This window comes from Galleria mellonella, unplaced genomic scaffold, assembly GCF_026898425.1.
Source record: "Galleria mellonella isolate WM207_F2 unplaced genomic scaffold, CSIRO_AGI_GalMel_v1 utg1217, whole genome shotgun sequence".
Lineage (NCBI taxonomy): Eukaryota > Metazoa > Arthropoda > Insecta > Lepidoptera > Pyralidae > Galleria > Galleria mellonella.
Window position 1 is genome coordinate 885,399 of NW_026441984.1, and position 112,007 is coordinate 997,405.

At 36.5% G+C, this 112,007-nt stretch overlaps 7 protein-coding genes across 10 annotated transcripts; 3 read left to right on the forward strand and 4 right to left on the reverse strand.

The window, feature by feature from the left end:
• Positions 1 to 8,508: 8,508 nt before the first annotated feature.
• Positions 8,509 to 10,750, reverse strand: LOC113514089 (uncharacterized). Its single transcript, XM_026898079.3, has 3 exons — positions 10,551 to 10,750; positions 10,096 to 10,472; positions 8,509 to 8,792 (listed from the first exon to the last, which is right to left on the reverse strand). The coding sequence occupies exons 1-3, from the start codon at positions 10,579 to 10,581 to the stop codon at positions 8,553 to 8,555; spliced, it is 648 nt and encodes a 215-aa protein (XP_026753880.2). The 5' UTR covers positions 10,582 to 10,750; the 3' UTR covers positions 8,509 to 8,552.
• Positions 10,751 to 11,201: 451 nt separating this feature from the next.
• Positions 11,202 to 18,125, forward strand: LOC128201806 (uncharacterized). 2 transcript variants are annotated; one of them, XM_052899841.1, is made up of 5 exons: positions 11,209 to 11,544; positions 12,760 to 12,894; positions 14,118 to 14,369; positions 15,097 to 15,240; positions 16,758 to 18,125. In XM_052899841.1, the coding sequence occupies exons 1-5, from the start codon at positions 11,431 to 11,433 to the stop codon at positions 17,223 to 17,225; spliced, it is 1,113 nt and encodes a 370-aa protein (XP_052755801.1). In that variant the 5' UTR covers positions 11,209 to 11,430; the 3' UTR covers positions 17,226 to 18,125. The 2 variants fall into 2 exon arrangements, with proteins under 2 accessions (XP_052755804.1, XP_052755801.1); XM_052899844.1 differs by lacking the exon at positions 15,097 to 15,240 and having other exon boundaries at positions 11,202 to 11,544.
• A 1,650-nt stretch (positions 18,126 to 19,775) lies between these two features.
• LOC113511542 (cytochrome b-c1 complex subunit 2, mitochondrial-like) lies at positions 19,776 to 27,440 on the reverse strand. Its single transcript, XM_026895168.3, has 8 exons — positions 26,996 to 27,440; positions 25,509 to 25,738; positions 24,783 to 25,071; positions 23,962 to 24,089; positions 22,893 to 23,065; positions 21,947 to 22,066; positions 20,463 to 20,630; positions 19,776 to 19,928 (listed from the first exon to the last, which is right to left on the reverse strand). Exons 1-8 carry the CDS (start codon positions 27,194 to 27,196, stop codon positions 19,855 to 19,857), a joined length of 1,383 nt encoding a protein of 460 aa, XP_026750969.2. The 5' UTR covers positions 27,197 to 27,440; the 3' UTR covers positions 19,776 to 19,854.
• A 3,879-nt stretch (positions 27,441 to 31,319) lies between these two features.
• On the forward strand, positions 31,320 to 33,378 carry LOC113511541 (kynureninase-like). Its single transcript, XM_026895167.3, has one exon. The coding sequence runs from the start codon at positions 31,351 to 31,353 to the stop codon at positions 32,632 to 32,634; it is 1,284 nt and encodes a 427-aa protein (XP_026750968.2). The 5' UTR covers positions 31,320 to 31,350; the 3' UTR covers positions 32,635 to 33,378.
• A 505-nt stretch (positions 33,379 to 33,883) lies between these two features.
• Positions 33,884 to 89,810, reverse strand: LOC113511540 (ATP-dependent Clp protease ATP-binding subunit clpX-like, mitochondrial). 2 transcript variants are annotated; one of them, XM_052899791.1, is made up of 13 exons: positions 89,726 to 89,810; positions 73,948 to 74,085; positions 72,663 to 72,873; positions 65,288 to 65,463; positions 61,495 to 61,617; positions 44,000 to 44,144; positions 41,964 to 42,055; positions 41,177 to 41,330; positions 40,135 to 40,330; positions 38,857 to 38,949; positions 38,150 to 38,278; positions 36,643 to 36,811; positions 33,884 to 36,130 (listed from the first exon to the last, which is right to left on the reverse strand). In XM_052899791.1, exons 1-12 carry the CDS (start codon positions 89,799 to 89,801, stop codon positions 36,647 to 36,649), a joined length of 1,698 nt encoding a protein of 565 aa, XP_052755751.1. In that variant the 5' UTR covers positions 89,802 to 89,810; the 3' UTR covers positions 33,884 to 36,130; positions 36,643 to 36,646. The 2 variants fall into 2 exon arrangements, with proteins under 2 accessions (XP_052755751.1, XP_052755754.1); XM_052899794.1 differs by lacking the exon at positions 89,726 to 89,810 and adding an exon at positions 85,964 to 86,409.
• Positions 50,959 to 54,982, reverse strand: LOC128201796 (uncharacterized). Its single transcript, XM_052899790.1, has 2 exons — positions 53,948 to 54,982; positions 50,959 to 53,423 (listed from the first exon to the last, which is right to left on the reverse strand). The coding sequence occupies exon 2, from the start codon at positions 53,416 to 53,418 to the stop codon at positions 51,547 to 51,549; it is 1,872 nt and encodes a 623-aa protein (XP_052755750.1). The 5' UTR covers positions 53,419 to 53,423; positions 53,948 to 54,982; the 3' UTR covers positions 50,959 to 51,546.
• Positions 86,732 to 110,142, forward strand: LOC113513589 (sorting nexin-27). 2 transcript variants are annotated; one of them, XM_052899805.1, is made up of 8 exons: positions 86,732 to 87,051; positions 100,450 to 100,552; positions 101,466 to 101,739; positions 102,540 to 102,637; positions 104,287 to 104,533; positions 106,438 to 106,601; positions 108,049 to 108,405; positions 109,589 to 110,142. In XM_052899805.1, exons 1-8 carry the CDS (start codon positions 86,744 to 86,746, stop codon positions 109,655 to 109,657), a joined length of 1,620 nt encoding a protein of 539 aa, XP_052755765.1. In that variant the 5' UTR covers positions 86,732 to 86,743; the 3' UTR covers positions 109,658 to 110,142. The 2 variants fall into 2 exon arrangements, with proteins under 2 accessions (XP_052755765.1, XP_052755767.1); XM_052899807.1 differs by lacking the exon at positions 86,732 to 87,051 and adding an exon at positions 96,172 to 96,706.
• Positions 110,143 to 112,007: the final 1,865 nt, after the last annotated feature.

Consider the following 112,007-nt stretch of genomic DNA (forward strand, 5'->3'; position numbering starts at 1 on the left):
CCTAAGGAATGGCAACGAATGGGGGTATCATGGGCGAAACAGTATACTCTGTTATGTCCATGGTACTGCTCATGTCTATAGGCGACGGTAACCACTTTCCATTTGGTGCTTTGCCATTTTAAGTTGTTTAAAAAAAATCTAAATGACATAGACTTTAACGAACAAAAATTTTGGTACTTAATATATTTTGTACAATTCAATCAGATATTTTTTTTTTCAGGATATTTAAGAGCAATTTTCTCATACTCGCAAAAGGCTAGGAATTATGATAATCTAAGCTAGCCCAAACTAGCACCCATAATTTTTTTTTAATAAATCCGTCACAATAAGGATACAATATTTTTATCTTCATTGTATCGTGACGCAAACCAGACTTAAAAAAGCTAAACCAAAAGAACAATAAATAACCTATCTATCTAGAACTTCGTCCGAATAAAATTGATGACGTATTTATAATACATATATATAAAAAATGAATTCAGCACTCTACCATATTTCCACGTCAAAACCAAACCAGTTTAGCATAAAACAACAAATACAGAGTGATGGCACAGTAGGCGAAAGGCGTAGGTGACGCGGGCCACCGCCCACGACCTCGCTGCCCGAGGGGTCCTGTATTTTTTCTTTTTTTTTTTTTTATTATAGCACAATATGCGTCCTTAACATCTTAAACGAATGCAGTGAAAATGTAGTTCACGAATGCGATCAGCCGAAAAGAGAACGTTCTCCTCTCAACAGCTGACCGTACTTTTTTTTTTAATGGGTGATTGAATGGTTACCCCGCCTGTGCTTTCAGTATACGTAGAACTTCGTCAACTTACTTAAACGTAAGAGGGAGACTTTGTACAAAAGTCGATTGCTTGGGTACCTCTGTCCCATTCGTGTTTCAACCGTGAAGCAGTTATGTTTGCATGGCTGTGTTTCGGTTTGAAGGGTGGGTTATGGCGTGAATTTACTGGGTACAGAGGAATAACACCTGAGTCCTCAGGAATAGCAATGCATTGGGGGTATCATGGGCGAAACAGTATATTCTGTTATGTCCATGGTACTGCTCATGTCTATAGACGACGGTTACCACTTTCCATCAGGTGGACCGTCAGCTTGTTTGCCATTCTAAGTTGTATAAAAAAAAAAAAGTAAGCGCAGACGGTCTAAACTGTAGGAATGGTTTTACAATGCTACATTTTTTAAGCCAACTTTTTGTGTCACCAAGGAACCTCACGCAAAATGTATCCCATTCAAGTCTTATCACCACCAATAAATGATAGTGTTGCAAATTGTAATGCTGGGGAGAGAAGGGATTGTTAGTAATGGGGATTAGTAGCGCCATTGCTAGTAATACGAGGTCTGTCCGGAAAGTTCGTATAAAAGTGTTCTGGAATGCGAGAAAGAGGAGTGGGGAGGCCAGGTAAGCGCAGGACCCCTTCCTTATGTCCCTAACAATGCTTCAGTTCTGGTCTGACCGCCGTGCGGTGCGAACTGGCTTGTCACGCCATTGTTACATTCTCTTAACGAAACCCCGTTGGCATGGAGCCCGCTTCCGTTGAAGAGCAGCGCGTCGTAATCAAGTTTCTCTCGAAACTCGGCAAGAATGGCCGTGAAATTTTTGCCGATCTCAGAACAGTTTATGGGGATGATGCTGTGAAGGAACCAACCGTCCACAAGTGGCTAAAAAGATTCAGAGAGGGCCGAGACAATGTTGATTGTTTTTTTCGATGTTCGGGGGATTGTCCATTTCGTCCCTCCAGGCCAGACAGTTGATGGAAAAACGTCGATGTGCTCAGACGCCTCAAAGCTCGTGTGGCACGAGTTCGTCCAGAATTGGCGCGAGAGGGGCGTTGGATTCTTCACCACGACAATGCCCCTGCCCACACCTCTCTTGTTGTCCGTGAGTTTTTGAGTAAAATTCCATTACGGGAATATCTATTCGCCGGATTTGGCCCCGTGTGACTTCTTCTTGTTCCCAAAAACCAAATTGGTCGCATTTCATAAATTACGACACTGAGAAACGTACAACCAGAGGACTTTCAAGGAGCCTTCTCACAGTGGAAACGGCGTTGGCACAAGTGCATTATGTCACAGGGGGATACTTTGAAGGGGATAAAATTGATTTACCTGAATAATTGTAAAATTATAAAAAACTTTTATACGTACTTTATCGTATATATATTCAGGTACTCGTGGTTCCCCCTGGAAACCATCGTGATTAATTTATTGTTACATTCGTCACAGTGGGCTAACTGACCTGCTTCATCCTCACCTATCATCTATCACTGGTGCCCCGCCAGTGTAAACCGATAGCGTAGGTTTATCATCGAATAAAAAAAAATGGAAATGCTTTCGCGGGCCGCAGTTGATACTGGCTGGCCTTGATAAATCTGGAATATATATGATTTGGGTCGATATATATATATATATATATATATATATATATATATATATTTATATACATACGAAGATAAAGCAAGCTGAAGTGGCAACGACTTGGTCACATAGATCGAAGAATCGACAACCGATGAGGAAGAAAGATTATTAAAGGGTATATGTATATATATATAATATACATACGTTTTATGAAAATTTATAATATATTTATTATTTTATAGCATAAATATACGCATTCAAAAAACAGGTGCATAGTTTTAAGTTATATGCATATGCATTATTTGAAATAGGCACATAAATAGGACCAAAAATTTTATGGAAAACTATAATATTTTAGTTGTTTTATCTACCCCCATTTCTGCCAAAAAAGAAAATGTTTAATTTCACTAGTAGAACACATCCTTAAAAATTATCCTTATAATTTCGGTTTGTCTATATATAATAGGTACAAACAAGAGGGATATATGTTTTATCTCTTTCTAAAATATTTACGTGGTTCCGCACAATTTACTCCTGCGATACGATAACTGGATACAATAATATCCTAAATATAGCACTGCACGATATTTCAATAATCCGGCCCAAGAGCCGGTAGGAATGTTTTATGTAACAATCCAAACGTAAAATTCATAACGTGTTGGGTCGAATTTTCTACGAGTTTGCTTTGTAATCGGATTATGTGAATGTATGCAATGGTTCAAACGTTCACCGGTGCAGATGTAGAACATGGACCTTTTAATACTATGATGGTAATTAATTAATTGGCGCTAACAACTTTTCGAACGCTGCATTCATAAAAATGATGATTTAAAGTTGCTCGTAAACGACTTGTTTAGAATAAAGATGATTTTGTCATATAGCAACTTATTGTGTAGGTATAAAGATAATTTATTGAGTATAAAGCCAGTCACTCTTAAGTATTTGGTCTTCCACCGTACCTTTTTCAAGACACTTTCTCTCACGCACAACCATTCTTTGGAATCAACTTCCAGCAGCAGTATTTCCGAACCGACACGACAACATAACCTTCAAGAAAAGAGTATATTCCTTTTTAAAAGGCCGGCAGCACACCTGCAATGCTGCTGGTGTTGTGGGTGATCATGGGCGGCGGTAGTCATTTATCATCAGGTGAGACGCATGCTCGTTTGCCCCCTGTGTTGTAAAAACAAAAATATAAAAAAAAATACAGATTAATAGAGAACCTTTTTTAGTAAAAAAATAATTTATTAAGCGGCGAAAATGTTGCGCAAAATATAATAACTTGAAACGCAGTGATTGTTCTTATTCCGCATTTCTAAGATAAGATGGATTCAGTGCCAAGTAATATGAACATACAAATAACAGAATATTAATAAATCTTATATTTTTATGCAACTAAGAATAGTAAATCCCTAGTAAACCCATCAAGGGTTTGTTATAAAGGTCGCGTTGCCAATAGACATAAACAGTACCATGTACATTATAAATAATGTACATACGTTGGTATTTTATTTTCATACTTATCTTTTTTTTATACAACTTAGAATGGCAAACAAGATGACGGCCCGCCTTATGGAAAGTGGTAACCGTCGCCTATAGACATGAGCAGTACCATGGACATAACAGAGTATACTGTTTCCTCCATGATACCATCCAGGGTGGGAACCCTTCAAACCGAAACACAACCATGCAAACACAACTGCTTCACGGTTGAAACACGAATGGGACAGGGTACCTCTGTCAAGCAAACGACTTTTGTACAAAGTCTCCCTCTTTAATGTGTAATTAAAAATCAGGTGTATTTTTTATTTTTGTACACCATCTAGAAATGATGTATTTTATTTGTTTTTTTATTTCCAAAATCCGCACAAAGTAAAGCGCGTGCTTTTTTTTAACTCTTACCGTGTTAATCGTCTTTGATGCTGGCTGTATACAGAATTTGAAAAAGGAAAAATAAATACAAATACAATGTAGGCACAAAAGGCGGTCTTATCGCTAGGGCAATCTCTCGCAGACAACCTTTATAGATTGTTCCTTTTTGTACTATTTAGATTAATAGACCGTACGAGATTTAGGTCATTCTTTAAGTGGATTTACAGGGAATTGACTAAATGTCAAAAGACGAATAGTCCGTTTAATAACATACGAATAGGTAGCTAAGAATGTAAATACTTTTTTCTCAAACATGCTTGGAAATGTGAGCATTATTTTGACAATCTTCTTCGAGATAAATCAAAATTGCCGTACTGGCCAGATACATGCGGGCAACGGCCGGCAAAGGTTGTATGAAAATCCATATCTGTCGTGTTTTGCGGCTAGATAAATTACTATGTAAACTCATATCTGTCCTGTAATTTAAAAATGGAATGACCTTTTACTTCGAAACATGGCTATCAAGGAGGTAACTAATAAAAGGTTTTATTTAAATTTCGAATTGGCTTGCAAATAGAAAGCTGTTTATTGAAAAAAAAAACTAAGGAACATTATGGCGCGTGAAAAAAATATTGTTGTTCATTATTCGTCATTGAACTTAAAAAGTAAAATCGTGTTTTTGATTTCCGCGCATTGTTTGAGAAAAGTACTATACAAGCCTTGGCCACAACTAGACATTGATGGACCATCAATGCCTCAGTTGCTGGTCTCTGCAATAATGTACTATTCCGACGTTTGTCACTTCTTATTTTTTATAGGTGTGACGTCCAAGAAACATGAAAAAGGAAAAAGATTTTCTTGAAGCATTCCTTTAGTGTGACCTACATTCGCTTGGAAACCTATTGCGACCTATCCACTTACCTACCACCTTTTTACTTAAACAAATATATAAAAATACTTATATTTTTTTTTCCTAAGGAACGCCCTCATAAATTCTCAACATTCACATACAATATAAACAGCGCACCGGACCCGACGAACTTCAAAGAGCCTGTACACGAAAAATTGAGACAGATCGGCCCAAACGTGAAGTGGAAAGTTCACACTGAAAAAATTTAACGATTTGCTTCGTAATTGTCACGGTCTCCACTACTACTTAACGCCTCTATTGCATATCTACATTTATTTACTCCATATTTACAATTCGTCCGCAGATAAAATGTCCGTTTGTAAAACTGAGTTTTTTTTTTCAATGAATGATAATAGAATGATAACCCTGTCTGCGTTATTTATATACGTCGCCGTAATCCTAATGAGAGATAATAAATGACAATGAAACCTGGTCAATCGGCTCAACGTAAAAAATGGATAAATTTAGAAATTTACCATTTTATTATTAATATTATTACATAGAAAACTTGTTATTTTATCGAAATTAGAATAGAATATGACAAACTTGTAATAAGAATGACATAATTAACTGAAACTGGTTCACACAATGGTTTCCTGGGAAACCGCGTGGAAGTCGATTAGACAGGACATATTCCTAGCAATAGACTTAAAATCCTTGGATTAAATTTGATTGATGGAATGGATCGTCGGACTTAAAAGTCTGGGAAGAAAAAACAAACATGAAGGACTATATAAATCAGTTTCATTTTTTCTATGTTTTGGATGCTATTACTTTTTTTTTTATACAACTTAGAATGGCAAACAAGCTGACGGCCCACCTGATGGAAAGTGGTAACCGTCGCCTATAGACCTGAGCAGTACCATGGACATAACAGAGTATACTGTTTCGCCCATGATACCCCCCATGATTACACAGTAAGTACACATCTAAACATGTATCTAATCTAAATTTCTAATACATAGCCCTCCTCATAGTTCACTAAGTTACTTGACGAAGCTTCGAATACGGCTAACAGTTTATGAAATGCCTACGTTTAGCCAAACATATATTGCGTGACGAAGCCTACCATCGTTACTCTGATTAATTTATTTTTTGAACAATGTATTCCATTGCCATTGTTATCAAGCAATTCCTTGTAATAATAGACAATAGCGCTATCCCGCGTCGGAGTTCACGGTGTCGCGTTTCCCGTCCCGTGTGTATTCGTCTAACGAGCGGGCTGCCGCCCGTGCGCCATTAATCCATGTCAACAGAACGTCGAATTCGTAATTAGGAAGTTTATCATAAAGCAAAAAATTTACATCGAAAACGCCGCGACCTAAATCTTCTGTCTGGGTGGATCGCCACTGACGGCGAAGTATAAAAATTAAATTTAAAATTTTTTTTATTAATAACTTTTGTAGCTATATCTGTCTAATGTTTAGTCTTTAGTGGTCAGGAATAGTAATGTATAAAGAGTACCTAAGAGTACCGTAAGCGTCTCGTTTTGTACTCTGTGGTATTCGAGTTTATAGACGACAAATATGTTTTAACAGGATACACTGTTGATAAGATTCACACTAGGACCAAGTTTGGCATCTCCTATCTCTGTCAAAGTATAAAATTCTCTTCCAGGATCTATGTTTCCTACTAAGTATAACTTGGATCAAGAAAGGCGTAATAAAACGTTTAAGTAATCCGGCTTAGCATGGACCGCAGTTAGAAGCAATCAAATAAAAAAATATACCTCCACATGATTCCCCCGGAAAATCATTGTGAATAATTCTTGTGGAATTCATCACGACGGGCTAACTGACCTGCTTCATCCTCACCTATCATCCCTCACTGGTGTCCCACCAGCGTATACCAATAGCGTAGGCGGGATTACCATTCCATTATCACCCATTAAAAAAACCCAATATATTCAATAGAATGATTTCAGTAATTCCTTTTGCAATGGTTTACTGGCCCCGTAGTAAATTCGCCCCCTTTTTGCGAAGGATAATGTAAAATTCTCTACAATAAATGCCATCGCTGATTCTAGCGCTGCAACCCATATATAATGGTATAATAATTTACGTAAGTACTTATCTGATTAATGTGGTATAATTTAAATTCTATTACATTGTACCTATCTGTGCCCACGCGTTCCTCTGCGTGGTACCTAGTTGAATGGAAATTGTGTGAGAATGAGATATTAAATATAGATAATTAATGGATTCTTACCGCGATTGTTTATTTGTACGCACTGTTAATTTCGACACAATATGTTATATTATATGACACAAATAACTTTGTGTATATTCTATGCGTCTTCATATGTCTTTGTTATGATCTAGCTGTGCCCCGCGACTTCGTCCGCATTTCTGTTGTTCAGTGAATTTGATGTAACAGACACATTTCCCTTCACTGCTCTGCTCCTATTGATCGTAGCGTGATGAAAAGTATACTATAACCTGCCCAGGAGTATGAATAATAATGTACCAAGTTTCGTTAAAATCCCTTTGATACCTTTGTGTTACCCTTAGTGTTACATACATTCATAGTCTAATGAACGTTTACTGTCAGGCGGGCTGTATGCTTCTTTGCCACTTTAGTAGTATAAAAAAATACCCAAAATTAATCAATTAAATTATTTTGCTTAATTCCACTCCCATTAGAATGCGTGAGATTGCCATCATTTGAGAATTGACTACTATTATAAGTAACCAGTGATATGGGCTTCCGCAAAATAATGACTAAATTAGTAAAATAAATATACAAGAGTTTTAAATAAATCACGTACTTGATAAGGAATTCCGTGAGATATCAAATATAACATTTTTTTTTTAATTTCATCCTGAATTAAAAGTAAAATTAAAAAGAAGTATATATGTCTACTTAATAAAACAATTTGTTATCATTTCCAACATATACTTTCTTTAACTTATTCAAAATACTACACACTGCAATCAATAGATATGCTTTTTAAATACAATTGTATTTGTTAAACTTTTATACGAATATTTGCTTTATTAATTTTCACGCAATAAAAAAGAAAAATACGGGGATCTATCTAGATAATAGATACATCTTTATAGTTGTTAAAGAGAAACAGATTTTAATACAGACACCAGTAAATAAATTGAGTATGATTAGCTACTCTGTAACGATTTCAAAGACTATAAGACTACTATATCATTGTCTATGGTTTTGCTGAGATTGTTTGCTATAATTGTCTATTTATATTACAATGACGATACATAAACCAGTTTTAACTGTTACTCCCGAAAGGAGCCATAAATTAAAAAAAAAAGTCTAGACAGATCAACATTTCAATGTATGCTGACTAACATCTTTGTTAATCTATTTATCAATTATTAAAAATTAAATATGCAGTATTGAACTCTGAAATAAAACTGTATTTAATCTAACAATGAACAAACTAAGCCTTGTATACATCAGTATGTTTATAGTTTATTTTTTTATCAATCCCCATCAATTGTCTGATGATGAAGGCGGGAAGACGTTTGTGTCTCCACCGAGTTGGTAACGGTGTGTGGTTCACCTTCTTCAGCTTCTCGGCGACATATTGCTCGGCAGAGAACTCGTTGGCTTCCTTGACCATAGCCAAGAGACTGTTCTGGAATATCTTCTCTTTGTATTGGCGACGGCGCTGCCTCACCTGTAAAATAAGAAATGGAAAAACTTTAAACTTCCATTCCTGTTTAGCTTTTCACATGCAGAAAATCAATTTAGTTTATTTTGTAATTGCAAATTCTATAATAAGTACTTTTACAATGAAAAAAGAGTAATGTATGCCCTTATACACTTTCTGTTTTTACCTTTTTTTTTATGTACAACATAGAATGGCAAACAAGCTGATGGCCCACCTGATGGAAAGTGGTAACCGTCACCTATAGACATGAACAGTACCATGGACATAACAGAGTATACTGTTTCGCGCATGATACCCTCTCATGCGTTGCCATTCCTGAGGACTTACCTAATGGTTAGCTGGGGGGGAAAGGGATTGTTAGTAATGGAGACTAAAAATCCCATTGCTAGCAATATACCTAACCAGGTCGACCTCCACATGGTTCCCCTGGAAACTATCATGATTAATTCTTCATGTTAGGCCAACTGGCCTGTTTTAATTTTCAACAATCACCCTTCACTGGTGCTCCATCAGCGTATCACCCGTTAGCACGGGCGGGGTTACCAATCCATTTTCATCCAACAAAAAAAATGGTTAGCTGGTAGAGAATGCCATATGGCATTAAGCTCGCCACTTGTACAAAGTTTTCTTGTGCAATTAAGAATAAATAAATAATATTTGGTGAGTATATATTTTTTTTAATGAATGATAATGGTAACCCTGCCTGCGCTAACAGTATATGTTGGCAGAGCACCAGTGAGAGATAATAAGTGAGAATGAAATAGCAGGTTAGTTAGCTCATCATAATGAATACACCTGGGGCTCAACACTATGGTTCCAGGGGAGACCATGTGGAGGTCGACCTGACAAGGTATATTGTTAGAAATGGAACTAGTAGTCCATAATATTTACAGTAGATATGTATGACCATACTCCTCCACACCAAAGGCTAACTGCAGTTGCCAACCAGCCTGCCAAGCATGGTATGTAATGGCAAAACTCCCCTTATGGGGAAGGCTTATGTTCAGCAGTGGACAGTTACAAAAAACATTTGCAAAAGTACCTCACTGTCATGTTTTTGGTGAACAGCAATTTTGTAGTTTTTTTTTAATTTGAAGGTGGAACACAGCAGTGCCATTACAGGGTATGGAGAAAATATTTCTCCAAAACACCAAGGAATAAGAGTTAACATGGGTATCATATTTGGGTTATTACATCTATGATGTTGTTCATTTCTATAGGCGACAATAACCATTTTCAAGCAGATGGCCATTGTCAGCTTGTTTGCCATAAAATATTGTGTAAAAATTTTATTACAAATAAAAATTACCCGAGCCCAACGATGTCTCATTCTCTTCCACAACTTCCTGCGCTGGTGCTTCTTCATTTTTTTCCGTCTAATTACAATTAACCTTATCGCTTGGATTTCCTCCTTTTTTATAGCTGGCAACCCTATTTCATCCTTCCTCCAGTTTGATTCGATCAGAGGTAAAATTGATAGAGGATTAATAATAGGAACATATGGTATAGGATCCTGTCTGATTTTGTTTATATCGCTTTTATTCTCTGCGATTTCCACTATCAAACCCCTTGGAGCGAAAGTTACGGTTTTCGCTTTGGATATTAAAGATTTTTCGACAGGAAGTCTAGCCGGTTGACATTCTTTAATGGTGTTTAATGCCGTTTTGATATTAACTAGCCGTAAATCTGAAATTAAACAATTTAATAATAACTAGGACAAATAATAATAATCTAAATAAGTCATAACCTCAAATTGGTACTAACATCTTACGGTGTTTTGTAGTGAAGTTATCATCCTTTTCGTTACATACGTTCCTTCAGTAATTTATAACATAATTTGTAAGATTGTAATCAAAAGAAATTTCACATATTAATAACGTGTAAAAATTATTATTTAATCAGTTCGAATGAATAAAAACGAATAAAAGTTTAATAGAGGAAAAGGATAGGATTGACTGATGACAATCTGACATTGACAGCACAACTGACATAAAATTATAGTCTAACAAATGACAAATAACACTGATGACAGTGGATAGTAAAATTTGTGACATCAAGGTTACCGTCTCAAAAAAATTTCCCTTGTTTAAATGAAGAACAATTTGCATGAGATTCACGATATTCATATTTGGAATGTTAATTGTATTCATTCAATAAGAATTATTTTCAAATTGTTTCTTAAGTTACAAATAAAGTAACCTATCTTTTTATGTCACAATGTTTTTGTTTCACTTATATGAATTAAATCAAGAATTATTTAATTAAAAAAAATTTAAATTCGTCTCATAAAATTAATTGTACAACTAAATAAATTAATCAATGTAACAATTAATTATGTAATAATTGTTTCGGTACATTTTAATATATTTTAAAAGTTGGAAGTGGAATGTTCCTTTTGAATATAGTTACACTGGCGACTTATGTCAATCAATGTTAGAAATTTTTAATTGTTTAATTAATGTTATTCATACAGTTTATAATTCAAGGATGTTTACTTTATTGAAATTGAAATAAAAATATAATTTCATTAAAAAGTGGATTAATGTCTTTAAATTATTATTCTCAGATTAAATTGGAAAAAAAATATTTATCCTAATCACAAATTCACAATATACCGGCATCAAATTTCTTATATGAATTGACAATGGTCAATTCTGAAAAAGTTAAAGCATGTAGACTGTGTCTTTTGATGGATGTTAGGATGATTGAAATCGATGCAAATCTGGAAAATAGTATGAAATCCATGTTAGGAAAAGACGTGAGTAATATCTACGTAAATTGTTACTAATGTGACTTGTAGTTCAAGTTGGTATCCTCCTGTGTTAAGCATACCTTGCCACTTACCTATTTAGATACCTTTAATAGTGTTCATTGATGCACTTGGAAATGCTATTTTTAGCATTCATAGACTTAGTATAATCCTAACGTAAACTATTAACCTTGTGCTGTAGTATTATTAAATGGACTTTATAAAGTTTATCATGACAAATAACAACAAATGATAATGTATTTAAATTATAAAAAGTACATAAATTGCTAAGCATAATTATCGAAAATTCCTTTATAATTAAAAAACACTAGGTCCCTAAAACATGTCAAGTTTGTCAGAATTTACTTCATGTATGTTTTAGGCTTCAGGTGAATTAGGTGTTTTCTCATATGCTATGGAAATTGTTGTTCAATGTTTATTTAATTGTGCAATCTATAGCAAAAAATAAAAGATAAATAGATAGATACTCTTTATTGTTTCCTCCAAAAGATTACAATAGCAAACTTATTATAAATATAAACAATTACAAGAAATAATCACAATAGCCTCTTTATTAAGTAATTTTTATGATAATTCAACTTATTTCTTTATTAAAATGTTAATAACAAATTTAGAGAACCTAATGGTTTAGCGAGCACTAACAACAATTAATTAATTTTAAAAAAAGTTACTTCTCTACTCCCAATGATATCTAATAATTCTATTTCCTCCTATTAAAAACAAATGCCCTTATTTATTGATAACAAGTATTATTATTATTTATAGGTAAAAGTTAACGATCTATTTATTTATATCATAGCATCATTTCAGCTTTTATTTGTCCACTGTTGGACACAGGCCTTTCCCATAACAATTTTAATAGATTTTTGGTGGTATTTATATTAAATTTCTCTATAGTTTAACAACGAACTTATGAACATTATAATAGAAGGTAAGATAGAAGGAAGGAAGGGGGAGAGGGAGACCGAGACATAGTTACATCAGGCAGATCAAGGAAGGAGTTGGTGTCGTGTCGTATCAAGAGATGAAGAGACTCGCTGAAAATCGTAGTGAGTGGCAAGAGCTCCACCGACAAGAGCGCAGCTCTTAAATAGGATAGATAAATAGTTTAACTATAAAATTTTAGATACATTTCACGTTAAATAGACTGATAAACCTAAAGATATGGTTTCTAAATGTTTATTATTAAAATGTTATTTTCAGGTGATCAACACAGATAGCTTTCCACCGTACATATGTTTTGAATGTGCTGCATATGTAAGAAAATTTAAAAAGTTTAGAGATAAATGTCTGATAGCTCAGTCAATTCTCTATACATTGTTGAAAAGCAAGAATAAAGTAAGTATTTGTATATTCCTGTATAACCTCGTTTCTATCTTTAAAAACATTTTTAATTAATAACAGTTTTTTTTTTATACCACTGAAGTGGCAAACAAGCATACGGCCCACCTGATGGTAAGCGGTTACCGTAGCCTATGAACGCCTGCAATACCAGAGGTATTATGCGCACGTTGCCGACTCTGAAGAAACCTCTTTACCCCCTTTTGAAGACCCTCATAGTCTCTTGGGAAAACCTCGGCATCGAGTTATTGAAAAGTAATTTTTTTTTTTTTCATAATAATCTCATCCAAGTCTATGCAATATTGTTTTATTATAAATTGTCTTACAGTTTGGAATGCCAATTAAATTTATTATATCGTGATAACAGTAAATAATATAATAAAATAGATTAACAAATAAAATATTCACCCTCTCTAATAAACTTTGTAGCTGGACATGCAATATAACATTGGTGGATCAAAATTAACTTGTGTTTTTGACCAATTGAAATAGAACTATTAAAAGCCTAATTTTTTTTATACAAATTAGAATGGCAAACAAGCTGACGGCCCACCTGATGGAAAGTGGCCACCGTCGCCTATACACATGAGCAGTACCATGGACATAACAGAGTATACTGCTTCACCCATGATACCCCCCATGTGTTGCCCTACCTGAGAACGAAAGCGTTAGGCCTATGTACCCTGTCCGCCATATCCCACCCTTCAAACTGAAACACGGGAAAGGGATTATTAGTAATGGAGACTGAGAATCCCGTGGCTAGCAATATACCCAACCAGGTCGACCTCCTTGCAGTTCTCCCTGGAAACTATCATGATTAATTAAAGCCGAAACACAGCCACGCAAACACAACTGCTTCACGATAGAAACACGAATAGGACAGGTACCCAAGCAATCGACTTTTGTACAAAGTCTCCCTAATACTAACGATTTTTAATTTTACCCTATTTATCAAAATATGTGTCAATAAATATTAATATTAATTTAATCAATAATTAAAATTTCGAACACTTATTTGTGCTGGAAAATTTACTCAGGCGTACTGAAGCCTTAAAAAATAAGCTTGGCGATCCAAAGCGGTAATGCTGCCAGTGTCTTGGGTACACTGCACTGCCCCAATGTGGTACTTTAAGAAACTATGTATAATTAATTGTTAGTGTTATTAATTAAAAAACTGTATAAGATAGAATTAATAATACAGTAATAATATATTTTTCTAGATAACTGACCAAGAAATTAGAAGTATTGACAGAAAAATGTTAAAGCTGCAATCACAACTGACATATATAAAGATAACTTCAGAAGAATCACATAGGGAACATTTAACCACAGTCAAAGTTGAACCTGAATACATTATTTCCGATGTGATTGTGGAAGAAAACATTAAGAATGAAGTGGACAGCTTTGTTGATGATCATAATGATGCACTCAGAAGTCATTGTAATGATGACTCGATTCCGGAAGTAGTAAATGTGAGTAAAAGATTCATACTAACATTATAAATTTATTTTTTATTATTCAATTAAAATAGCGAACAAGCAGATGGCTCACCTGATGGAAAGTGATAACCGTCGCCTGTAGTGAACAGTACCATGGACTCTTTCCCCCATGATAGCCCATGATTTGCAAAGATGATTAGATGTTTGTTACTCAGTTATGCTGTTGAGTGGTTAATTCTACTGTCACGATGGGCTAACTGACCTGCCTTTTCATCCTCACTTGTCATTTAAACTGTTGCCTCGCCAGCGTATATGAATAGCGCAGGCGGGGTTACCGTTCCATTATAAAATATACTTTAAAAAAAAACGCTCAATTACGGTCCAGAGATTCTGATATCAAATCTTTGAAATTTATTTTTGATTCATTTAAAAATACCGTCATTTGTTGCGTGACTCGCAGGGCACGAGATCATACGGGAGGAAAAGGATTGTTGTTAATAATCTGATAGCCCCATTGTTATATCTATGTACCCCATCATCTGATAGGGTCTACCTCCAAGCGGTTCCCGCTAGAAAACATCATAGTTAAATCTTGTGGAATTTGTCACTATGGACTAACTGACAAGCTTTTCATTTTTATCTATCATCACTCACAGGAGTCCCGGCAACATACATTGGTAGCGCAAGCATGGTATTTTTTTTTTATTTATTGTAATCATTCCATTCCCACCCATTTAAAAAAACCGCCGTTTCTTTTTAGAAAAAGGACAAACGGAAACGACCCCCGAGAAAGCATAAAGAGAAAAATTATGGCAATGTGGGGACGGTGACCGAGAGCAATTTGACGCGGGAGCAGTGTGGGGGCGACGTTATGTTGAATGACGTCACAATCACAAATAGATCTGTAAGTTACACCACCCGCTCAGAAATTTTTAACCAACTTTCAAAAGTAGAAGATTACCAATTTGTCTATATTTCTTTTGGGCTATATTATATAATGAACACCAAAGTGATGGACTGAACACCAATATAATTGCCGTGTGCTCCCGGCATAGAATAGGCCACCCCTTCCTTTCTCGTGGGTGTCGTAAGAGACGACTAAGGGAGGGCGAGGGATGGAGGGATGAGCAGCAGCATCCCTCTAAAACATTGCCAAAAGCCAAACTGTGGTTCCCATCGCGCCCGTCAAGCGTGGCAGCTACTGACAAAACCCCCCTATGTGGGAGGCTATATTCAGCAGTGGACAGAGCTGATATAACATTATGGACTAATGCTTGCTGAACGAAGTATATCCAAAAGTCTATACAGATAGCTGAAGACTGCACTACATAATAATAATAAAAATCTGATATCGTGGTGATGGATCGGGCACTCTCGAGGGTGTTTTTGGTGGATGTCACTATACCGCATGACGAGAACCTCGTGAAAGCCGAAACCGAGAAGAAGAGAAAATATCTCGAGCTGGCTCACGAGGTGACCCTACCCCTATGATGATGACTATGTCACCCCCTACATTTCGGTCACGAAATGTAGGGGGTGACATTCATCGAAATCATTCCAATCGTTATGTCGGTAAACGGTCTTATCCCAACCAGTCTAGACAACATCTCAGACGGTTGGGATTCCGAGGCGGCTCACTCTTGGAAAAGATGCAGAAAGCGGTGCTCTTAGATTCTGTCCGCATTGTACGCCGGTTTCTCTCCCTGAGGCCCTGAACCCCGGCCGACTGTGCTTCTGCCGGGGGTTAGTTTGTCATCTCTTCTCCTTAAGAGGGAAGATGTGAATTTTCTAGAAATTTAAAAAATAATATAATAATATACTTTATTACTCAGACTACAATTTGGTCCATTTTGTTAGTAACAGTTTTCTTACAAACTATGTTAGTAAAAAAGAAAAGCAAATTAATTAAAGCAGTTCACTCAGATGTGAGCCAACCGACTAGAACAGCATCTGAATGATATGCTCAATTATAGACGTGTTATATTTATCGCCTATTACTTTTAGAATGGAATAGAGAGGAATGGTGATGATAGTAACATCCTGATGTGATGAGGAAACAAGAAGTTATAGTTTGATACAATAATATGATTATATTGCCTATTCTAAACCGATTTTAGTATTTTTTTTGCAATTGATAGACTTTACTCCCAATTAGTCCAACAAGGGCTAAATTAAAAGTACCCGTAACCAGCGAGCGTGTATGAAAAGATTGATGAATGTGGAAGAAGCGAAAGAGGTTTGTTCGAATCGAAGCATTTGACGTTCCATTGTTTCTGCCTACCCTAATGGGAGACAGGCATGACAGATATGTATGTATGTAGTCCAACACTAATTCTATCATAAAAAATTGATTGACCATATAGCTGTCTTTTAGTGCAAAGCAAAATTTTTTTATTATATTTTTTTTGTTGTATTTTTCAGACACAGCAATTGTTAATCGATAACTCAAAACCGAATGTAACTGATAAACAAGTTGCCCTTACGAGAGCCCAAGAGAAAGCGAAAGCCAGAAAACGCAGGTTTCTAGAAAAAATGACGCCCGAACAAAAAGAGTTGAAGAGGAAAAAAGATCTGCAATATTATCATAAAAGAAAAGCAGAAAAGAAGAAGAATATAGCTGAGATGCCAGAAAATCAGCGGACAAAGCTCAGGGAATTGTGGAGAATAAACTCCAAGAAATACAGGGAAAGGAAGAAGAGAATAGAGGTTCCTGTAGTCAAGAATGAGGTAATTATAATTCCGGAAATCAAGAAGGAGGCAGAGGTGCCAGAAATTAAGAAAGAAGTAGAAATACCAGAGATTAAGAGTCAGATTGAAATACCAGAAGTTAAAAAAGAATTTATACTGCTTCCAGAAATTAAGAATGAAGTTGATTTTTTCGATGAATAGTCAAGAATTAAAAACAAGCACAATTACTGGCTTTATATTTGATACTCATCTTAAAATTAAAAAAATATTTTATTATAATAAAAAATTGTAAGGTTCATTCATAAAAAAAAGATATATCGAAAAATATTTATATTCAAATAAAAATTTTGAATTTTGATTAATTTAATCTTCAATCATTGAATAGAAGCATTTGAAACTGTAATAAATATTATTTTTTAATCATAATTTCCTAATAAAAACGCGGGAACTTTGATTTTTTTTTTTATTACTTTATATTCATCACTTTTGAGGCCCTTCAATGAACTTTTATACTTTATAATGCCATCTAGCGGTAAAAAAAGTATTTTCTCCTTATAAATTTAAACAATGACATAAGGATAAAAAATAAGTACAGGCAAAATGATTATCATGCTAAAGTATACAGTACTAATGAGACATAAATACATACATTTAATTTTCAATGAAACAGTGTCTAAGTGAACAATTTGATATCTAAACAAGACTGAATGGAAATTTTTGTTATTATGTTAAAAGTATTTAAGATTAATGGTTTAAAAAAAGAAAGAAAGAAATGAAGAAGCATGGGATTTACACAGTAGCACACAAAAGAAACAAAAACTAAACAATAGTATAAAAATAAAAATCGTTATCTGCTCAATTAAAGTCTAAATTAAAAAAAAAAAAGAATAAATAAACTAAAATAAAAGAATTTCTCTATTTTTATTTGTTTAAAAATTATATACTTACATGATTGGTAAAAAACCACTATTATATTCGAGTTTCATAGTGGATTAATTCGGAATTCCTTACACATAGTTGATAAAACACTTTTATCCATGTCATCTATCTAATACGTATGTACAGAAATAGAATCCATCCAATAAACTATATCATCACATAGATTGTGTTTTTTTTAATAACTGCCCGCAATTTCTTCCCGGGTTACCAATAAATAAAGTAAAAATATTTTTTATTTAAGTAAACTTATAAGCGTTTTTGAATAGTCATTTTTTTATGAATCTACAGTGTCTTAAAGTGTCACATTGCAACGGATACAATAGTACATTACTGCAACGGCCAGCAACTGAGGCATTGATGGACGAACGTGCAAACATGCGCCGAGGCGTAGCCGAGGCACACATACATTAATGCCTAGTTGTGGCCAAGGCTTGTATAGTACTTTTCTCAAACAATGCGCGGAAATCAAAAACACAATTTTACTTTTTAAGTTCATTGACGAATAACAACCAATAATAATTTTTCACACGCCATAATGTTCCTTTGTTTTTTTTTTTTTTTCAATAAACAGCTTTCTATTTGCAAGCCAGTTCGAAATTTAAATAAAACCTTTTATTAGTTACCTTCTTGGTAGCCATGTTTCGAAATAAAAGGCCATTCCATTTTTAAATTACACACAGACAGATATGAGTTTACATAGTAATTTATCTGGCCGCAAAACACGACGATATGGATTTTCATACAACTTTTGCCGGCCGCTGCCCGCATATATCTGGCCAATACGGCAATTTTGATTTATCTCGAAGAAGATTGTCAAAATAATGCTCACATTTCCAAACATGTTTTAGAAAAATAATTTTCATCCGTTAAAGCAGGTATTACAAAATTTTATTCTGAAACTCCTGTTTCGTTCGGCGAACTGAAAATATATGTATTTATGCGTGTGTTTGTGAGACTACACACACACAAACAAATACATATATGTGTAAATATATATTCATATGCACGTACACGCGGTCGTGCAGAGGCGCATCCTCGTATGCGTGCGCATTTATATATGCAGGTAGGTATGTATATACTTATTATTGTAATATGAAACAATATGTTTAATTTCAACTAGATATGATTAAGTTTTATCTTCAGCTGTACGGTTTTTACCCTCGACTATTCTATAGTTTTCATTCAACTTCTCAAAGGTAAACCGTAAGAAATTATGGAATAAGTCCGCCTGTTAAGGAAAATTGCTGATTTAAATTGTAACAATATTAGCACAGTTGGAAACGTACGAAGTAATTTGAGACCTAGGCTGGGCCCGGTTTCTAGGTCTCATTAAAGAAGTTTGTATGTCAAAATGGTACAGACTTACCTTGACTGCAAAATGCAGATTTAGCGTAAGAGGTACACGCTCAGGATGCACAGGTTTCAGGAAGCCACGCCACGTGAATGTCACAAAGGCGCTGATCTATTTTGGTCTACTTGTAAAACCACACTATTAAGTAAACAATCACTCGCGATACTTTGGAGCGATCAATAGGGAATGTCCAGGGGGTTCACGAGTTCTCCACACATTCTCCAAGTTCTTCCTTAATCAAGAACTTACTGTTCTTGATTAAGGTAGGCACAAAAACAGCAACCCGTTGCACAGTGTTACGCGGTGGACGTTAGATTGGGACCGACCATTTCTCTGTTCGTCTTAAGTCAGGGGAATCGGTAGAATATAATGCATTTGGAGGGTATTATAAAATTTATAGGGATGTGACTTTTTTAAACACCGCCATTGTAGGTATATTAAATATTTTAATATGTACAATAAAGATTTCAATTATATTTTATTAAAAATCAAAGATTTATTGTCGAGAAGAGCAATACCAATTGCACATTAAATTAAAAGCTACTGGCATATTAGTTCTCTGTCGTGTGGCACTGCGCCGATGTCGCCCACGACGGCCACAGCCATGCACCCGCCTGAGGGTAAAGAAAAAGAAGAAGAGGCAGGTAGTCATTATAGAAATTGTAGCATGATCCTCATATCAGCCGTTTACTGTCCACTGCTGAACATAGGCTTCCTTCTATGGGGATTTTCACCATTAATTGCCATGCTTGGAAGACGGATTAGCAACCGTAATCAGGCTTTGCTGAAGTTTAAAGAAGGACGCTACTGCCCAGTTTTTTTATACAACTTAGAATGGCAAACATGCTGACGGCCCCCCTGATGGAAAGTGGTAACCGTCGCCTATAAACATGAGCAGTACCATGGACATAACAGAGTATACTATTTCGCCCATGATACCCCCATGCGTTGCCATTCCTGAGGACTCGGGTGTTATTCCTCTATACCCAGTAAATTCAGTCTGCGTGGAGGTCGACCTGACAAGGTATATTAACAGCAACAGTGGCGTTAGTGTTCCTTATTAACAATCTTTTGCCTCGTAATGGTCCGTCATTAGCTTATTTGCCATTCCACATATCATGGAAATGTGAGTAAAAGTAACGTATTACGTTTGGAAGACAAAGCCTTGGCGGTACAGGAGATCTCCTCGGGACAGAGCAGTTCGATCATGCACAGCGCGCTCTTGGCGCTGTCCATCTGTATGTTGTTGGCGAGCTGCAGCGCCATGCCCTCGGTCACGCCCACACAGCTGTCCTCGTTCATGGCCAAGCTTAGTTCTGGAATTTGAGAGAAATTGAATTTGAGCCCCATAAGAAAAAATTTGATCACCTTGATTCTACAAATCTCCTTCCTTTTCCCTGGGTGTCCTAAGAGGTGACAAAGTTCTTACTGGTCGAGGAATGGGAATTAGCAATGGGATCTATTCCGAGGCGATATTACTCTAAACCTGTATTCTAAATTAATATTTTAAAATGCCAGTTTCGCGAAAATCCTATTAATATGGCCTATAAGGCCATATTAATAGGCCATGATAAGCTAAATGTACAATAATTCTTAATTAAATATATTAGAAACTTAGTTCAAATTGGTATTTCAAATAACACTTTTGCTGTGATATCAAAATCAAATTGTAATTAAATTATAATTTAATTAAAGATAAATTCAGGGAAATGTCGTCTACAAGAAGACCCCAATATTTCACGAGATAGACTAGTTTTTATTCGACGAACTAATATAAATACCTAAATAGAACACATCCAGATTTTTCAAATTTATTTCTCTCTCTCTCTCTCTCTGGTCCGTTTGTACGGTCTAATCTCAGAAACTGTCGGACCGATTTAAATGAAACATTACATGCTGGTACCTTACATCCCCAGTCAACGTTTTAGATTTTTAATCACGGAATATTAAAGAGTTTCCGTGGGATAGTTAAAAAAAACTATGGTAACTTATGTAGCTTAGTACACAACCTACTTAAGTAAAGTCAAATTGACCTAAGGCAAAGAGTGAAAACGACATGTCACATGTTAATTTTGGCCAGTATTCTCAGATATAATGAAGAGATAGGCACATACATCAATACGTACTAAACAGGAATAACAAATACCACGCAGACAAAGTCGCGGGCATCAGCTAGTGTAGATAGATAGATACTCTTTATTGTTTCCTCCAAAAGATTACAGTAGTAAACTTATTATAAATATAAACAATTACAAGAAATAATCACAATGAGAAAACAATGGGCGACCTTATCGCTAAGAGCGATCTCTTCCAGGCAACTTATGTGGTATCTATCCTATACAATGTATTTTATTCTTTGGATAAATAGATAAATAAATAAGATAGATTGCTCTTAGCAATAAGAGCGCCTTGCTGTAATTATACAATTATATCGTTATATTTATTAATTGTCTTCTTTTTTCCCAATATTGTATAATGCAAATAAAGTATACTCATTCATTCATTCAAATAAAAGATTCATTCATTCATAATTGTTATTATGCGCCAAATATTTTCCTTCTTTGTTTTTTGTTTCTCTTTCTTTCTAATTATGTTCCGTGGCTTATAATAAGTGCATAGATTATGAACTAACCGAGTCTCCGCTTCCCGACCTGTATCTGACTGGAGTCCAAATCACCGACATTTGCTAGAAATTCAGCGGCAGCAAGCGCCACATTGAACGCTGTCGAGGCACGAGTCTTCGCTACTATTCCTGAAAACAAAAGTAATATAAGAAGTAGGCGACTGATTATACATACAATAAGAAACTCGAATGTTGTCAGGTGACTATTTTCACGTTTCTATTATCAAGCAAATATGCTTGCGTAGCTGTTTTGAATAGGATATGAAACAGCAGCAGGGCAGAAAAAATTACAATGTAAGAAATAATATCAACTTAGTCCTTAATAATAACAATACTAAGGTACAAATACAGATAGCTTGAAACACGAATGGGACAGAGGTACCCAAGCAATCGACTTTTGTACAAAGTCTCCCTCTGGTAAACGACTATAAGGTTTTGTAGCATTATGGTATAGCTAGTAAATAATGGTAGGTTTATATATCTATTTTAATACAAATATAATAGCTCTATTTTGTTTGAAAAGTGGTATAAAGGATGGTACATAATATTTAAATATTGTTCACACTTTCCACCAGAATTTGGCATATAAAATTTATTTAATTGTGCTACTATGCTATGCTACTACTATTTTACTAATATCGTCATATTATATAAATGTCAACAAATTTACGTATTAATAATAAATTATATAGGTTACAAATTACAATCAATTAATTGAGTCAAATATTTAAGCTTTAAAATGATCAAAATATTCATTAACTGAGTAAAAACATTTTTCTATCATTTTATATTCGAGTTGTGTGCCCAGTGTTGGGCACAGAACTCTTTTCATTGGACATTCTCTTTCAATTGTACAAACGTGTACTTAGAAACCTTTACTTACGGTCGGTATCTTCCAGATAGTATGCGCTGGTAAGTAGCTACATAGTTTATCTAACAAAGAATAGAATATTACCAAATAGCCCAGTCTCCCGGTAAGAAATATTGAAAGCCTTGTACTCTGTGTACACATCGTCGCCGGCCATCTTGCCGAGCGGCGGCTGCGGCGTGCGGTCGAGGCTGTGCTGTCCCACTTGCATGTTGCCGGTGCCACACGCCGCAGCCACTATCGCATGCTTTAACAGATCACTGTGGAATACCATAATCCATAACCAACATGAGCTGGGGGAAAGGGATTGTTAGTAATGGAGACTGAGAATCCCATTGCTAGCAATATACTTTAGTTAATTCCTGATGAATTCATCATGATGGGCTAACTGGCCTGTTTTCATTCTCATCTATCACCCTTCACTGGTTACCACCCATAAAAAAAATACCTACATGAGCTATATATCGTTCACTCGGAATAATATTTCGCCAAAAACTACAATCTTGTACCCCTTGTAATCCAAAGATTATGCAATACTTACTTCTGAAATCGTAACTGCATCTTGCAGAAGATCGCTTCACACTACGCTTGTTCCCTAATTTTCAACAGTCTTCAAAGACGAGAGTGATGGTCGTCCTAACAGGTTATCTTTTTTATACTCTCGAGTTTATAATAGTTGAATTCATCACCATCATATCAGCCGTTATCTGTCCACTGCTGAACATAGGGTTCTCCTACAAACTGCCATAAGGAACGGTTCCAAGCCAGCTGCATCCACTGACTCCCTGCAATGCGTTTGAAGTTGGTACTCCATCTAGCAGCGGATCGTCCTAAACTGCGATTCCCTGTGCGGGGTCGCCACACAAGAAGTATGTGATATAGCAAAGAAAATGCAGGATTCGGGGCCGTAACATCTTTAGTCCTCAGCACCATCACCTTTCTTCCTCATCGGTTATCAGTTCTTCATACTATATGACCAGCCCTTTGCGACTTCAGCTAGTAAAATTAATAGGATTCTAATACTATCACGCTATTCACAAATCAGTTATAGTCGAGAACAATGGACAAAAAATATGTGAACTCTTCAAACAAATAACATTATGCATTAATCTGCAATGCTACGCACGATTTATTTTTTTGTATCATCTGAACTTACGAGATATCACACGTGCCGCAGCCGGGTACAGCAACGGCAATCCACGTATCGCTACCAGGTCCGAGGTCGTATAGTTCAAAGCCACCGCGAGCGCATGACAAATGCTCCCACCGGGTTGGTGGCTTTTCCTGGAACACAGTATTGATAATTTCAGATTCATAATTTCAGCTACTAATGGCTTCTAGGAGAACTGTGGAGATTGACTTGATAGGATATGTTGCTAGCAATAAGGTTGCTGGTCTCCGTAACCAACAATTCCCTCCCTCTCTCATGGGACTATTGAAAGCCCGAAGAGGGTAGCGCTGTAGGTGCTGGTGTGTTTCTTCAAACTTTGACAATATTCCCTCCGTGCCTCTGGAATGAATGGATATCCATGATGGATTTTCCGACGTTAAAAAAGAGAGGCACTGACCCCTTTATTGAAAAACGGACTTTATCAGGCGGAAAAACCTGTAACACTACGATCTTTGTGATCTATTGTGCTCCCACTGATCTTGCTTCTTTTGCTTTGTTTTGTCTTGGTTTTTTTAATGTGTCATAATGGAATGGTAACCTCGCCTGCGCTATCAGTATACACCAGTGAGTGATGTGCTTATCGTGACGAATCCAACAAGAATTAGCCACGGTTTCCAGGAGGAACCACGTGGAGGTCGACCTGATAGGGTAGGTATATTGTTAGCAATGGGGCTGTCTTGTTTGTTACAGAGATATAATTATCGTAGGTAATCTGAAAAATAGTTATATTCAACTATCTTATCATTCTTGCATAGATAATTCTTTAGGGGATATAAAAAATGTGTAAGAAAGCAGTTTAAAATTACCCGTTTAAATTCAATTTTCTCAGCCAATTTTAGAGTCTCCTCGAAAGGCACGCCAATACTGGCGATGCTGCACGCATCACTCCTGAAATGCGTCCTTGCGAAGCAGTTCACGCTATTTTCTGACATGTCGTGTATCCTCTCTTCTTCGCAGAAGACGGAGTTGGACAAGGGGCCGGTGAAGCAAGCTCGCTGCACTAAGTCAATGACGCGCTGTTCTGGATGTATGTGCATTAGATCTTCTCTTATTAGTTGCTTGCGGTCATCTAGTTCCCATTTATTGTAGCAACATCTTAGAGAAAGGAAAAATTTTGATTAATTTAGTTCTAGTCTATTGTATTTCCATAATCTTACTTAAAAAGAATAATAGGAATACGTATATAGAAAAAGCTATATTTTAGAATACCATATTCAGTCTACTTATTATAACATACTCTCGCTCCCTCTTGCGGGCTTGGAGTGTCATCGCCTCGCCTCGCCGCTGCACACTTCCAATAAAACTGTCAAGGTCTTCTGCGGCCAACAGCAGGTACAGCTCGAAAATAATGTAATATTGGGTAAACAACTTACCCCGTATCACCAAGGACAGCATGAAGAGTCAATAGAATTAAAGTTTTTCAGTCACAAATTTCTATTTTGTAGGTCTCACTCATAGAGAAAATCGACTTTTGTGTCTCTCATATCAAAAACTTTACAATCCCGATTGTTCCAAACTTCCTTTTTACTTACCGTGCGGCTGTATCCAACAAATAATGCTTCAGTTCCGGGTAACAGGTGACAGGGCATTGCAGAGTGAACGAGATCTTCTGTCTGTCTGTGGAACATGTGATGGTGGCGCCATTTTGCTGCAGATATCGCATTTTGGAGAAGGATGTGTAACCACAACCTGAGGATGAGGCTCCTACTCGGATGAAATGGCCTGCTCCGATATGGTCGTCTGACTCATAACGAGAACCAGCCTGGAAAGTTTAATATTACGAAGATGTTAATTAGAGTGAAGTTACGATCAGTGCACTAAAGTCATGACTCGTGCATTGCTTATCATGCCATTGGCATCATTAGTAAATAATTTCGCCGTATTTGAAAAGGAAACTTTGTACAAAAGTCGATTGCTTGGGTACCTCTGTCCCATTCGTGTTTCAACCGTGAAGCAGTTGTGTATGCATGGCTGTGTTTCGGTTTGAAAGATAGGATATGGCGTGAATTTACAGGGTACAGAGGAATAACACCTGAGTCCTTAGGAATAGCAAAGCATGGGGGTATCATCGGCGAAACAGTATACTCTGTTATGTCCATGGTACGGCTCATGTCTATAGGCGACGGTTACCACTTTCCATCAGGTGGGCCGTCAGCTTGTTTGCCATTCTAAGTTGTATAAAAAAAAAACATAGGATGCAAGCTACTTTGGTGATAGAAATAGGAAACTATATAAAGGTGAAATGCAAGACAGAGACACATTTTATATACTAGTCTACATGTGTTAAAGTATAAAAACTTGCAAATGAGTCACAGATAGTATAGGAGAAGAAGCAGAAACACTCTTAATATTGATCACTGCAAGCATATAAATTAAGAGGTTAAAAAATTTACTTTTCAACAATTCGATTTGAGTCCACGCAGCTTTCTCGTGATGTAGAGATTATGCAGGGTTTGAGATGCCGGCCATACACCATCTACAGTGCGGGCCGTTTTTTTTTTAAATGAAAGATAATGGTATGGTAGCCCCGCCTGCGTTTTCGGTATACACTAGCGGGGCACCAGCGAGGGGTGATAGGTGAGGATGAAAACAGGTCAGTTAGGCCATCCTGACGAATTCAACAAGAATTAAACATGATGATTTTCAGGGGAGGTCGACCTGATAGGGTATATTGCTAGTAATGAGACTATTTGACCCCATTACTAACAATATCTTTCCCCCAGTGCGGGGTGTCGCATTAGATATCCAGTAGTATCCTGGAGATCTGATAATGTGCCTCTAGGTATGTCGTTTTTAGTAGGTTAGAGTCCCACACACCCCTTCTGTCCTCTCTCCGGCAGTTGAGACGGTCTTTTAAATATTTTTCACAAGTTAAAAAAATATGTTACGCAAGGTTACCCATTTTAAATTATTTATTTATTTACAGAACAGCTTGTCAAGCATTACAGGTTTTACTAATTCCTATAACAAGGGCATTTACAAACTATATTGAAATCAGAAGTCTAGATCTAGAACATACCTGGTACATAATAGTGCAAGCAGCAATTTGAGAGCCCAGAGGTTTCACTGCCGCCACTCTAATCCCGTTTAAGAGTACAGATCTCTGAACTTCCATAGGCCCATAGTCTGGTCTTGGCCAGCATACATTTCGCTCGTGTTGGCTCAGCGTTATATTTCTCGTTAAATATTTTAAATAGAATGAAGGTTTCAGTTTAAACATTACAAAATATTCTTGACACTTTAAAATGCAGAAATAATGTCAAAACTACAGAATGATTACTAATGTAATACCTAACGTTGAAAGACGTCATTATTAAGATTTGTTAATGTTTTTCGACTAAGTTTAAAGAGGAGGTTCTTTGACTTGAAGGATAAATACATTGGCGTACAAGCCCACCATCTATCCGATGGAAAATAGTTACCATCACCTAGCCTGACACAGCTGCAATATAGAGGTAAGGTTATTTTTTATGCAACTTAGAATGACAAACAAGCTCATGGCCCACCCGATGGAAATTGGTAACCGTCGCCTATAGACATGAGCAATACCATGGACTTAACAGAGTATATTGTTTCGTCCATGATACCCCCCATACGTTGCCATTTCTGAGGATTCAGGTGTTATTCCTCTGTAACTTGTAAATTCACGCCATATCCCACCCTTCAAACCGAAACACAGCCATGCAAACACAACTGCTTCACGATAGAAACACGAATGGGACAGAGGTACGCAAGCGAACGACTGTAAAAAGTCTCCCTCTAGTAAATAGTACTCATGAAGATGTCTTAATAATATTCGCGGTGAAATAGCACGTATGCTGTGTGGTCCGCGCATATACGTAGAATGCACCATTCCTTCCCTTCCCGTGGGTGCCGTAAGAGGGAACCTAATAGTCAAGGGATGGGCAACAGCGTCTATCTTAAAACATCACCAACGTCTAACTGCGGTTGCCAACCTGCTTGCCAAGCATGGCAACCACTGGCAACCCTTCCCTCCCCACTATGAGGAAGTCCTATGCTCAGTGGACAAGTGTCCTATAACAGTGGACAAATAATGAAAAATAATGCACGTTGCTTTGCATAGATGAAACCAGTTTCCGTTTTTCAAGGCAGGTGCGTTTTCTTTCACGCACAACCATGCTATGGAATCAACTTCCAACAGCAGTATATCCGAACCGATATGACATCGTAACCGACAAGAAAGAAGCATCTTCCTTTTTAAAAGGTCTGTAATGCCTCTGGTATTGCGGATGATAATAGGCGCGGTATTCACTATTAGGTGAACAGCATTCTCGTTTGCCCTCTGTTATAAAAACAAGTAAGTTTCATTAAAAAAAAATATACCTGCAGTATTCAGCAGCGGGATCTTAGACTAGTATGTGCGCTATAAATGTACTATGTTTAATGTAATTTTACAATGTGCAAATATGACTTCGAATGCAATAAAATATAACATATCTTCATAGTTATTTCAAGAGCAATAAAGTAGCATATTATGCATAGGGATTAATGCTGATAATAGTTGTAAATAAAGATGATGGAGATATAGTAATTGAGGTTACAGGGGGTGATGACGGAAATACACTGTTTCGTCATCTTTTGCATGTATTTTTTTTAATGGGTGTAGATAGAATGGTAACCCCGCCCGCGCTACCGGTATACTCCGACGAGGCACTAGTAAAAGATGATAGGTGAGAATGAATGCTGTTCATGTGGCCCACCATGATGAATTCGACAAGAATTAACCATGATAGTTTCCAGGGGATCCACGTGGAGGTCGACGTGAGAGGGTATATTGCCAGCAATGGGACTATTAGACCTCATTACTAACAATCCCTTTACCCCCAACTTTTGTATGTATTAGGTATTGTTTCGATTTCTTTATGGAGAAAAATGGATACTGCACTTTGTTTACGATACAGAATTATTTATATTCATATTCATATTTCTTTATTAACCAATGTAACAGTTTTCGTCGCACAATGGCAAGTCAATATTTACATTATAATTTTAAAATTAATAAAATAAATAATACCTAACAATAAGATTTAAATTATAAAATAAATTAAGGATTCATTTATTTATTTATTTATATTTTCCCGAAATATCCTTAAAGAGTAAAGCAAGCTGAAGTGGCAATGGGCTGGTCACATGGCTGGAAGAATTGACAACCGATGGGGAAGAAGGGTTCTTGAGTGGTGAACCTGTACGGGCAAACACAGTGTAGGACGACTCTCCACTAGATGGAATGACCACCTCAAAAATGTTGCAGGAAGTCAGGTAGCTCAGAACTGTTCCTTATGACAGTCTAAGGGGGATGCCTATGTTCAGCAGTGGTCAGATGATGGCTGATATGATAATGGTACTAATTTTATAATAATAATTTGCAGGTATGCAAATCATTGGATGGTGTAAATGTAGGATCACTGTGGGGTAGGTCATATGATAGGACTGCGGAGGGGAAAGTGATTGTCAGAAATGGGGATTATCACCCCCATTCTTAGCAATATCCCAGTCAGGTGGACGTCCTCGCGGTTTTCCCTGAAAACCATGTTAAATACTTCGTGATTTTACACACACACACACGCACGGACGCACGTACGCACGCACGCACGCAATTTAATTAGTATTAAAAATAACAATAAAATATTATAGTTTTAAGAGCTGTGACTTTGTAATAATAAATAAATAAATAAATCACGATTAGCTAACTAACTTGCCTTTTCATGATCACTTAACATCCTTCACTGGTGCCCCGTCAGTGCATATCGTTAGCGCAAGCGGAGTTACCATTCCATCATCACCTATTAAGCATTAAAACTTAATAGGATTTCTATTCAAGGTTTATCAAATGAGATTAGCAACTCCAAAACTTTATTATTTAGACATTTTATGGTTGCAAAATTAAAATGACCAAAAGAATGACGTCTTATTAGACACAAACGTTACTACGATATCTGGGATATTGCTAGCAGCCCACTAGTCCCCTATCTTCTACCGCTTGAGGCGATCGTGTGCCCGATTGTCGACTATTTTCTCTCTTTATTACAGTCTGCAAGCGCTGTACACATATTATACTTTTAGCTTCTTCAACACATTGCATAACTTTATTGCAACTTTAACCTATTATAGATACCCATGCCGAGCACTTGACGGCCAATGACCGGTCGACTGTCGAATGGGCGATTGGGAGATGATTGGGGGTGCCCAATCGAGGGCTAACCACTCTATACTCTTAGTAGCAGTCTTAGGCCGTTGATCTTACTTTATGCCCCCTAAATTGGACTCTATCTTCAAATATATATACTATATGTGTCCAATAGAGCAGGCATCTTACCACCCGTATCAAAAAGCGAAGACGGGATCCCTGAACAAATGCATCTCTAACTATAAAAAAAATATTAGATCGAATAACTAAAGAACGAAGACATTTCGAGAACGAATTAAATCACCCTATCACTTTTATTGTTTTACAGCTGCTGTTGCTAGATTTATATTTAGTAACATGTTTTGTATCAGAATGTCGTGTGACCATAGTGTTTTCTGGTGTAGGATATTTACTATTACAATGAATAAAAAATAATATATTTTTTTGTGATTATTTAACTTATAGATGCAGATAAAACGAGGGTTGACACATACGCGTTGCAGATTCTAAAGAAATCTTAAACGGTTTTTCTTAAAGAATCCCATATTGTAGGGTCTAAGAAAAACCTTTGTAGGAAAATCATTTCATAATCCAAGTAAGAAAACTTCTTTGAAATTGCTTTGCTTACTATACAAGGATAAACGCCTTTACGCTGTCGAAAGTGCGACGATAACCGAAGTTATTTTAAAAGGTGATTTGAAACATACTTACAGGAGAAGCATTTAATTTATGACTGTGCCTCACTCATAAATAAGCGAGATATTTTTTCTTTTGGAAAACACACTATATTCTAAGGAGATAAAACGCTATCGCTACAAAGAACATCTTAAAATTTCTATTATTGATAGGAATTAGCAGCGAACTTTAGGGGAAAAGGGCGAGCATAAAAGATCATGGAAAGGTCGCAGTGTCACAGGTTTTTATGCCCGGTAAAAGCCCGTCTTTCAATAATAATAATACTTATAGGAGGCAAGGTATCAACTTTATAAACCTACTTACTACCTACTTAGTTTCAAAGATTTTTAATATTTCATCAAAATAGAATTTGTGGTTGTACTAATTGCTAAACAAATAAGGAACAAACAAGTTAATTAAATTAATAAACATCTCGATTACGATTATTCGCCATATTATCTGATAAGAAACTAAGTTATTATTGACCTACCTGTACCTATTTATAAAGGTATACCTAAATTGCGATTGCTATTTCAACTTGTTAAGACAAGATGGAAGTGAAATTTCAAGATGGCGTCGACTTTTCGAAGTTATTGGACAATAACGATCCGCTGGGACATTTCAGACAAAGGTTTTATATAAGAAAACATGTAGTATATATGTGCGGTAACTCATTAGGTTTAGCATCGAAGGATGCTGAAGCTGGACTCTTGAGAGCATTGGACAAATGGAAAGAAGAAGGCGTTGCGATATGGAATATTGACGATAGTAAATATTATTTATACTCTTCTCACTTGGCGCGTCTTTTAGCTCCTATAGTTGGTTCAGAGGAAGACGAAATTGCAGTTATGGATACTACAACAACGAACATACATCAGGTCATCAGTACATTTTATAAACCTACAGATGCAAAGTACAAGATATTGGTTGACGATATAAACTTTCCAACTGATCGTTACGCGATAGATAGCCAAGTTAGATTGAAAGGGTACGACCCGAGAGACGCAGTTAAAGTTGTTAAAAGTATCGATGGTAAATTTATAAATGAAGACGATGTTATAGACGCCATGACACCTGATGTTGCGATAGTTTTTCTGCCCACTGTTTACTATAGAACAGCGCAAGTGCTTGACATGGAGAAGGTGACTAAAGCGGCTAAGGATCGTGGCATATTAGTGGGCTGGGACTTATGCCATGCGATTGGAATATTGGAAATAGACTTAAAGGCGTTGGATTGTGACTTTGCCGTCTGGTGCAACTACAAGTATTTGAATGGAGGCCCTGGATCAGCTGCTGCGTTATACATAAATAGAAAACATTTCAATCTTCTGCCAGGACTAGCTGGTTGGTACGGGAACAGGGTAGAGACTCAATTCCTTTTGAGACAAGAGTTTGATCATCAAAAAGACGCGGGTGGCTGGCAAATCGGATCACCGAATGTTTTTTCAATGGCGCCTTTGAAAGGAGCTTTGAAAATGTTCAACGAAGCTGGAATGGCCAATATTCGGAAGAAATCATTGCATATTACGAAATATTTAATGTATTTAGTTGAGAAGAAGCTAAAGAAATATGGATTTACGATTGGGAATTATAGGGAAGACAGCAAACGGGGCGGTCACGTATGTTTGGAGCACAATGAAGGATACAGAATTAGTTTAGCTTTAAAGGATCGTGGAGTAGTGCCAGATTTCAGAGATCCCAACATTATTCGGTTGACTCCAACAGCACTATACACGAGTTATACTGAAGTTTACGAAGTGGTAAATATTTTAATCGATATAATGGAAAATCACAGTTATTTGAACATTAGCTTGAAAAGAAAACTGGTTGTTTAACTCCTTAAATGTTGTTTATTTTGTTTAAATATTAATGTGTCAGCAATCTTATGATTGGTTATTATAGAACCATGATGAAATAAACTTTAAAGTTTCCATGAGAAAAATAAAATCACTGTCAAATTTTACGTTACCAATAAAAAATGTTATTTAAGTAAATCATTTCCATCGCAATATATTAGAATATTTATCTTTATGTAAGTTTGCATTTATATGTTCATATATATGTATATATTATTTGTGTTTATTTATGTTAGTATATCATATTTTATTATTATTATTATGTTCAAGTATATTTTTATTTATATTGTTTATTAGCAACTCGTCCCGGCTTCGCACGGATGGGCATTATTTAGATTGATATAATTCTTTATATTTATGAACCGATTGAAATAAACTAAATATTAAGTGGATCAAACCGCAATCAAATTAGTTGAGCCGTTTCTGAGATTAACGTGCACAATCGTACAAACAGAAAAAAACATTGTTTTGTGTTCTATTGCGTTTATAAAGCTCCCCTATACTAGTTTTCCTTATATTGACATATCAAACATTTTCTATACACTAGCCTGCGATGAATTGAGAAAAATTGCAATTGAGGGTGTATCTTTCGTCCTCTTTTTACTAAGTTTGCATAAGAAGAAAGGAGGCATCCATATGATTTACTGTTTTTATTTTATCATTCCTTCTATGTAATTCCTTGTTCTTAGCATTCACACAATAAATGATCTTTAATTAAAACTACTCTAGCCCTTTATTAGAATCCCATATTTTATTTTATATAAACGTGCACACGTAAGTCCATATTTTAATGTTAACTACTATCAACTTTGTATTTCAATATAACGACGTATTAATGTTTTTTTTTTATACAACTTAGAATGGCAAACAAGCTGACGGCCCATCTGATTAATAGTTGTAGCACTTCAGCTGCCCGCTAACAACATGCTTTCTCTCTATATTGGGTTGACTGGAAGAGATCTCTGTCAGAGATAAGTCCAGCCTTGCTCACAACATTTATAAATGCATTAAATTATACTTACAAGTGCAATAAAGAATATATATATATATATTTTATTAAGAGATTCTTAGTGGCTACTTATTTATATTAGTGTGAGCATTGCGTCTGAGCATCTTCGGCTTGATTACCTAAAACATTGTACTTTTTCCTTTGCCACGATCGACTGGACTAATAGTCCGGTTGGCCACCTCTGGTATAAATAATGATATTAAAATAAAAACAAATTCATTATCATCATATTTTATTTTGAAAATAGGCTTATACTATTTTACACCTGTTGCAATGTGATTACATTTTTTTTATCACATTTAAGCAAAAAGTGGTCCCCAAAAATATAAACATCCAACTTTTGAAATTCTTTTTCTCTTTATCTCTTATTTTTTTTAATAATTTTCATTGCACATTTCATAAATCGAATGTAAATATTTCTAAGTGTACATTTCTGACGCCTGCTTCATAATCACACCACAACTGTACGTTTATAAATAAAAAAATAATATATAATAGTTGTAACAAGTTTCAAAAGTCAATTTCAACGGAATAGCTCCGTTAGAAAAAAAAAAATACCAGGCAAACTTTTTTTTTGTGTAAATTTTCGTACTTACAACATAGATTGGGGAAAACAAACCTTATTCATTAGAACTTAATGTTAAACATTTTTCTATGATATATATTTAATTACTATTATATTTACAGTAATTTACATCACAAGAACAATGTTGTATGGTGGTTGGAGACGATACAACATTCTAATAATATTAATTTTTTATTATTAATTTTTTTTTCACATAAACTATGATAAGGAACTACATGTAAGATCACTTTTGTCTGAAACAAATACCGCTATAGAAATATGACTTTTTAACGATACTGCAGTTTTTTTTTTTTAAGTTTCCAGGCAGTATCGTCTACTGTCAAATTTCTGTAAAATGCTGTTTGTAAAAAATCAGGCGCGTTCCTTAGGCAGTATTGTTTGAATGTATAAAATAAAAGACACAAAAAAATAGTAAACTAATTTATTTGAAATAGTTTACAAAGTTTTTGTGTTTTAACTTAATTTTCTTTTTAATTTTGACGCGGCCATTTTGTAATGTAGAATTCACTAAACAAAATGGCCTCTCGCCTGGTTTACTAAATATGTAAACTACGATTACCAATAATTTTTTTATTGCTGGTGAATCTTTTTTACCTATTTTATTAAAATTAGGACGTCATAGCAAATTTCTCATTACAAATTACCAAGTACTAAGCGTATTGGAAATGCAGCTGTAATCTAAACACTCTTAAACACACTAGTTCAAACTTCAAACTCTCAAATTTTATCGAATTGCCTGTAATTTTCCTATCACGGAACTATCATTGGACAAAACTTGGCTCTGTTTATACCATATCCAAATAAAATTTATTTATTTATTCAAGTATGTATTAGGTTTTTTTGAATTGCATGAATGAACATGTTTAATGTTGTCAGATTATGGACGTAGAGATCAGAGACACCTGAAGAGCGCGGACTTATATATATATATATTTTTTTTTTTTTTTGGAACGCGCCTCAATATCTTGTAACAAAGGAAATTGTCAACTCATTTACTTAAATATTTTCTCAGCTTCCAATATTTTGCATAGACAACATTAGTGTTTGAACAACAGTATTATATTACAATTTGATGAGAGAGAATTCGTTAACAGAGACCTCATACTGGCAACATTGTTATTACCTTCTTATTATTTCAAATTTAAACAAATTATCAAATATTAAGAAACAAAACGAAATTCAAAGAAAAAGTTCTAAGAGTAAAATTGAATATTTTTTTCTAAAAAACATGGATCGAAATACGAGAAATTCATCTCTATATACTAACTTGGAGGTACCCTTTTAGTATATTTTTTTTAAAGGGATACCAATGACGTTATTTAAACATTTAAAGTGCAACAGGATGTTTTCTAACCTGAAGTCAAATCTTGTAAAAATAATGAAATTTTGTATTTTAATGTTTTTTTTTTTCTATTATAATATGTAATTCAATGATTTGCTATATAGTATTTGAAAAATTCAAAAACAAAATACAAAATTTATTTTCTATAATTACTAAAGTTTCAATGTACCGGGGATTCGACATCAAAATTATCACTTACATAGTATGTACTTTATTAGCGATTTCATTGGTAATACAAAGTTGCCTGGGCCCATAACGTATTAGGGCTGGTATAACGGAAATTTTTTTTAATACAACAATTCGACTATCGCGCGACAGAGGGACCACTACGCATCACCTCTATACCAATCTACGAACGCCCATTAAACCGATTCATTACGAAACACAGATTGCACTAATTATTCGCTATTCAACACCATCTGGCGGCCGGCGGCCGGCGACCGGCCGTGTCTGTGCTCGTTGTACCCACCATACTTGTTCCCGCTCATAGCGCACACGATTGAGTGGCAGATGGTTGAGACACGGTTATCTTGACATTCTGAAAGGAAAACGATTTATTACTTACTATAATATAGGTACATTTATACAAAGGCGTGAATTTACTGGGTACAGAGCAATAACACCTGAGTCCGGTCCGGGCTACTCTGGCGCCCTTGGACGTACGCCGCAGTCCATAAGTTGCTCCCCTTTCACGGGCTGGGAGTCCCGTTTGCACTCGCTCCTGCATACGCGTTCGGTGAAGCTGTAAAGGCCATCTGCGGCCAACAGCATACACGGTCATGGGGGGAAGGGATTGTTAGTAGTAGGATCTACCAGTCTCATTGCTAGTAATATACCCTATCAGGTCAACCTCCACTCGGTTCCCCCTGAAAACCATCGTGGTTAACTCTTGTGGATTCATCACGGTGGGCTAACTGACCTGCTTCATCTTCCCCTATCATCTATCCCTGGTGCCCCGCTAGTGTATACCGATAGAGCGGGCGGGGTTACTATTTCATTTACACCTATTAAAAAAGAGCATGCACAGTGAGAACAAATATATATACATACATATTTAGTTGTGCAGACGGACCGAGGGCCAGTCGCAGGCGGCTCGCTCGGGCGGCGCGCGGCGCGTGAGGCGCGGCGGCTCGGCGCGCGACACGCAGCCGTCGTGGATGTGCACGGCCGCGATGTCCGACCCGGGGATCTCGAACATCACCTCCAGCAGCAGGCTCTCCTGCGCACGCACGCCGACACTTATCAATAACATAATCACTCCCGTCCTCATCGTCGCTTCAGCCATTATCCAACTACTGCTGGACATAAGCCTCCCCCATGAGTCCTGACCTACCTGCATCCACTGACACCCTGCAATGCATTTCAGGTAGGGGGGAAGGGGATTGTTAGTAATGGAGACTGAGAATCCCATTGCTAGCGATATACCCAACTAGGTCGATCTCCTCGCGGTTCCCCCTGGAAACTATCATGGTTAATTCCTGATGAATTCATCATGATGGACTAACTGGCCTGTTTTCATTCTCATCTATCACCCTTCACTGGTGCTCTGCCAGCGTAGCCCGTTAGCGAAGCCTGGGTTACCATTTTATTTTCACCCATCAAAAAAAAATGCATTTCAGGTCGTCACTCCATCTAATGGGGATCGTCCTACACTGCGTTAGCCCGTACGCCGTTGCCATTCATGAACCTATCTTCCCCATCGGTTATCGGTTCTTCGAGCTATGTGACTAGTCCATTGCCACCGCTTGCTTATCCTTAGGGCTAAGTCGATTATTTTGATTCTTTTGCGGATATCCTCGTTTCGGATTCACGCAAAGAGACTCCGAGCATAGCCCTCTCCATAACCCGTTAAGTAACTTGAAGCTATGATGAAATAATACTATGATGACGAGGAAAAAAAATGCTTTAAATTTGTTCATTAATATATTGTCAATTTTTTTTATTTCACATTGACATAGCTCGCCCTCCCCTTCAACTTATTACCTCAATGTGTATGACCATATACAGACCTTATATGTTTTATTTACACATTTTTAATTCTTCGTATTTTGAAAAAACGTACCATGTCATTGTAGACAATCAATTAACGGAAGCTCAATAAAAAAAATCCCTAAAAATAAACATTTATTAGGTGAAAACATATTTTAAACTTATTTAAAATATGTTTTCACCTTTCTCTTCTTTTAATGAATTCTTAAATGGCCGATAACACTTGTTTGCCAAAAAAATGATAAAATGTTATGGCCATGATGAAACATAATTATTTTTACAATAAAATATATATAGTAACCACAATGAAATATATGGTAATATTCAATTTCATTTAATGCTTTTTTGTATTAACTTAATTTCAGGCACAATGTACATTGCTTTTTGAATAAATGACTAATGAAGTATATAGTAACCGCGATGAATTACACGGTAACCGTAATGTAGTAGTACACGGTAACCGCGATGCGGTACACGATAACCACGATGTAGTACACAGTGACCGCTTAGCAGTACACGGTAACCGCTTAGCAGTAGGCGGTAACCGCGTGTAAGGCCGTGCAGTTACCATGATGGCCCGCAGGCCGCGCGCGCCGGTCTTGCGCTCCATGGCGAGCGCGGCGACGGCGCGCAGCGCCTCGTCGCTGAACGACAGCTCGCACTTGTCCATCGCGAACAGCAGCTTGTACTGCGACACCTGCCGCGCCCACACACTCCTCAACAACCATACTCGAAATATACAAGTTTTTAAATCAACAAATGGGGTTTAAAACGGTCATATCTAAAAAAGGGAATGTCTCAACAAAACATCAAAATCTTTAAAAAAAAAAACATCAAAAATATATTTTTTCAACTGTCTTCAAATAATTTCTCGAATCCATTGTATATTTTTTATGTTTGTTACCTCACAATTACGTCATTCATAAACCGATTCGATTTTTTTTTTAATTAACTGGAAGGATATACTCACAAATTATGACTCGTGAAAATTTTATCAAAATCAGTTCAGTAGTAAATTACTAGCAAAATAACAGGTTTTGCCAAGATTGAAGATAGTGTATTTTTTGCGCCAGCAGCTACCACACTTGGCAAACGGGTTAGCAACCGCAGTTACGGGTGATGTTTTAGGAAAGACGCCACTGCCCATCCCTCGACTATTAAGTTCCCTTAGCATCTTACGACGCCCACATGAAAGGAAGACGTGGTCTATTTTATGCCGGAATCACACAGCATGGCGAGCTGAAGACAAACATAAAAATATTTATAAACACTCACCATAGCATTTTTGGGCTCTGTCAGTATCCGAACAAGCAAGTCCTGGTTGAGACTGTGGAAGGGAACTAGCACTGGGAACCTGCCCACGAACTCCTGTAAATAACAAAAAAAAAAGAATATAAGATAAATTATTTATTTATTCATTAGTACATATATTTATACATGGCGGACTTAATGCTAAAAGCATTCTCTCCCAGTCAACCATAGGGTAGTGTCAGAATACTCGAATGCGGTACTAGTAAGTTTAATGGCATACCACCTTATAGCTTAGTAAATGGCAACACAAACGGTATTGTGGGTGACACAATATACTTTGTTATGTCCATGATACTTTTCATGTCTTTGGGTGACGGTTATTAATTTCCATTAGGGCCATCTAAGTCAGCTTGTGTGCTATTCTAAGTTGCATAAAAAAGTCACATAGAATACTTTTTATCTGAATTATCGCTAATTAAGGCCTAATTTACTGGTGCTATTCCCTTAAATGCATTGATACCTTAGTTACCTACACGTCACGTGGAGGGGGGGGAGGGATTTGACAGCCCCTTTGTTAGCAATTTGCCTTATTAGGTCGATCTCCACGTGGTTCCCCGTGAACAGTTCTTATTGAATTCGTCATGAGGGGCTAACTGACCTGCTTCATCCTCACCTATCACCCTTCACTGGTGCCCCGCCAGTGTATACCGATAGCGCGGGTGGGCTTACCATTCCATTATCACCAATTAAAAATAAAACACGTCACGTGAGCGTGTGTTCATTATGTGTCATCATCATTATCATCATTTCAGCCATCCACTGTTCATTGTTGAACATAAGCCTACCCCATAAGAGAGTATTTCCAATAGTTATCACGCTTGGCAAGCGGTATGGCAACCACAGTTAGGTTTTCAGAGATATGTTAATAGGGACGTGGTTACCCATCCCTCTATTATTAAGCTCCTTACTAATAATAAGGCAATTCAATAAGATGATACTCCCTTAGTCGCCTCTTATGACAGTCATGGGAAAAGAAGGGGTGGCCTATTTTATGTCGCGTCTACACGGTCTACGTCAATATGTGTGTGTATGTGTGCACGCGCGTGTGTGTTTGTGTGTCTGTGTGCGCGTGTATGTATGTGTGCGCGCGTGTGTGTGTACGCTTGTGCACGTGTATGTATGTGTGCGCGCATGTGTGTACGTGTGTGTATGTGTGCGAGCGTGTGTGTGTGTGCGCGCGCGTGCGATATGTGCGCACGTGTGTACGTGTGGGCGCGTGGTGTGCGCGCGTGGTGTGCGTACCGGGATCATGCCGAAGTCGATGAGGTCGCGCGCCTGCACCTTGCGCAGCCAGGCGTCGCGCTCGAGGTTCTCCGCGGGCGCGGCGTCGAGCGGCGAGCTGTCGGCGGCGGCGGCCTGCAGCGCCGCGCGCCGCCCCGCGCGCGCGTCCCACGCGCCGAACCCCAGGTACTTCTCGTTGCTGCGCCGCTGCACCAGCCTGCGACCGCAACCACGCCCACCAATTTTACCAATGAACGATCATACGTGGGGGATAAATAAAATCAAAAGTGCTATGCAGACGTGTGAGAGCACTTACTGTAGGCTGTATGAAGTTTGAGCTCTGTGAATGAGGCCTACAAAATCTAGGGCTATAAAATCGATTTCATTCTCACTCTGTACTCAAATATTTCTCTTAAAAGTTCTATTAATTAAAATTATTAGTAATATCCTATTTTTTTCTTTTCAATCTGCATTAAAATATAGAATATGGTTTCATATTCTTGAGAAAATATTAGTTTCTGTAGTTTTCTGAACATTTGACAGACATGGATTTAGCTGTTTTTTATTTTATAAGCCTCAAATATATTGAAACTTCTTTGTGGCCGTAATGTAAATTTAAGTCTGGCCATATATATATGTTGATATTATTTTCCTACGCGGTTTTTGTTTCTATCCAAATGGTTGTCTCATCTTGTATCTATACGTATTATATATATTATTGCTTTAAAGAATATTATCTTTCACTGTGTCCCTCTACAAAATATACCTAATCATAGTTGCTTGAGGGGAAAGGTATTGTTAGTAATGGAGACTGAGAATCCCATTGCTAGCAATATACCCAACCAGGTCGACCTCCTCGCAGTTCTCCCTGGTAACTATCATGGTTAATTCTTGTGAAATTCATCACGGTGGACTGACTTACTTTCATCCTCATCAGTCATCTATCACTGGTGCCCCGCCATTGTATACCGATAGCGCAGACGGGGTTACCATACCATTATCACCCATTAAAAAAAAACTATCCTCAATACGAATAAATACAAAAACGGTGATGATATCTCACCTGTCGAGTCCGTTGTACGCGCCGCTGGCTACGAACAGTATATTGGTGGTGTCCACTTGCACCGCGTCGCCTCTCAGTTTACGAGAGTTCCGCTCCGGCACCGACACCACTGCACCCTCCAGCATCTTCAGCATGCCCTGTTGGACGCCCTCGCCTGTATACAACATATGGAAGTGATGAGTCAATCAGTAATTAGAATAAAACAAAAAAAAAATAGAGGGAGACTTTGTACAAAAGTCGATTGCATGGGTACCTCTGTCCCATTCGTGTTTCAACCGTGAAGCAGTTGTGTTTGCATGGCTGCGTTTCGGTTTGAAGGGTGAGATATGGCGTGAATTTACTGGGTATAGAGGAATAACACCTGAGTCCTCAGGAATGGCAACGCATGGGGGGTATCATGGGCGAAACTACTGCTCATACCTATAGGCGACGGTTAACACTTTCCATGAGGTGGGCCGTCAGCTTGTTTGCAATTTTAAGTTGTATAAAAAAAAATACAATTTAGAATGGCCTGACGACAACTTGACGGTTTGGGGATGAACCTGATGGGGACTAACCTCCCCATTACTAGCAATCCCTTCCCCCCCACAAGATATCGGATATTATCCATCTTTAATGAACAGTACCATAACAGAATATACTGTGTCGCCCATGATATCATGCATTGCCATTCTTGAGGACAAAGGTGTTATGCTAAATCTATTAATAAATTGACATTTTATTAATAAGAGATAACTACCTATAGTCGTTAATAAAGAAAAGAAAAAAAAAAGAAAAAAAAAATCACCTCCGACATCCCTCAGTTGATGTATACCAGGCACTGCGCCAATCTTGTCCACTTCATCCAGAAACACGATGCCTGTTTGAGCGCGTTCCACACTGCCCAACAATAAAGTATTTCAAAAAAAGAAGCCCATTATTTTACTCACATTTTAAACAATATTTATCATCATCATCATCACCATATCAGCCATTAACTGTCCACTGATGAACATAGGACTCCCCATAAAGGGGAGTTTTGTCAGTAGCTGCCACGCTTGATAAACAAGTTGGCGAACTTAGTTAGTCTTTGGTAATGTTTTAAGAGAGACGCTGCTGTCCATTCCTCGACCGTTAAGTTCCCTTAGTCGCCTTTTACGACACTCACGAGGAAGAAAGGGGAAGCAATATATTCCTATGTACTACTTATAGTACATTACTGCAGCGGCCAGCAACTGGGGCATTGATGGACGAACGTACAAATGTGGGCCGAGGCGTAGCCGAGGCACACATACGTGAGTCCATCAATGCCTAGTTGTAGCCAAGGCTTGTATATTACTTTTCTCAAACCATGCGCGGAAATCAAAAACACTATTTTACTTTTTAAGTTCAATGACGAATAACGAACAACAATAATTTTTCACGCGCCATAATGTTCCTTTGTTTTTTTTTTTTCAAAAAACAGCTTTCTATTTGCAAACCAGTTCGAAATTTAAATAAAACCTTTTATTAGTTACCTCCTTGGTAGTCATGTTTCGAAGTAAAAGGTCATTCCATTTTTAAATTGCAGGACAGATATGAGTTTACATGGAGTTTATCTGACCGCAAAACACGACAGATATGGATTTTCATACAACTTTTGCCGGCCGCTACCTGCATGTATCTGGCCAGTACGGCAATTTTGATTTATCTCGAAGAAAATTGTCAAAATAATGCTCACATTTCCAAGCACGTTTGAGAAAAAATATTAAAACGTACTGCGGTTTAAAAGACTTTTACATGTAGTACTTAAAAAATTAGAAAGTAACTTTCAATGAAGCAACAATGCAAAATTCTTTTGGTCGCTTATCTCAAATTGACTAAAAAACATAGACAGAGTAATAGATAGTAATTTAAATGTAGATTATAGGTTTGAAGTTCCCTTATCTTGCCCTGGTACATTGCGTAATAGAAATAATTGGTATACTGCACATTGCCTTCAAACTCCCTCGAAACGATATCCCGGGGTACGTAAAGAGGTAATCACCTTAACAGCTGTTGACTGTGCACTGCTGAACTTAGGTCTTTCCCGTAAGGAGTGGGAGGGGGGAGGGGGGGTACCAATAGCTGCTATGCTTGACAACCGGGTTGGCAACTGCAGTTAGACTGTTGATATTTTAAGGGGAATGTTGCTGTTCATCTCTCGACAACTAAAATCCCATAGTCGCCTCTGACGACACCCACGGGATAGGATGGGGTGGCCCATTCTATGCCGGGACCACACCACCAGCTGTCAGGCTGTTTACCAGGTATGATGGATTGTGGTAACCGTCGCCTATAGACATAGGAATAGCACTATGAACGTTATAAAATACACTACGCTTCATGCATTACTATTCCTGGGATCTGATATTGTCCTCGTAGCCTGTAATTTCACTGCCATATCCCACCCTTCAAACACAGCTGATTCCAAGAAACGTCTTTTTTCTGGGGAAACACAAGTTTTTGTACCGTAATACAAATAAATACAATTGAAATGTCATTGAAATTTGGTGAGACAGGTATGGTCCCATTTTGCTGTCTTATTGCGTCGCTGTGTTCAGGGATCAGAGGGTCTACCATGAAATGTTTTACGAAATTTCGGATCCGAACGAAACAAAAATTTGATGTTAAAATTACTTGATACATACCGTTTAAAAATATTAAAAATGCTAAAGTATCATTCCTTTTTACTTTTATGGTAGGATTTATGACAAATTAAATGTTAGGCAACATTTATAGGGTCGATTTTGGTACGAACAAAAACACGAAATTGTGCCCGAAAATTCGGAATTTCATTTCATGGTAGACCTAGGTTATGCTCACTTGAAGTTGGCGTCCTGCAGCAGCTTGGCGATGACACTCTCAATGTCCTCGCCGACGTAGCCGGCCTGCGTGAGGGTGGTGCAGTCGCAGATCGCGAACGGCACGTCCAGACACTGCGCTATCGTCTGCGCCAGGAGTGTTTTACCTGATGACAAAAAGTGGTATAATGGAGAGCGACATTTATATTAGAAAGAAATCTAGATAGATTTCTAACACATCACTGAGGGGGGAAAGGGATTGTTAGTAATGGAGACTGAGAATACCATTGCTAGCAATATACCCAACCAGGTCGACCTCCTCGCGGTTCTCCCTGGAAACTATCATGGTTAATTCCTGATGAATTCATCATGATGGGCCAACTGGCCTGTTTTCATTCTCATCTATCACCTTTCACTGGTGCTCCGTCAGCGTATCCCGTCAGCGCAGGTGGGGTTACCATACCATTTTCACCCATCAAAAAAACCAATCACTGATAACAAAATATGTAGATACATATTTTGTGTATTTATTTATCATGCTGCTGTATCAACTGTTAATTATTGACAATTTCCGCATTCACTCCCATTCTGGCCATATCGTCTTTCACCCATTCCATTCACGTCTTTTTAGTTTTTCCTCTGCTCTAACGTCCATACACATTCATGCCATCATCATATCAGCCTTTAACTGTCCACTGCTGAACACAGACCTCCCTTTATAGGGGGGGGGGGGGGGGCATTGCCAATAGTTGCCACGCTTGGCAGGGGTGTTGGCAACCGCAGTTAAAGTTTGGTAATATTTTAAGAGGGACGCTGCTGCCCATCCCTTGATCATTAAGTCCCTTTAGTCGCCTCTTACGACACCCACGGGAACGGAAAAGGTACCCAATTCTATGCCGAGACCTACACGACTATTTCTTCATATCAAATCGTGAAAATAATATAAGATACTTAGGTGTACTGATACTGTTCGTGTTGGAAACCTCAAACCGACTCGATGGTTACCAGTACGCGTAAATTGATTTATGTTTTTAGATTAATTCGATGCACTGTAGACAAAGAGACACTATTGATGTTCTATTACATTCTGATTCAGTCTATTTTAATTTATTGTTTGACAGCTTTTAATAGCTCGCCATCGACAGGGAGCTCATCCTCATGTCCTACAGCCTCAATGGTCGCGTACTGCGCGGTTTCAGAGATGTTTCCTCCCACGAACACACAGGTTGTGGAATGAGCTCCCTGCCGAGGCTTTCCCAAGAGACTACAGCGTGGGGTTCTTCAAAAGGGGGGTAAAGAGGTTTCTTCAAGGTCGGCAACGCACACGTAATACCTCTGGTATTGCAGGTGTTCATAGGCTACGGTAACCACTTACTATCAGGTGGGCCGTATGCTTGTTTGCCACCTCAGTGGTATAAAAATAGTATGGGCCACTTATTCTACTCAAGAATCACACGGCAATTTTTCAAAAAAATTAGAGAGAGAGAGAGAAGACAAAGATCTATCAGTAAAATTAAGTAATAAAGTATACAATTATAAACATATATCGTTTCACATTAATTTTGGGAAATTGTAGTCAAAATATACTTCGCTATTTACTACATGTAAATATGTATTCAGAGGCCAAAGAATAATTTATTATTTGGAAAAATGACAATACATACGTGCCCTCTATATTTCACCTTACAAACGCGTACAGATGTATGTTTTGTACTCATACAATATTGTAATTATCCATTTCAAATTACAACCATTGTATGAATATATCGAATATTATAACAATAGTCATACATTTACAAGTTTTTACTTTTATTTTTATTCTTGAAATAGGTATAAAAACTTGTTAATGTTGTAAATTATGTTTAACCAAATAATGTCTGCAACAGACGTAGTTACATTTATCTGACTACATATTTATAATTTTTAGGTAGGTATTTTTAGTGCTGCAAGGCACTTGTGACCGTTTACCATCAGGCGGGCTGTATGCTTGTTTGCCAACTTCGTGATATAAAAAAATAAATAAAAAAGGTACATATGTGTTAAACATTTGGAATGAATTTAAGACCTTTGTAACATTTTGTAAATAATACAAGTACGTAAGTACAAATGAAATGGACTTCCGCTAATGTAACACTCGTATTGAGTGTTACATTAGCGGAAGTCCATTTCATTGATTAGTCTATTGCATTTATTTGTTAAATTCCAATATTACCAAAGGGAGACTTTGTACAAAAGTCGATTGCTTGAGTACCTCTGTACCATTCGTGTTTCTACCGTGAAGCAGTTGTGTTTGCATGACTGTGTTTCGGTTTGAAGGGTGGGATATAGCAGTCAATTTACTGGGTACAGAGGAATAACACCTGAGTCCTCAGGAATGGCAACGCATGGGGGGTATCATGGGCGAAACAGTATACTGTGTTATGTCCATGGTACTGCTCACGTCTATAGGCGACGGTTGCCACTTTCCATCAGGTGGACTGTCAGCTTGTTTGCCATTGTAAGTTGTATAAAAAAAAATATTTCAGCTCTTAACTGTTCACTGCTGAACATATGCTTCCCCATAAGAGGAGTTTTGTCAGTAGTTGCTACGCTTGACAGGCGTGTTAGCAACCGCAGTTAATCTTTTAAAGATATTTTAAAAGGGACGCTACTGGCCATCGCTCGCCCTCCCTTAGTCGCCTCTTACGACATCCACGGGAAAGAAAGGGGTGGCCTATTCTATACCAGGAACGACGATTCCAGTGTTAATATTAATTAATTTAATTTATTATTAATTTCCGCGATCTATTAATTTGTCTGAATATGCCTCGTTTAAAGGTGAAACACATGTCATGTACAACACGTGTGTGGATTGAATAACGTACGGAGATTGATGGCTAATATGGAATGGTGGTAGAATTTCTACCACCAATAATAGTAGTCAATCCATAGTACCCTCTGGAAACCATCGTGGTTATTGTTAATTTCGTCACGCGGGGCCAAATTTTTGGTGAAAGCTTAATTAAATAATATACAACAGGAAAAAGACATCGGCCTTCAGGTTTTATTACTAGACAAGCTCACATCAATAGACTGTCAATAATAAAAAAAAAATTTTTTTGTTTTACTATTGAGGTTATCTACTCTAACACAACTGCCCTGGGGGGAAAGGGATTGTTAGTAATGGAGACTAAGAATCCTATTGCTAGCAATATACTAATAATATAATAATATAGGTCGACCTCCTCGCGGTTCTCCCTGGATACTATCATGGTTAATTACTTGTGAATTCATCATAATGGGCTAACTGGCCTGTTTTCATTCTCATCTATCACCCTTCACTGGCGCTCCGCCAGCGTATTCCGTTAGCGCAGGCGGGGTTACCATACCATTTATACCCAACAAAAAAAAATACATTTCTTCAGGGGGGAAAAGGATTATTAGCAATGAAGTTTGATAGCCCCATTGCTAGCAATATGTCTTATTAATTAGACCTCCACGTGGTTCCCCCTGGAAACCATCGTGAACAATTCTTATTGAATTCGTCACGATGGGCTAACTGACCTGCTTCATCCTCACCTATCATTCCTCATTGGTGCCCCGCCAGTGTATACCAATAGCACGGGCGGGGTTGCCATTCCATTATCACCCATTAAAAAAAAATACATCTCTTCACTACACAGTATAGAACAACGTCGCCTCCCGTCTGTCTGTCCCTATGTTTGCTTAGAACTTTAAAACTACACAGTGGAATTCGATGCGGTTTTTTTAATAGATAGAGTGATTCAAGAGGGAGGTTTATATGTATAAAACATGCATAATATAGCAGAAAACACTGATAATTTTAGAGGTTTCTAATGTGATGTGATATAATGTGCACACGTGCGAAGCCGGGGCGCGTCGCTAGTAATAGATAAAAGAAAAAATTGCACATGTATGACCACAATATTAATGATAAGGTCAAATCAGACTACAATAAGTTAGGCATGTATAAGTTTATCAAGTAATGTAGAGATAGTAATAAACTACTTATGTACAACTGTTAAATAAACATTAAGTGAATAAGTTAAAAATAACATCAGATGGGCACATTCATTTTGGATTACATAACGTTAAGTTTAAAGTTGGTCTCACAACACAAAAGATAAGCTATCAATATATTAATAATACAGTATCGTATTATAATATGCTCTGCGTGTTCAATACAATAATGTTTTCAGGGTGTTGCTACGGTTGCCATATTTCTGTAGTGCATCCACAATGTTTGCAGCGGCATCGACAGATGACTTTTTTTTTTTTTTTTTTTTTTTTTTTTTTATAGAACTTAGAATGGCAAACAAGCTGACGGCCCACCTGAAGGAAAGTGGTAACCGTCGCCTATAGACATGAGCAGTACCATGGACATAACAGAGTATACTGTTTCGCCCATGATACCCCCCATGCGTTGCCATTCCTGAGGACTCAGGTGTTATTCCTCTGTACCCAGTAAATTCTATGCCATCGGACGCAAACGGATCGCATCTCTTTTATACCGATTGCGTGGCAGCAGTAACAGCATTCTGAGGGCATTATGTAATAAATACGATAGCCCGATCCTGTCATTGTGGGTCAAAATTATTATAGGGGCCATAAAATAAATTTTGTATTTTTTTTTCTACTAACATAGTTTAAGTCGATTGTTACTAACAAGAATGGATCTTTGTAATCTATAAATAAAGAAATATTATTATTATTATTATTATAAAATATTTATTGTATACAATTTACATTGGACACATTAAAAGATTTAATATACAATGGCGGAGTTATCCCATAGAGCAGCCATTCCCAAAGTGCGCGTTGCAGGCCTAAAGGGGGGCGGTAAGAGACCCAGAAAAACGAATGGGGCAGAGGTACCCAAGAATTTTAAGAGTTGGCAACCCTAGGTGTTAGTGTTCTAGGGTCGGGGTGTTGCCTTGAGGGAGGCACACCCTTCATATGACCCTAGGAGGTGCGCGCACGTATCCGTGCCCTCCTGTGATGGTAGGGTGGGAGGGACATTCCCCACCCTAACTAAGAGAGAAGGCCTGCCCTACACCACCTACAGGGCGGGCCGTCGCGTTGGATACTCGGTAGTCGTACAAACGGGAACCCGGGATCCAACATAAGCGCCTCGAGGTACATCGTGTGGTTTTTAGTGGGTACGAATCCCGCACACCCCAGCTGCCCTCCCTCCGGCAGATGGGACGGTCTTTCCGAAGATTTTCCACACGGAAAAAAAGGTGTTAGTGTTCTGCAATAAAATCCAAAGTTCCTGTATCGCGCCGCTTTCGCAGTGAGATAACATTAACGACCAAGAAGCGTCACAATGGCGCCACGATTACTCGGCCGGCCGTCTAGATGACGTAACGGATTTAAATTCACCACACCATAAGCGCTATCCACTAAAATATTATATCGTTGACTTTTACTTCGAGCGCGCTGGCCCATCGGTGGAACCTTTCACTTTCCTTAATATCATTTTAGTTGCTTCAAAACGTTTCCGTGGGCGTTTATTTTTATTAGTCTGTAAAGAGTCGCGTTTTCATGCGATAGTCATATTTTTTGCACAAAAAGATTGTTTCACAAAAAAAATAAAAACCAATTTCAATTGTGATAAAACCAGTTATTATAATTACAAATCAGTAAGTGTAATCCTTTCACATATAAAAAAAAATCAAAATCGGTTTAGAACTGACGGAGTTAACAACAAAAATACAGTCGAATTAAGAACCTCATTTTTTTTTTGTTAAAACAATCGTTAAAACAAAACTAAAACAATAAGTTTTAGTTGGTTAAAACAATCGTGACTACCGCCGCATAGGAGCTGGTAACTACCTAAATACCACAGAACACGAGTTGGTAACCCTTACGATCTACATAAGCTTAAATTTTAAATAAGAATGACTTTGAAATAACAAAACCAGCTCTAGTTACAAGTTACTCAATAGTTATTATATCTCATAATGCTTATCGTTCTGATATATATATATATGTATGTATGTATATGTATATATATAAAGTCCAATACACCAAGCACATTCAGCCGAGTGCTCTCGAAACGTTGTCTTGCAAATTGATTGTTACGTAGCTACGTGTAAGTCTTATAAAAGGCCTAATCAGCACTTTACAACAATTAGCCAACTGTTTGTGAAACAATTATGCATACAACTGAGTTCGCGAGCATTTATTATTCAGGTGGTGACAGTTTTATTCCATATTGTATGAGAATTCCATTGTAGATTTTGCTACATAAAACAGCGGGTGTACCATGAAATGAAATTCCGAAATGTCGGACTCAATTTCGTGTTTTTGTTTATACCAAAATCGGATCAATAAATGGAGTTGAACATTTCATTCGTCGTACATCCTATCATAAAAGTCCAAAGGAACAATATTTTAACATTTCTAATATTTCCAAACGGCGTGTATTATGTAATTTTAACATCAAATTTCTGTTTCGTTTGGCTCCGAAATTTCGGAAAACATTTCACGGTAGGCCCTCAGATACTACAATAGTGTTTTATATGGAATTACAACAAGTAAACAATTTATAAATAAATTTAAAATTAAAATATTTAATATTATACTATGCTTGATTATTATTATTGTATTAACATAATAAATCTCCGTGTACGTCCCGGCATAGAATGGGCCACCCCTTCTTTTTCCTTGAATGTCGTAAGAGGCGACTAAGGGATCTCATTTTGAAGGAGGGGCAGCGGCGTCATTCTTAAAACATCATTAAAAGCCTTACTACTGTTGCCAACCCGCTTGCCAAGCGTGGCAACTATTGGCAAAACCCCCCCTATCTATGGGAGAGACCTATGTTCAGCAAAGATAATGGCCGAAAAAGTATAGGTACTCTGTTATGTCCATGACACTGCTCATGTCTATAGGCGACGGTTACCACTTTCCATCAGGTGGGCCGTCAGCTTGTTTGCCATTCTAAGATTGCATAGAAAAATGTCTAATAAAGATGACGATGTATGACAAAGTATTTTTTTTTTTATTGAATGAAAATGGAATGGTAACCCCGCCTGCGCTAATGGGATACGCTGGCAGGGCACCAGTGAAGGGTGATCGATGAGGATGAAAACAGGCCAGTTAGCCCATCATGATGAATTCATCAGGAATTAATCATGATAGTTTTCAGGGGGAATCGCGAGGAGGTCGACCTGGTATAGTGGATATATTGCTAGCAATGTGATTCTTAGTCTCCATTACTAACAATCCCTTTTCCCCAAGTAATTTATTAGATAAGTATAAATCTGTGACAACTCTATTCGAGCGAGGGGAAGTGGGGTACATTTAGAGATGGGCAATCCACCTGGGTGGGTTTAAAGTCTGGTGGGTAAAAACCGGGTGTTTTGGGTTTATTGGGTTTAAACCCCATAAACACCCAAATTTTTGGGTGTTTATGATTTTGTACTTCATCATCGTCATCTCAGCCGCAAGACGTCCACTATACTGGACATAGACAATATTATTATGCAGCCTACAGAATAAAAAACTTTTAATTTGATTTTGAGTTTATTAAGAAAGAGATGAAAGTAAAATGTAAAACTACAGTCAATCACTGTCAGATTCAGAGTTATTACAAGCGATGAATTGTATAGGTTCGATAGGCTCTATTTCGTCTAAACTGTTATGTTCATTTACTTGCTCAATGAAAGCTTCTAAGGTATTTTCTTCATTAAACTGAATGTCCTCGCATTCAGCTTTATGTTTAAGATTCCAGTTATAACAAATGAATGAAATTTTTTCAGTTCTTTCAGTTGTAAGTCGATTTCTTTTGTTATTATGTATGTAGCCTTGGATACTAAAGGAACGCTCAGTGGCTGCCGAAGTACAGGGAGCTGATAGAATACGAATCGCTACTTTGCTTAACTCAGTGGAACCACAAATACCTTTCCACCATATTAGGGGCTCAATGCTATCTAATGAGCTCCATACAAATCCTCTGGCCCAAAAGTTTTCTTTAGCTTTATAACACGCCAAATCTGCCATTACATTTGACAAACTTAAGTGTTGGCTTAAATTGTAGATAAACTCCATACCCTTAAGTTCTTCCTCTTGAGTAAGTTCGACTCCTAGAGTCCTGGGGTCTAGAATATATGCTGCAAAATGTATTGGCCTCATTGCCATATTGCATCTTGAAGATACTGATGTTAGAATCTGCTGTTTGCTTTCTTCGCTCAATGTCGAAATCTCATTTAATGCAAAACGTATCTTAGCTTGTACATCTCTAAATGTAATGTATGTGCGATGCAAACGATTCTGGTCGCTCTCTAAGTAAAATATGCTTTCAGTGACTGGTTCCAAAATACTTATACATTCCCCTGTCTTCGTCCAGAAATCATCACTTAGAATTAAATCTTTAATATCTCTTGAAATTACCACATCTTCTCTAACTGTTAATATTTGCAAAGCTATCTTATTTGCTTTCAAACTTTTTAACGAAGTAACATGACTTCCCCATCTTGTAGCACAAGGCAATTTTAGTGTTTGTGTAGAATCTTCACCCTGCCTTGATTTTATCAACAAGGAACTTAATCGTTGACTCCTTTTAACAGTTTTTATTATATTTATGGCTTGCATAATAAACACAGTTACTTCTTGTATCTTTACAATATCTTGGCACAACAAGTTAAGGATATGTGCACAGCAACCGAGAGGAACAACATGTGGATATTTGAGTTTTGTTAATTCGAATGCCTTTTGTATATTTCTAGCGTTATCGCCAATAAGTACAAGAAACTTATTTGCTCCATACACTTTCATTACTTTTTCAACTTCTTGGCTAAGGTATTCACTAGTGTGAGGATTACTTTCTGTATTCAAACTTTTAACGTATGCAGGTTGAGGTTTTGATATAAGAAAGTTTATTATTCCTTCATTTCTTAAATTAGACCAGCCATCGCACTGAAGGTGTAAGTAACTACAAGCATTTAGTTCCTCATTTAACTCAAAACGCATTTCTCTATATATTTTATCTAAGTATTTTGTCGCTAAAGCTTTACGTGAAGGTATTTTAAATTTTGGTTGCAATTTTTCGAAAAATTGTATCCATAAAGGATGTTGCACCATCGATAATGGCGTCCCTGTTACAAATATAGCTCTCGCTAATTCTGTTTTTATATGATCATCGGTGTCTTGAAACTCAGCATTTATTGTAGTGTTAGCAGACGACGAGGGGCTTATAAAAGAATCATTTGTCTCTATCTCTGACAGTCCAGACATTTTGGTTTTGGACGAGCTATCTTTTATAAGTTTCATAGAGTCTTTTAATGTTTCTGGAGATTTTGGACAAGTGATAAGATGTTGAAGCATTTTGGCAGCATTACTGAATTTGTAGACCTTATTACAAAGCTTGCAAGAAACAGACTTGTTTGGTAAAGTACGGTAGTGCTCCCATATGCGTAAATCTTTAGGTCTCCCCATTGAACCTAAAAAAATGAACGATGATTAGTTGGTCTGACGAAAATTCAACAATAGAGTGCCTATTTTTTTACAATGATTATTTCTTGTTATTTACAATAAATTTATTAAAAAAATAATAAAATAAATACAAAAAACCTTTGTAAAATTACATCTCCTCGGAGGATTAAACGCAGACGCTAGTTTATTATCGTATTGTTCTGTATTTTTCTCAGCAACTTCTTTAATTCGATTAGGTACTTACGCATATTATGTTAAAAATAAATATCTAGTACACATCTTAGGCTATCCACCATTATTATCCAATGACGACTCTCAGCTAACTATGCACTATCATCCAAAATAAACGTGTATGGAAAATTTTATCCCAGTCGGTTGAGTATTGAGGATAATTGCATCAACATACGAACATACCTACATACTTTTATTTACATAACGCAAGCTAAATAAAAGCTTGTAATAATACATCTAATTTTAAGTTAAAATTGTTAAGTGATCATGATATAATTGTATCATTCAAAAATCCACTTACCTTTAATTATTTCTTGTTAAGTATAAATATTATTTCAAATCTGCTCCCTTAATATGCACTTTTTTACTGCTTTTCCTACCTAACACGTTACCAGGAAGTCACGTTACCAGAGTCAGAGTAATAGTGAACACGTTTGACAGTGATTGTCGTCGCCTCATATTCAGCGTCGACGAATAGGGGAATCCCCAGTCATAATGTATTGCATGCGTGGCGGTCTTACTTCAAATCCATAAACAAAGAGATAATTACAGAACTCGATACTAGATGGCGCTGTTTTTGTTTGAAGAAAGTTTGCGGGCTAAAATACATAGAATTTCATCAATGACTTCCACAAAGAACAACATTTCTGTTTTTTCTAAGTCCGTATCTCTTCCGTATATTTCATAAGATATAAGCTTGGGCTACATTGTTATGCAACGTGATTTTGTCGCTGTCTTGCTAGCAGGGTTGACAGATATACGATTTAAATCGTACTCATACTATTATTTGTCTATTTTTTAATGTACGATCGTAAAGATTATGATCGTAATTCGCACAAAAACATACGACTTTTTGGTTACCTGGCAACATTTTTATTATGAAACGAACATGCTCACATCATCAGTCACATGCAACAATTTATTGGGGATTTCCCCTTCACATCTGGCAGTCCTGCTTGCTAGAATATAGGTAAGTCAGCCACAGTTACTGACGATCGATATTTAAAGGGTATTGTTTTTGTGCTAAATATTTCATAAAAACGTTATTTAATACTTTGTGGATTATTAATTTAGTTGATAATCACTGGAAGTAAAATGGATGCTAATTTGAGAGATCAAGATCTTCGTATAAAACAGTTAATAAAAGAAAATCTACGTAAGTACTCTTTTTATACCTAGGTAGGTAAGGTATAATAAACACAAAAGGTACTTAGATCGCGTGTGTTCGAAGCATTTATTCTAATAAATTTAATTTAAAATTGTAGAAAGAAAAAAATGTCTGCCAAGCCGTAGCCGAAGCCGATCTCCAAATATATTTGGCGATAGTGAGACCCAGTGTCCAGATGATTTACCCAGCGTCGTCGCAACAAAGAAAAAAACGAGGATAAAGTAAAAGAAAATTTACTGAAAGAAGAAACAAACTGTTCTAAATGCTTAATTTATGGAGAAGAGGATAAAAGAAATGAGTATTTCGGACTGTTAGTGGCTCAAGAATTTAAATATATACGGCCATGTGTGCGAACGAGGTGTTATGAAGAAATTTTAAAGTATCTACGGGAAGCAAAAGGCCAACATGTTGATCAACTGCAACATGAAAACACTGAAAATTAATTACTTTCATTTTATTATATATAGATTTTTAAAATTTCCTGAAATATTATTAGTTAACGTTTTATTTAATATTGTAGAATTGATCAATACAATTTATAAAAATAATTTATTGGTATTACTTACATATTTTCAAAAAAATACGTAAAAACCTATTTTTTTGGGTGATTATGGGAGTTTATGGGTGTTTATTGGGTTTTTACCAAAGCACCGGGTTTAAACCCGGTGCTTTGCCCATCTGTAGGTACATTTCGTCGGCATCGGTGCACTCACAAAGGAAAGCACACGAGTGTCACTTCTATTCAAATAATTTATTCTTATGTTTTTACAGAGGAAAACGTTACAATATTCGTGTAAGTATATATTACGTCAATTACAATCATCATTACGTGACTTGTGCCAGTAAACACGAGTTGTAACCTTCGCCTAATTTGGCAATGACTCCGCGACACTGCGGCCGTGTTAAAATAAAACTGTGTAGTGTGTAAGCAGTGTAAGCAGATTATTTATTTATTGTATATGTTGCACTGAAAACTCTTAACCAGTCAAAAGTACTATTGACTAGCAAAATCAGTCAAAAGTACTTTTGACTAGCAAAATCAGTCAAAAGTACATATAAGTACAGTATAAGTCTATGTATACCTTATAGGCAATTGGGGTTAACCTCTCCATTACTAACAATCCCTTTTCCCCAACACTATTGTATTAGGTTAGTAACCGTAAAAATAAAGATAAGTGTAGATATATATGTTGCAGTGCAGTCTTAACCAGTTAAAAGTACTTTTGACTAGCAAAGTCAGTCAAAAGTACTTTTGACCGTATGCTTTAGTCAATAATATTATACTTTTCACTAAAATAACAGTTAAAAGTACTTTTGCCCAATGGAGCTGGTTAAAAGTACTTTTGACTAAGTGGGTCTGTCAAAACTCTTAAAAAGGTCTTAAATTAGTTTAGGTTAGGTTAGTATGTTTTCTTTGTTTTGATTGTAATGCCAAATTTTTCGTAATAAATGATTACATATTAAATAAAACCTTTTTTTTTTTCATCAAACGAGTTAATAGTGCTTTTAACTGATGCTTTATTGCAGTCAAAACTACTTTTGACGAAGAGCGTCAGTCAAAAGTACTTTGACTGATTTTGCTAGTCAATAGTACTTTTGACTGGGTAAGAGATTTGACTGCAACATATATATATCTACACTTATCTTTATTTTTACGGTTACTAACCTAATACATTAGTGTTGGGGGAAAGGGATTGTTAGTAATGGAGAAGTTAGGTCCATTGCTATCAATATATCCTATAAGGTATACATAGACTTCTCCCATACAGGGAGGGTTTGCCAATTGTTGCCACGCTTGACAAGCGGGTTGGCAACCGCAGTTAGGCTTTGATGATATTTTACAAGGGGCGGTGCTGCCCATTCTCGACCATTAAGTTCCTTTAGTCGCCTCTTACGACATCCACGCGGTTTCCCCTGGAAACCATCGTGACTAATTTATCTTTGAATTCGTCACGATGGGCTAACTGACCTGTCTTTCCATCCTCACCAATCATCCCTCACTGGTGCCCCGCCAATGTATACCGATAGCGCTGGCGGGGTTACCATACCATTTACTATTATAATGTTAGTAATACATATATTAATATATACATTTTTTTAATGGATGATAATGAAATGGGGCACCAATGAAGTGAGGATGGAAAGACAGGTTAGTTAGCGCATCGTGATGAATACACCTGGAATTCAGCACGATGATTTCCAGGGGTGACCACGTGGAGGTCGACCTGATAGGATATATTGCTAGCAATGTGAAGTAGCTGTATGCCTAGGCAACTAGGTACAAACTCAGCTTTTTACTGGACTTATGTGCGTTCAGCGCTGATTTTAATAAACAGTCATTTTTAGAATTTAACGTCTGTCTACATATGGGATCAATAGGAGAAAATTTCAGGGAGTATATTAAAGAATTTTTACAATCGACTAACTTGACAACTGGCGTGTGTTTTATCAAGAATCAGTCGAGCGTATCGTGAGATACAACTTGACCTCTGTCGTATGAAGTCACGTTAAAATGTAGTAGAGATTTAGACATTGTTTTACTTTGCAAAAATAAAAGCGACTATAGTCATGAACGCACAAACAAAAGAGAGATTTTGTACAAAAGTCAATTGCTTGGGTACCTCTGTCCCATTCGTGTTTCAACTGTGAAGTAGTTGTGTTTGCATGGCTGTGTTTCGGTTTGAAGGGTGGGTTATGGCAGTGAATTTACTGGGTACGGAGGAATAAGATCTGAGTCCTCAGGAATGGCAACGCATGGAGGGTATCATAGGCGAAACAGTATACTCTGTTATGTTCATGGCACTGCTCATGTCTATAGGCGACGGTTACCACTTTCCATCAGGTGGGCCGTCAGCTTGTTTGCCATTCTAAGTTGCATAAAAAAAATCATTTACATGATTTCATTAAATAATAAATGTATACCATCATCGTCATCACTATTTCAGCTATTAAATGTCCACTGCTGAACATAAGACATGCCCATAAGGGCGAGTTTTGCTAGTTGCCACGCTTGGCAGGCGGGTTGGTAACCGCAATTAGGCTTGTAAAAATGTTTTAAGTTTAAATAAATGTAGATAATCGAATTTAAACCGTAAAAAGTCACTGATATAGAGCAATTCAACGCATAACATGCTTTAATTTTCAATAATTGTGTTTTTTTTTTATATATTTCCCTCATCTGTGCAAATTATATATGTATGTATATAATAATGAGTAGGAATATATACTTATATCATTGCTTATATAATATTTCCATATTTAAAAATGATAGAATTTCCATCGTGCCTCCGATCAAACTGTTTATAATTACTTCTCTCTTAGCCATAAGGTCGCCTATTGTTTTCTCACTCTCTGTTCTTAGACCGCTAGTTTGCCAGCTAGTTTGCTATTCTAAGTTGCATAAAAGAAAAAAAAAAAACAAAAGTTATACCGGCGATATTCATACCACCATAAAACAACATCCGTTACCTTTTAACTTCTAATACTACTCACGACTAGGTGAAGACCTCTATTTATGGTTTATATGGGTTATTAAACCATAACTACTAGTTGGTTTGCTTTCGCTTCAAGCAATTAGTATACATATAAACACTAGCTTTTGCACGCGGCTTCGTCCGCGTGACCGGGACATCTTCACTGACCAGGGATAAAAAGTAGCCTACATTTTCCTCCATACCGCAGTGATGCTTAAAGTCTAACTTAAAATATAGTGTATTTTATATCTTTACACGCCATTTAGATTTCTATTTAAGTGGTTTTCTGATTTCTGACGAAGACACCACGCCGACATACACAGACCAACAGTGTATGCCGGCTGCAAACCTAGTGACCCGAAGGTCGTCGCCTCCGGAATTGAAGCCGGGGTAATGGGGTACGCCCCGAGGCCCCTACCTCGCCCGCCCACACATCATCCGGCGGGCAAGAGAAGACCATGTTGTTGTTTGATTTCTGAAGTCGACAGTCCACGTGTACGAAGTAGCGGACAAAAGATGGCGGGTAAATAAAAATATTTATCGCAACTGACCTTCCTAGGTCGCACTAGACAAAGTCACAAGTAGATTGGATTAAACTGAGGATATTTTTAAGACACTATAAATCATATGTATAACGTAAACATCATTAAATTTATCAAAATAATTCAATTAGTATACATACTCGGAGTTTTTTGTGACCTATCAAAGGCATTTGATTGTGTGGATCATAAAACGCTTTTGTACAAGCTCGAACATTATGGTATAAGAGATAATGATCTAAAATTAATGAGAACTTATTTAGAGGATAGGGTTCAAACTGTAGATATTGACGGTGTAAAATCTAAGGGAGCTAATATTAAGATGGGCGTTCCACAAGGGTCAATCTTAGGCCCCTTTCTCTTTTTAATCTACATAAATGACCTTCCCTTTATGGTAGAGAAAATTGCAGATATAGTGCTGTTTGCGGATGATACTTCGTTAGTGTTTAAAATTGGACGTCAAAGTAATCAATTAGACGATGTAAATTGTGCTATGTCTGCAATATTAAATTGGTTTACATGTAATAACCTATTATTAAATTCCAGCAAAACAAAGTGTATAAAATTTACACTTCCTAATGTAAGACTAATAAATACACAGTTATTGCTTAATGACGAAATAGTAAATTTTGTTAATGATACAGTTTTTTTAGGTATAACAGTGGACTCGAAATTACAATGGGGGCCCCATATTTCAAAATTGGCCAGTAGACTCAGTTCTGCTGCATATGCAATTAGAAGAATTAGGCAATTAACAGACGTGGCGACGGCTAAACTTGTATATTTTAGTTATTTCCATAGCATAATGTCTTATGGCATACTGCTGTGGGGTAAAGCAGCCGATATAAATACTATATTTGTTTTACAAAAGAGAGCCATACGTTCTATTTATGGTATGGGTTCAAGAGAGTCATTACGTCAGTGCTTTAAAGACTCAAATATCCTCACAGTTACTTCACAATACATTTATGAAAATATTATGTATACACGGAAGAACTTAGCGAGTTTTAAAAAACTCAAAGACTGTACAAGTAGAAACTTACGCAATATAAATAAGCTTATTTTACCTAAATGCCGTCTGCACAAAATCAGTAATTCATTCTATGGTAATTGCATAAGATTTTATAATAAACTGCCGGAATCTGCATTAAATCTGACAGAGAGGCAATTCAAATCTTATATTAAACAATTTTTATGTAAGAAAGCCTATTACAGGATAGACGAATTCATAGATGACAACATATCAAGTAAATAATTAGTTTATTAGCATACAACGTTATAATTTTATTTTCTCATTGCTTTCTTGATTTAATTGATTAATTTTAGAAATATGAAAGCGTAGCGGTTTTTTGTATTAATTGCCGCATGCATTCTTATGTAAAATGTGAATACTATAACTATCAGATAGCAATTGTGAGTAGCTTTGACGTGGTCTAGTGTTTTGAGTAGTCATGCTCACTAAAATGTCCAGACTTGTGGCGGCGTGGTGGGCCGGGTCATTGGGCTCCCTAAAATATGGTCGAGCGCAGTGATGGCTGGCTCATCCGTCATACTCGTGAACGGGTGCTGCTTGTAGGGACTGGTCTGCTCTAATCACTATGACTGATTTCCTCTTATTAATTGTTTAACCAGTTGGTTATGTATTCAATTTTTTTTTTCTTTTTGAGTATTTAATTGAATTAGTGCTAATTGGTGGTTTGTATTCACACAATTAAACTTAAAAATGTAAAATAATAATAAAATTATTTAAAAGAGCATCACGCAAGTTTCTTGCTCGTTCTTCTTGTGATGAGACAGCTTTCCGAACGAGCGGTAAATTAAAAAAAATGTAATGACTTTTCAAAAGTGCTTCAATGTAAGTTTATTTGAATAAATGATTTCTATTCTTATTCTATTCTATTATTTTAAATAATAATATAACATAATCGATAAGCTGAAATTCCATAAAAAAGTCACAACACAATTTGTGAATTGTCAATAAATTACGCATGTTAAAACTCTCAATTTTCTTGCAGCGACTTCCACGAGATGCCTTATCTGGTATAGGTTTAAAACTATATTGTATCATAGATTAGTCTTGTTCAATGAAAATAGTTATTCTAAAAGTCTGAATGAGTTACTCTATCTCGATTCAAATATTACTAATTGATAATTGCTAAATACGTAACTTTATCTCGACTTTTATATTACGAGTACTATTATTATAAAGGCTGAATTTTTAATTGATAAGGCTGACTAAGTTAATAACTAACTCGATTTTTATATTACTAATTAATTGTGATCGCTGAAAAAGTGACTTTGAGCCCACTCTTATATTATTAATTATTAAAGCTGAATTACTAATTGTTATGGCTGGTATATGGTTGCATAAATAATTCTAACTCGACTTTTATATTACTAATGAATTGTGATAGCTGAAAAAGTAACTTTAAGCCCACTCTTATATTATTAATTATTAAAGCTGAATTACTAATTGTTAAGGTTGCATAAGCAACTTTTACTCGATTTTTATATTATTAATTAATTGCGATGGCTGAAAAAGTGACTTTGAGCCCACTCTTATATTACTAATTATAAAAGCTGATTTACTAATTGTTATGGCTGAACAAGTTACTTTATCTCGACCCTTATATTACTAATTTTAATGTGACAGTTAGAGATAACTTACCGCTACCGGTGGGACCTAGGAGCAGTACATTACTCTTGTCCAATTTTAGCTCGTGATGCTGCCTCTCTAGCACTTCTGTGCCGCCTCCCCCACCGCCGTTCCCATGGCTTAAATGTAAGAGATCTGTGAAATGAAGAAATAGTACATTTCAGAATTTCCGTACGAGTAATTTGAAGTGAAATGAGAGAGTATTTTTAGTGACACGGACTAGTACACCCACTGATAAAAATATATCCTCGTCAGTTCGATTTTCACATGGATTTTTGATGAATAACCGACTTGGTTTTCTCGTCGTCTATCATTATTAATTAGATATTTGGTCAATGGTATCATGCTAGCGTATATCGATGGTAACGGCAGGATTACCATTATATTTTAATCCTATAAATTAAAACACTAATTGCAAAAAAAAAAAATAAGAATTACTACTTCAAGACTACTGGATTGTAGTAAAGCCATATTTCGGCTGTACAGCGAGTTAAAACAAAAACAAAATTGCGAAACTATTTTCTAATCGTTTAATTATATTTCTCAAAACTTAGTTTTTAATTAATTAAATTATGTAAATATACGGAAAACCTAGTATTTAATATTTTAAATTTAATTAACTGAATTTGTATGTTTAGGTTAAAATATGTATAAATATGACACGAATATTTGATAACTGTTTCTCGAAATAAAGATAACATTTATATTATTCATATTATCACATCGAAAAAAATTGCATAACATAAACGAGAAAACTTTAATCTCAGATACAACAGTTGAAAAATAATTAAATAAGTAAAATCTTTATTAACAAATACAGGGTTGCACTGTTACATATATTTTGGCCTGGTTTATAAATTAGGATAACCTGTGCCCTACATGGACAAACAGTGTAAGCCAGTTCCTTCCAACATACAAGAACTAGTTAATTATTAAAATTTCATTGACCAATTTAAAGAAATTACTTCTTCATTTATTTCTTCTTGGAATGAATTTACAGGGTACAGGGGAATAACATTTGAGTCCTCAGGAATGGCAACGCATAGGGGGTATCATGGGCGAAACAGTATATTTTGTTATGTCCATGGTACTGCTCATGTCTATAGGCGACGGTTACCACTTTCCATCAGGTGGGCCGTCAGCTTGTTTGCCATTCTAAATTGTATAAAAAAAATTCTCATTCCTTTTTCAATTCAATCATATTTTATACGCGCATATGTATCTATATTTGTTGTATAATTACAAACGTTGAATATTTATAAGGAAGCTAATAGATACAATGTCAAACTAAAAGGAGGAAAAACCCCGAGACAATGTGTATCTAACGATCTGTAACAGAATGGTATGCTGAAGGTCCATTGTAAAAGGAGTGATTGCCCTGACATGGATCTCGTCAACTGTTTATAATTGTAAATACATTCACATTTGCTATTAGTGTTTGTATAATCCGAGTGAAAATATCAAAATTTATCCTTAAACGTTGCATTATTGCTCGTAATGGAGGTCATTTGACATCTCAACTTTGATTGAAGTATACACAGGGCCGTAGCTAGACCCAAGTTTAAGGTAGGGCAAAAGAACTTTTTCGTAGGACAGAAGTCAAAATTAAGTGGCTTCGAAAAAGCTAATCTATATCTGATTTTCTTGGGGCCTTTTATTTTAAGGTAGGACATTGCTCCTCAAAACCCTAGCTATGGCCATGAGTATTTGCATGAGATTTTTAGGCAACTATTTATCATTTAGAAGGTTTTTTAATGGATGATAATAGAATGATAACCCCGTCTACGCTATCAGTATACACTGGCGGGGCACCAGACGAAGAAATATAGGTGAGGATAAAAAGGCAGGTCAGTTAGCCTGTTGTGACGAATTCAACTATAAATTAGTCAGGATGGTTTTCACGGGGAACCGCGTGGAGGTCGACTCCATAGAGTATATTGATAGCAATGGGGACTAACCTCCCAATTACTAACAATCCCTTCCCTCTTTATTCGAAAGGTCAAACTATATTTAATCAAAGGAAAGTATTTGCAAGGTAACCCGTAATAGAAGTTTGACGTTCTTATGAATGTGGGGTTTAGTTTTACCTGCCGCTGACAACTCAAATTCATTTTATATATATATATTTTATATATATATATATATATATATATATATATATATATATATATAGGTATACATACATTTTTCTCAAATTTAAATTTTCAAAAACTCTTCCAATATCTCAAAAAGCAGTACGAATGTAACCTCGCCACGGTGTGGCGTGTCAAAATGTCGTTGTACATCTCATTGTCACCGCACTTACGTGGGAGTTACACTTTCTCATTTTAATAAACGGTTTATAGTCTGTGACTTTCGTGACTTTCGAAAAAACAAAATATTAAAATATTTATCTCGATGTGTATGTATCTGGCTTTTGAAACGACATGCTTATTCGTATGCACCGTTTCGAACAGTAGTAATTAATTATAGACGTAGCAATTGTTAATGGTTACGTATCCTCATTGTTTAACTGGCTTACTAACTAGGTACTACTTTCTGATTATACATAATGTAAGTTTTTAACAAAACTACAAACACAAACGACGTGTACAAAAACTGACTCCCTATCAGAGTTTTTTTTATACAACTTAGAATGGCAAACAAGTTGTCGGCCCACCTGATGGAAAGTGGTAACCGTCGCCTATAGACATGAGCAGTACCATGGACATAACAGAGTATACTGTTTCGCCCATTACACCCCCCAAACGTTGCCATTCCTGAGGACTCAGGTGTTATTCCTCTGGACCCAGTAAATTCACGCCATATCCCACCCTTCAAACCGAAACACAGCCATGAAAACACAACTGCTTCACGGTTGAAACACGAATGGGACAGAGGTACCCAAGCAATCGACTTTTGTACAGTCTCCCTCTTTCTGGCAGAGAAAAGCTATTATAATATATATCGCGAAGTTTTTTTGTAGTAATTGATATTTTCTTCAATATTGTAGAACATACTTTTGTTCTATCACCAATAGTTTCCGCAGCGCACGCGACGAAATATATTTTATAGCATTTTTTTACTACTAAAGTTTAAGTAAGGATCCCTAATCTTTTCTAGCAATAAATATAGCCTATGTTGCTCAGGGTGAATGTAGATTCATTACAAACATACATACACACAAAAATACAAATTTTTTCTCTTTATAATTTTAGTGTAGATGACATTAACGTGAAAAATTTAAGATAAAGATTGTGCCCCAAAAAAAAAAAAGATTTTAATTGTGACAAAGTGAAAGGGAGGGTAGCCCATTCTATGCCGGGACCACGCGGTTATTTTTATGTTTGTTACCTCTGAAAATTCTTTTTTATCCGAAAAGATATACTTTCGTATTAATTACACAAAAAGTTATCAAAATCAGTTTAGTATTTACCAGAGGGAGACTTTGTACAAAAGTCCTTTGCTTGGGTACCTCTGTCCCATTCGTGTTTCAACCGTAAAGCAGTTGTGTTTACATGGCTGTGTTTCGATTTGAAGGGTGGGATATGGCGTGAATTTACAGGGTACAGAGGAATAACACCTGAGTCTTCAGAAATGGCAACGCATGGGGGTATCATGGGCGAAACAGTATACTCTGTTATGTCCATGGTACTGCTCATGTCTATAGGCGACGGTTACCACTTTTTATTCATTGCCATTCTAAGTTGTATAAAAAAAAGCGTATAAAAGACCTACAAGCGGGGACTACGTGGACCAGGTTTATCCTTCACCCTTCCCTGTATCCAACAGACGGTTAATGGGAAAAATACATGCACTTTCTCACCTCTGTGCGTATGGTGGAGGGGATGCGCGTCGCTGGGCGCGCTGTTGGTGACATTGTTGTAAATCCTCTTGTAGTGGTTGTACACGGCCACCGAGAGCACCTTCTTGGCGTACTCCTGCCCCACCACGTGCTTGTTCAGGTATTCGAATATCTTCTTGGGAGGCGGTGGCGGTTTCCTGTGTGACAACGACCACTTGTTAATTATGGAAAAAATATGATCACACGGTCCTCAAGCTTGGTACCCCTGTGTTATGAGGAACTAGGCAATAATATGTATGTATCAGTCGTTAAATGCCCATTGCTGAACATAGTACTCCTCAAAAAAAGGGGAGGGGGGGTACCAGCAGTTGCCACGCTTGACAGGCGAGTTTTCAACCGTATTAGGCTTTGGTGATGTTTTAAGAGGGACGCTGCTGCCCTAACCTTTAGTTAGGGGAGGGATTATTAGTAATGCGGACTACCAGTCCCATTGCTAGCAATATATATCCTCCGTCCTTTTCTTCTTGCCAGTAGTTGCCACACTTGGTAGGTAGGTTGGCAACTACAGTAAGGGCTTTCGAACATGTCAAGTTAAAAATATTTTAATAATATAATAATAAAATATACTTAATAGATATAACTGTACCATCTGATTACGATATAGGAGCTAATGAACTTGAAAGGCTAAGTAAATACCACCTTCTCAAAACTGAAGTCAGTCGTTTGTGGAACACACAAACGATTATCATCCCGATAGTAATAGGCGCAACAGGAATAGTGGCTAAAAATATTAAAAACTACATAAATAAGCTAAATGCCAAACTTGACATCACAATCTCATCACAAGCAGCCATTCACACATCAAGCATACTCAGCAAAGTATTGGGAGATACCGTATTCGTACAAAATACACAAAATCATCACGCTCAAGACACACACCGGTCACCAACCAGCCAACAGGCAACCAACACACAACACTCAACAAACACACCAGATTCATACAATACAATTCATACACCAAACACACAAACACTCACAAATTCAGTATACACTCAAAAGAGAAGGCGAGATAGAAAACGGACATAAAAAAAAAACTGGGGCATATGTATACCTTTTTTTCTGTGGGTTACAGGACGGGGTGTGTTTTTAAGCCGACATAAGTCGAGAAGGTGAAAACCGATAATAATAAATTTGTTGTATAAATTATATTGTGTTTACATACTAGTTATTGAAGTCGCTGGCGGAAGACCCAAAAAAAACCAATTTTATAAAATAACTAAATTTAATCATAAAATTAATTGTTACAATAATAGGTGCGATGTGTGATCTGTAAGTGAAGGCACATCGAATCAAATACAAAGGAAATGGGTATTTTCTGTTGTGGGAATTGAGGCGCTGACTCGACGCAGGTGTCTTTCTCGGTAGCGCCTTCTTGCGTCAAGCTAGGTGGTCTGATCTGATCGCCGTTGAAGGTGTGTCGTAATACTTTACTATAACATACTTGTTTAGCTGTGTGTTTATGTTTTGATCATGCTGTGTACGCGTATTTTTGGAGGGTTAGCTTGAACAAAACATTATTGTACTGTATAAATTAATGTAACATTGTTAATTCTCTGTAATGTGTACCTATTAAATTGAAATAAAATATATACACGAACAGAATCCTTCTTTCTTACAAAAGTTCGTAGTCACGATATAACAGCTTACACTTTTCTACGTATCATTTATTTGTCAATAGGGCCATTGCAGGTTTAGCAGTATACTGTGGTACCTTGTACTAATTCGATTCGCCCATGAAAGAAAGCGATGTATTTTACAAGCGATCGTGATGAGCATGCGCATTGCGTATTTATCGCGGATAAACAATTGATATTGCAATTTGGGTTTTTTTTCGAAACACGTCACACTTGTCATGTGCATTATGCGACTCTTATGAATAATGCTTACTTATTTATTTATTTATTATTATTTTTTTATTATTTATTATCACAAAAATACAGAGTTACAAAAAATATGTTACATTAGCATTCAGAAACCACGTAGCTTTATATTAGTTTTAAAAATATATATAAAAAAACAATAGAGGACAAAAGAGGAAGGGGAGACAAGAAATAACTACATAAGACAGATAAAGGAAACGCTAGGTGTCATGTCGTATAGGGAGATCAAAGATATGGCCTGAAATAGAGCTGGTAGAATGATCATGGGCGGCGGTAGTCCCTTACCATCAAGTGAGCCGGATGCTCGTTTGTCTCTTGTTAAAATGACTTGTTGCGAAACAAACATTATTTATAATTTTCTTTATAATACATTTACAAAATACCTATTAATTCATCGCTATTTTATTAATTTCACAGCAAAATAATAATAATAATAAAAAACAATGAATTTAGTCAAACTCACTGGATTTTTTGTACCTTTACAAACCTAAATCTTTCGCTGGTTTTATTATAGTTAAATTATGCAGGAACTTGTACCAGAAGAATAAAATAAAAATGCCTTGTATAGACGTGTATGTATATTGATGAAGTAATAGAGAAGAACAAAAGACACATTCCATAAAACAAAAGAAAAACAAAAAAGTATTTTACAATTATAAAATTGTTTGCATTACAATATTTTTGTTCGTATTGAACATGCAAGTTATTAAGTTACTTCTTTTCCTGTCTCTCTCTCTCTCTCTCTATCTCTCTCTCTCGCCTGTTTTTACATGAACCATTGTGTTACGTTGCATGTCGAAAGGACCCAACTATAATTATAATTTTAATAATTTGTAAAATATAAAAAGTGGGTCCTGGTAACCTTAATATATATATTAATATATATATATATATATATATATATATATATATATATATATATATATATATATATATATATATATATATATATATATATATATATATATATATATATATATATATATATATATATATATATATATATATATAATATCATTTCTTCGCGACATTCCTTTCGTTTCTGTTATTCGATTTTTTGGGTATCTTTTGACTGTTAGAATAGATCCAATGATTTTCTAAAATTGACTAAGGTACGACAGGACTGACGTGTCTAAAAGGACAAAAGTTTCTAAATAAATAAAGTTGAAAAACTATGTAAAAAACAAATACAAAAGTTGAATGAACTTCAAATATAATAACATACATAAAAACACAGCTAACAAAGTGATTACATTAATGTATTATAAAGTAGACAACATTAGACACGTCGAAAAAGTAATAATAGAATATTTGCTGCCAGTGGGTATACGTCATTTCGGTAATCAGCCAAAACGTGACGAATCAAATACAAGATTGTGTTCATGCACAAATCCGCATTCACATACATGTCACATGCGTGCACTTTGGACTGTCAATTTTTGGTAATGTTGCAAAAATAAATCTCGTTCGACTCCCACTAAATTTCGATTCCTTATTTATACCACGGTTTCTACATAATATTGATAGATGAAAAGCAAAGTAAATTTTTTTTATACAACTCAGGTGGCATAAACGGCTACTGTAGCCCATGGACGCCTGCAACACTTGGGGTGTCACGTGCGTGTCGTCGATCCTGAAGAAACTTTAACACACCCTTTATGTATAACCACATAGTGTTGTGTAGTCTAGTGTAGGGAAAACCTCGGCAAGGAGTTCGTTTCACAGCCTGAGCGTTCGCGGGAGAAAATTAGAATTAGACTTATAATTTCCGTTTATTATTATTATTTTTTAAATTTCTACAAAATTTCACATCTCCTACAAGTAATCATTATTATTATTTCAGCCGTAGACTGTCCACTGCTGGACATAAGCCTTCCCCAGAAGGGGAACTTTGCCAGGAGTTGTCATACTTGGCAGGTGGGTTTTTTTGTGATGGGTGAAAATGGTATGGTAACCCCGCCTGCGCTAACGGGATACGCTAGCGGAGCACTAGTGAAAGGTGATCGATGAGAATGAAAACAGGTCAGTTAGCTCATAATGATGAATTCGTCAGGAATTAACCATGATAGTTTCCAGGGAGAACCGCGAGGAGGTCGACTGCTAACAGTATTTTGCTAACCGCATAATGCTAACCACAGTAAAATCCAATTATATTGACTTTTGAGATGTTTTAAAAGGAACGCTGCTGCCCATCCCTCGCCCTCCCTTAGTCGCTTACGTAATTACTACTTAGTTTTCGTTTACATAATTGAAATCCGTTATTGGCTGTGTTTATAAGAGATTTAGCATGTAAATTATTTTTAAGAGAGCTGTAGATTTTTGTGTTAAACAAAATAAATAAGTAATAAAATTAAATTGCTTTGAAACCACACTGTACGCGACCATTTAAGTTCGAGCGTATGAGGATGAATTCCCTGTCCATGACGAGCAGTGCCATGATAAAAATGGCTATAATATACCATAATTATATTAAAAATGCGTTGCAGGGAGTCAGTGGATGCAGGTGGCTCAGGACCGTTCTTTATGGCAGTCTATGGGGGAGGCTTATGTCCAGCAGTGGACGGATAATGGCTGAAAAGATGACGTTGATGACGATGAAAAGTTGTAATGCGAAAGAGCATTTGCTATCAATAAATACCTAATGCTTAGAATATATAATATAAATACAGCATCGAGCCTCAAAAACAGGCCTACTTTTTGGCACTGCCATTCTCCCTGATCTGTTTATTAACTCTTAGCGTTAATAATTCAACCAATCAAGTATCGCGTTCGTGATTCACTGTTCGTCCCAAAGTTTGACTGGTAGAAAAACTACTAAAATTAAGTGCACGTTTTGTACCATTTTTTTTTTATCAATAAAGTTATTTAAATAAAAAATAGAATAGAAAATATTTATTACTATAAAAACACAATTACAACAAACAATACATTATATAAGAAGTGTCTCATGTTTTTAATTGATGAAAATGAAATGGTAACCCCGCCTGCGCTATCGATATACACCGACGGGGCACCAGTGAAAGATGATAGGTGAGAATGGACGCAGGTCAGTTAGCCCACCATGATGAATTCGAAAAGAATTAACCATGATGGTTTATGTATTAATGTTTTAAGTATGTGAGGTATTTTTTTAAATTAGGGTATGATGAGACTGACATATCCTTAGAGGATAAAAGCCTCTAAATAAAAAAGATAGTTTCCGAAACGACCCGAGAGAGTATATTGCTAGCAATGGCAAATTAAAACTCATTACTAGCAATCCCTTTCTCCCCGGTGTCTTATGTTAGGCAAAAGAAACTGGCTCAGCTGATGCTGAGAGTGTCCCAGTGCAATGTGTACAGCTGGTTTTCAGCCAGCCCCTCTCTTAATAAAGAAATAATCACGAAATTTAGAACACGCCTACTATAATAATTGGATTATTTGGAGAAGGACATAGATCTGTTATAACGGTCACGCGGACAAAGTCGCGGATTAAAACTAGTACTGCTTGTATAAATTGTCTATATGTGTGTGTGCGTGTGTGTGTATGTGCCTGTGAACTTTATGCAACCAGCTGCCTACACGTGTTATGTAGCCGTTTTTAGTGTACAACAAACAGGTTTCGTGGCCGGCGCCAAACCGCAGATGAGATAACACGGTCGCTACGTAAGCCAAACCTCGAGTGCGTCAAACGGAACGCATTTTTATTAATTATAACTATATGTTTTGTGCTGTTTTTTCCTCCATATACATACATCGACTTTTATACCACGGCGGTGGCAAACAAGCATACGGCCCACCCGATGGTAAGTGGTTACCGTAACCTATGAACACTTGCAATACCAGAGGCATTACGCGTGTGTTGCCGACTCTGAAGAAACCTCTTTACCCCCTTTTGAAGAACCCCATGCTATAGTCTCTTGAGAAAACCTCGGCAGGGAGCTCATTTCATAACCTGAGTGTTCGTGGGAGGAAACACCTCTAACACCGCGTACAGCGTACGCGACCATTTAGGGACCAAACAGACAAGAATCGACGGGACTTTGTTTTATACTATGTAGTGATATATATATATATATATATATATATATATATATATATATATATATATATATATATATAAGTTGTAAAATTGTTATATTTTATAACAGAACGTGTTCTTGAGCCTGCTTTCCGTGTGATAAACGATACCAATTGAGTTTCTTTTCCGTAAACATCTATCGTGTGAATAAATTAATAGGTAACGACTGGTATTCTCACAATTGCCAATTTATCTACCAACATCTTTCTTACGTTATCCCAATTATTATTTGGAGTCGGCGTAATATGTTTGTCTCTTCCATTCTTCTCTATTCGCGGTCATTTCCGCATTCACACCCATTCTGGCCATATCATCTTTTATACAGTCCATCCATGTCTGTTTAGGTCTTCCTTTGGCCTTATAGCCATACACATTCATACATAATACCTTTATCAATTTATTTATATTCTTCTAATATAATTTTCGTACTGAATGATGTCTGTACATACCTTCATTTTTAAACGCAAAACGAAAGTGAATACGTCAAAATGGCAGCCGAATAGAAAAGTATTTTGTCATAATATATTTTTTTTATACAACTTAGAATGGCAAACAAGCTGACGGCCCACTTGATGGAAATTGGTAACCGTCGCCTATAGACATGAGCAGTACCATGAACATAACAGAGTATACTGTTTCGCCCATGATAACTCCCATGCGTTGCCATTCCTGAGGACTCAGGTGTTATTCCTCTGTACCCTGTAAATTCACGCCATATCCCACTCTTCAAACCGAAACACAGCCATGCAAACACAACTGCTTCACGGTTGAAACACGAATGGGACAGAGACAAGCAATCGACTTTTGTACAAAGTCACCCTTTGATAAATATATTATATTTATTATTATATATAACAGTAGGTACGCAGCAAATAAGCTGTATTTCTTTCTTACGTTTCGCATTTACATTACGAGGTAAATACATAGTTAAAAAACCCATTCTAAGGCCTACCACTTATTATACAAGTTTGAAATTGTTTACTACATACACGTATTCCATTTAAAGAATTATTTTACATTATATTAACATAAAAATATAATTTATTCATTGTTAAATAGAGGTATGAACGCAACAATGAATAAAAAATAACCATTGTAATTTGTGGTAAGTACATATTTTCTTCTTATACCACGAAAGTGGCAAGCAGGCGTCCTCCTCTCTCCTACTTGCTGTGCCCAACAGGGTCCGTAATTGAAGTTGAAATGTTATCTACTAATCACATTATGGAATGCAATAAGAAATAAATAAATAAATAAATCTATCTGATGGTATAAACGGTCACTATAGCCTATGGACGTTTGCCACACAATAGGTGCCACATACGTATCGCCAATCCTGTAGAAAATTTAATCGACTCTTAGACCCCCATACTTAAACATAACTTAGAACAGTTACCTGTAAAATCCTGACTTGTTTTCGGCGTTCTCTTTGATACTTTTCTTTGTGTCTACCTCGCTGAGCACCACGAAGAAATGGTGACATTTGTCACACTTCACGAATCGTGTCGAACTGACGAACGTCTCCACGTGTGTGCATGGATCACCACACTTGGGACATGTGAGCACTCCGTTTCCAGACCCTGATTTCTTGCCGCCAGATGTGGTGCCTGTTGGGAAATAATATAAAATGAATAAAAAATATATTCCGGTTGATATAATACAAGTCTGTCTGGAGAAGAGAAGGAATGTGAGTGATGGGGACTGACAGCCCCATTGGTAGCAATATACCTTTGCCAGAGCATCTTCACGCGATTCCCCCTGGAAAATTATGGCGATTAGTTATTATTCGTCATGATGGGACAACTGGCATGCTTCAGCTTCACCTATCATCTCCCACTGGTGCCCCGCCTATGTATACCAATAGCGCACTCGGAGTTATCATTCATTCATCATCTCATAAAAAACATTCTGCCTAAACAAAGTATGCCGGGGGGAAAGGGATTAGTAATAATGCGGACTATCAGTCCCATTGCTAACAATATACCCTTTCAGGTTGACCACCACGTGCTCCCCCTGGAACTATCGTGCCGAATTCCAGGTGTATTCATCACGATGGGCTAACTGACCTACCTTTTCATTGTCACCTATCATCCCCCGCTGGTGCCCCGTCAGTGTATATAGTTAGCGCAGGCGGGGTTACCATTCCATTATCATCCATTAAAAAAAAACAGTCTGCCTAGAAAATGCTTTAATACGATCTGAGAGTCCCCTAATGGAATCTCAGTTTAAAAATATTTAAATTTAAAAGACAAAATCGATTAAAGACTAGTTAAAATTGTATTACATTAATAAGAAATATATTTATTACACATAGAAAACCCTCAGACCAATACAGTCAGCCATACTCATGAATTCGTGGCCACTGGAAGGCAGGACTCGTTTTACATCTACTATGCACTTTTGCCATACAAACTGAAGGCCTACCATGAAATGTTTTTCGAAATTTCGGGGACGAACGAAACACACATTTGATATTAAAATTACATAATACTTACCGTTTAAAAACATTAAAAATGCTAAAGTATCGTTCCTTTGGACTTTTATGGTAGAATTTATTACAAACCAAACGTTAAGCTCCATTTACTGGGTCGATTTTGGTATGAACAAAAACACGAAATTGAGTCCGAAATTTCGGAATTTCATTTCATGGTAGACCCGCTGGGCACAAGAGCTGCGTTCACCTGAATTGCCGGCATCCTTCGGTGGCGGCGGGTGTGGCGGGCCGGGCGGCTGCTCGGTGGGACTCTTGCAAAGCACCGCGGCCGTGCTCAGCGAGCGCGGGCACGAGCGTCGCAGCGACCGGCACTGTTGGACACCACCTGCATTAATGATTACACTCTTAGATTATATAGACCCACATAAATGCTTCGAGAAGAGCGGCTCAACGTTTTCTTAAAATTTTTGCGTGATAAATAGTCATGAGTGATTCCTTTATTACTTCTATATTTATTTTGTCTTATAATTTCTCCATCTTTTTAATGCGTAAACACTCATTTTAATTATTAATACATCAAGATACATTTTATACGTAAGTATATAGAAAACTGATAAAAAATTGTCAGCTACTTTGACAATTAGCTATTAATTTTCTACCCATAACATAATTTCACTTCCATATTTTTTATGCAAATTAGAATGGCAATCAAGCTGACGGCCTACCTGATGGAAAGTGGTAACGGTTGCCTATAGACATGAGCAGTATCATGGGCATAACAGAGTGTAATGTTTCGCCCATGCGTTGCCCTACCTGAGGATTAGTGTTATGCCTATGTACCCTGTCCACCATGTCCCACCCTTCAGACCGAAACACGGGAAAGGGATTATTAGTAATGGAGACTGAGAATCCTATTGCTAGCAATATACCCAACCAGCTCGATCTCCTCGCGGTTCTCCTGGAAACTATCATGATTAATTCAATTGGAATTAATCATGATGGGCTAACTGGCCTGTTTTTATCTTCATCGATCACCTTTCACTGGTGCCCCGCCAACATATCTCGTTAGCGCAGACGGCCTTCCCATTCCATTTTCATCCAATAAAAAAAACATAACTGCTTGATGACTTATCTGGACAGGATGCATGACCGCCTTATTAATATTGGACTTACAAATATGACATCTGTCGATAGATAATAATATAAACAGACACAAACGATCGTGCAAAGTCCGCAATATTGATAATAGTTGTATACAAATTACGCGGTACATTGTATGTATAATATATATATATATATATATATATATATATATATATATATATATATAAGTATAATATTTATTTATTTCTAATTTAACGAAACTTCACTAGATCTAGTTTCGATCTGGGGCGAACACAATCTTGTCAAATTAAACCCTGAGAAGACACAAGTCTGTGCATTCACCGCAAAACACCGTGCAAGAAACGCCGTTTGTCGCATCCCCTCACTTTCAGGGCACATCCCTTGATAATTTATATATATATATATATATATATATATATATTTATACAACTTAGAATGGCAAACAAGCTGACGGTCTACCTGATGGAAAGTGGTAACCGTCGCCTATAGATATGAGCAGTATCATGGACATAACAGAGTATACTGTTTCGCCCATGATACCCCCCATGCGTTGCCATTCCTGAGGACTCAGATGTTATTCCTCTGTACCCAGTAAATTCACGCCATATCCCACCCTTCAAACCGAAACACAGCCATGCAAATACAGCTGCTTCACGGTTGAAACAGATAACAGGTCGAGTCTAGGGGTCCTTGGCGTTGATATATCTAGCGAAGTCCAAGTTTGCGATTATCTGGAGGAGAAGGCTAAGATGGCTTCCAAAAAGTTAGGAGTGCTCAATAGAGTGAGACAGTATTCCACATCGGATCACCGCTTGAAATTGTATAATGCTCAAGTTAGACCACATATGGAATACTGTTCTCACCTATGGGCAGGAGCGCTACAGTACTAGCTCCTTCCGTTAGATTACATTCAAGTTCGGGCGCGTCGAATCATTGATGGTAAACGCTTTACTGTTCGACTTGACCCTATGCAACTGCGTAGAAATGTTGCATCTCTGTGCATCTTCTACCGAATTACACAACTCCAAATTGTACAACTCGCCATAAACTAAAATTTCATCCCAATCATCTGGACGAGTGGCTGTCTTCTACCGTGCGTTTTTCAAGGCATTTTCTTCCACGCACAACCACTCTTTGGAATCAACTTCCAGCAGCAGTATTTCCGAACCGATACGGCATCATAACCTTCAAGAAATTAGCATATTCCTTGGGGGAGGAGGGATTGTTAGTAATGGGGACTAGCGGCCCCACTGCTATCAATATATCCTGTGTGGCCGTCCTCCACGCAGTTCCCTTTAAAAACCATCGCGATTAATCCCTATAAGTTCGTCACGATGACCCAACTGGCCTGCTTCGTCTTCACCTATTATCTCTCACTGGTGTCCGGTCAGCGTATACCGTAGCACAGGTGAGGTTACCATTCTATTATCATCCATTTAAAAAAAATTCTACTACATACGGTATATCATTTAAAAACTTTAGATGCATACGCCCAGATGCCACTTGCTTTCCTCGGAACACTTTTCGAGACGGTCGACAAAAAACAGCGATTACGAAGTATTATTTAACATACATAAGAAAACTGGTTTGTCGCATCAAAACAGCATGGCGTGTAATCGTTTATTTTATAATATTTTGTTATATAATGATTTATACGTTATATATGATATATACTTATCAATATTTGTTTGAAGGGTGGGATATGGCAGTAAATTTACATGATACAGAGGAATAACACCTGAGTTCTCAGGAATCGCAACACATGGGGGGTATCGTGAGCGAAATAGTATACTTTGTTATGTCCATAGTACTGTTCATGTCTATAGGCGATGGCTACCACTTTCCAACAGATGGGCCGTCAGGTTGTTTGTCATACTAAGTTGTATAAAAAAACATAATTTTTTTTTCATAATATTGAGAAAATGTGCAACGCCCTCTGTACCGTGAAGGTTCGCGTATGATAATAACAGATTAAATTTCTGACAGAACCGTAGGTAACGTAACCCTTTTAAATTATGTTTTTTTTTATGAATGGCAAACAAGCTGACGGGCCACCTGATGGCAAATGGTAACCGTCGCCTATAGACACGAGCAATACCATGGACATAACAGAGTATATATCTTTTAAACAGAATACACAAATACAATGTTATAAAAATATAACTGTAAGATCGAAAAGTCTGTACATATATAGTTTAAAAAAAAACTAGTTGAAAAGAGTCTAAATATAAGTAAAAACAGTATTTGTTTATTTATCTTCGGAACCGATCTTGATGATTATTTTTGATAGAATAAACATACACTAATAATATTTTACATTAATGGAATGAACAATAATGAAAAAAAAAATGTTTTGTAGTCTTGAAATATTAATAAATTACAATATTATTTTCGTGATAGAGATTTGAGTAAGTAAATAGATAGATAGATAGATAGTTTTTTGGAAAGCAAAAACAAACAGCTAGTACACTTTAGACACACTGAAGATAACAGAAATTAATTATTGTAAATTGTGGTAGCTGTCAGATTGAAGCACTTTCCGCTCCGTTGCAACTGACAAAGTAAAATTTTTGCATTATAACGCTATTTATGAATACATACTTATACATACATAATGTATGACTAAAAAAAATAATCTGGCTCAGTATCATTGTGACAATTAAGATATATAGATACCTATTACATACAAAACACTCTGATAACGTGCTATTTGCAAACTAAAAGTGACTCGGTTATTTATAGGATGCTTCAGTATAGATTTTTTTATACAACTACGGTGGCAAACAAACATACGGCTCACATGATGGGTAAACAATTACCGTAGCCTATGAACGCCTGCAATACTAAGGGTATAACGTGCGTTGCCGACCTTAAAGAAACCAGAGGGAGACTTTGTACAAAAGTCGATTGATTGGGCACCTCTATACCATTCGTGTTTCTACCGTGAAGCAGTTGTGTTTGCATGACTGTGTTTCGGTTTGAAGGGTGGGGATATGGCAGTGAATTTACAGGGTACAGAGGAATAACACCCGAGTCCTCAGCAATGGCAACGCATGGTGGGTGTCATGGGCGAAACAATATACTCTGTTATGTCCATGGTACTGATCATGTCTATACGCGACGGTTACCACTTTGCATCAGTTGGGCCGTCAGCTTCTTTGCCATTCTAAGTTGCATAAAAAAAAAACCTTTTTATCCCTTTTTTAAACAACCCCATGCTGTAGTCTCTTAGAAAAACATCGAGAAGGAGCTCATTCCATAACCTGAGCGTTCGTGGGAAGAAAAATCGCTGAAACCGCGTTGTAGGTGACCGTCTAAGGTTTAAGGTATGGAGGTAAACTCTCTGTCGATGGCAAGCTGTATGATGGTAAAAGATGGCTGTGGGCATCATATTGAACAATTCCTCTGAGCAAAATCCTTTGTACAAGCGGTAGAACATGCAGAGTGAGGCAAAATCTCTCCTATGACTTAAGGGTTCGATACCGCTTGTAAGCCTGGGATCATCGACAATTCTCATAGCTTTATGTATGTTGCTGTAGTAAAGATACTAAAAGTATATTGTATTGCCTAATTTATCCCATAGAGCAAAACATGCATTGCCTCGTGACATATATATTCACTAGCTATGCCTGCAACTTTTTTCACGTGACCTGGATAAAAAGTAGCCTATGTCCTTCCCAACGCCAAATAGTACGCGTGTAGATACCAAATTTGATATTGATTGGTTAACCGGGGGGGTTAACCTACAATGAAATGAAATTTCGGATTCAATTTCTTATTTTTGTTCATATCGCGCGGCGCGTATAACGCATTTTCAGAGATGTTTTCTCCCATGAACACTCAGGTTATGGAATGAGCTTTCTGCCGAGGTTTTCTCAGCGCAGCATGGGGTTCTTCAAAAGTAGGAGTAAAGAGGTTTCTTCAGGGTCGGCTACGCGCGCGTAATACCCCTGGTATTGCAGGGCGTTCATAGGCTACGAACTTGAAACACGAATGGGACAGAGGTACCCAAACAATCGACTTTTGTACAAAGTCTCCCTCTGGTATAGACAACATAGAACACGGTCTATTTGCTATAGTCTATAGCTATCGGTATCTCTAATCATAGATAAACAAAATATGATATAATGAATTATGTATGTTTATTGCTTAGAGGCAAGCGTCAACGTAACTAACTTTCTCTTTCATATAATTATTCTAGATTCTGATCGACTAAAACTCTGTATATACTAGTCGATGGTTAGTATCCCCAAATTATATATATATATATATATATATATATATATATATATATATATATATATATATATATATATATATATATATATATATATATATATATATACATTACGCACATACGTGTGTATCTATGTAATATTGTGGCAGACAATGGGGTAGGCAAAAATATAATGACATTACAATAATAAGATCTTGTTCCATAAAAAAAAATGTTATTTATATATAATAAAATGTACTGTTATGTACATAGTACTGCTCATGTCTATAGGCGACGGTTACCACTTTCCATCAGGTGGGCCGTCAGCTTGTTTGCCATTCTAAGTCGTATAAGAAAAAAATTGTATATAAAAAAAAATGAAAAAATGAAAAAATAAAATAAAAAAAGATCGTACTCCACAAAAAAAAATCAATGAATAAAATAATATTTCTAAATAAATAAAAAAAAGATTGTAATCCACAAAAATTAAATTAAATTAATACATTAAAGTTTGATATCGTTTCTGTGGGAACCAATCTGTAAGTACACCTTTTCCGAAAAAAAAAATTCAAATCGTTTTACAAATGACGGTGTTATGAGGTAACATAAACATAAATAAAAAAAATACAACCGAATTGTAAAGCTCCTTTATTTTACAAATTATTAAATAAATATAGCTATACGTTATCTAATATTATTAAGTTTTTTTTTTAATGGGTGAAAATGGTATAGTAACCCCGCCTGCGCTAACGGGATACGCTGGCGTAGCACCAGTGAAGGGTGATAGATGAGAATGAAAACAAGCCAGTTAGCCCATCATGATGAATTCATCAGAAATTAACCATGATAGTTTCCAGGGGGAACCGCGAGGAGGTCGACCTGGTTGGGTATATTGCTAGCAATGGGATTCTCAGTCTCCATTACTAACAATCCCTTCCCCCCCCCTAATAATATGAAGTTTGGGCCTACATGACGCTGTGGTATTTATATTATATTATTTTACAATAGGTACCTACCGGGGGAGGGATTGTTATAAAGGGGAGATTAGTCCCTATTGCTATCAATATACCCCATCAGGTCGACCTCCACGCGGTTCCTCCTGGAAGCCATCGTGACTAATTTATCATTGAATTCATCAAGATGGGCTAACTGACCTGCCTTTTCATCCTCGCTTATCATCCCTTACTGGTGTCCCGCCAAGTTATACCGATAGCGCAGGCGGGGCTACCATTTTCATTATCATACATTAAAAAAAAAATAGGGACCTACCACGCAACGCAACGACCCGAATTTATTGTATTAATAGCAATCCATCAATCAATAAACGATAAATAATTAACCGAATCGATAAATAATATTGAAATACGTAAAAAAAAAAAAATTGCAGACTGATAACCGATTCTATCGAAATTAGTCTATTTATTATTGTAATCAGTAATGACGATATGAAGTCAACACTAAATTGATTACAGATTGAGTTTTGATCACTGGCTTTGTAAAAACGGCTGGACTGAGTGTGACAAAATGTTTACAGTACATTTAGCTGGGTTGAAAGGGGTTGTTAGTAATGAGTTCTAACAGTCCATTGCTAACAATACGCCCTAGCAGGTCGACCTCCACGCGGTCCCCCCTGGACACCATCGTGGTTAATCTTTGAATGAATTCTTCACGATTAACTGACCTGCCTTCAGTGCCCCGCCAGAGTATACCGATAGCGCAGGCGGGGTTCCCATTATTTAAAAGTATATTTAGCTAAAAATAGTCAACATATCAGTTATAGATTATATAGATTATATATATATATATATATATATATATATATATATAATCTATATATATATATATAAAATTTAATTCAAAGTCGTCTACTATCATATAGAATACTCGTATTGACTCTAACAATAGATGGCGCAAAAAATATAAATATGTGAAAACATTTTATTATTTATTTATTTTCTTATTGCATTCCATAATGTGGTTGGTAAATATTTAAACAGATGTAATTATGTACCCTGTTAAGTAAGAATACCTTTAGTTAAAGGACAACTTTATTACTTTATAAAAATACTTAAACTTTAGAGTTCATTTTAAATACACTATCGGAACTTAAAGCGATAAAAAATTTGTCATCGAAGAGTCGGCAATAAAGAAGCAGAGGGCCTACCATGAAACGCTTTCGAAGTTTCGGGGCCGAACGAAACACAAATTTGATGTTAAAATTACATACCAACTTAATACATACCGTTTAAAAATATTGACAATGTTAAAATATCGTTCCTTTGGACTTTTGTAGTAGGATTTATTACGAACGAAATGTTAAGCTCCATTTACTGAGTCGATTTAGGTATGAACAAAAACACGAAATTGAGTCTGAAAGTTTGGAATTTTATTTCATGGTAAACCCTCAATTATAAAGGTACGTTAAGTCCCGTTAGTGTATTCAAAACATAGTTAGTGATTATTTTTATACAATACTCGTGTATTTTTGTGTTTATTTAAATACTGGCGACACGCCCCGGCTTCATTCGGGTGCCCATGATACCCGCATGCGTTGCCATTCCTGAGGACTCAGGTGTTATTCCTCTGTACCCAGTAAATTCACGCCATATCCCACCCTTCAAACCGAAACACAGCCATGCAAACACAACTGCTTCACGGTTGAAACACGAATGGGACAGAGGTACTCAAGCAATCGACTTTTGTACAAAGTCTCCCTCTGGTAAGTGGTGTGGCTTTAGTATTAATATAACTTGTAAGTATTAGTTAGCAATGTAAAAATGTTGCACGCCAAGCTGGCTGAATGTTAAGACTAAATGTTATTATCTAAATTTACCACATTAATCGAAATAAATTTCATTTTATTTCAATAAATTTCATTTCATTATGTGTCAACAAACCCCAGCAACAAACTACAAAAATAAAATGCTTCAATCTGGACGGACTATTCAAGTAGTTCGACTTGAATGACCCTATAATTATCATTCATTGATGTATTGTGACGTCACGATGCTGTAATATCTATCATGTATATGCGTTCAATGAATTGGTCTCGATGTAATTGACTTTTCTTTTATTCAACTTAGAATGGCAAACAAGCTGACGGCCCACCTGATGGAAAGTGGTAACTGTCGCCTATAGACATGAACAGTACCATGGACATAACAGAGTATACTATTTCGCTCATAATACCCCCCATGCGTTGCTATCAGGTGTTATTCCTCGGTACCCTGTAAATTCACTGCCATATCCCACCCTTCAAACCGAAACACAAACATGCAAACATGACTGTGTTCATATCTATAGGTGACAGCTACCGCTTTCCATCAGGCGGTCCGTCAGCTTGTTTGCCATTCAAAGTCGCATAAAAAAAAAATATTAGTCTATAGGAATTACTCGTGAGCATATGTAAATATAATGAGTGTTCTAAGATGTTACATGGCTTCATGTCGTCACCATAGTTCGACCATCGCACTTCCCGCCAAACTAAAGTAGGGTTCTAGAACTTGCGCTAATAGAAGGCACAATAAAAAAATAAATAGTAGGCACGGGAAATTATTTACGAGGTCTCGTAATTACTCGCCTATCTACAATAAAGCGAAGCGTAATTTGCGACGCTTTCGCGAGCCGCTGACCTGGCTATAAACGTGTAAATACTCTGTACAATTGCATCTCGTTAAGCACTGCCAGCCTTTTATCTAACGATAACCTCCATAAAACGAAGTCCCATTTTCGTTTTCTGGTTGGGCCAATTTTGGAAACAAAGTATTCAGAAGTAGCCCACTTATACATACATAAAATATCTCCGAAAAATTAAATAAGGGCGAGTACAAAAGAACGTGGAAAGGTCGCAGCGTCACAGGTTTTACTGCCTGGACAAAGCCTGTCTTTCAATATTAAACAAATACCTCAGATTTGGCTCAGAACTGAGTGTTCTGGGCGCTGCGTTCAGATTTTCGTTATTAATGGTAGGAATTAGCAGCGAACTTTAAATAAGGGCGAGTACAAAAGAACATGGAGAGGTCGCAGGGTCACAGGTTTTACTGTCTGGACAAAGCCTGTCTTTCAATATTAAACAAATACTATATATATAGATTTGGCTCAGATCTGGGTGCTGCGTTCAGATTTTCGTTGCCTGATTCCACATAATACTAAAGTTTCAGGACCTAACAATCGGTGTGATTATGAAAAACTTGTACTCATATTAGTATTCAGTTGTTTGCCCTATGGTCCCGGCATTGAATGGAAAAGAAGGGGTAGCCCCTTCTTTTCTGTGGATGTTACGACTAAGAGAACATAATGGATGAGGGATAGACAGTAGTGTGCCTCTTAAAACATGACCAAAAGCTTAAAGGCGATTGCCAACCCGCCTGTCAAGCGTGGCATCTATCAGCAAAACCTCCCTTATGGGGGAAGCCTGTTGAACAGCGGACAATTAATAGCTGATATGATACGTGGAACGCATTATTACTATTATCTATGCCTTTTAATGCTTATATAATACATTCTACTCTATTATTAGCCCATGATATTTGATTATATAATATAGTTGTGGAAATTTTTAGAAGAGAAGGTGATACTGCATAGTATGTACAATAATAGCTCATTTTTTACACTACTATGGCGACAAACAAGCATACGGCCCGTCTGACGGTAAAAAAACTAAATGTATCCGGCCCGTTGGCGACCTTTAAAAAATTTTAATACTCCTTTTTCAAAGAACCCCATGCTGTAATCTCCAGTGAAAGCCTAAACAGGAAGATCATTCCACAACCTGAGTGTTCGAATTCAAAAGGACTTTTCCAAGTACTTTTAAATCATAATTTTTTTTTATCTATTGTAGGGTTCGGAAAGTTGTTATTTATTGAGAGGAGCCCGCAAGAAACTCAACAGTTACTTTTTTAAATCTCTGTTAACATTATGTGTATTTATTTAAATGTACATGTCTAAAATCACATGGTCGTTAAAAAGCCCATGCATGATTGACTAACACCATGCACACTTGTAATTTAAATAATCGTTTAAGAGTGTAATTGGTTTTGTTCAATAAGTGCTTTTTAATAACAGTTTTATATTTATTAAAAGGTAGATTCAAAATATTCTTTGATATCTTATTATAAGATTTAAAATTTATATATTTCGTGGAAGGCAGCTCTTCTGAAACCACACTGTGCGTGACCACTCTGATTCTAAGGTGTGAGGACAGATTCCCTACTGATAATGAGTGGTACAATGGTGCAGCCTACCTACTTAAATTTCTATTTCATATTTAGCTACCAATTGACTTCAAAACTGTTAAAACACAGTCAGATGGGATATACAATAGTGATCATACCATATTATTGTACCATTTGTACCAGATAATTAACAGTCTGAGCATCATATTTATAGACAACAGTGATCACAAGTACTGTCTGTAGTCAACTTAGCATCTCTCCAGGAGTGTCCTGGTGAATGATCTTACTTATTTATATGAACAAAATCCCTTATTTCAATTTTTGACTAAGATTTGATGAACATAGTTACTTCATCATCTGTCCACCAGTAAATTATTTTTTTTTTCCTATTTTGGTGCACTTAGTCGAATTGTCTCATCCTCACTCTTTGATAACAGCAATGGGACACCTTAATATACTGTATTATATTATTTATGCCTGAAGTGAAAAGCGAAAAAAATTATTTATTTTTGATGATACAGGTAAGACTGTTTTCTTTTTTTTATGCATATATATATATATATATATATATATATATATATATATATATATATATATATATATATTTACTCATATATATATATATATATCAATAAATTTAGATAATCCAGTAGACCATTTTATATATTTGTCTATGGAATTTTTTCACAGATTTTAACAATAATAAAAAACAGAATATATATATTATATGTCTTTGGTTTCTGAGTATAATACATAAATAGCTCGCATCTCAACAGAATTCGATTTCAGAAATAAATAAATTAGTTTCAATAAAAACCACTGAAATCTTTACATCTATATAAAATTATGATAAATAAAATAAAATAAAATGATAATATTGTGAAATATAATAAGTAAAAGATGTAGTGAACAACATTACACACTGTTACATGAAAGGAAACCAAAAATATGTCTAAAGCAAGAAAAGACCAGAAAGATCCAAATAAACAAAAATTACTTATTATCAATATAATAATAAACAAAACATAGATAAGTATATACCTACATAATCAGTTATAAAATGAATGATATCAAATATATCAATACATGCAATCTTTTATACCTAATATGTAAGAGACACAGAGACCAAAGTGAAATTGTTTTAGTAAAATTTTGTTCTCGGGTTTTAATATTATTTCTCATATAAAATTATTTAGTTGTCTTTGAGCATTTCCATTCATTTTTGTTAAATATTCAATACAATGCAAAACTGTAGATAGGATTTTATGTGAATTTAAGATATAAATAATAAAATTTGTTAAAAATTATTAGATAACTATTGCATGAAGTATAGGAACAGAAATAAAAATATTATAGACATAACAAATAGCAATTTTTTGTACATACATTTTATATACATAATTAAATGCATAATAAAATTATGTCAGTGACATTAAGTCATATAGTCTGTGATGAGATCTGGTTCAGTGTCAAGCTTGTAGTGTCCATGACCTTGCTAAAGATATGAACTTCGCTTTAATGGTCCGATGGATAAATTGACCATCGTAACTCGTAACACGTTCCGGCCATATCCAATACTAAATAAAGCAACTGCCTACGATGAACCCACGCTTTGTTATCAAACAGGCAGTGATAACTCGATCCGTCAATAGGTTACTACGGGCACGGCAAAACTGCGACATAATGTTGGAACTCGGCCAGTACAACAATAAAAAAATAATAATAAGAAAAACGAAAGATCCACTCACTTGATGTCAAATGCGAATTTCTCCTTACTGCGATCCTTCCAACAGACACGATACTCAATCTTACAGTACTCATTATACCGCGGGATAACGATTCACAAATAATAACATCGGCCTCCCCGAATCGCGAAAATAACGACGCACGAGCCGAATAGAAATTACACTAAGTTGCCGTAATATGCAAGTCGCAATTTTTATTGTATTTGTTTGTCAGTGAGAGGTTTCTGTCATGACGCAACACTTTTAGTCAACATCAACACCGACACTAATTTTTCTAATCACGTTTGTACGATGTAAGTACGAAAACTGCACTTTCCTATTTTTTTGTATGATTTATCAAAAACAAAATTTATTTTTCACTTATTTGAGCGGCCATACTGATGTTCACAGCTGATTTTGATGTGAAAGAAGTTGGATTTTTCTTATACCACGTTGTTTCGATACCCTTGCCATCTATCAAAGTAGCGGGGGAAATGGTATGCTGTTTTATCATAGTTACACAATTTAGTAACTTTTGATATTACTAGATGGCAGTGAACATTTTTATTGACGAAGAATATTATTGTTTTGTATAAAACCATTTCTTTTATTTGCAAATTTCATTTTATAACCATATTTTTATTTATTTATTTATATTTAACCGTAACAATTTATTTAAGAATCAAATTTTTACTTCTTACCGTTAGTATATATTTAAAGTAATTACATCATTTAGAATTTATTCAAGATTTGAATGCATCTTTCTATCATTATTTTTTTTATAAATGGCGACACTGAATGTGAATGTCAAATCAAAATGAATCTGTGGTAAAAGTTAGCAAAATGGCTGAGACAGAAAACGATAATAACAGTATTATTAGACCTGAAAGAAATAATAGAAGCCTAGTGCCTAATAATGGACCCCGGCGCGTTACTATCTATAAAACAGAGACTGGTTTTGGTTTCAATGTTCGCGGGCAAGTGTCTGAGGGTGGGCAGCTTAGATCGATTAATGGGGAACTTTATGCTCCTCTGCAGCACGTCAGCGCTGTTTTGGAGCAAGGAGCAGCAGAGCTGGCTGGTATCAGGAAAGGAGACAGGATCCTCGAAGTGTAAGTACTCATTTAATGTACAGTTTGACTGATCAATGTGGTATCCGCGGTCGTAACTTACGTAGACTTTTCCCGTATTGTTTGTAATATTCAACCTAGCAACGCACTTCCCGCCGGTTATTTACGTGAAACTCGGTTGCGAGCTATGTTGGCGCTTCCAGAAAGTGCCGTTGCATTGCTCCAAATAAGTTTACAAAAGTTGATTTACATAAGTATGAATCATGCTAAAACTTGTTTTTTGTATTGCCTACAAGTGCTCAATTTGAAATTAGAACGAGTTACGATTAGATATTTTTACTTCTTTTATACCTATGTGAGTGTAGATATTCATAAAATATACTTACTAACAGATACAATTTGACTGTACTGGACATTTTGTCTTGTATATTATATACTAGTTGTTTACTGCAGCTTTGTCCACCTGAAATGTTTTATCTTCAGTTCTTGTGGAATATTTGTGAAATCTTTAGGGATGTACAATTTATAAACTCTATAAAAAATTACAAATTTCTAACCACAACAGGTTGTGCATTGATAGATCAATCAGTCATTGTTAGTGCACATAAGGGTATTTTCCATGCTTTTAATATAATATTATAAAATGTCTTTTTAAAAATCTGTTTTCTTTTGTTTTTTTATTGAATTTATTGTTTTCATAAATATATTTTAATTAGATTATTGGAAATATTTTGTACAAAACAACAAAATAAAATCTGACAAGATATATCCATAACAATAAGTTTTATTATATACATTATTCTAAAACTGCTTAATAAAAGAAAGTTAAAATTAAACTGTGAATAAAGTTCTTTACATGAGTGCCTCAGTCTCAATCATGATTCAGCCAACAAACAGCTGTGCTTAAATGGCTGTATATTGGAATGAAAAAGTAACAAGCTCAGATATGGCCAGTGGCTGGTATACATTTGCTGCCAGCTAGTATTCAAATTTTGTCATCCCTATTGACCTCTATGAATCAGTACTTTAGTTTATAATCATTTTATTTACAATTGTTTTTTGTAAATGAAATTACTTGAATAAAAAAAATTTGCTTTAAATTCATCACCTCTAAAATGTACCACCTTAACATCCAGCCTACTAAACTAAACCTATTTGTAAATAGACCATTGGGTATGCTATTGGAAGCAGTTGGTATAACACTATATTCCTAATTTATTCTTAATGCATTAAGAATAAATACTATGGGTGTCACAGTATGTTATATTTTATTTGCATATGGGGTCAGCTAAGCCGTTGCATGTTGACCTATCAAGATCTTTTGTGCTTCCCCCTGCTTTATACCATCATTTTATAGATCCTATATGTTACATCAACAATATCCCGCAGTTTAAGATATCTGTAGTCCCCTGGCTCTGCATTAGCTGTTCCCAGTAGATTCATATGCATACTTGCCAACAAATCGCAGTTGCACATCAAGTGTTCCATGTATTCCGATTTCTCACCGCACAGTGTGTCACAGTATATTTTGTCATGTTATTTCTGCTGTTTATCGTCTGTAGGGGATAGTTATCATTTTAAGTAATAAACATAAAAAAAAAATATAGACTAGTCTGCCCACACTCTTATGCAAGATTCATTATGTTAATAATATGACAACATCTGTTACCTAATAAAATATATTCAAAGTCTAATATTACATATACACACATACGTACATATCAGTCACACCTAAAAGCATCTGATAAAAAGAGACAGAGAAAAATTAAACATACATTAGGCCTTTGAAAATTTGTGCAAATGCAAAAAAAAAAGAGAGAGAACGATAGAAATCTAGAATATGTTTTGCTTCTTCAGAAATTTTGTCTTTTGTCTTAATTTTTTTTCGGCATCATACAAAAACTACTGTATCAAATTGGATACGGTTTTCACTTTTGTGTTCCCAAATATTTAACTTAACATCTGGTGTATATTCCATATCGATATGCCTTTGTGTAATTTATATCATTCGTTTTTCTACTTTTAACATCTAAGTGTATGAAGTAACGGGCAAAAAGCTAGTGTAATATAATGTCATCATCATCATATAAGCTGTTCACTGTTAAACATAGCCCCCCCTCCACCCTATTCGAGGGTTTTGCCATAATATAATATGTTCAGTACAAATAGTAAAACAAGATCATGTATGGCTTCAGTAAACTCAATACCGTAGAACTTGTTTATTCAATTATGTATTATATGTAAATCATATTACTATGAACCAATATAGTATTTTTCTATTCAAACTGCAGACTGTTATTTTTTGTGAAAATAAAAATGGCACCTCTCGCGACCTTTGTTATCGGTGTATGCAAGCGAGGTACTAATGAGTTAATAACATGGTTTGCAGATCCATTTTACCAGAGGGAGACTTTGTATAAAAGTCGATTGCTTGGGTACATCTGTCCCATTTGTGTTTCAACCGAGAAGCAGTTGTGTTTGCATGGCTGTGTTTAGGTTTGAAGGGTGGGATATGGCGTGAATTTACTGGGTACAGAGGAATAACACCTGAGTCCTCAGGAATGGCAACGCATGGGGGGTATCATGAGCGAAACAGTATACTCTGTTCTGTCCATGGTACTGCTCATGTCTATAGGCGACGGTTGTCACTTTCCATCAGGTGGGCCGTCAGCTTGTTTGCCATTCTAAGTTGTATAAAAAAAAAAAAAAAACTTACCTGACTGCACTCTCATCCACACTTGTGCCCCGCCATTGTACACCTTGACTAAGTATCCAATTTTAAATTTGCCCATTAAAAATCCAATTTTTTTCTTAATCGTGCCATTTTTTTTATAATACAAAAACGTGAGACTGTAGTTCTACGAATTTTACGCTGAAGAGTTGCCACAGCGTCACTACCAACATTGAAACCGATTTATGTGACCAAAAACTTCCCGCCAATAAAATCCGTTTCTATTACGTTGACGCCAGTCCTTTACGAGATCAAAAGGACTGAATGCTAACGCCCTCGATTCTTACATAAAGATTTAGGTTCGGCTATTGTTATTTCAGCCTAAATAAATAACAAATATTATTCCTTATTAAGTCCGTTATTCACTTATATATAATTACACGAATTTTTAAATTTGTGTATGTCTACGGAAAACGGTTTTTTATGGATGAAAATGGAATGCTAATACATCATCATCATCGGCATCAGTGTGGGATGATAAGTGAGGATGAAAGTAGGTCTGTTAGTTTTCAAGAATTGGTCACGATGGTTTCCAGAGAGAACTATATGAAGGTCGACCTAATAAGGCTTATTTCTAGTAATAGAGCTTAACAATCCGTTTCCCCCCTACCAAAGATTGCAGCCTTTTTTTTAATGAATGAAAATGTAATGGTGACCCTTCTACGCTATTAGCCTACACAAGCAGTACCAAACGGGTTGAAAGACGTGGATGACGTCAGCTCAATTCGCCCATCGTGTATAATTCATTAGTAATTAACCATAATAGTTTCCATGTGGCCGTATGGAGGTCGTCTTGATAGGGTGCAAAAAACGGCGACTTCAATCTTAATAGACACGTATGAACTACAAGATGTTTCGTAGACAAAAATTAAAGATATTTGAATTTATTATTGTACTTAAATGCGGGATTTATTTAAAAGTAGACTTTACTGCTTAATAAGAAGTTTAAAAAAAAAAAAGGTAATATCAGTTGCAACAGCGTGTCCGTGAATCTCGTATAGCCTCCCTCTTTCTCTCTCACGGGGCCTACAGAAAATCAGCATCGTGGCTTCAGATATGAAACTACGACATATGGTGATTTGAGTTCTTTACACATCACTGCAATTGTCATGAAATAAATACGGGACCAACACGAGCATAAACCCTATTGATTGCAAAAGTATTGTCAATATATATATTTTTTTAATAGATGAAGACAGATTAGTATACTTTTTTTTTATACAACTTAGAATAGCAAACAAGCTAAAGGTGCACCTGATGGGAAGTGGTAACCGTCGCCTATAGACATGAGCAGTACCATGGACATAACAGGGTATACTGTTTTGCCCATAATACCCCCCATGCGTTGCCATTCCTGAGGACTCAGATGTTATTCCTCTGTACCCAGTAAATTCACGCCATATCCCACCCTTCAAACCGAAACACAGCCATGCAAATACAACTGCTTCACGGGTGAAACACGAATGGGACAGAAGTACTCAAGCAATCGACTTTTGTACAAAGTCTCCCTTTGGTAAATTCTTTTATTCTTTCCGCATGTGTGTATGATGCGTTTAAGAATTACAACACGTTTCAATACACAATCATTTGTCATTAATATCATTAATTACATGAGCTAACACATTAAAGGGGGCAAATATGCAGCTATCAGCAATGCAACGCGTGTATTGCACAATCAGTAGGTTTTTTGTTGTCATAATTAATCTGTTTACCCCAGTTTTGAATGTATTAGGCCAGACTGATAGTGTCTAAACTTACCTATATTGAGTGTATTATAAGGGATTTTCTTTTACTAACTACATTTAATGTGATAGTAAAATTAAAGATAGTTCTCAGGAATGGCAATTCATAAGGGACTTTTTTTAAATGGGTGATAATGGAATGGCAACCCCACCTGCGCTATTGGGATACGCTGAAGGGGCACCGGTGAGGGATTACGGGTGAGGTTGAAAAGGCAGGTCAGTTAGGCCATCGTGACGAATTTTACTAGAATTAACCACGACGGTTTCCAGGGTCAACCGCGTGCAGGTCGACCTGATAGGATAAATTGCTAGCAATGGGTCAATTAGACCCCATTACTAACAATCCCTTTCCCCCATTCATAAAGGGCATAAAGTGACCGTATGGTCCCGGCTAGGAATAAGCCACCCATTCCTATCCCATGGGTGTCGTAAGAGGCGACTAAGGGAAGGCGAGGGATGGGCGTACATCTTAAAACATTTGTAAAGCCTGACTGCGGTTGCGAATCCGCCTGCCAAGCCTGGCAACTACTGGCAAAACCCCCCAATGCTTATGTTCTGCAGTGGACAGTTAGAGGCTAATATGATGAAGGAGCATCACAGTGAATTCTCTGGTCATCATCGTCATTTAAGCTATTATATATCCAGTGCTGAGCATACGTCTTCTCAATAGACTGCCATAAGGAACGGACCCAAGCTACCTGCTTCCACTAATGTTTTTGGGGTCGTCACTCCGTCTAATGTGGGAACGTCGTATACTGCGTTTGCTCGTACGAAGTCGCCGCTCAAGAATCTTTCTTCCTCTAATCGGTTCTTCGAGCTATGTGACCAGCCTATTGCCACTTCAGCTTGCTTATCCTTCGGGTTATGTCGGTTACTTTGGTTCTTCTACGGATGTCCTCGTTTCGGATTTTGTCACGCAAAGAGACTCCGAGCAAATCCTTCTCCATAGCTCGCTGAGTAATTCGAAGCTTTTGCAAACGGGAATTTTGTGGTGTTCATTATTTATTTATTTAATACAATTTTTTTTATGCAACTTAGAATGGCAAACAATCCGAAGGCCCACCTGATGAAAAGTGGTAACCGTCGCCTATAGACTTACATGCTAAGTCTCTTATAAATACAGCCAATAACGGATTTCAATTATATAAACGAAAATTATATATCCGAAGCAAGGTAGGAAAGTTAGAGTGGGTGTATGTAAGTAATGTAAGTGTATGTATGAGAGAAACTACAACATTGAGTGTACATAAAGTCAGGTTGATTAATATACAAACTAAACAAAATCTATGTTGCTGCAGTTCAGACGTACATGTTATATCGTTCATATTATAATCAGAGTGTCTACCATGAAATATTTTCCGAAATTTCAAGATCGAACGAAACACAAATTTGATGTTAAAATTACAAAATGTATACCGTTTCGAAATATTAAAAATGTTAAAATATCGTTGCTTTGGACTATTACAGTAGGACTTCATTTTTATTAGGAATTGGCCAGATAAAACTGCGACCTCTTGGTCGCCCTAACGGCATATTGCTAGCAATGGCTAATCTCCGTTGCTAACAATCCATTCCTTGTTCCAAATATGTTATGGTTCTTATATTTATAGCTAGACAGCAATTGCCACTTTCCATCAGGTGGACTGTCAGCTTTTCTGGTATTCTAAGTTGCGTAAAGAATATCACTGGTTTTGCAATAAATTAAATTTATTTATTTAACTCTTTATTGCACCATAAACAAAAATATACAATGACAAGTGAACAATTCAAGTGAAATACAGTAACATAAATACAGATTATTGTTGTTTTTATTTTTTCAAAACAAAATGTACTTCTATTTGTCAAATATTATCGATAACGTTATCATTTCCTGAGATGATTTCAGTCATTTACTGTCCCTTATCAAATAGACCTCTCTATACTGTAAAGCATACTGGACCCTGCACTTAGTACATACCGATATGCTCTCTTTATATTTATTTTTTAAAGTATCACACCATTTAAACGTGTCATGTAAAGATGGAATTAGACTAAAGGGAGACTGATCAGGAGCTTAAACAGAAGTAAAACCAACCAAGGTCTAGATTATCCTTTTTCCAATATAGCATAGTTCGTTTTTGATAGTTTTTATAGAGATTTTAAAGGTTTTTTTTTTTTTTAAATAGACATGAGATAGGTGATTCACAAATTCGGTTGTATTGTTTTATTAAATTTGTTACCTCATAACTCAGTCAGTTTTACGCCGATTTGGAAAATTCTTTTTTTTTTATCTGAAAGGTTATATACAGAGGAATAACACCTGAGTCCTTAGGAATGGCAACGCATGGGGGGTATCATGGGCGATACAGTATACTCTGTTATGTCCATGGTACTGCTCATGTGTATAGGCGATGGTTACCACTTTCCAACAGGTGGGCCGTCAGCTTGTTTGCCATTTTAAGTTGTATAAAAAAATTAACATAGATTGGTCCTTTCAGATACCATTTCAGAAATTAAACATTTTTAAAAGTTGTTTAATGTTTGGTACTGAATTGCGCCTCAACGGCTAGATAGAATTGAATGAAATTCGGTACACAAATAGAACATAACCTAGACATAGAAATAATATGTTTTCAATCAGATTCACGTTGCTGAAGTGGAATACAACTATTTAAATTAATAAAAAACCTAAGCATGTATTAACTAAAAATTGAAAGAGGTATAAAATGGGATATTAGTTTAATTATATAAAAAACCTTAAACTAAGCACAAGATATATATAAAGCTCAAGTCAGGCCGCATATGAAATACTGTTCTCACCTATGGGCAGGAACGCCACAGTATCAACTCCTTCCGTTAGACCGCATTCAAAGTCGGGCGGTTCGAACTATTGATAGTCAACGCCTTACTGTGTCCGACTTGACCCACTGAAACTGCGCAGACATGTTGCATCTCTGTGCATCTTCTACTGAATTTATCATGGGAAGTGTTCTGAGGAATTGTTCAGACTGATACCTGCTGCTGATTTTCACCACCGTACAACCCGCCACACACACACACAGGTGAGCCGCATGCTCGTTTGCCCTCTGCGTTGTAAAAAAAAAAAAAACAAGAATGTTTTTCGCGCAATCATGCAAAAATGGAACAGTATAGAAGAACAATGATTCGTTCGTTTAGTCTCATTCCACCTCAAATGTAGACATCAAACCAGTGTTTACCAGTAACCAGGACTTTTATCCTTACGACGTTCAGTGTTTAAATAATTATGATTGCATTGTGATCCAAATAGCCAACCTAGTTTGCTGTTATCGACGCTGTACTCCCGGTAATGTGGACGCATTGGATCCGTTTCGTATATCAATCGTACTCGGGAAGGACTCGGCCCACATGATTTTCAACAAGTACAATAAATTGTGTTTTACAAAAAACCGACTTCAATCGTGGCTAAAACAGTTATTTTGATTTAGAAAGTTAAACTACTGAACCGATTTTGATGAAATTTCTATATGACCAATCTGTAAGTATATCCTTTTAGATAAAATAAATCAATTTCACCCGTTAATTGCTCACTGAAGAGCTTACTCTGAGTTTGTCGTAAGGAGTGATCCGAATCCACCTTTACCAGAGGGAGACTTTGTACAAAAGTCGATTGCTTGAGTACCTCTGTCCCATTCATGTTTCAACCGTGAAGCAGTTGTGTTTGCATGGCTGTGTTTCGGTTTGAAGGGTGGAGATATGGCGTGAATTTACTGGGCACAGAGGAATAACACCCGACTCCTCAGGAATGGCAACGCATGGGGGGTATCATGGGCGAAACAGTAGACTCTGTTATGTCCATGGTACTGCTTATGTCTATAGGCGACGGTTACCACTTTCCATCAGGTGGGCCGTCAGCTAGTTTGTCGTTCTAACTTGTATAAAAAAATCCATTGATTACGTGCAATGTTTTTGTAGTTGTCGCTAAAAATGATATATGATATGAGAGATCGATTTAGTCCCCAAAGATGAATACATTCTATTAGTCACAATCCTTCCAGAGTTGTTTTTAATGGACGATAATGGAATTGTTAACCCGCCTGCGTATCAGTGACGAATGATAGATGATGATGAAGCAGTTAAATTGGTCCATCGTGACAAATTCAACAATAACTTAATCACGATAGTTTCCAGGGAGAAACGCGTGGAGGTCGACCTAATAGGGTATATTGCTAGCAATGGGACTACTAACAATCCCTTCTCTGCGAATGAAGGACCTTCCAAGGTTACCATGCCAGACGCGAATTATTTTTAAATTTAACTAAAAATAATTTTCTGGGTAAATTCTAAAAGTAACATTATCCTAACTTCACAATGATATTTTTTATTCTTCTAAAATTTCTTCATCTAATTCAGATTTGTTCAGGAATTTCTGCAGGAATAAGCTTTTTCCTAAATTTGTGTACAAAATATGTATTCAATGCATATTTATTCAAAACGCTGAATATTTCTCTGAACCGTTTGTTTACCCATTAGACACTCTTGTGATCAGACTCTTTAAATAGGATTCATCCTTACTAATATTATGAATGTGAAAGTGAGTATGTTTAGTTGTAGCACCTTAACGACTTAACCAATCACTATGAAGTTTGATACATATGTACTTTATGAGATCGAGAAAACACAGGCTAATTTTTATCCCGATCACCAGGATAAAATTTTGGATAAACGCTCGTACTGAATAAATATGCATTGGCACATTAAGTTGCTTTAGTCTTAAATCGGGTTGAATACTTTGTCATCAACGGATTCTAATTGCGCATTATTATAATTTGTTTGTTTATAAATAACTTTGTTAAAGTTAGATATCTAATGTCATTACTAAATAGAAGCTATTAGATCATATTCCTGTCCACACATTCTCTATAAAAGCAAAAGCGGGACCGAGCAGTTCTTAATTTAAAAACGAAATTCGAATCGAGAAGACGTTATAATTTAAATCGCGGCAAAGGTATCAGAGATATTAGTTTTTTTTTTTTTTTTTTACCGAAAAAGTTAAATTTTACTTTTGAACGTTTCGTGTCAATGGTGAGTGAGGTATACGCGAGGCTTCTAAGATGTCAGTCCAAAGGGGCGGTGTGGGGGACTTCCGCTATACTTTTTATTATTGCCCTGCCACCGGATTCGAGATTTATGATTTGGAGACACCTGAGGAAGCGGAAGCTGCTGCTGCAGCCGCCTCCGCCGCCGCCGCCGCCGCCGCCGACAGGTAAACTGTCTTATTGTATTTAATTTCTTTTTTGATATATGGTAACTCCACCTGCGCTATCGATGTACCCTGAAGAGGTACCAGTGAATAGTGATAGATGAGCATGAAGTCAGATAAATTAGCTCATCATAATGAATTGCCCAGGATTCAACCACAGTGGTTTGTGGGGAAAGGGATTGTTAGCAATGGAGTTTGACAGCCCCATTGCTAGCAATATGCCCTATTAGGTCGACCTCCACGTGGTTCCCCTGGAAACCATCGTGAACAATTCTTGTTGAATTCGTCACGATGGGCTAATTGACCTGCTTCATCCTCATCTATCATCACTCACTGGTGCCCCGCCGATGTATACCAATAGCGCGGGTGGGGTTGCCATTCCATTATCACCCATTAAAAAAAAATCCCTGTTACTAACAATCGCTTCCCCCCTTTATCTTTTTGTATATATAATAAAAAATGCTTTGCCGAGAAATTGTATTACTAGCAATGGCCATGACTTTGTCTGTGCTGCTGAGACTTATTGATTGTTCAGGATAAAAAGTCCTCCATGTCAAATACTATATATACAGAGGAAAAGGGTTTGTTACTAATGGGGACTAGCGGCCCTATTACTAATACAATACGCTACCAGGTCGCCCTCTACGTGGTTCTTTCCGGAAGCCAACGTGATTAATCTTGATGAATTTAATAATAAATTTTTATATTTTTTATATTAATTAAATTTTATAATTTAATTCACATGAAAAGGTTTGCTAGAAGAAATCTCTTATTAGAGATAAGCTCGCCTTTGTACATTGCGTTTAAAATTAAATGTTCTTATCAGTATGTTTGTATACAATAAAAAATAAAGATAAAAATAAATAAATAAATAAAGAATTTGTCACTATGAGCAAGCCGACCTGTTTTCATCCATCACGAGTCATCCAGCTTATACCGATAGTACTGGCCAGGTTGTTCCTTTTTTATTAATTAAAAAAAAAATGTGTATTTACGAAATTCATGTAAAACGTTTTGATTAAGATGCAAATTAAAGGAAAAATTTGAAACGATAAGAACGAGACCTGGTGAATTTACAAGGTACAGAGGAATAACACCTGAGCCCTCGGGAATGGCAACGCATGGGGATGGGGGAAAGGGATTGTTAGTGATGGAGACTGAGAATCCCATTGCTAGCAATATACCCAACTAGGTCGACCTCCTCGCGGTTCTCCCTGGAAACTAACATGGTTAATTCTTGATGAATTCGTCATGATGTGCTAACTGGCCTGTTTTCATTCTCATCTATCACCCTTCACTGGTGCTCCGCCAGCGTATCCCGTTAGCGCAGGCGGAGTTACCATACTATTTTCACCCATCGAAAAAACGCATGGGAATATCATGGGCGAAACAGTATACTCTGTTATGTTCATGGTACTGCTCATGTCAGTTTGTTAGCCATTCTAAATTGCTTAAAAAAAATAGTATACTTTGCACTAATAAATTCACAAATGTTTTGCTTTCTGATATACGCAATAACCAGATTGATTTCATAACAGACGGCGCCAGTAGATGAATTACTATTATCTCTATGATCCATGATCTATTTTAATCCCACTGATTGTGCGAACTGGTGTTCGATACAGACAAATTGATAATAACAACAAGCATCTTGATCACTAATACTACGCTTAAGAGATAACAGAGTTTTTCATCGTGCCTCCGAACAAACTTTACAATTACTCCTCTCCATCCAAAGGTTGCCTGCAAGAGATCGCTTTTAGCGATAAGCTCGCCCATTGTTTTCCCATTGTGAATTATTTATTGTAATTGTTTATATTTAGAATAAGTTTATGTTTTAATCTTTTAGAGGAAACAATAAAGTGTATCTGTCTATCTACCTATCTTAAATTAGATGACATTTCGACCCATATTGCTTAGTTAAAATTGGCCAGTTTAAATACTGCATTTTGGTTCTGTAACATAATTTTTTTATTACTTAATAAATGTATATCTATTATACAATAGTATATCGTACAATATATAACGTATTGTATATAGTACAATAGTGATAAATATATCAATATGTCGATTTTTAAAGAGCGTTCTAGAAGGGAAAATAAAGGGTAAAAGAAGAAGGGGAAGACTGAAAAATAACAACATGAAAGAGATAAAGGAAACACTAGGCGTCATGTCGTATAGAAAGGTCAAAGATATGGTCTGGAATAGAGCTGGCTGGAACAGAATGCATGAATTATTTGCACCGACAAGAGGGAACTCTTAAATAAGAAAAATTATATACTATTTATATATTGGGAATCAAAATCATAATTTCATTTTGTTTTACATTTTAGTTTTTCTCTTTCTTTCATGGTTTTAACTTTTCCCTTCATGAATCATATTTTTTTGATAATTTAATATTTCGACAATGTACTTAATTATATTGCAGAATAAGGAAATATTTGGCAATTTGTCTATATACTTTTATACGTTATATATTTATTTATTTATTTATAGGGTCACCAATTTAATGGATAGATAGATAATTTATTTATATTACTTACAGCACACAAATTACAATATAAACAATTAATAATAATAATAATTTAATAATAAAAATAAAAAAAATAATAAAAAGAATTAAAAACAATTAAATACGTTATACTAAGTCTATCACTTAAATACGACAAATATTTGAAAACTACATAGGTATCAATAATACTATCTTATTTATCCATTATGTAAATTATAATACAAAAAATAAACATCACATTATCAGGAACATGTAGAAATATATATTTAATTATGTAAGTATATAATGAATCTGTATATAATTTCGTTCAATGAAATACAAGGCGACTTATCTGCAATCGACTATTTCATGTTACGCATTATGTAATCGAATAAATTATGTACAATATGGCCGCACTAATTAAACCTATTAGAAAATCAATGGCTGGTGTATTTCTTTCATATTTAATTTCGACATGCTTACAATTACCAGAGGGAGACTTTGTACAAAAGTTGTTTGCTTGGGTACCTCTGTCCCATTCGTGTTTCAACCGTAAAGCAGTTGTGTTTGCATGGCTGTGTTTCGGTTTGAAGAGTGGGATATGGCGTGAATTTACATGGTACAGAGAAATAACACCTGAGTCCTCAGGAATGGCAACGCATGGGGGGTATCATGGGCGAAATAGTATACTCTGTTATGTCCATGGTACTGCTCATGTCTATAAGCGACGGTTACCACTTTCCATCAGGTGGGCCGTCAGCTTGTTTGCCACTCTAAATTGTATAAAAAAAATTCTTATCTTCTAGTTTTTACCCGTAAATAATTTATTTGTAATTGAAAAATAATAAAATTATGAGCTTAATAAATAACCACTAATTACTGAATTCAGTATTTTTTTTTTATATGGCGATTACTTCATATGAGAAGAAGTGAATTCATGAAGAACTCGAACGTTTGGTAGTTACAATTGCTATGAAAATTTATGTATTTTAACATATGAAATAATTTTCTCCCCATTTATTAAGAACTGGTAATAACTTATGACTAGGCTGTAAGAGCCATGCTCTTTGCCTGTCCATTTTGAACGAATTTTAAAACAACAACAACTATTTGTTTTCATTCAACATTTATATTGACAGTTTATCCTTGTGTGCGTAACTCCTTGCTTGTATGCTTTATCTTAGAATTATATAATTAAATTATTTTCAAAACAGCATTCACATAATATGGCAATAATTTATCTCTTTTGTTACAGTAACGGCGTGAACGTGGAAGGCTCAACACACAGGCAGGTGGTCGATCTCATCAAGTCAGGAGGCGACTGTCTCACTCTGACAGTCATCTCTGTCACGCCAAGGGTATGTGATAACATGCAAAAGTATCAGTAGAAGTAGAAAGAAGTTAGTGGATTTTTTTGATAAAAAATTGATAATAATCGATTTATTTTCTCTTCACGTAATGAAATATCACAGTGAAATACAATAAGATATGCTTATCATCATGGGAGTATCATGGGCGAAACAGTGTACTCTGTTATGTCCATGGTACTGCTCATGTCTATAGGCGACGGTTACCACTTTCCATCAGGTGGACTGTCAGCTTGTTTGCCATTCTAAGTTGCATAAAAAAAGACATGCTTATATTAAAGTAATTAAATTATAATTGTGAAAGACTGGTGCCTGAGATAGGTATTCTATCTGATAACTTCAAATCCAGTTTTCTCTTGTCGAGGCAACTGATTTATTATATGTACTCGTACATACACACATATATGTCACGCCTGTCTCACATTAGGGTAGGCAGAAACAATGGAACGCCAAATGCTTCGGTAAAATGGATTTATGGGCGAAACGGTATATTCTGTTATGTCCGTGGTACTGCTTATGTCTATAGGTGACGGCCACCACTTTCTATCAGGTGGGTCGTCAGCTTGTTTGCCATTCTAAGTTGTATAAAAAACTATATTATATCTAATTGGCTTCAATGTGCTCCATCCTAAACCGTGAGCTCTCATTTTGACTTTTTAATTTTTTTTATTTAATATGTAATGCCTCAAAAATCGGATGATCCGTCAGTCGGAAACTATCTAATTATAGGTAACAACCAATACACATAAAAAGTCTTGCGGATATATTGTTGGAAATGAAGCTGTGAGACCCGATTAATAAAACCCCTTTCCCACTGTTGGGACAGAGATATCCATGCAGACGGGTTTCGTCTCTCTCTGGCTGTCTCTCCGGTTATCAGCAATAAAACTTGTATTATGTACAGGAGGCGGAACGTTTAGAGCCCTGCGACGATGGCTCCGCCCCTGTCGGCGTCATCGGGGGCGCGGCGAACTCCCGGGCGACCGTCTACCAGCGGTACGACTACACGGACAAACGATCGCTCCCGGTCTCCATACCGGACTACCGTGTCGTCATGGAGAGGAATACGGGAAGGTCGTACATCGCTTTCAACGTGCACATGGCCGGGAGGCACCTGTGCAGCAGGAGATATAGGGAGTTCGCTGCTCTGCATCAGCAGTTGAGGAAGGAGTTTCTGGGTAAGTTTAACTCCAATTGTGACAACAATCTACGTGGACCAGTTTTTTTTTTCTTTTTTATGGATGATAATGGAATGGTAATCCTGCCTGTACTGAGTGAGGATCAAGTAGGTCAGTTGGCCCATAGTGATGAATTCTTCTAAAATGAACCATGATGGTTTCCAGGGGGAACCGCGTGGAGGTCGAACTGATAGAGTATGAGTCTAGTAGATCCCATTACTGACAATTCCATTTCCCTGGACCAGTGGTAGGCAAATTACTTTGCGTAAATAAGATCCCGAGTTCGATTCTCGGTCGGCCTAATATTAGATAATTTCACATAGAGATGTAAATTTATCGATAATGCTCGCAGAAGTGTATTCTAAAATAAAAAATTGTGTCTCACAAAAAAAAAACGACTTGAATTGGGACAAAACTAGTATTTTGATTTAAAAACTAAATTGAAACTGAACCGATTTTGATAAAATTTAATTTTGATATATTTAAAAAGAAGTAACTATATACTTTCAAATAAAAAAAGAATTTTCCAAATTCGTTCACAATGGACACAAATTAAATATAAACTGAAATTCAACTGAAATACAGTAGCATGAAGTGCAGATTAAAATATACATATAAAGGTATAAAAGGCGGTCTTTCCGCTAGGACAATCTCTTACAGACAACCTTTGGTTAAAGGAGAACATATAGAAGTGGGCAGGTGGCGCGAGAGTGAATTAATAATTTTTACCTATTTAAAATACAAAAACCTATAATGCACAAAAACATCAAATATCATAATTTGTTGTTTTCTTTTTATAGGATTCAACTTTCCAAAGCTGCCAGGCAAGTGGCCGTTCAACCTGAGCGAGCAACAGCTGGACTCGAGGCGGAGAGGACTTGAACTGTATTTAGAAAAGGTACACTGGATTTTTGTTGTTTTTTTTTTCTTTTATTCATTATTTTTATACTTATTTATTTGAATTTTCGTTTTTTTTTTTTTTACTTTTTGTGTAACATCTACGTCAATATGTATAAATATTTGATAATGAAACGGTGCCCCGTGTAGGTGCAAACTGAAAATCAGCGCTGAACGAACATTAGTCCAGCAAAAGCTGAGTTTGTACCTATTGCCAGGTATACGAATACTGCACACTGTATTTATTAATTAATATATGTGCATTATAATTTCTGTATGTTTGTGAAAAATGGCAATAACATTATTATAATTATTATTATTATAATATATTATTATTATTTTTATGTAAACTTTATTACTCAGCGTTAGCTGGTATATATACACTACTTTGCGTATACTGCACTTCTGTAATTTATTTCCAAACATTATTATTCCCAAAGAGGGATGACGTCAGGCAGGCGGCCGCCCGTAAAACTATAGGCCAAATCTTTTTGTAATATGGATAAAAACATATTACACCGACCCCAAATAATAATTGGGGTAAGAAGATGGGGTAGGACTAAGGGGCAGGAAGATGGTGAAACTGTAATTTATTTAATACTGGCATTTCCCGCGACTTCTTACACGATGATTTTGGAAGCGGACCACCATTTCTAGACGGCATTTGTAGATGAAACATACACCAGATTTTAATTTAAACTTTCAGGACTACAACTGAAACCCATATCCAGTTTAGTATTTTTTACTGAAATAAACATGAAAAAAAAAACTTAAAAATAATATTCTGATTCTTATTGCTCTTATTACGACATTTTTCGGCCATTATCTGCCCATTGTTGGGCATAGGCCTTCTCCAGAAACTGCCTTAAGGAATAGTCATGAGCCATCTGCTTCCACTGACTCTCTGTAACGCATTTGAGGTCATCACTCCATCTACTTTTTAGTCCTACACTGCGTTTGCTCATATTGAGTTTTGCCACTCAAGAATCTTTCTTGCTTATCGGTTGTCGGTTCTTCGAACTATGTGACCAGCCCATTGCCACTTCAGCTTGCTTATCCTTCTTGTATGCATATGAAAATGCTTTGCCATGAAATTATATTTTTTTTTATACCACTGAGGTGGCAAACAAGCATACGGCCCACCTGATGGTAAGTGGTTACCGTAGCCTATGAACGCCTGCAATACCAGAGGTATTACGCGTGCTTTGCCGACCTTGAAGAAACCTCTTTACCCCCCTTTTGAAGAACTATATTAAGAAAACAGATAGTGGACACACCTCTGACTCCCTGCTTTTTTAAATATCTAATATATTTTTTGAAAGTTAGAATGACATAAAAACTAACAACAAACAACGACAAACACTATAAAAATATGACTCTTCCCCTTTATCTTAAATAGATGTGCAAAAACAAAATTCAAATTAATCATGAAATTAAAAATAGTACATTACTGCAGCGGCCAGCAACTGAGGCATTGATGGACGAACGTGCAAATGTGGGTCGAGGCGTAGCCGAGGCATCTGGCATCTTTATCTGGCCAGTACGGCAATTTTGATTTATCTCTAAGAAGATTATCAAAATAATGCTCACATTTCCAAGCATGTTTGAGAAAAATATATATATATATATATATATATATATATTTTCCAGGTGTGTGCAGTCCGAGTGATAGCAGAATCGGAAGCGGTGCAAGAGTTCCTCACAGACTCGGACGACTCGTCCAACCCCTCACCGGTGGACCTGAAGGTGCTGCTACCAGACAAGGAGGTGGTCACGGTCTCCGTGCTGAAGTCGACCAACGCGGACGACGTGTACAGGGCCGTCTGCGAGAAGATAGGCCTCTCGAAGTCTGTCCAGAAGTATTTCTACCTGTTTGAGATCGTGGAGTACAATTTTGGTGAGCGATTTATTTATTCATTCATTCAGTCAGTCAGTCAGTCATTTATTCAATCATTCTTCATTTATTTATACTTTTACACACATTAAAATATGTCTACAAGGTGGACTTAATGCCTGATGGCATTCTCTACAAGTCAACCGTTACGATAAACAGAGAAAGCAATTGGCGGTGCATTGATTTAACAAAAACAAATTGTAAATTATTATTTTTTACCAGAGGGAGACTTTGTACAAAAGTCGATTGCTTGGGTACCTCTGTCCCATTCGTGTTTCTACCGTGAAGCAGTTGTGTTTGCATGGCTGTGTTTGATTTGGTTTTGGTGTCACGGTTCAAGGGTGGGATATGGCGTGAATTTACAGGGTACAGAGGAATAATACCTGAGTCCTCAGGAATGGCAACGCATGGGGGGTATCATGGGCGAAACAGTACACTCTGTTAAGTCCATATTACCGCTCATGGTCTATAGGCGACGGTTACCACTTTCCATCAGGTGGGCCGTCAGCTTGTTTGCCATTCTAAGTTGTATAAAAAATGAAGAAAATATATATATTTTGAGAGATAATAACATTAATACATTTTTAGATAAATGAACATACAATACATACATATAGAATAATATATTTCTACATAGTTCGTTTTTAGTGATTCGTATTTATAAGAAACTATTAAAGAGAATTATTAAAAATATTTTATATTTATTCAATTAACATTTTATTACATATATATAACATGAATTGATGGTGGATTTTAAATAATATACTTATTAGTATAGTACAATATTTGCCGTGTGGTCCCGGCATAGAATAAGCCACCGCTTCCTTTCACGTGGGTGTTGTAAGAGGCGACTAAGGGAGGGCAAGGGATGGGCAGCAGTGTACCTCTTTAAATCTTACCGAAGTCTAACTGCGGTTACCAACTCTAGCCAAGCGTGACGACTACTGGCAAATCCTAAATATATATTATTATTTTATTTTAGTATTTTTTCTGTATGTTTGTTACCTCATAACTCCGCAGTCTTAAACAGATTTAGAATTATTTTCTCTGAAAGGAAGATATACTTACGAGATTGATTACACAGAAGTTCTAACAAAATTAATTCAATAGTTTGATTTAAAAAAAAAGAACGTGTTTTGGATTTTTTTTTTGTAACACATAATCTTACAATTATATTATTTTTTTATACCACTGAGGTGGCAAACAAGCATACGGCCCACCTGATGGTAAGTGGTTACCGTAGCCTATGAACACTTGCAGAGGCATTACGCGTGCGACGCCGACCCTGAAGAAACCTCTTTACCCCCTTTTTGAAGAACCCCATGCTGTAGTCTCCTTGGGAAAATCTCGGCAGGGAGCTCATTCCACAACCTGAGTATTCGTGGGAGGAAACATCTCTGAAACAGCGCAGTACGCGACCATTGAGACTGTAGGACATGAGGATAATCTCCCTGTCGATGGCGAGCCGTACGATGGAAGAAAGTGGCTGTGGGCATCATATTGAACAATTCCTCTGAGCACAATCCATTGTACAGGCGGTAGAAGATACAGAGTGAGGCAAAATCTCTCCTAAGACTTAAGTTCGATACCGCTTGTGAGCCTGGGATCATCGACAATTTTCATAGCTCGTCGTTGCAACGAGTCGAAAGGTTCAAGCTGGTATTTAGGTGCTCCGGCCCATAAGTGATAGCAATGCTCCATGTGGGACCGGATTTGCGATTTGTAGAGCATTAATCGCTGATCCAGTGTGAAGTAATGCTTCGCTCTATTGAGCACACCGAGTTTTTTGGATGCCAGCTTCTATTCTACAGGAGTAGATCCAGAGAGAACATTATATACCTAGAAGTCTATAATCTTTTTATCTGCTGAGAAGAATATTCTAAATAATAATAATTATATTATTTCAGAACGTAAACTCCAACCGAACGAATGTCCACACTCGCTGTACATACAGAACTACTCGACGGCGTCCAGCAGCTGTCTGTCGATACGCAAGTGGCTGTTCAACCCTGATAGAGAGATATCCATCGTCAAGGAGGACAGTAAGGCGGCTGCCTTCATATTCTGGCAGGTAAGTGTCCTAGTGCTGTGTTTAATTACATCTTAGAGTTATGTGAAAGAGAACAAAACATAATAACATATGTGTTAGAGCGAGATAGACAAGTAGGTCATTCACCTATACAGTATAGGCTTGAAGCTGATTTAGCGATAGTATGAACAAAACTTATAGTTATATTTAAGTTTGAACTGTTTTTTTTTTTAATTATAGGATGTAACAAATTAGGAAAAAATCCTTAAAATTGTACATTTTCATGCTTTACATCGCTCGCTAAAAATCTGTCAATAACTATTATAAAGCAATCAGAAATATTTTGTACAAGAATTGTTACTTTTACAACTTGATTAAAAGTGAGAATTCGAAATTTAAAAAAAAAAGCATATTCGAAAAAGGAACCAACGAAGTTGTGCTAATTCCGCGAGTTTTTAAAATAGCCTAATTATAAAAATACTAGGAAAGCAGAAATCCATAAGAAGTAATTTATTATTATTTCCTAGATTTATCTCTTATAGGCAAATTGGTCACTGGGCTCATGTGAACATTAGTCGTACAGGTTTTTTTTTTACCTGTTTAGAGATCGTATTCTGAGGTGTGTAGAATAGCTTTATTTCTTATTTTTACATGTTTTTTACATGTTATATTATTATTTTACATGTCTTTGTTATCATTATAATTGATTACATGGAATAGTGCATTTTTATAATGGTTAGAAAACGCATGCAGAATGGGTAAAAGTACACTTTTATTTTTTCTATCTTAGTACTAGAAATACATACAGGATATTTTCAAGTATGCGGTCGTACTGTTTCTATTTGCGCGATCTTTCCTCAAAAAGTACTAGGAGAGTAAAACCTTACAGAAGTTGTGAAACATGATGTAATGTCGTTTTCAAGATTCCTATGATTTCTCATAAAGTACTAGGAGAGTAGAACTATGTAGAAGGTGTTAACTATTATTATATAGAGCTTGTGATTTTCTGCAGAGTGTAGTTATCATTTGTTTGGTTGTTTTAACGTCCATATGATTTCTTATAAAGTACTAGGACAGCAGAATCACACCAGAGGGAGACTTTGTGCAAAAATCGATTGCTTGGGTACCTCTGTTCCATTCGCGTTTCAACCGCGAAGCAGCTGTGTTTGCATGGCTGTGTTTCAGTTTGAAGGGTGGAATATGGCGTGAATTTATTGGGTACAGAGGAATAACACTTGAATCCTCAGGAATGGCAACGCATGAAGGGTATCATGGGCGAAACAGTATACTCTGTTACGTCCGTGGTACTGCTCATGTCTATAGTTGACGTTTACCATTTCCCATCAGGTGGGCCGTCAGCTTGTTTGCCATTCTAAGTAGTATAAAAAAAAAAACCACACGGGAAGCATTGCCCTACAGGGCAACGCTTCTAGAATGTGAACGGTGTGGTGGCGTGGTGGCGTGTGAATGCGAATGACTGTGCGCGCAGGCGGTGGAGGACGTGAACCGCGGCGTGTGCGTGGCGGGCGCGCGGCTGTACCAGCTGAAGGCGCTGCAGGAGGTGCGGCGCGCGGCCGACTACCTGGCGCTGGCGCGCTCGCTGCCCGGCTACGGCGCGCTCGCCTTCCCGCCCGCGCGCACCGACTGCCGCGCCGCGCCCGCGCTCGCGCTCACCGTCGCCTGGCCCGGCCTCACGCTGCGTCCGTGCGGCGACCAGGACACCACCACCGCCGCCGCCGCAGAGGAGGTGCGCTGGCGCGCGGTGCGCGAGTGGCGCGTGGACGACGACGCGGCCGCGCTGCGCCTCGCCTACGGACGCCACGACCTGCTGCTCTACACGCCATACGTATGTACTCGCCACTCATCACTCATCACATACGGCGCCAGGGACTGTCCCTAATACAGCACTACCGCTCCCGTTGCTAACAATATACAGTATTTGTTTTTTAATGGGTGATAATGGTATGGTAAAGTACAAGTGATTTTTTTTATGGGTGAAAGTGGTATGGTAACCCCGTCTGGTAACGGGATACGCTAGCGGAGCACCAGTGAAGGGTGATTGATGTGAATGAAAACAGGCCAGTTAGCCCATCATGATGAATTCATCAGGAATTAACCATGATAGTTTCCAGGGAGAACCGCGAGGTCGACCTGGTTGGGTATATTGCTAGCAATGGTGATTCTAAGTCTCCATTACTAACAATCCCTTTCCCCCCAGAACACCAGAGGTAGGTGACTGATGAGGATGAAAGCAGATCAGTTAGCCCATCCTGATGAATTCAACTAGAATTAGCCACGACGGTTTTCAGGGGAAACCACGTGGAGTTCGACCTGACAGAATATATTGCTAGTAATAGGGCTATTTGACCCCATTACTAACAATCCCTTGTCTCCCAACATATCCTATCTCATCCGCCTCCATGTACTCCCCCCCGGAAACCATCGTGCTGAAACTCAAGTGTATTTATCACGATTGACTAACTGACCTGCTTTTTCATTCTCACCTGACATCCTTCACTGCTACCCCGCCAGTGTACCGTTAATATATAGGCGGGGTTACCATTCCATTATCATCTATTAAAAAAAAAGCTAAGTACATAATTTACACATGACGGTTCAATGTAGGAGACAGACATATTACTTTAATGTACAGGACTAATGACGAGTTCAACTCGGACGCAATACGGATATGTAAGTTCCCTAAATTGTATGGATGTGTAAGTCCAATGCTCTAGAAGATTCTGTAAATTCAATACATGAAGTGGTTATATGAGCTTAATGCATAAAACAGGTGCATGAATCCAATATTTGGGACAAATGTGTAAATTCAATACCTAAGATGAATATCTAAGATATATGTACAAAAATTAAAAATTTAAGTTCTTAGTATGCTTAAAACACCGTATCGTTACATTTATTAATTACCTTGCTTATTCCCTATATTGTATAATATAAATATACTCTCATTCATTCATAAATTTAATGCACATATACAAATAATTGTAATAAGAAATATATTTGCATTGCAGTACCAATTCCTATGCAACTGCATGGATCGAATAGCGGAGGAAGCAACCTGGGTGGACACCGGCGACTAAGTATCACCGTCGGAATTAAAGCGCTTCAAGCGATTCGGTAATACGTTATCGCAACACGCCAACATTTTATGGGGAACAACTTCAAGAACTGGCAACACTAATAGGTAACGTTAATCATATCGGCTCTCTATCAAACCTTTTACTTTGACAGTTCGTCAAAATGTTGCCAGTATGTGAAACAAATCTACTAAAATGGTAGCGTTGTTGTATTAAGTACTATGTTAGAATATTTATCTAAATTGTTCTATCAGAACTATACTATTGTATATATTTAGTTATATTATGGTATATCGTATATCTTTAGGGTCAATTATTCAGTATGAAGTCTAGTATTGTATGGTAGACGAAACAGTGGTAAAATGTAACGGCATGTACTTTTAAATATTACTAATAGTAAAATATTTCGAAGCATTCAATTGACATTTTAACGTCGTTAGATAAATTTGATTCCAATTATACCTCAGGACTGATCTTTTATTGAATATTTCTCTTTTATTTACAATTTTACTAAATTAAATTTGTTAACTATTTTTAGGTAGCTAATTATTTATATTTAAACTTTATTTTATAATTATATTTTATTGATTAGCACGAAAATTGAGATAAAAATTCTAATGGACATATAAAATCGATACAAAATATAGAATTCCTAATCAACGTCATCTACCGGTTGGTGGAAAGACGCAGAGCTATTTGGATGTCTTAAATCAATATTGTTACTTGATATTTGGGCAACTTTGCTAGAATACATATTATATTATATACAACATTTGTAATACATTTTTATATACAAAAAATTCAAAATTATATAAACATAGATGTGTGTCCTTATGTGATGTTCAGAATTGTGTAATTCACGAATGATTTAGTTCGGTGTTTTTCAAAGTGTGCCTCCCTAGGTGCCCCAAGCCTCTACAAGGGATATTGGAAGGTCGCTGCGCACGTATTATTATTATTACGTATATATTACTTATTTAGTAAACAATCTTGGTATATCTTTTTTATTTTTTATTGGAAATAATATTTAAAAAAATGTGCAAAAGCATCCTCTTATATGTGTATATATATATATATATATATATATATATATATATATATATATATATATATATATAGATGTGACAGTTTGTAATTATGGATGGATATTTGTTACTCTTTTTAGGCAAAATCTACTGTATGGATTTGAATGAGATTTCATACATATATCCGTACTTAGAAAATAGTATGCGTCGCAGAATACAGTTAGTATTCTGTAACCCACATGTAAGAATTGTTGTTGATAAAAATATATGACAAGATTGTCTACCAAAGATGCTAAGTATGAGAAAGAGATTAATAATTAACTATTATTTTACCTCTAAATTAATTTACAATATATTCTAATATTTACTGTGCTCAAATGTTTATGATATATATATATATATATATATATATATATATATATATCCCAAAGAGTGTTGAGGTCAGGCAGGCGGCCAGTTGTAAAACTATAAGGCAAATCTTTCTGCAATATGGATAAAAAACATTACGTCGACCCCAAATAATAATTGGAATAAGGGTAGGAGAGAATATATATATATATATATATATATATATATATATATATATATATATATATATATATATATATATATATATATATATATATATATAATGCCCTGTTTCGTCACCAAACTTTGCTACGACTTTTAAATAAGTAAATGTACTTACTAATATAGGACTCGACAGTATCAGTTGTCATGTAAAGGTCTTAAGAGCATTCATACTATCAAATGTATATCAAATTGTGTAACATGTCCAAAGTGTGACAGTGACGCAAAATTTTTACTATGCAACTTAGAATTGCAAACAAGCTGACGGCTTACCTAATGGAAAGTGGTAAATGTCGGCTATACACATGAGCAGTACCTTAGACATAACAGAGTACACTGTATCGCCCATAATGCCTTTCATGTGTTGCCATTTCGAAGGAATATGAATTAGATGCAAAATTTTTATTAGTGATTAGATAGTATAGATTTATGCAGGAAGTCAGTGGATACAGGTCACTCAGGATTGTTCTTTTTTTTTATACAACTTAGAATGGCAAACAAGCTGACGGCCCACCTGATGGAAATTGGTAACCGTCGCCTATAGACGTGAGCAGTACCATGGACATAACAGAGTATACTGTTTCGCCCATGATACCCCCCATGCGTTGCCATTCCTGAGGACTCAGGTGTTATTCCTCTGTACACTGTAAATTCACTGCCACATCCCGCCCTTCAAACTGAAACACAACTGCTTCACGGATGAAACACGAATGAGATAGAGGTACCCAAGCAAACGGCTTTTGTACAAAGTCTCCCTC

Coding starts and splice junctions, on each gene's coding strand:
- LOC113514089 (XM_026898079.3), bottom strand. CDS start 10,581: ATGATAACTTCACTACAAAACACCGTAAGAT. Junction 10,473..10,550: donor ACTACAAAACACCGTAAGAT/GTTAGTACCAAT, acceptor GTTTAATTTCAG/ATTTACGGCTAGTTAATATC. Junction 8,793..10,095: donor TGAGACATCGTTGGGCTCGG/GTAATTTTTATT, acceptor CTTATTTTACAG/GTGAGGCAGCGCCGTCGCCA.
- LOC128201806 (XM_052899841.1), top strand. CDS start 11,431: ATGGTCAATTCTGAAAAAGTTAAAGCATGTAGACTGTGTCTTTTGATG. Junction 11,545..12,759: donor AATCCATGTTAGGAAAAGAC/GTGAGTAATATC, acceptor TGTTATTTTCAG/GTGATCAACACAGATAGCTT. Junction 15,241..16,757: donor TCACAATCACAAATAGATCT/GTAAGTTACACC, acceptor TGTATTTTTCAG/ACACAGCAATTGTTAATCGA.
- LOC113511542 (XM_026895168.3), bottom strand. CDS start 27,196: ATGTTTAAACTGAAACCTTCATTCTATTTAAAATATTTAACGAGAAAT. Junction 23,066..23,961: donor TGCGGCACGTGTGATATCTC/GTAAGTTCAGAT, acceptor GGTATTCCACAG/TGATCTGTTAAAGCATGCGA. Junction 20,631..21,946: donor GGTCGGGAAGCGGAGACTCG/GTTAGTTCATAA, acceptor CTCAAATTCCAG/AACTAAGCTTGGCCATGAAC.
- LOC113511541 (XM_026895167.3), top strand. CDS start 31,351: ATGGAAGTGAAATTTCAAGATGGCGTCGACTTTTCGAAGTTATTGGAC.
- LOC128201796 (XM_052899790.1), bottom strand. CDS start 53,418: ATGGGGAGACCTAAAGATTTACGCATATGGGAGCACTACCGTACTTTA.
- LOC113513589 (XM_052899805.1), top strand. CDS start 86,744: ATGTCAAATCAAAATGAATCTGTGGTAAAAGTTAGCAAAATGGCTGAG. Junction 104,534..106,437: donor GATCGTGGAGTACAATTTTG/GTGAGCGATTTA, acceptor ATATTATTTCAG/AACGTAAACTCCAACCGAAC. Junction 108,406..109,588: donor TGCTGCTCTACACGCCATAC/GTATGTACTCGC, acceptor TTTGCATTGCAG/TACCAATTCCTATGCAACTG.
- LOC113511540 (XM_052899791.1), bottom strand. CDS start 89,801: ATGGGCAAATTTAAAATTGGATACTTAGTCAAGGTGTACAATGGCGGG. Junction 42,056..43,999: donor CTGCAGGACGCCAACTTCAA/GTGAGCATAACC, acceptor ATTGTTGGGCAG/TGTGGAACGCGCTCAAACAG. Junction 38,279..38,856: donor CAGAGCCCAAAAATGCTATG/GTGAGTGTTTAT, acceptor TGGGCGCGGCAG/GTGTCGCAGTACAAGCTGCT.